The sequence below is a fragment of the Hoplias malabaricus genome, chromosome 2 (assembly GCF_029633855.1).
Source record: "Hoplias malabaricus isolate fHopMal1 chromosome 2, fHopMal1.hap1, whole genome shotgun sequence".
Classification (NCBI taxonomy): domain Eukaryota; kingdom Metazoa; phylum Chordata; class Actinopteri; order Characiformes; family Erythrinidae; genus Hoplias; species Hoplias malabaricus.
Window position 1 is genome coordinate 58,663,705 of NC_089801.1, and position 142,866 is coordinate 58,806,570.

Below are 142,866 nucleotides of genomic sequence, written 5' to 3' on the forward strand. Positions count from 1 at the left end.
CGGGGCCTCCTTCCAGTTGGACGTGCCTGGTATACCTCCAGTGGGAGGCGTCCAGGAGGCATCCTGATCAAATGCCCAAACCACCTCAACTGACTTCGCTCATTGCGAAGAAGCAGCGACTCTACTCCGAGCTCCTCCCTAGTCACTGAGCTCCTCACCCGATCACGGAGAGTACGCCCAGCGACCCGTCGGAGAAAGCTCATTTCGGCCGCTTGTATCCGCGATCTTGTTCTTTCGGTCATTACCCAGAGCTCATGACCATAGGTGAGAGTGGGAACATAGACTGACCGGTAAATTGAGAGCTTTGCTTTATGGCTCAGCTCTCTCTTCACCACAACGGTGCGGTACAGTGACCGCATTACTGCAGACGCTGCACCTATCCTACGGTCAATCTCACGATCCCTCTTCCCATCACTCGTGAACAAGAACCCGAGATACTTGAACTCCTTCACTTGGGGCAGGTTCTCACCCCTTACCTGAAGGGAGCATGCCATCTGTTTCCGGGAGATAACCATGGCCTCAGACTTGGAGGTGCTGATCCGCATACCGACCGCTTCACACTCGGCTGCAAACTGCTCAAGTGAACGCTGGAGGCCTCCGTGCGAAGAAGCCAGAAGAACAACATCGTCCGCAAAATGCAGAGATGCCACCTCCCGAGATCCTCGACGGAAGCCCTCCTGCCCCAGGCTACGCCGCGCCACCCTGTCCATGAATATCAGGAACAGGAGTGGAGATAAGGCACAGCCCTGACGGAGTCCAATGCCCACACTGAACAAGCCTGACTTACTACCAAGGATGCGAACACAACTCAAACTCTGAGAGTACAAGGACCGTACGGCTCGCCGGAGCGACCCTGGCACCCCATACTCCTGGAGCACCTCCCACAGAATCTCTCGGGGAACACGGTCATATGCCTTCTCCAAATCCACAAAGCATGTGTAGAGTGGAGTAGCAAATTCCCACGCCCCCTCAATCATCTGTGCAAAAGTAAAGAGTTGGTCCATAGTTCCACGGCCAGGACGAAATCCGCATTGTTCCTCCAATATCCTAGGTTCGACTATCGGACGGATTCTCCTTTCCAGCACCTTGGCATAGACTTTCCCCGGGAGGCTGAGAAGTGTAATGCCACGATAATTGGCACACTTTCTCCGGTCCCCTTTTTTGAAAATAGGAACCACCACCCCGGTTTGCCAATCCAAAGGCACTGTTCCCGAGGTCCATGCGATATTGTATAGGCGTGTCATCCAAGACAGCCCCACAGTATCGAGTGCCTTCAGTAACTCTGGGCGAATCTCATCCACTCCTGGAGCTTTGCCACTGCGAAGCTTTTTCACCACCTCAGTGACTTCAGCCAAGGAAATGGAATCTGACCCCCCAGACACTTCTGGCCCTACCTCCTGTACAGGAGGCATGTCTTTCGGGTTAAGGAGTTCCTCAAAATGCTCCTTCCAACGCCCAACAATACGCTCAGTCGAGTTCAGAGTTTCACCATCCTTGCTGAGCACAGCTTGGACAGTGTCCCCCCTCCCCCTCCTGAGCTGTCGGAGTGTTTTCCAGAACCTCTTTGAGGCCGCCCGGAAGTCATTCTCCATGGCCTCTCCAAACTCCTCCCATGCTCTGGATTTTGCTTCAGCAACTGCCACAGCTGCAGCCTTTTTCGCCTGCCGGTACCCATCCGCAGAATCGGAAGTTCCCCGAGCTAGCCAATCTCGAAAAGCCTCCTTCTTCCGCTTGACAGCTTCCCTCACCCCTGGTGTCCACCAACGGGTTCTTGGGTTGCCGCCATAACAAGCACCGACAAGCTTTTGACCACAGCTACATGCAGCCGCTTCCACGATGGAGGTCCGGAACAGTGTCCATTCAGACTCCATTCCCCCTACCTCCTCCGGAACATGTGAGAAGTTCTCTCGGAGGTGAGAGTTGAAATCCATCCGGACAGAGTCATCTGCCAGCTTTTCCCAGCACACCCTCACAATACGTTTGGGTTTACCAGGTCTGTCCGGCAGCTTTCCCCGCCATCGGATCCAACTCACCACCAGATGGTGATCGGTTGACAGCTCAGCCCCTCTCTTTACCCGAGTGTCCAAAACATACGGCCTCAGGTCAGAAGACACAACCACAAAGTCGATCATTGACCTTTGGCCCAGAGTGCTCTGGTACCAAGTACACTTATGAGCAATCTTATGTTCGAACATGGTGTTCGTTATGGACAAACCATGGCTAGCACAGAAGTCCAACAACATCACACCACTCGGGTTTAGATCAGGCAGTCCGTTCCTCCCAATCACTCCTCTCCAGGTTTCCCAGTCATTGCCAACGTGAGCATTGAAGTCCCCCAGCAAAACAACAGAGTCAGTGCATGGAATCCCCTCTAGAACTCCAGTCACTGCCTCCAAGAAGGCCGAATACTCTGAGCTGCTGTTCGGTGCATACGCACACACAACAGTCAAAGTTTTCCTCTCTGCAAGCCGGAGCCGCATTGAGGTGACCCTCTCGTTTACTGGGACAAACTCCAGCTGTACAGGCGCCAGCCGGGGACTTGTGAGTATCCCCACACCCGCCCGTCGCCTCTCACCCTGTGCAACTCCTGAGTAAGAGAGAGACCAACCCCTATCGAGGAGTTTGGTTCCAGAGCCTACACTGTGTGTAGAGGTGAGCCCAACTATATCTAGCTGGTATCTCTCAACCTCACGCACCAGCTCTGGCTCTTTCCCCCCCAGTGAGGTTATGTTCCACGTACCAAGAACCAGTTTCCGCTGACAAGTTCCACGACGCCAGGGGCCCCCTTGCCCCCGCTCTGTGCCCGATGGGCATTGCACCGCACCCCTACTCTGGATCTTGCGGGTGGTGAGCCTACATGATCCTCCCACGTTGCCATTTCGGGCTGAGCCCGGCCGGGTTACGTGGGCTGCCCAGCCACCAGGCGCTCGCCGTCGGACACTACCCCCAGGCCTGGCTCCAGGGGTAGGTCCCGGTAACCCTTTCCCGGGCAGGGTACACTGAATTTTAATGTGTGTACTCATAGGAATGCTTTTGGATCATGTTTGTCTGGATCTTCACTCCAGACCTGTTCGCCATGGGAGACCCTACTGGGAGCTAACAGCTCCCGACGACATAGCCCTGGAGGTCATGAGACCACACAAGCCCTTCCGCCACGACAAGGCCCTGATCCAGGAAGAGGTATCCCTTCTGATAACACTCCAAATTTTTTTCCACTCCCTTTGTCTACAGGCTCCTCTCCCATCATCATTATCATCAGTGCGAGTGTGTGTGTGACTCTGCTGCTGATTGGAGGACTGATCTACAAACTCAGACACAGTAAGTGAGAAAATCACTGAAGTCAGAACAGTTACCAAATTTTTATTGTACACCGTCAGATATCTAGACCTGTAGATTTGATCAGTGCATAAAGAGGCAGTTTGGGTTATTGTTTGTGTGTGCTAGTAAAGCATTACATTCCATATCAGCCTAAGAGGAAAGTCATTACTTAGCCCTAACCCTTTGTTTTGCTTTGGAGTGGTGTGTCTCAATTCCTGTTGGGAAAGAGGGGTAGGGCCAAAACAGAGCTTTTTCAGGGTCACAGTTTAAAGGAAGGGCTTGTAAAGCAAATATCCCACATATGTCAGTATTTACTCCTTTAAAAGCTATAATGATTAGTGTATTGTATTAATTTGCATTTTCAAAGCATTATGTCGTTTTACTTCAGAACAACACTAATCACAACACACACTAACACACCACCACCATGTCAGTGTCACTTCAGCACTGAGAATGATCCCCCACCACATCACACCTGCTCTGTAGGTGTCCTAAGCACTGAAGGATATGGGAAAGTGGGCTAACAAAGTATGCAGAGCAACAGGTGGACTCCAGTCTGGAACTGTAAAACTACAAAATCCAATTTCATGTTACTGAGGTCTCTGCCGATGAAACTATAGAGCTGTCTTTCTATTTTAATCCAGGGTTTGGCTATGACTAAAAAAACAGCAACATCTCACATTATTATACATAGCACAATCGGTTTACCACACGTTTGAAAACATACTAAACTATATATAAAACACACACACACACACGCAACAATACCAGTGGGAGGCAATACAAAAGGCTTTATTTTCACATTGAACTAAACAGTTCTGGATGCTAGTGTCCTCTCTTTTATGCCAGTGAGAGCTGAGCATTTATGGCTCAGTGGCTCCCAGGATGAACTGGTGGTAGAGTCAACAACTCGGCATCCATCTACCCAACCATAATTGTTTAAAAAAATAAAGTGTAATTAAAATACTCTCCATCAGACCAGCTAATGTCAGAAGAGTAGTTTGGAAGGGCATCTTGTGGAATATAACTATTGAATGAACACTGTCTTCTGTTCTGTAGGGTCAATTGTCAGAAACACCCAGACAGCAACAAACAACACAGTAAGTAAAACCATTAATAAAAAACTGGTTACAACTTGGAGAAATCTGATCCAGTTTAAGAAATTCAGAAGTTCAGTGAAAAAAGGTTATAAAAATTAATGTCAGTTTGAGTGTGTTCACTTTCTGTGATTTCAGGCCAATCACGATTATGAAAATGATCCACCTATAAATAGCATCAACCTTAGAACATACTACAACCTGGACCCAAAAACTAGCCAATCAGATTTAGTCTACCAGATTCTTGACCCCAGCACCAACCAATTAGATTCAGTGTACCAGAGTCTTGACCCCAGTACCAACCAAGCAGATTCACTCTACCACAGTCTTTACCCCAGCATCAACCAATCAGACTCAGCTTACCAGAATCTTGACCCCAGCAGCAACCATTCAGATTCAGCCTACATGTGTCTTGACCCCAGCACCACCCAATCAGATTCAGCCTACCAGAGCACCAGCCCCAGCAGCAACCAATCAGATTCAGCCTACCAGAGCATTGACCCCAGCACCAGCCAATCAGATTCAGTCTACCAGAATCTTGACCCCAGCACCAACCAGTCAGATTCAGCCTACCACAGTCTTGACCTCAGCACCAACCAATAAGATTCAGGCTACAAGAGTCTTGACCCCAGCACCAACCAATTAGATTCAGTCTACCAGAGTCTAACACCAACACCAACCAGTTTTTATGGTTTAGATCCATCCATCCATCCATTCGTTATCCACTGCTTATCTGGATCCGGGTCGCGAGGGAAGCAGTTGGAGCAAAGAAACCCAGACCTCCCTCTCCCCAGCCACCGCCTCCAGCTCCTCCGGGGGTATACCGAGGCGTTCCCAGGCCAGTCGAGACATGTAGTCTCTTTCCATGTTCCAAAAGCCAGTTTCAGTAACCGAGGATTAGAACGCCAGGGCCCACGACCCCGGCTGTCACATGATCCACAATGCACCAGACTCGGATTACTACCTCTCCCACAGGTGGTGGGCCCATGGGAGAGTGGACCCATGTAACTCCTTCGGGCTAAGCCCAGCCGGACCCCATGGGTGAAAGTCCGGCCACCAGGCATTCGCCAAGGAGCCCCTCCCCCAGGCCTGGCTCCAGGGTGAGGCCCTGGTAACCCTACTCCGGGCAAGGGAGGCTGTGTCCATGTTCTTAACTTCATCCTTGTCTTTATGGATCACTCTTTGTCTGGCCCATCACATAGATCCTGAATTCCAAAAATCACTGGAGCAATAAACTGCGGTTATATATTGCTTTGGCCAAGAACAAAAATGATATTTCTTCAACACTTTTCAAAGTGCAGCTGAGGATGTCAGAAGAAACCTGTGAAACTCAACTGAGGTTTCATAAGCATTACTTATTTGTTGAATAGAGTTCATATATTGAGTAATTAGAACATTTATATTATTGTTTTAATAAAAACAGTTCTTTCTAATTACAATTAACCTTGTCTGTGCTTTACTGTATGAGCTACAGTCTGATTTGTGTAACACTGAGTTGTGTTTCTTGTCAGTTACTGTATAACTGTTATTTGTATATATTTTATCCAATTATTACTTGGCTGATCATGAGTTGTTCAAATGGATTTTAATGTGTTCAGTTCAATAAAGCAACTAAACTTCACATTTATATGTGCATGAAATTTATTTTTCAATAAACTATACAAGACACACCAGGATAGCTACATTCTGAAAATACAATTGCACTGATTTCATCTAGTTAAAAAGCTCATGACTCATAGAGTTGTGGAATAAAACCTGTTTTTGAGATGGTAAGTCCATGTTTTGATGACCATGTACTTGATGGTAACAGCTCGAAAAGGTGGTGACCAGGGTGGGATGTGTCCTTAGCGATGTTATGGGCTCTTTGGAGGCAACAGGAACTGTGTAGGTTCTCCAGGGTAGGAAGCGAACCCGCTGTGATTTTCTCTGCAGACTTGACAATCCCCTCTAGCTCTTTTTTGTGTGCTACAATGCAGCTAGAGAACCACACAACAAAGGATCCTCTTTATGGTGGAATGGTAGAATAACCTACAGTTATTTTTCCTGAGGGTCCTTGGAAAGTAGAATCTCTACTGTCCCTGTTTTAGTTCTGTCGTGGTCAAAACAGGGGCTAAACCATGGCATGTAAACCTTGCAGAGTGCTGATTGTCGAGAGAGTCGTCACTCTACGCCACACAATGCAGACGTCCAGCACCAACTCTCCATCTGCAAAATCTCCAGCTGCAGCAGAGATCACATTTGTTTTTATCCGACTAATGACGGCAGCTCATAATGTGGTCTTTTGAAGAAGTTCAAACATTCCTTGGATTGCTAGTCGATAAAAGAGTCCTGTGGGGACTGTACTCTGCAACTCTGCTGTGATAACTGAAGCACAGAGCCATGTTCAGTCCAAAAATACAATCTGCTGCCCATCAGGAAGATGTTCTCATCTACATTTTTACAATCTATGTGATCTCTGCTGTAGCAGTGCATAGTCAAGCGCAAAACAGAGAAACAAAGCAAACAGATCCAAAGGGCAAATCTTCAAACAGGCAAGAGTAAAAAGATCAAGCATAACCAGACTACAAACAACACAAACGCTTTTATGCACCAACAGGGCAATACTTAGCAACAAACCTAAAACTGACTTTTTATTTTCTCTCTAATGAGCAGGAAGGATAAGCGGGTATGTTTCATATTCAGGGGATTTGTGGTCTCTGATTGGTGGAAGTGGTTACATTGCTGAGGATTCTGGGAACTGTAGTTCTTGAGTAAACAGACTGGTTCTCCTCAACAGGAGGCATAATTTCTCACTCATATTTATCATCATGGAGACTAGTGTAAAGAGACAAATCCAAACTTAGCTGTTGGATTTGTCCAAAAAAAAAAAAAAAAAAACGCATGCATACTGGAACCACTGCAGTTTTTGTACAGTGACATGTAAAGGGCCATCCACATGGGCATCACCCACTTGAAGCCACATTGGTCAAAATTATATTTTATTCTTTTTGTTATAGTTTTTATGCCATAAACAAACAAATGTCAAAAGAAGTGGAAAAAATGAAAAATTATGGGAGTGAGAGAGAGCAAGAAATAGAGAGGACACAGGATGAAGGTGCATTCAAAAGGAAAACCACATACAGAAATAAAGCATGACACAATGTGTATGACCAATGACCTTTTGTCCACTTGTCTGAGGTAGACAAAAGTATTTACAGACACTAAGAAATCATGCTATTTAAAAAATATTCCACATCTAAAAGTTAGTAGACACTTCTTAATGAGTTAATTCTGCTACTGTAAGGTTGACCTACTTAAAAGATAAACTTATGAAACAGCTTAGAGAGAGAAAGCTTTTATGAGCTTCTGCTTTCTGAGGGAATGAGACTCTTATTAACCTGCATACCATTGGCAACAAAGGCATTTATCCTGTCCTTCCAATAAATAAAACAGAGAGGGAAAGAGAGAGAGAGAGAGAGTATTTTAAGAAATGGGAGGTGTTATTAGGTCTCATACGTCTCATACATTTCCAGAGAAAGAAAATGAGGATAGAGGGGATAGTGATTTCAGGATTCTTTATAGAACCATTGTCAAACATGTGCTATATAGAACCACATACATTTTCCATGGACCTGAGGAACCCTTTATAATGCATGGATCCCTTTAATCGTTTATTCATTCACTTTCTGTAAGTGCTTATCCTGTTCAGGGTCACTATGGGTCACACAACTGAAATTAGCCTGAGATATGTATTGGTTTATAGAGGACTGAATAAATTTGTGTTGTTTTAAACAACAGACTGGAGCTTTTCACTGAGGCTGAGATTCAAATCACGATGAAGATCCTAGTCATTTCCTCCCTGTTCCTGATCTCAGGTCAGAAAAATTTACTTCATAATTGAATGCAGCAACAATGCAGAAATTGGAGGTTATTAGCTAAAATGTGTCCACAGGTGTATTTACAAAAGCTGAGCTCTAACAGTTAAAATATCACCAGTTGTTAAATTGTTGTTGTTTGTGTTATTTTTGTATGTAATTACAAATATATGTTGTATATGTATAACCCTACACCGGCTACCCATAAAAATTTGCATTGACTATAAAATACTCCTCTTGGCTTAAAAACCTCTAAAAGGTTTAGGTCCTCAGTATCTCACTGAACTCCACATACCCTATCACCCATCATGTACACTTAGTTCACAGGATGCTGGTCTACTCTTTAGGAAATTATCCTAATGCGTATCTGGTCTACGCATTAGGAAAAACACTGCAGGAGGAAGAGCATTTTCTCACAAAGCTCTGGAATAGTCTCTGGTTAGTGTTCAGAGCTCATACGCACTCTCAACTTTTAAATCTTGATGGAAAGCCTAACTTTTTTTAGGTTTTGGATAATCTTCCACTTTCAGGTTACACTTCTTTACTATGAACCTATGAACCCCTTTATTTGCCCTTTTTTGTCTACTTTTCTTTCTCCTGTCTCCTGCTGCTCTCCCTGATGTTGTCCTGATCCAGCTCTGCCCCTATACATCCTGTACATGATCTTGGCCTTGTCTTACCTTTACCATGCATGGATGCTGTCTTAGTCCAAATGGACTCTGCACCCGCTTTTGTCTTCACTACTGATTGTTTTTGTTTACCTTCATATTACTTATAATCAGTTTACATTTTCTGCTTTGTGTTTTGTTGAGCTCTGTGGTGCTGACCAGAGGAGAATGGGTTCACTGTCACACCTGGCTTGCTCAGAGGATGTCTTGTAAAGCTGCTTTGTGATGACTTCTGTTGTGAAATGTGCAATATAAATAAAATTTAGTTTGATTATATATGTAACTACACATATATTGGAGATGTTTAATACAAATAAAAACACATAATTTGTTTCGTGGATTTGTAGGAGGCATGCAGTTTTGTTCCCTGAGATATTGTATGGAATGTGCTCTGGAAAAATGGTGTGCCATGGCTGTTAGGTCGAGCCATTCTTCGCACTCCCTGTGGGAGCTGTGTTTTTATTCTCAGCAGTAAGTCAGGCTTATATGGTGTAGGCTGTAGACCCCGACAGGATTGTGTCTCGTATCCACTGTTGATGATACTGATAGGGTGGCAAGGCATTAATTATGTATAATAATTATATATTAATATGAATAATGAACCATAAAGCAAAACTCTAAATTTAACAACAGATCTGTTAAGAATGACCATTGGATGCCACTCCTGAGGTAGGGTGTACTGGGAGGAGGCCCTGGGATAAATCCAGGGCTCAAGGAGGGCTTAAATATCCCATATCTGGGAGGCCATCGCAAAGGAAACCTACAGGAGAGTTGTCTAGTGAGTGATTTGATTTGATTGGCAGGACCAGTGGGATGCTACAATGTAACTGGTCTCTCTGGAGGAAGCATTACACTGACCTGCAAAAACTCTGCAGTAAGACCCAAGTTCTTTTGCAAAGTGAAACCAAGTTCTGTCTCAATTCTCAGCCAAAAAGTTGGGTTCAGAAATAAAGGATTTTTATGTTCAATGAGTCCTGTGAGGAAATTAATATTCTCTACATGTAGCTGAGCTTTCAGGAATCTGGATCATATCAGTGTGGAGTAGATGGAGTGTGGAGGAAATATTTCAATCTGACTGTGGTCTCAGGTAATACAATTAATACCTTCTGTAACTGCTTCATCCTGAACAGAATTTGGGTGGGTTGGTAGCCGCTGGAGTCATAATTCCAGGGCAGGAATAAACCCTGGACAGGGTGCAGGTCAATCCCATTTTTATCATCCAACTGATCAACCTCCTTGTTTCTACACATATTGTCCATTCTCTCCAGTCCACTGACCACACAGGAGCACTTTGTACTCTAACTATTTCAACCCAGACTAACACACCACCACCATGTCAGTGTCACTGCAGCATTGAGAATTGTCCTCCACCAAAATGATACCTGCTCTGTGGGGGTGCTCTACTCTGACCATTGAAGTAGAGTGTTAAATGGGTGACCACAGCCCTAGAAAACACACAGAAACAGTATTGTCCTGTTTTTATTTCCCCATTTCAAAACAAAAACTTACACAGTCCCTTCTGGTTCTTTGATATTTTACCCAGTAAATCATCAAGGACAATAGAAGGATGGTGCAGTGGGCGTATGTCCAAAAAGCCTTAGACCACCTTAACAAATTTATTGTGCTCACTTAGTGACACATTAGCAAACTTATAACACCTATCTAGAACAGCTAGGCAACTAACAAATATACTTACCAACTGCCCCAGAACCACCTGAAATACAATAACCATTAAGGGAAACCTTAGCAACAGCATAGCACCCAAATAACCACACCATAGCAACCACTTTGAACACCATAGCAACAACCTGAAGTGACCTGAAGTATCCACTTAGCAAAAACAGTATCATCTTAAACATATATGATTTTGGGGAAGCGCAGTTCTGAGCTCCAAGATTTTTAACTTGAATGGTGTGTTTGAGGGGAAAAAATAACAGTTGATTGCACGTGTCTGAAGTGTAAATTATCTGCAAGTATCAATTCACTGTTTAAATTCCCACAGAAACTCGTTTGTAACTCAAGCTGTTTAGTTTTTTTTAGCACTGTCAGTAGTGTAGTTAGTCATCTCCCAAGTTTGGAGACATTTCCACATTAAGCAATTCAAAACAGCAAAAATAAGTAATTACCCACAAATGGAGCAGGAATAGAGCAACATCCTCATTTCAGTTAATGCTTTTCTACGTTTGGAGTTAGAGTGGTTTTCAGTGCAAACTGAATGGTTTTTTGCTCGTATCCAAAGATGTATGAAAAAAAGGAGAAGATGCTCTTTAAGCTGGCTGTTCCAAATTATACTGAACTGATCTCATCAATCCCATCAAATAATTATTCACTCTTCAGGACCGAAACAAGTCCTTCCAAAAAAGCAGATATTTTTTGGGTGATGGATCATTCTCAGTGCTGCTATGACACTGACGTGGTAGTGGTGTGTTAGTGTGTGTTGTTTTTCCAGTCCTCTTACCACCATTACTGTGCCCCTATGCACAAATTGAGGGTCGTTAGGAGTTGGAGGAGTTTCTAGTGTCCTGTACAGATCCCTGACCTTAGCTCCACTGAAGAGATTTGAACATGGTTTTTTAATGAGATTTCCCTCCAGACTAAAGATGTGTTGTGGCCAAGTGTGCACATACTTTTGGCTGTAAAGCTGATATTATGTAAACAACAAACAGAAAGAAAAAAAATAGAACAATTATGAGAGATATGGCTAAAAAGATCATTTGAATATTAATTAAGCAATTACAAGCAGTGAATTAATGAAATAATGTTTAATTAATTAAGATTTTCTGTATTTTCAAGAATAAGTTTCAACAACACTGGACGCTAAAGAATGCTTAATTGTCACAACAGAGGAGCCAAAAAGCACAATGACCAAAGAGAAATTGGGTAAGACATGATAGATAATATCCATTTTTGTTGACCTGTTAACATAGATACTGTTTATGCTTTATCATATGTGTGCCATATTTTGATTATGTATTTGTACATGGTGGGTTGTAGTACTGTAGTAAATATTATGTAAGTATGTAAAAGCTTCGGACAGTAGAGCAGGTGAATTGTGTACTCTGAAGTGATGTAAGGCCATCTAAAACATCATATTTCATTTTCTTATGTCAATTTTGGGACCCCTGCCAAATGGTTAGTAATCCTCTTCTATCCACTATAGCACCTACTTGATATTTGCTTATCTTGATGTTTATATCATGATTTTTATGGTTTTCGATGATATCCTGCTTATTGACACTAAAATAAAAAACAGGACTTCCATCAGTCTTCCTCTATGAAATCTAGCTTGAGCTCTTTGAAATCTTGTTTTGCAGGGTGTGTCTCTACCAGCATCCAGACAAGAATTAATGACCCAGTGAGTCAACAGATATTTTATTTCCAGACCTTAAAGCAATTGATTTACAGTGATGTGTGATAATTAATAAGGTGTCCTCAGGTTCAGAAGTGTTTGAATATTTCCTTCTCAGCTCAAAGTCAAACCACATCCATAAAAATCAGCTCACTACATAAAAGAACATGGCACTTTACAATTGTATATACTCAGGAAAGATTATCTGGCTGAATGCAATCAAATTCTCACAGCACTGTCCCAGTACTTAGTTTACAGCTTTCCTGGGAGTACGGAGGCTATAACAAAGGCAAATTAAACTACTAGTGATAGCCTTTGTTTCAATAGAACATCAATGTAAATGTTACATAGTGAATGTGTAGTAATTGTCTGATGTTTAGTGTAGCTTGCTGTGTACTGTACGTCTCTCTGTGATGTGGTGACCACTAATAATAGCTTTCAATATCGGTGTGTTTTCAGGCTGATAATGAATATGAAACCAGTTCACCTCAATACCACATCAGGGATCCAGTCTATCACAACCTAAACCCCAGTATCAACCAATCAGATTCAGTGTAGCAGAGTCTAAACCCCAACCAATCAGATTGTGTATAAGAGTTTAAACCAAAATCCAACCAATCAGATACATTCTACCAGGTCATAAAGCTCAATGCCAACCAGTCAGAATCAGTCTACCACAGACTAAACCCAACGTCAACTAATCAGATCCAGTGTACCAGAGTCTAAATCACAACCAATCTGATTTAGTGTATGAGAGTCTAAACCCACCACCAACCAATCAGATTCAGTCTTACAGAGACTAAACCTAAAACCAACCAATAAGATTCTGTCTACCAGAACTTTCACTCCAGCACCAACTCTATAGACACCATACAAGACACACCTCTGCCTGAGACCTACTTCAGAGGGAACTTGATGAGGGACCACTTTGTTTACCACCTGTTCTGCCACCAGGAAATGTGTCAGTGTCTGAAGCCACAGGAACAGGAAGTCCAAGGTGGTGGAGGAGATGGAACAGATGTTGGGTTGTGAAACAGGATCCTATCACACACCAAAACAATAGAGAGGCCTGAGGACCTGTGAATAGATTTCAGATGTTGACTGAAAGTTTTATTAATGACATTGCTTTAAATTAGTATTTTGTTTCTAGGTGGAATAGTTTGTATTTGAATATTTACATCAGTCTGTACATGATCCTACTGTGTGCTCTGTATTACCATATGATTTATGGTTTTCCACATTTTTCTGAAGTGCCCTGCTTCTGTAGATGAGAATAATTATTGCTATCACTACTCAAATCATTTGCCTTTTCACGTTCACCCCCCATCTCCCCCAGCCTGCAATAGGTCTGCACCCACATTGTGTGAATCAGTGTGCTAAATCAGTACATTTCAGTGAGATCAGTGTGAACAGGATAGTAGGGTGGTCTTACAGTGCGGTGGTCTGATGAAAATATCTTTTTTTTTTTTGTTTTTAAGGTGTGTTTATTTTTACCTGTTAATTGTGTATATATTTTATAAGATGTGTCAATGGGATTTAATAAAAATTTGGTTGTAATTTTCAATAAAGAATACAAACTATTTACAGTATTTTACTACTACACCACTGGGAGGTGCAATTTAATTAGAAATCTAAAATGAATGTGTACATAATAATAACAAGAAAAAAAAAAAATTAATACAAAAGTAGGCTAACCTCTTCATACATATACATTTCACACATCTCCAGCTTTTTAGCTATATTAAATGTTTTATTTATTGATATTTTAGCCCTAACACTTTCTTCTAAATAGTCTTAAGCAAGCCACCCCTAGATAAATTTGTGAAGCTGGTCCTATCTTTGGATATGCTAAACCCATGTGAGCTCAATCTGTGCAGATTAGCCCTGAGGAGTCTGGGAAAAGTAGTTCTGAGAACTGGTAGTGCCTGCTCTCATATTGCACTGCATAGGCCCCCTGCTGGTGAATCCTGGTCCCTAAACCTAATCTTAACCCTAATCTTAAACTCCCACTTGCTGGTATCTGGGCTGCAGAGATATATACTTAGTAGACTTTCTGGTTGGTGGAAGAGGGGGTTGTTTCACACATTTGCTGATTAATGACGTATGTAAGATTCTGATACTGGAAACTGCTGAGATATCAATAAATATATGCCAGGCAGTGGCGGATGCTGATCTTTCAAGGAGGGGAAGCTCAATTTCGGCCTACATCATATAATGTGTCGGTTTATTTATACGTAAATTCTACCCTCTGTTCCTTTTCAAGAAAATGATCTGTGACCCTGTCGTACCAACAAGGCGTCTTTTCCAGGGACTTGACTAGTGTCCTCTCAATGGCCAGCAGAGCTAGGCTGCTTAAACGGCCTTGGCCCATGTGAAGTGTGTCCGCCTGTGAGTGCTTTGTGACGGTGGAGGGGCTCAGCAGCACCCGCTGGACAGAAACTGCGATAGAAGTCAGAAAGAGTGATAGAAGTCAGTCTCCAAACACAAGCAGCTACAAAAAACCCACCAGAAATAGAAGCTCGATTTGTCACTAGTTTTTAACAAAGAAAATGCCGCTGTGAGGATTAAGAAAGTCTGGTTCAACTCAGAACAGAATGAACGGATCGTTACACCAAAGGGTCGCTGATTCGCTCATTTCGCTGTCAATCAACAAGAGATTCAGCCTCAGACAGATCATCCAATCATCATGCAGAAGCTGAGCGTCCGGGCCAGCCGAGGCCAGCCCACTGCCCCATAGACCCCCAGAGACGCTGAGCGTCCGATGGGCGGGACAAAGCCCAGCATTTATCCAATCACTCGTCTCGTTTCCCTGCACTTCGCTGCTTCTCCATTGAACTCTGTGGACACTGCGTCCTCACTGTTTAAATCACTGCGAACCTGCGGGAAAGCCACGTCTTTACCAGTCATAAGAAGCTGATTCTGAACAAAAGTTGAGCGCGTTGTAGTGCATATTTATTCAGTAACATGTACACACAACAGTATATATTTGATCACTTATTTTTTGACATTTTAGGGGAAGCTGAGCTTCCCTTGCAATCGCCTCTGATGCCAGGCATATGATTACGCCCACCCTCAACAACCACAGTCAGAGGAAGTGACTACACATTGGCCCAGAGAGAGAGAGAGAGAGAGAGAGAGAAAGAGAGAGAGAGAGAAAACTAAAACTCAACACAAGAGTTGTGTTGCAACAAGGTCCAGGGTTACAAGAGGCTCCAGAAAGCCCTACGTCTGTGACGTCCTCTGCTCGCACCGTCCCAACTCATCTCCAGGGAAAGTAAGGTCACTTGATCATTTCATAACTCAGATGTTGGTGCTGAGTGTGTTCCTAGGGTGACCACCTCCAGACAGTATTAGTGGTATTAGTGGTATATATTAGTGGTATATGCAGACCCCAAGACATTACTTCAGAAAATTAGAGAAAACAGAGAGCTTTTATTTCGACGCACCCTCATTTCGGGGACTCTAACCAGGACACCGAGCCAGATTCTTCAACTGACGTCACAACGCTCTGAGAGCACCTGAAGCGGCCTGCCCCATAAGTGATGACTCCTGAGTGAACCCAGCCTCAGCAGCTCCCATGGGGAGAACCGGAAGTGCTAGTCTTGGACTCTGCTGTCACCGCAACGGAACCACTGTACACATCGGTTGGTCGACCTGCTGATGTCTAATTAAGTCTCTTGATAAATGTACATATTAATTAACTTCATTTAGCAACACATATTAGTCACAAGTCATATAGCCTACCCAATTATTAAGTCATAAGATGGGCTTCACCTTTGTTGATCCCACTGTTAAAATTTGATAATTATGCTATGTATCAAATAATTATTATTCCTTTTTAATGAAGTATTCTTTGATTTGAAATAATACTGTGTATAGAGTTTATTCAAAAAGTCTGAAAATCCTGAAACTCACTCCCTAGCGTGAACATTATCCCATCCATCCATCCATTATCTGTAACCGCTTATCCAATTTAGGGTCGCGGGGGGTCCAGAGCCTACCTGGAATCATCAGGCGCAAGGCGGGAATACACCCTGGAGGGGACGCCAGTCCTTCACAGGGCAACACAGACACACACACATTCACACCTACGGACACTTTCGAGTCGCCAATCCACCTGCAACGTGTGTTTTTGGACTGTGAGAGGAAACCGGAGCACCCGGAGGAAACCCACGTGGACACGGGGAGAACACACCAACTCCTCACAGACAGTCACCCGGAGCGGGAATCGAACCCACAACCTCCAGGCCCCTGGAGCTGTGTGACTGCGACACCATTAAGCAGAAATAATTCAAATACTGTTACCACGCTACAAAGGCGAACATCAAAAGCATGCACAAAAGCATGGGAAAGAGATGTGTACCTGCAAAACACATTGTTCAGTCTGAAATGTGAGTGAGTGGGTGAGTGAGTGTGTGAGTTTGGTGGGTGAGTGGGTGGTGTGGGGATGTTTTCTGTCTGATGGATGAATATAGTCTGGATCCCAATACTATTGGAACACAATATTTCTGAGTTTCAAATCAGTCAGATTTGACCAGAACACTACAGGAGGGTTAAAGAGGTGTTGGAGACCCCGATAGTTAGCAGGGGAATTAAAGCCTGTCCCTCTCCCTCGCAGTGCAGTGTCTCTCACGGCACACTCTCCCACTCATGACAGTGTTCAGGCACTGGCATGAAAGATTAAGACACTATCTGACCCAAAAGGTTATAGGTGCGCATATCAACAGCTTGATTGACATAGGACTCAGCCTGTCGACTAAGGCTTTTATTGCTCTCCTCTGAACTGTTGGGTAAAAGGATAAAATTGCTGTACGACATAAAGCAGGACATGTGGTCATCCTATGTGTGTATGTGATAAAGTACAGCTCCCTTTTAGAAGTTAGGGTAATTATCACAGAGTAATTCCCTCATGTTATTTATTTCCCTCCTCCCTCATGCATCAATGTAATCCATTTCATTTTATGAATGTACAATCAATATTCAATTTCTGATACTGCATTTATTAAACCAGTTTTGTTGATGAAACAATCCTTGGTTATTTACTTGTGTGCACTTTTATTGTACAGAATTCTTACTTTCTGGTTCAGTTTTAGGGCCAAGAACCCTCTAGCAGATCAATAAGCATAATAATTTATTATTAGCTAATCCTGCTATATTATATGTAATGTCGCTGAACATCATGGCCTCCTTGCCTAAGCTGAAATTGGATAGGTAAAAATGCTACATTCTAATTAAATTTGCATTCCCACCTCCATCTTTGTGTTTGCCATGAGTTCCCAACATGGGAGAATTAACCTCCTCTACAGTGCAGCAGCTGTGTGGTGTCAAGGCCGTACTGATTTAGAGTCTGGGAAAATAGTCATGGTGGCCTGAATGAAGGAAACTGCTAATAGTCAGGCCTAAAAAGAGGGGGCTCTTCCTCTCTATTGGACTTCTGGGAGTCTGAGTTGAACTGCCCCCAATGGAGTTCCCTGGTGTTGGCCTGAGAAAGAAGTAACCCCTGATGTATTTTGGAGGGCCGATGGGATTTCAGGCAGAATTATTCAAACAGAATTATTGTACTATTACTGTCTTACACAGACTTCACAGATTATGTGACTGCTGTGTTTAGTGTAATGATCACTCAGCAGGATTGGCTGTGTCAGCACAGGTCAGTTCTTCAATGTCAGAATTGAGAACAGAACTTTTCAGGTGTTCAATGATAGTTCAAACTTCCGTCCAAGCTTGGATTGGGTTTGCATTAATTATAAAGTAACTAGATCTGAAAGAGATAGTGTGTGTGTGTGTGTGTGTGTGTGTGAGAGAGAGAGAGAGAGAGAGAGAGAGAGAGAGAGAGAGAGTGTGCGTGTGTGTGTGTGTGTGTGTGTGCGCATGTGTGTGTGTTTGTGGTTATGTACTGGTGTAAACATAAAGGTAATCACCTGTAATCACTGTCAGGTTCACACCATGACTCCATCTTCCAGATTATCCACACTGATACATTCCAGTATCTTCTGATCTCAGTTGGTTTATCAGCACTGTCAACAGCCAGGAGTTATCAGAAACAGAAATCCAGTATTTTCAGTATCGTGAAGAAGATGCTGAAAAAGACTTGTACACCGACACCATTCTTTTGTTGCAAATATTCAGGTTTATTACAATGAAAAAACAGCATCTTAACAAGCACCAATGGACAGCTTGTTGAAAAGTTGGCCAATGTCTTCTGACTTCAGTCCAAAGCTCCTCCGTTTATATAGGTTGGTTGTTTTTGTGAAACTAAGGTAAATATATTTACTAAGGTAAGCATTTTATTTACTTAATCTTATCTGTCTTGGACTGAGAGACCTATCTCTAGTGAGTCCTGGACCTTTAGACTAGGGACCCCTGATCTAATTATAACAATCCATTAAAGAAATCATGTGGTATTTTAGACACATTTTCACATGTGGCAAATCTCTATGTACAATAATTTATACTTAATAACTTATACATGAGTGGACATTAAATTATATTATTTGTAAAATATACATCTCTCTCTCTCTCTCTCTCTCTCCCTCCTCTGCTCCAACCTCACTGAATCCATCAGTTAATCCCTTATCCCTGAGCTTGATCATGTTTGATACAAAAACATGTCCTAATATGTTTACTCAACAAATTGTGAGATGTTTTATAATATTCATGTTTTATTATAATGTTTAAAGTCTGTGATGTGTATCACATATCAACTCTCCCTGCTGTTACGAGGAAGTTCTAGGATTTTGTGAGATTTTTAATCAATTCACACCCCTAATATTAATGTCCTTCTGTGGATCCCCACAGAGCAGATATGATTGGGGTAGTGGATCGTTCTCAGAAATTCTGCGATGAGAAAGATGGTAAAATTAAATTGTTCAGTCTTAAAAAGATGGAACGTTTTAATTAATCTGTAAATTACAATACATTTTGATGAATTCATTTCAATTTTAATCAGTCCACAGCCCTGGTATAAGCTAATTTACTGTGTTTGACAGGTCCATGTTGTTCGGGTCCAGAGAGAGTGACTGGTTTTCTGAGAGACACTGTCACTATCAGCTGTTCATATCCAGAGGAGTTTACTACAACATGTAAAACTTTCTACAAACAGACCAGCGGCGATTACTCTAGGACTGCAAGAGAAGCTCAGCTTCCCCTAAAATGTCAAAAAAAAAAAAAGATCAAATATATACTGTTGTGTGTACATGTCACTGAATAAATATGCACTACAATGCGCTCAACTTTTGTTCAGAATCAGCTTCTTATCACTGGTAAAGACGCGGCTTTCCTCTCAATCATTCCCCCAGCTTCAGTGCTTTAAACAGTGAGGACGCTGAGTGTCCACAGAGTTCAATAGCGAAGCAGCGAAGTGCAGCGAAACGAGACGAGTGATTGGATAAATACTGGGCTTTGTCCCGCCCATCGGACGCTCAGCGTCTCTGGGGGTCTATGGGGCAGTGGGCTGGCCTCGGCTGGCCCGGACGCTCAGCTTCTGCATGATGATTGGATGATCTGTCTGAGGCTGAATCCCTTTTTGATTGACAGCGAAATGAGCGAATCAGCGATCCTTTGGTGTAGAGATCCGTGGGAGCATTACATTTTCATTCTGTTCTGAGTTGAACCAGACTTTCTTAAACCTCTTAGCGGCATTTTCTTTGTTAAAAACGACTAGCGACAAATCGAGCTTCTATTTCTGGTGGGTTTTTTGTAGCTGCTTGTGTTTGGAGACTGACTTCTATCACTCTTTCTGACTTCTATCGCAGTTTCTGTCCAGCGGGTGCTGCTGAGCCCCTCCACCGTCACAAAGCACTCACAGGCGGACACACTTCACATGGGCCAAGGCCGTTTAAGCAGCCTAGCTCTGCTGGCCATTGAGAGGACACTAGTCAAGTCCCGGGAAAAGACGCCTTGTTGGTACGACAGGGTCACAGATCATTTTCTTAAAAGGAACAGAGGGTAGAATTTACGTATAAATAAACCGACACATTTTATGATGTAGGCCGAAATTGAGCTTCCCCTCCTTGAAAGACCAGCATCCGCCACTGATTTATATATATATATATATATATATATATATATATATATGAAAAGGACAGTGGAGTGCACTGTAAATGTAATTGTTTATGCTTTATGTGCTTTATGTGTTGTCAGTTCTTGTCATTATATCTGTATATGTTTTACCAATTTATAACTTGGCTGATCATGAGTTGGTCTAATGGATTTTAATATGTTCAGTTCAATAAAGCAAATAAACTTCACATTTATATGTGCATGAAATTTACTTTACAATAAAGTATACAAGACACACCAGGATAGATACATTCTCAAAATAAAATTGCACCAATTTCATCTTTAAAAGCATTTATTACTCATACAGCTGTGGGATAAAAGCTGTTTTTGAGATGGTTAGTCCATATTTTGATGGCTCTGTACTTGTACGTGTGCTTGATGGTAACAGTTAGAAAAGGCGGTGACCAGGGTGGGATGTGTCGTTAGTGATGTTATGGACTACATGAACTGTGTAGGTTCTCCAGGGCAGGAAGAGAGCACTCTGTGGTTTTCTCTGCAGACAATCCCCTGTAGCTCTTTTTTGTGTGCTACACTGCAGCTAGAGAACCACACAAAAAAGTGTAGGTGAGGATCATCTTTATGGTGAAATGGTAGAATAACCAGCAGTTATTTTTCATGAGGGCCCCCAGAAAGTAGAATCTTTACTGTGCCTTTTCAGTTCTGTGGTGTTCACACCACAAGTTAGGTCAAAACAGGGACTAACCCATGGCATGCAAACCTTGCAGAGCACTGATTGTCCAGAGAGAGTCATTACTCTACTCCATGGAATGCAGTCGTCCAGCACCAAATCTTCATCTGTAAAATCTCCAGCAGCAGCAGAGGTCACATTTGTTTTTTTGTCTTTTGAAGAGGTTCAAATGCTCCTTGGATCGGCCGATGAAAGAATCCAGCAAGAGCTGGATGCCATGTTCAGTCCAAAAAATAACAATCTGCTGCCCATCAGGAATAAGTTCTCATCCACATTTTTAGAAAGGTCAGAGCATCACTAATTGCAACATGCTTCCAGGCTACTATATTTCACCCACTGTCATAAAATAAATCTAACTAAAGGGCAATCCATGTGATCTCTGCTGTAACAGTCCATAGTCAAGCCAAAAACAGAGAAACAAAACAAACAGATCCAAAGGGCATATCTGCGTAGAGAAAAAAGATAAACAGGCAACAGTAAAAAGATCAAGCATAACCAGACTACAAACAAGCCAAGCTCATTTTATGCAAAAACAGGGCAATACTTAGTAACAATCCTAAAACTGACTTTTTATATTGTCTCTAATGAGCAGGAAGGATAAACAGGTATGTTTCATATTCAGGGGATTTGGACCAGTGAAGAGGTTTCTGATTGGTGGGAGTGGTCATGGGACATCCCTGAGGATTCTGGAAATTGTAGTTCACGAGTAAACAGACTGATTCCTCTCAGCAGGAGGCATAACAACTGCTCACTCAAATGTATCACCATAAAGTGCATGGAGATAATTGTAAAGAGGCAAATCAAAACCTAGCTGCCCCACCCCAAACAGACACACACACACACACACACAACCCTCGAACCACTGCAGTTTTTGTACAATGACATATAGTGGGCCATCCACATGGGCATCACCCACTTGAACCCACATTGATCAAAATTATATTCTATTCTATTTGTTATAGTTTTATTCCCTAAATAAACAAAGATCAGAACAAGTGGAAAAAATAAAAAATTATGGGAGTGAGAGAGAGCAAGAGAGAGAGAGAGAGAGAGAGAGAGAGAGAGAGAGAGAGAGAGAGAGTACAGGATGAAGGTGTGTTCAACAGGAAAACCACACAGAGTATGATGCAATGAGTAACTAACAACTTAGCAAACATCAAAAATAACATAGGAACCATCTAGAACACCTTAGAAATTACAAATATACTTTAGCAACTGCCCCGGAACCACCTGAAATACAATAACCACTAAGGAAACTTTTAGCTTAGCACCCAAATAACCACACCATAGCAACCCATTTGAACACCATAGCAACCACCTGAAGTAAAAAAGTATCCACTTAGCAAAAACAGTATCATCTTAAATCTATGATTATGGGGAAACGCAGTTCTGAGCTCCAAGTTTTTAAGTTGAATGATGTGTTTGAGGGGAAAAAACAACAGTTGATTGTAGATGTCTGAAGTGTAACTTATCAGCAAGTATCAATTCACTGTTTGAATTCCCACAGAAACTCATTTGTAACTTGAGCTTTTTTGTTTTGTAGCACTGTCAGTGATGCAATTAGTCATCTCCCAAGTTTGGAGACATTTACACCTTAAGTGATTCGAAACAGCAAAAATTACCCACAAATGGAGCAGGAATGGAGCAATATCCTTTTCTAGTTGTTGAAATGATTGCGGATGAACTAACTGACTCTGTACTGATGACAGATCCATGTTGTATGGGACCAAAGAAAATCATGGCATATCTGGGACAGAGTGTCTCCATCATTTTCTCGTATCTAAAGATGTATGAAAAAAAGGAGAAGATGCCCATTAAGCAGGATGTTCCCAGTTATACTGAACTGATCAGTACCCCATGGTCTTGGAGTGAAAGATTGTCCATATCTGAAGATGGGAGTGTAAAGTTTTCATTGTCTTTAAAGTTGTCACTGATGTGAGAAAAAAAAGATGCAGGACTGTATTCCTGTGCCATGGAGAAAACCAGGGAGTTAATTTCATATGTCTCCCTTTTCACTGAGATTCATCTCCAAGTCACGGGTGAGTTACATTTTTTTTCCCCTATCAGTTAATGAGACTATCAAACAATGAGACAGTAAACCAGTTATTTCTTTTAACTGTAACAAGTCTTCAATTGTTTGAGTTCCTTGTTTGACATAAGAAATATTTCCGTGTGTTCAATATAATTGTAAATATCTGTGACCAGAAACTTTAATGGTGCTATGCTTCTCACATCAAGTGAAGAGACTTCAGCATTGCCCCTTGTCTGAGTCTCTCCATTCAGTTTAAGTGGTCCTTAAACTGCAAACTCTGTGGAAAAATTGTGTGGAATTATACAACAGTTAGTTCCGGTTATGCACTCTTGTTGAGAAGTGTTCAAAAGCATTCTTTATTTAGTGATAAGAGCACCTTTATTTTCACATCCATTATATTATTTCACTGTTGCCAACAACTCTCTTTATGCTGCAGCTCACATTATCACATTTTTCACCACAAAATAAACTTCAATTAATTTTTCACACCAATGAACTCTCTTCAGTTCGAGAATAATATTACAGATAAAAATCATGTACCAATAATACTCATTCACTATGGAGCCCCTAAGGTGACACTGTGTATTTTCTTAATTATTTGTGGCCATGAAATAATATACTGAGGCCACAAAATAGTATTTTGAGGCCACAAAACTAATAATTAGACACAAATTCAACAGGGAAACATGAACATTATAGCTCACTAAACATGATTTTCAACATAAAACACTGAACGCAGAAACCGGTATGTAATGGCAGACCCCTACGAAAGACGTAGAGAGACAAGCAGTCAGATTCAGAGTCAAAATCACAAAACTAGCTAATCAGATTCAGTATCTCAGAGCCTAAGCTCAACTCCATCCAATCAGATTCAGTCTTACAGAGTCTAAACCTAAAACCAACCAATAAGATTCTGTCTACCAGAAATTTCACGCCAACACCAACTCTATAGACAGATGTTGGGTTGTGAAGCAGGAGCCTATCATGCACCGTCTAATCCCACACCAAAGCAATAGAAAGGGCTTTTCGGGTCTGCCAAAAAATATGTGTAAATGGGATTTAATTAAATTTTAGTTGTAATTTTCAATAAAGAATATAAATGTTTTAAAGTCATTTACTACTGCACCACTGGGAGGTGCAATTTAATTAGAAATCTACCACAAATGTTTACAGTTGTTAGAAAATGTATAATAATAACAACACAAAAAAGCCCCACAAATAATTAACACAAAAAAAGATGTTAACCTCTTCACACATACAAATCCAACATATCTTCATCTTTTTAGCTCTATTAAATCTGATTTATTTATTTATTTTGACATTTTAGCCCTAATACTTTCTTCTAAGCTTTCTCCTATCTCTGAATACTGAACCCATGTGAGCTCAGTCTGTGCTGATTATCCCTGAGGAGTCTGGGAAATGTAGTTCTGAGAACTGGTGGCGCCTGCTCTCATATTGCACCATGTAGGCACCTGGCTGGTGAACCCTCTTGCTGGTGTATTCCAGAAAAAACAGGCTGGAAGCACCTACAAGTGGGAGGTACAGTCTAATCCTAAACCTATTCCTAACCCTAACCTCCCACTTGCTGGTCTCCAGGCTGCAGAGATATATACTTGGTAGACTTTGTGGGTGGTGGTGGAGGAGGAAGTGGTTTTTTTTTCCCACATTTGCAGACTGATGACGTATGTAAGAGTCTGATACTGGAAACTGCTGAGATATCAATAAATATGTATGTATCAGCCACATGACTTTGTCCACCCTCGAATGTCACAGTCAGAGGAAGTGATTGCACATTGGCCCAGAGAGAGAGAGAGAGAGAGAACTAAAACTCAACAAGTGTTGTGCTGCAACAAGGTCCATGGCTACAAGAAGCTCTAGAAAGCCCTACGTCTGTGACGTCCTCTGCTCTTAACTCATCTCTATGGAAAGTAAGGTCACTAAGTCATTTCATAACTCAGAGGCTGGTATTGAGTGTGTTCCTAGGGTCACCACCTCCAGACAGACAAAATGAGGAACAAGTAGCACATTTAAGTGGGACAATGGGACACACACACACACACACACACACACACACAATAACATTAAGCTTAAAATATATTCTCAATCTAATTTACCAAGAAACATTTATTTTTCCCTTTCAACCCCACCATCCAAAGGCTTAAGACACTACCTCACCCAAAAGGTTAAGACTCTACCTCACCCAAAAGATTAAGACTCTACCTCACCCAAAAGATAACCCAAATTTAAGGCATAGGCCTACACTATATGAACAAGTATGTTATGCTGTGTTATAAATGATTGTCACTTCTGCTGCAGACATTTTATCAAGCTGGGGATCATTTGGATTAATGAAGAATGATTGGCACGTTTCTTATTGTTGTGCTCTTTTCCTGTGAGACTCATAAGCACCATGTCGCTTCACATCTTATTCTCCACCATTGTCACACTTCCTGCTGTTTCTGTGTTTTCTGGCTTCCCTTGTCTACCATGTGTTTTTTAACTCCTGGCCCTCTTTTGTTTTGATTCTTATTGAGGAGGCGTTCGTGCTCGTGTCAACAGCTTGATTGACATAGGACTCAGCTTGCTGACTAATGCTTTTATTGCTCTCCTCTGAACTATTGGATAAAAGGATACAATTGCTGTACAACATTAAGTAGGACATGTGGTCATTCTATGTGTTTCTGGGATAAACTGCAGCTCCCTTTTAGAAGTTAGGGTAATTATCATGAAGAAATTCCCTCATGTTATTTATTTCCCTCTTCCCTCGTGCATCAATGTAGTCCATTTCATTGTATGAATGTATAATCAATATTCAATTTCTGATACTGCATTTAATAAACCAGTTTTGTTGATGAAACAATCCTTGGTTGATTTGTAGGTGCACTTTATGGTATGGTATCCTTTATTGTATGGAACACTACATTATAATTAAACTTTCTGTTCACACCTCAGCATGTGCCTCCACCTTTGTGTTTGCCATGAGTTCCCAACATGGGAGAATTAACCTCCTCTACAGTAAAGCAGCTGTTTGGTGTCAAGGCCGTACTGAGTTAGAGTCTGGGAAAATAGTCAGATCAGTGGTGGCCTGGGTGAAGGAAGCTGCTAATAGTCAGGCCTACAAAGAGGGGGCTCTTCCTCTCTATTGGATGTTTGGGAGTCTGATTTGAACTGCCCCAGAAGGAGTTCCATGGTGTTTGCCTGAGATAGAAGTAACCCCTGATGTATTTTGGAGGGCCAATGAGGTTCCAGGCTGGCCATTGTGCCTCATCCATTACCCCGTAGAAGTGTGCAGAATGAGGTGCAAGTGGTTGTCTGCTGTCTTAGGTCTGTTCTCTGAACAAAACCGAATTATAGAACTATCGCTGTCTTCCACAGACTTCACAGACTATGTGACTGCTGTGTTAAATGTAATGATCACTCAGCAGGATTGGCTGTGTCAGCTCAGGTCAGTCATTCAGTGTCAGAATTGAGAACAGATCTTTTCAAATGTTCAATGATAGTTCAAACTTCCATCGAAGGTTAGGTTGGGTTTGTATTATTTATAAAGTAACAAGAAGATCTAAAAGAGATGAAGAGCAGCAGTGCCAGCAGCTTCTGTAGTGGAAAGTCCACACCATGACTTTGAGGGTTCATTCTTAAAAAAAGGTCCTACAAATGTTTCAGCAATGCCATACAAGGACCACTGATGGTTCCATAAAGAACCAATTTTGTCATCTGATACTGGAACTGCTGAGATATTAATAAACATGCATTTGTTGCATGAATTTGTCCTCCCTCAGCAACCACGGCCTGATGATGTGATTACACATTGACTCTGAGAGAGAGAGAGAGAGAGAGAGAGAGAGAGAGAGAGAGAGAGAGAGAGATTATATATTAATTCACATTTCAAGAGAAAGATGAACTGATGACAGAAGGCAGTGACAGTCTGAGAAAAGAGTATGATAACATATGAGACAAGAGCAGTCAAAAAATGGAGTGGTGGACAGATAATGGACTGAAGTTCATCTGAAAATCTGTGACATTGAAGAACCTCTTTATCGTCACCTTTTGCCAGATCTCAGGTCAGTTTCTTACTTCAGAATTAAGTGCTGAGTATTTTAAGCTTGAGCTGAATTCAGGGTCCACGAGACACCACAGAGACGTTGAGGAGACCTTCTTCTTGTTTATTGTTTCCTGTGAGGATCAGTGAAGCTGGAGTTTCCTGATTTCGAGCACAGAGCCCTGAACTCTGAACATCACTGAGTCTGAGACTCTCCTCATCTTCACCCTCTACCTGATCTCAGGTCAGTTATACACAACCACAGAGACACAACATTAATGTTTCACTCACAGATCAAACTCTGCAATGCTTTAAATCTGAGGGAATTTGGAGCAATTACCATTAACCCATTAAATCTCTGGCCATGAGGAGAACCATTGGCTCAGGAGTTGTTGAATGCTTTTGTTTCAGATTCTAAATATCTGCATGAACATGAATCAGAACACAGCTCATACAAATCATATGTAAATGAAGGTGAACCGGTGAGTGCTTTGTGTAAATCAGGGGGAGGAGCCGGATGATGTGAAGAGATGAGTGAAGTGTTGACTCTGATTGACAGGTGCAGTGGACTGTGCTGATGTGATTGGATTCACAGGAGGAAGTGTTAAAATCACTTGTAAACACAAAGACTATTTATGGGGACCAAAGGTTTTTTGCAAAATGAAAACACAATCTGAGTGTGATTCCACAATATCAACTAATTCAGACAAACACAACTCATGGGTTCAGAACGGCAGGATTTCTGTTTCTGATAACTCCCGGCTGTTGACAGTGCTGATAAACCAACTGAGATCAGAAGATACTGGAATGTATCAGTGTGGAGAATCTGGAAGATGGAGTCATGGTGTGAACCTGACAGTGATTACAGGTGATTACCTTTATGTTTACACCAGTACATAACCACAAACACACACACATGCGCACACACACACACACATACACACACTCTCTCTCTCTCTCTCTCTCTCTCTCTCTCTCTCTCTCTTCTGTGCTCCAACCTCACTGAATCAATCTGTTTATCCCCTATCCCTTATCACAGAGCAGATATGATTGGGGTGGTGGATTGTTCTCAGAAATTCTGTGATGAGAATGATGGTAAAATTAAATTGTTCAGTCTTAAAAAGATGGAAATTTTTAATTAATCGGTTAATTACAATTCATTTTGATGAATTTCAATTTTAATCAGTCCACAGCCCTGGTATAAGCTAATTTACTGTGTTTGACAGGTCCATGTTGTTCAGGTCCAGAGAGAGTGACTGGTTTTCTGAGAGACACTGTCACTATCAGCTGTTCATATCCAGAGGAGTTTACTACAACACGTAAAACTTTCTACAAACAGACCAGCGGCGATTACTCTAGGACTGCAAGAGAAGCTCAGCTTCCCCTAAAATGTCAAAAAAAAAAAAAAGATCAAATATATACTGTTGTGTGTACACGTCACTGAATAAATATGCACTACAATGCGCTCAACTTTTGTTCAGAATCAGCTTCTTATCACTGGTAAAAACGGGGCTTTCCTCTCAATCATTCCCCCAGCTTCAGTGCTTTAAACGGAGTTCAATAGCAAAGCAGCGAAGTGCAGCGAAACGAGATGAGTCATTGGATAAATGCTGGGCTTTGTCCCGCCCATCGGACGCTCAGCGTCTCTGAGGGTCTATGGGGCAGTGGGCTGGCCTCGGCTGGCCCGGACGCTCAGCTTCTGCATGATGATTGGATGATCTGTCTGAGGCTGAATCCCTTTTTGATTGAGAGAGAAATGAGCAAATCAGCGATCCTTTGGTGTAAAGATCCGTGGGAGCACAGGCGGACACACTTCACATGGGCCAAGGCCGTTTAAGCAGCCTAGCTCTGCTGGCCGTTGGGAGGACACTAGTCAAGTCCCGGGAAAAGACGCCTTGTTGGTACGACAGCGTCACAGATCATTTTCTTAAAAGGAACAGAGGGTAGAATTTACTTATAAATAAACCGACACATTTTATGATGTAGGCCGAAATTGAGCTTCCCCTCCTTGAAAGACCAGCATCCACCACTGAAACAGACCAATGGAAATATAGATTTAATCACAGATACCACAGAGTATCAGAGCGACAGATTCTCCATCTCTGACGACACAAGCACTAAAGTTGTCAGTGTGAGAATCAGTGATGTGAGAGAAGAAGATGAAGGAGTTTATTACTGTGGAGCTGTGGGAGGAGGAGGATCAGTCAGTTATGAATCCCTCTTCACAGAGATTCAGCTACAGGTCACTGGTGAGATACAATGTTCTGTAATGATTTTACACTGTGGTGTAAAGACATGACCAGGTCTTTGGGAACCTTATATTTATTTGTAGATTCACCTTATAAAGCAGAACTGACTATTATCTATGTCAGTTTCCATGAAAGGCACAGGTATGTTTGCATTCAGATCCTTGTTAACATTGACATACAGTGTAGTGTTACTAACACGTTATAATACATACAGTACATAAGTTTAAAAGTGGAGACGTGTGTTTTGTTTGTCTGTGTTTTGTATGAAAATAGACCTGAAAATATAGACCTAGAGAACTCTGACCTTCTTTTGTTTGGATTTTACCATTCACTGTTAACCGTAAGATGGTTTGTGTTTGTACTGTTTACATGTTTGTGTGTATTTGAACACCCCTGACTATATTCTTCATCATCGCCTTAAAGGGGAATCAACAGCAGGTGAATCAAGACCCCTTATGGACACAGGTGAGTCTGATGAGACGCTTCTACTGCTTGGTTTGACTCTGAATTTTTGGCTGTGAATGTCTCACTTGATCTTTGTAGTGTCTTGTTCACTGTCCAGTATTTGCCACAATTCCAGGACACTATCAGCAGTCAGAGCATAAGAACATGTCTGATTAGAACTGTTTAGGAAAATGTATTTAAATGTTTACTATAAAACTTGTTCAGCTGAAGGTATCTTAGGCAGCGCATGTCTATAGAAATACCCTCACAATACTTCACTGTTCATCTCTATTTTAGTATTATTCAACATTGTCATTTTTCCCAATATGAAGCTGTTTCAGCTCCGTCCACAAGAACAGACACTGGTTAAGAAGCTGTTGATTTCTTTGCTCTTATTGGCTGCTTTGGTCTGACAAGTCTTGGAAGGGAAACACTTAACTCTATGTCCTCTTTCCTAAGGTTACTTAACCACTGCATGTCATTATTCAGTTGTAATAGATTTTGATTCCGTCAGTTCCAGAAGCTGAATAGGGTAAATGGTAAATTAACCAGTGCATATTCATTTACTGTCTGTAACCACTTACTGTCGGTAACACACACTGGAGGGGGCACCAGTCCTTCACAGGGAGACACACACTTACACATTTACTCATACTTATGGACACTGAGTTGAGTCACACTTATGGAGTCTGAGTTGTCAATGCATCTAGCAATGTGTGCTTTTGGCCTGTGGGAGGAAACTGAAGAGGACTGCAGAAACTGCTCTATGTATTTAAAGGAAGAGGATATCCAGCATTTTCTCTTGTTGTAAACAGTTATGCACTAATTAAAACTTGTACCAGAGAGCAATTTCACTGTAGAGATATTTTACTACCAGGCTTGACCGCAAGCAACAATTTTAAGTATGAACACCAGAGAGCCATATATTTGAATTGATCTGTGTGCTTTCATTTTTATTATCTTGATAGGATATTGTTCATTATGAACAATTTATAGAATCTGTGGAGAATCTGACTGGATCAGTTACTCCATCACAGGGGCGATTCTAGGAACAGACCCTTAGGGGTGTTGAGCCTAGCAGCCCCACAGACTCCACATCAACACCCTCCACCCTGTGCCTACATTGGTCATTTCACTACAATATATAGACAGCTCTCTGTTTAGCCTGTTCATATGACATATTCTACAGCTAAAAAATTAGTTCAGCATTTAGGACTACTCAATGTTTTTTTGTTACACCTGGTCACCCACTGTGGGCAATGAATCCACATCATTTTCACCTTTCTCTCTCACCTGGACCTGGCTGTTTTTCTTGAAAAATATGGGCTAGGAGAGAGCGTGGATTATACACCATTTGGGTGAGGGGAGGGGGTGTGGGGATTGCTGTATTTTTCTGATTAAAATATTTTGTTTTTATCAAAGCTATGGATCTTTTTTTTTTCGCTTTTGAAAACATTTTTTTTAGCTTATGAGAGATAAACTTACATTAAAAAGACATTTTCCTCTTATTTTTAGGCATGCTTAGACTCTGACATTATGGGTGTTGAAGGGTCTAGAAATGCCCATGCTGCATTACCTTTATTTGATCATCTGAAATCATCACACTCCAGGGAGCAGTGCGGAGTGTGGCTGTGGTGTAGCTGCCAGTCTCAGGTCAGATTACTATGTAAGCTGTGAACATGATGATGATTTCAGTTGTATGTGGCAGTCATGGGTGAACAGGGAGAAATACAGAAGGCTCAGAACATAGTCCGGCAGGACTGTAGAAGGCTGGAGAACATATATTCTCAGGCACAGATGCTGATAGTGTAATATTTTCAGTGCACTAGGATTCTGCCAGCTGCATTCTGATTGGATTGCACTCGTGTATCATGGCTCTTATTGGTCCGAGATGAAACATAAAAACTGCTTCCTCCTAAACGTCATGTCAAAATAACTTATGCCTGTCAGTCAGATTCCTTTTCCTGCAGTAGTAGGCAGTTCTTGGCCAAGTTAACTGGCGAAAGTCATTAGAATCTGCTTAGAGAGATTGGGAATGCGAGACTAGGGAACAAATGACTGCCCAAGGAAGTCCAAGACCCATTTATACAGTGAAATACAATGTGTGTAACAATGAATCTGGATTGTATCCCTTCTGATATCACTCCAAATGTGTTCCTTTCATTCCCTTTGTCTACAGGCACCTCTACCATCATCATTATCATCAGTGTGAGTGTGTGTGTGATTTTGCTGCTGATTGGAGGACTGATCTACAAACTCAGACACAGTAAGTAAGAAAATGTGTATACACACGTTAACATTACTCATGCTCACCCATCACTGTGGTCAGAACTTTTACTAAATTTCGTTGTAACAGTCTCTGAATAAGACGCCCTGATAAATAAATACATTTCAGAGATGTGAACAGCACAGTGGAGTGCTCTGCTGTGAATGTCATTTTTTTTTTTTTTGCTTAAAGTTATGTTTCTTGTCAGTTATTATTTTTGTATATGTTTTACCATATTATTACATATGATTTTCAGTTGTTCTAATTAATTTTTATACTTTCAGTTTAAAAAAAAAAATACATTTCACGAATTTCAAGAATCTTTTTTCATTGTAGCATGTACAATGAAATCCCAGTGCAAATATAAAAGTGCAAAAGAGCAGTAAGTGTAAGGAATAATAAAAGTATAATAAGTAAACAATAATAATTTAAGGTAAAAATCTTTTTTTTTACAAAATTGAAGAACAAACAAAACACACCTGAGAAAGCTACATTCTGACAATAAATTTGCATCTAGTAAAAAAAAACATTGTGGGATGAAAGCTGTTTTTGAGGTTTTTTCCTGATTTGATGGCTCTGTACCGTCCGTCTGATGGGAACAGATTGAACAGGTCACGACCAGGGTGGATTGTGTCCTTAATGAATATATGGGCTCTTTGGAGCCAATGAGAACTGTGTAGGTCCTCCTTGACAATCCTTTGTAGCTCGTTTTATTGTGCCACAATGCAGCTAGAGGACCACACAAAAAAAGTGTAGGTGAGGACGCTATTTATGGTGGAAAAGTATTAACAAAGGGAAATCAATCTACTAGTGATAGCCTTTGTTTCAGTAGAATGTTAATGTAAATGTTAGATAGTAAATATGTAACAACTGGCTGATGTTAAGTGTAGACTACAGTGTACTGTACATCTCTCTGTGATGAGGTGACCACTAATAATAACTTTCCAGGCTGCTAATGATTATGAAACCAGTTCACCTCAAGACCACAGCATCAGGGATCCAGCCTATCACAACCTAAACACCAATATCAACCAATCAGATTCAGTGTACCAGAGTCTAAACCCTAACCAATCAGATTTAGTGTTTGAAAGCCTAGACCCAAAACCAACAATCAAATTCATCTCTAAGAGGAAAAATCACAAAATCAACTAATTAGATTCAGTCTCTCAGAGCCTAATATAATCTAATCTAATCTAAAGACCAACACCAATCAATCAGATTCAGATTAAAAGAGTTTAAACCCAAAACAAACCAATCAGATAGTCTACCAGTGCCTACAGCGCAACACCAACCAATCAGTCTACCGGTACTTTCACTACAACACTAACTCTTTGGACAACAGAGGTTCAGACCAGTCACATTTCTGCATGACCCCCTCTCTGTGGTGAGACAGTGGGCTGGTGACAAGGCTGGTACTTAGACACCGTGGAGTCTGGAGCAGCGAGTTGGACTGAGGCTATGCACAGAATATTCCTTACTTGCATCTGCTCTCCTGATTGCCTGGCTCCTCATTTCCTTATGAGAACTACGTTGTGAGGGATGTGCTGCTGAGTATGAGGGGTGTCAGAGACAAAAGCAGACAATGTGGCAGCAGTCGGATGCCTTTTGAACTTTATTATTGTTTAAGTCACTGATAGGGTCGAGAGACAGAAAAGTCTAGAGTTGGTGTGTTTTTTCACCACACCTCTGCATGAAACCCTCTCTGTGGTGAGACTGTGGATTGGTGACACTACTTAGACCCCAGGGAATCTGGAGCAGGCAGTTGGGCTGAGGCTATGAACAGAATATTCCTTACTTGCTTCTACTCTCCTGATCACCTGAATCCTAATTTCCTTATGTGAATTACACTGTGAGGGATGTGCTGCTGAGTATGAGGGACATCAAAGAGAAAGGGAGGCACACAGACAAAAGCAGACAATGTGGCAGCAGTTGGTTGCCTTTTGAACTTTATTATTGTTTAAGTCACTGATAGGTTAGAGAGACAGAAAAGTCTAGAGTTGGTGTGTTTTTTGTAGATTGTATGAGTTTGTTGAACTGGCTCCTGTCTGAATCCTGGGAAGGTAAACAGCTTGGTAGATTGACAACAAAACCTGAGGCCTGCTTCAGAGGGGATGTGACGAGGGACCACTTTGTTTACCACCTCTTCTGCCGCCAGGAAGTGTGTCAGTGTCTGCAGCCCCAGGTACAGGAAGTCCAAGGTGGTGCAGGAGATGGAACAGATTTTGGGTTGTGAAGCAGGATCCTATCACACACTGTCTAATACCACACCAAAGTAATAGTTGAGGCTTTTTGGGTCTGCCACTGCCTGAGGACCTGTGAATAGATTTCAGATGTTGACTGAAAGCTTTATTAATGACATTGCTTTAAATTATTATTTTGTTTTGAGGTGGAATAATTTGCATTTGAGCTTTTACATCAGTACATGATCCTATGGTGTGCTCTGTATTACCATATGAATCATGATTTTCCACATTTTTCTGAAGTGCCCTGCTTCTGTAGATAAGAATAATGTTTGCTATCACTACTCAAATTATTTGCCTTTTCTCCCCCACCCTGCAATAGCTCTGCACCCACACTGTGTGAACCAGTGTGCTAAATAAATACATTTCAGGGAGATCAGTGAACATGAGAGTGGGGTGGTTTAAATTGTGTTTATTTTCACTTGTTAATAATATATATATTTCATAAGATCTGTAAATGGCTCATGAGTTTTACTTACGTTTTAGGTGCAATTTTCAATAAATAAAATAAACTTAATTTAATCCGATGCACAAATAAATAATACTAAATATTTTCAGAAATGTATAGCCTCCTCATTGAATTAGGTTAACTCACTGTGGACTCTCTAACAATTATTATTACCCTGACACCAGACCTGTAGGAATTTAAACTCCATGTAGGCCCTCCTCTCTAGAGATCAGACCCACCACAACAGTGTCATCAGCAAATTTGACCGTGGTTTTAGAGCTGGAAATGGCCGCAGAGATGTAGGTGTACAGTGAATACAGCAGTGGGCTCAGGACACAGTGGCTCCAGTTCTGAAGATAAGACATGTTTGCCTAGCCGAGAACACTATTTATCATTGTTACTGTTTAAATGTCCTAAGACATTATAGACAAATCATTTATTAACTCACTATTTTAACTAAGAGTATACATTTTAAAAACATGCAAATAATACTAGTCAGTTAAAGTGTGAAGGGGTCTCAAGTGCAGAAAAGCTTTTTGGATATTGTGGTGTAACAAAGTAGTGAGGGGAAATGTGTTAAAAATAAATAAATATAATGAAATTTTCACTCTTGATGGGATTTGAATCAGGGAGATATCAGAGGTTGATAAATGTTATTTAGTACTGCACTACTGGAGGCACAAATTAGTAAGAAATCTACCATAAATGTGTATACTTGTTAAAAAAAAAGAAAAACAAAGTTGAACACCAAAGAGTGAAATGTCACATTAATGGAATATAATGAATGAATTAACAAACACAAATATTTTTTTTTATTTTTATATTTTATATATTGTTCAGATTTGTTTATTCAAGACCTAATTCTTTCTCCTAAATAGTTAAGAGTAACCTCTAATAACATATCAAACACCCCTATATAAAACAGGTGACGCTCGTTCACTCTTTGTTTAAGCTGAGCTCAGCAGGAGTGCTCAGTCGGTGCTGATTAGTGCTGAGGAGTCTGGGAAATATAGTTCTGAGAACTGGTGGCGCCTGGATTCATATTGCACCACGTAGGCCCCCTGCTGGTGGATCCTGCTCTTTTACAGGTCACAGACAAACCCCAACTTTTTCCAGAATAAAACAGGCTGAAGGCACAACCTAATCCTAAACCTATTCCTAATCCTAACCCTAAACCTATCCTTATCCCTAATCCTAACCTCCCACTTGCTGGTCTACATCTGCTTACCGCATATGTTCCTCCCACTTGCTGGTATCTGGGCTGCAGAGATATATACTTGCTAGTAGAATTTGTGGTTGGTGGTGGAAGTGGGGGGTTGTTTCACACCTTTGCTGATTTATGTAAGAGTATGTAAACTGCTGAGATATCAATAAATATGTATTAGCTGCATTATTTTATCCACCCTCAACAACCACAGCTTGAGGAAGTGATTATTCATTTGCCGAGAGAGAGAGAGAGAGAGAGAGAGAGAGAGAGAGAGAGAGAGAGAGAGTGATGGGAGGTGTTATGTTTGTATGTCTCATAAGTTTCATGAGAAAGAGGGACTGAAAAATACATAGATAATAGTAGAGAGTAACAGTCTGAAAAAAAGTGTATGACAACATATGAGACAAGAACAGAGGCAGAAAAAGAAGTGGTGGATAAATAACGAGCTGAAGTTCATCTGAATATAAGTGACACTGAAGAACCTATTTATTTTCACCTTCTTCCAAATCAGGTCGGTTTTTTTTACTTCAGAATTAACTGCTGTGTATTTAAACTTGAGCTTGATTTAGAGTTTAGCTTTAAGAGATGTGTGTGTGTGTGTGTGTGTGTGTGTGTGTGTGTGTGTGTGTGTGTGTGTGTGTGAGAGAGAGAGAGAGAATGAGAGAGAGAGACTTAAACTCAGTACAAGATCTGTACAGCGTGAGAGATTTCAGCTAAACTCTCTTTTGTGTTTCCACCTGATCTGTTCTCCAGGAGACACTACAGAGACGTTGAGGAGACCTCCTTCTTGTTTATTGTTTCCTGTGAGGATCAGTGAAGCTGGAGTTTCCTGATTTTGAGCACAGAGCCCTGAACTCCGAACATCACTGAGACTGAGGTTTAGGTCGGAATGAAGACTCTCCTCATCTTCACCCTGTACCTGATCTCAGGTCAGTTATACACAACCAGAGAGACACATCATTAATTTTTCACTCACAGCTCAAACTCTGCAGTGTAACATGTTAGTGTTAATACACATAATCTTGATATTTCCATGTTTTAAAAGTAAAAGATTAGAATGAATTACCCTTTAACACTATAAACCAGTTAAAGCTCTGGCCAGTAGAGGGAGTAGTGCACACACTGCTCAACTCCTAACTCCATTGGATGAACCTTTGGCTCAGGGGCTGTTTAATGTTTTTCTGTTATTGGCTTCATTACAAATTATAAGCATGATTAGGAGATGCTTCATGCAAATTATGTGTAAATGATGGTGAGCTGGTGAGTGCTTTGTGTAAATCAGGGAGAGGAGCTGAATGATGTGAAGAGATGAGTGAAGTGTTGACTCTGATTGACAGGTGCAGTGGACTGCTCTGATGTGATTGGATTCACAGGAGGAAGTGTTAAAATCACTTGTAAACACAAAGACTATTCATGGCGACCAAAGGTTTTTTGCAAAATGAAAACACAATCTGAGTGTGATTCCACAAAATCAGCTCATTCATACCAACAGAATGTATGGGTTCAGAACGAAAGGATTTCTCTTTATGATGACTCCCAGCAGTTATTTACAGCATTGATAAAACAACTGGGATCAGAAGATAGTGGAACATATCAGTGTGGAGAATCTGAAAGATGGAGTCATGATGTGAACCTGACAGTGATTACAGGTGATTACTTTTATGTTGATCAGTGTAAACTTCAAATTATTAAAAGATAGAAATCATATCATAATCCTAATTATTCATAATTCTAAACTGAGCAGTTCCTTAAAAAATTTGTGAAATATTATTTAAAAATTGTTTTGAAATATTACTGAGCCTAGGTACTGAGGAGCAGGCTTGGTGTGTTAGTGAGAGTCATGTGTGGAAAGTTGCTCAGAGTCAGGCCCAGAGTATTGAGGGGCAGATTATGAAGAGTACTGATGTGGAGGCCTTATGGGGTGCTGAGAAGCATTCTTACAAACAACATGTATCTAGTGACTGAACTCATTCTCACCTGGTGTTTATGTGTCTTGGGTGATCAGATCACAAATGACTGACAAAATGCACAGCCTTTACACTTAGCTTTGCATCTCCTGTGATCAGGTTTCTCATATCTGGAGGAGGGACACAGCACATATTGGAGTGGGCATTTCTGCAGGCAGAATAATACAGAATAAAATAAAATAACACAGCATATTTTTGTCATGTACAAATAATAAACACCCCACAGAATCCTTGAACAGTCTACTTTTCGAATATGTACAGTCCGATATATGTTGTTAGATTGTTGTGAGAGAAAGTAATTCTTCAGCTTTAAGGGTCAGAGCACAACTCGTGTTGGTCAACCAATTAGCACACACACACCCACACACTGTGTGGCAGTGACAAAGTGGATGTGGGTGGTGTTTACTGCTGTCAGAAATGCATCAAGGCACAATACAAGAATAATGTTGTCATATGTGTCTTTATCCACCTCTGAATGTGGTTTGAGTGATCAGATCACAGTGTGCCCTGGAGACGCATTGTACCCCAACTGCACCTTTGTGACTTTGTGCTGTTCACTTATGATCAGATCACCCAGGATGCTTGTTAATGCCAGGTATGAACAGGGCCTAAGATATTATTAACTTTTTTTACAAAGCATTCCAATCAAAGTGGGCGGCATGATTGTGCAGCAGGTAGTGTCTCTTTCACAGCTCCAGGGACCTGCAGGTTGTGGGTTAGAGTCCCGCTCCGGGTGACTGTCTGTGAGTAGTGTGGTGTATTCTCCTTGTGTCCACATGGGTTTTCTCCGGGTGCTCCGGTTTCCTCCCATGCTCCAAAAATATATGTTGGTAGGTAGATTGGTGACTCAAAAGTGGCTGTAGGTGTGAGTGAATGTGTGTGTCGCCCTGTGAGGGACTGGGGCTGCCTTGAACCAAGTAATACAACTTTACTAAACTCAATGCCTCATTGAAGAACATCCGTAAACACAACTGCTGAAACGCCTCTTGTGAAGACAATTATAAACTAATGCACTGTGTGTGTTTGACAGATCCGTGTTGTTTGGGTCCAGAGAGAGTGACTGGTTTTCTGAGAGACACTGTCACCATCAGCTGTTCATATCCAGATGAGTTTACTACAACACTTAAAATTTTCTACAGACAGACCAATGGAATTATAGATTTAATCACAGATACCACAGAGTCTCAGAGCGACAGATTCTCCATCTCTGACGACAAAAGCGCTAAAGTTGTCAGTGTGAGAATCAGTGATGTGAGAGAAGAAGATGGAGGAGTTTATTACTGTGGAGCTGTGGGTGGAGGAGAATCAGTCAGTTATGAATCCCTCTTCACAGAAATTCAGCTACAGGTCACTGGTGAGATACAGTGTTTTTACAGACTAAAACCAAATCTGCTGCAGTGTGGAGATATGTGACTAGACCACTCCCTGGGGAATCATGTAAAAGCAGCGATCAGCCTTAACATTATGACTATTTTCTTGTTTCTACAATCACTGTCCTTTTGTTCAGCTTCACTGTCCATAAGAGTACTTTGTAATTCTACAATTAAGTCTGTTGCTCTCCATTCCCTCCCTCGTTGGTCCACCTTGTAGATGTAAAGTCAGAGACAGTAGCTCATCTGTCGCTGCACAGTGTGTGTCGGTCGTCCTCTAGTCCTTCATCAGTGACACAGGACACTGTCGGCTGGGTGTTTTTGGTCGGTGGACTGTTCTCAGTGCAGCAGTTACATTGAGGGGTTTAAAATCTCTGTACGATCCACTCAGCACAACACACACTAACACACCACCACCACATCAGTGTCAGAACAACAGATGCACTACAGTGTGTAAGGTTAGAAATACAAAGTGGCCCTGTGTGGACAGTGGAACTGAATGAATGAAGAATGAGTGTAGAAACAAGAAAGTGGTCATTATATTACGACTGACATGTGTGTATGTATATATACCCATATATCAATATACATATATGCACGTGTCTTGCATCCTTACGAATGTTGACAGAGAAGTGTAAGCCATGTTTTAATACATACACTATTATAACATGATTTTTTTAAACTGGTTATATGTTTGTCTATATATGAATATATGATTAGTTTTGTCTTTTTAGTTTCTCCAGGTTCTTCTGTCACCATTGCTGTGTGTCTCTGTGTAGCTCTGCTACTGACTGGAGGATTAATGGTGATGTTTTACAGATGCAACAAGGCAAAAGGTTCTGGTAAACACACGCACTGAATTACGTCCATTTACATACTGTTAGAACAGGAGTTCCTTAAAATTCAGACTCAAGAAATATCTTTATGAACATGACATGAACAAGTTCATTTCTGAACATGCAGAGGGGCACTGTCCTGCTGGAACAGGAAAGGGCCTTCTCCAAACTTCAACACAAATTTGGAAGCAAATATTTATCTAAAATATATATTTATGTTTTAGCATTAATATTACACTCAGAACTAATGAGCAAGACCGTTATCCCTCCCCACCAAACTTCACTGGTGACATTTCTCTAGATAGTGTTCTCCTTAAGCTGGGGTTACACTGCAAGACTTTTAGCCTGACTTTAGCCCTAATTTCCAGTCGGGTAGAGTCTGCCCGACTGTTAACTGTAAGTTGGAGGTAAAGTCCACTCATGTGCAAGGGGGCAATCACCTGCAGATAGCATTTCAGTTTCAGCATATAAAATATTTGATTTTTTTTTACCCTGCTAACAGGCAGTGAAAACAGAGCACAACACAGTTAGCAACATCACAAGCCATTACAGCCTTTATTTAAACTTTATTCTAATTCTCTATTCCGCCTTAAAAGCAATAGCTTTTATACTGGGGTCTACTACTGCTGCACATCTGATATTTCTGAACCATTATTTTTGGAATGTAATTTCCAATATGTCCTCTTACATATACGAAGACTTACATGTTTATATCTGCATCTCCTAGGTAATGCAATATATTTCTGCTTAATTTTGAGCTGAAGATTTTGGTTGTGTAGTGTGTTATCACCAGTTGTTTAGTGTCACTGATATTTTTTCACTTTCCATAAAAATCAGAAAAACTGTTTTGTAGCATGTGATACCCAGTGTGTTTATAAGTTGCTCTGAGTTAAAAGGTGTGTACTGTATCCACAGTTTCAATGAACACAGATTTTATGCAAATTAAGTTAATTATTTGTACACTGTGTATGAGGTGCAATTTTGAAAACAAATTTAAGCTTTTTTTTAAATGAATTTAAGATAATTGATTCTCTATAAATTATTTATATTATCTGACATTAGAATGTGTTAATGATTTTCAAATTTATTTTAATCTAATTTCACATTACCTTTGTTTGGCTTAGCTTCCACTTTGGAATCAAATAGGACAGAGATGGGAAGCAGTTCAGAAGTGAGTACCTGTGTCACCTATTCACTTGCCAGAAACAAATCCTGATTAATTAAACCTCAGCTTGTTTACCCTTGCCAGTGAAAATGTAATATATTCTTCCATCACTCACAATTTAACAGGAACACTATGTTAATACTGATTACTAAGCATTAAGGATAACATTACTAATATTCAATGTGTTTTCAGATTTCAAGCCCTTGTGAATATGAAGGAATCATGGATGACATCAATCCCCTTTCAGATACTGAAGCTAATCATGTTTATTCTACTATAGCACTCTACTGTAACATTCCCTCTGACCCCCTGAATACTGTTTATACCTTGGCACAATTACCCACAATCCTGTCTGATTCTCTCAACACAGTTAATGCAATTGCCCAGTTAAACACAATATCATCTGATCACCCAAAAGGTGAATATGTCACTGATCAAATACCCACAATCCTCTGTGATCCTCCCAACACTGCTAATGCTACAGCACAGCCCACAATTCCCTCTGATTTTCCTGAAAATTCTGGTGAGGTGAAATGATAAAGTTTCATCTATAACTGCGTGGAATCTGCTCGACTCGACTCGGCACAGCTAGAATTGCTTTTAGCTGGTCACTTTTCCACTAGCACAGTTCCCAGTGAAATGGAGCTGGTGACATCACAAAACCCTCTCTAACTGGGACAGGCTTTGGAAACCACAACAACACCAGCGGTAAAAGTTAGGAGCTGCTTACTCATTGTGTATTAGTGTCATTTTTGTTTTTTGGACTGAACACGGCTCTGGCCTCAGTTCTCACAGATTAATTTTCCTTGTTGCATGTTCCCCTTTTGATGATTTTGGTGATTTTCATCAGCCACCGACTCAATGATTTGAACCTCTTCAGAACACCTTGGGGTCTCTGAGCTGGATAAAAACAAATGTGACTGCAGCTGTAATTTAAGAGATTCTATAAGCGGCAAGTTTGTTGGTGATTGATATCTTTCTAGCCAATTAGTACTCTGCAGGGTTTTCACATCACATTTAGTACCCACTCGGCTTGGTTGGAACTGCAACTGAGCAGGGACTATGTGCAGGACCAGATTTAGCTAGGGGAGAAGCAAAAGAGCTCGACTGAATCGAGTCGTGTAGATTCCATGCAGTGAAAAAGCGCCACATGTTTGTTCAATTTTGGGGATGAACGTTTCCTCTCCTGGCCAGACTGCCCATGTACACAAATTGAAGTTGGTAAAAACATGTTTTAAGAGATTTCCATTGTCCTGTACAGAGTTCATATTGCCCTTGGTTGAGTAATAAGGAGGCTGTTAGCATGGTGTCTGTTATAGCCTGCATCATCTGGGAAAAATTTCCAAGTCATTTCAGAGCATTTACATTGAGTCAAAAGAGCATTTGTGAGGCTTATTTTCAGTGTTCCAGTGTGTCCTGAAAGTGTTCAGTGGGTTGAGGACATGACCCGGTTCAGCACACAGGAAATTCCTCAAACCATGTCTTTACTAAGTTTACTTTGTACACAGGGGCACAGTCCTGGTGGAACAGGAAGTGGACTTACCCCAAACTGATGTTACAAAGGAACTTGTGGTTGTTTTTAATGTTTTTTCTATGACTTACCATTGCTGTTTACAACTGAGGGGCATAGTCTCTAAACATCCCCCAAGACCGTTCTACCTCATCCACGAAAACATCTCTTCTAGTCGGCAGGTTCTTTCTAATTCTTCTTTCCAAGATTTCTCCATCAGACTGCCAGTTGATAAAGTGTAATTCACCCGTCCAGACAGCATGTTTCCATGGCTCCAGACTCCAGTGGTGCCTTGATTACAATCCAGCCAACACTGTTTGCTTTGTCTGCTGCATATTTCCAAAGGCAGTTATGTTTTTGAACTCTGTAGTGAGTTAATGTTTAAGTGTCATGCTCTCCAGATATCTGTATACAAGCACTTATACTTGACTGGGGCAGGCCTAGTGGGACAGATACTGCTTTATAAAAGAGGCAGATATTTTGAGAGAACCTTGAAGTCCATTTCAGTGCTAGGGTGTATAGTCTTTGGTTTGTACTTGATTTCATACCTGCTAGCAACAGTTATGGCTGAAATAATTGAACTTGATTATCAGGGAGAATGTCCACAGGCTTTAGGCCTTATGGTATAAGTAAATATTACAGGCAAAACCAAGTATATTGTTTTGTAGTTGTTAACTTGGTTATCAGTGTTAGGGTATTAAAGTAAGTGCCAAAAAAAATTGATTAAATGTTACTTTATTTGCGATTACATGTTTAATGTCCAAACTAAAATGGTATATATATATATGTATAAAAGAAAACATTAAGTGTCAGTTGATTTACACTATGTTGCAGAGGTTTGTAGGAAAATGTATTAAAATTGCTGTGTTTGTTTTATATTTTCATTGTTGACATTCTGATGACACATCTTGTCCTGCCATAACCTGACTCTTCCCTGCCCATGCCCTACTGAGTTACATTTATTTGGTTCAATCCTTCTCTATCCTAAAAAATGCACATGGACAAAGCCTAAACAAGGCAATGCAGGAAAGGATCTTAAAACATCTTAAAAAATAACTTGTCCATATAATCAGCTCCCTCCACTGTACACAGGAGCACTTTGTAGTGTTAGATACAGACTATGGTCTATATCTGAGGCACGTGAGACCTGCAGTTATTTGGATGTTCTTGTGGGGTCTTTTACAACCTCCTGGATGAGGTGCCACTGTGCTCTTGGGGTAATTTTGGTCGGCATCTCCTGGGAAGGTTCAACACTGTTCCACATTTTCAACATTTGTGGATAATGGCTCTCACTGCAGTTTGCTGGAGTACCAAAACTTTAGAAACAGCTTTATAACCTTTTCCAGACTGATAGATCTCAAATATTTTCTTTCTCCTTTGTTCTGTAATTTCTTTGAATCTTGGCATGATGTCTAGTTTTTGAGGATCTTTTTTTTTTGTCTCCATGGCTTTGTCAGGCAGGTGCTATTTAAGTGATTTCTTGATTGAGAGCAGGTGTGGCAGTAATCAGGCCTGTGTGGGTAGAGAAATTGAACTCAGGTGATAAGCCACAGTTATGTTTTAACTGAGGGGGCAAACACTTTTTCCACATTTTGTGTTTATTTGTGTTGTCTTTGACTAATATTTAATTTTGTTTGATCTGAAATATTTAAGAGTGACAAACATGCAAAAAAACAAAAAACAAATGAAGGGGGCAAACACTTTTTCAGACCACTGTATGTATGTGTGTGTGTATATATAAATAATAGCTGTTGATATATAAAAAAGTTGTTAATATATAAAATATTTGTTGAGTAATGACTATTGTTAAAGTTGAAAATTGTGGATTTAAGGTTTAATTATAACTTTTTAGTATTTACCTTGTTTGATTTGCTTTAAAGAAGTACATTCAAAAACATTTTTGATGCTTTTTATTAATGCATTCTCACATTGTTATTACTTTATAGATCAAATAAGAAAATTGTTAACTTTGACAAGATAATAAATGTTAATTAAGGACCTGTAAAAACACAGAAAAATAATGTGTAGAAAAATATAGATTTGAGTCTGGAATTACTTTAGGGTTTATTTCGGTTGCCAGACTGATTTATTTTCCCACTGTGTCAAAAACCACTGGAGCAGGAGCCTTAACTTTCCAAATATCTGCAAAAAAACGTGTAATGTAAATGTGAATGTAATTTCCAGATGTGAATTTTTACATGAAATAAACCAATTACATAGAAAGTCTGTCATGTTGTTGTTAGTGCTTTTGAACAAAGGCCAGTGAAGAGGGGCCTTCAGAAAAGTAATTTCCTGGCCACAAAAATAAGACAGGACAGGAAGTATATATATATATATATATATATGTGTGTGTGTATTTGTGTGTAAGTGTGGTAAGTGGTTTCCTGCTAAGATCATTCAGTTCCAAGAACTCAGCTTATCAGTATCTATAGTCTGGACTGATGTGCGATACACACTCACAAACCTTATTCAGTAATTCACACATGCTCAACCACCTCCTAACTCACGCTGATTATTTACTACACCATAGACAAATACACATTATACCAATCACTCACTCACCTTCATTCAGTCTCACCCACACACATTGACCCCCTCATTCAGTCAGTCACACAAATTCATTCACATCCTCTCTCCCTCACTGTCACTTAAACACACACTTTCACTCATTCATACTCACACTCACAGTCATTCATTGTCTGTAACCCTTATCCAGTTCAGGGTAGCGGTGGGTCTGGAGCCTACCCGGGAATAACTGGGCACAAGGCAGGAATACACTCCTTCACAGGGCTCACACATACACACGCACCTACGGACAGTTTTGAGTCACCAGTCCACCTACCAACGTGTGTTTTTGGAGCGTGGGAGGAAATCGGAGCACCCGGAGGAAACCCACGCAGACACGGGGAGAACACACCACACTCCTCTCAGACAGTCACCTGGAGCGGGACTCGAACCCACAACCTCCAGGTCCCTGGAGCTGTGAGAGAGACACTACCTGCTGCACCACCATGCTGCCCGTTACAGACAGCGAATGAATAAATGAAACCATCCATCTTCCATTATCTGTAACTACTTATCCAATTCAGGGTCACGGTGGGTCCAGAGCCTACCTGGAATCATTGGGCGCAAGGCAGGAGTACACCCTGGAGGGGGCGCCAGTCCTTCACAAGGCAACACACACACTCACACATTCACTCACACACTCACACCTACGGACACTTTTGAGTTGCCAATCAACCTACCAACGTGTGTTTTTGGACTCTGGGAGGAAACCAGAGCACCCAGAGGAAACCCGGGGACACGGGGAGAACACACCAACTCCACACAGACAGTCACCTGGAGCAGGAATTGAACCAGGTCCCTGGAGTTCTGTGATTGTGACATTGCCTGCTGCGCCACCCTTGAATAAATGAAACAATTAAAAAATTTTCTTAAACTTAGAATCAGTTTAGTGGTGTTCCAGGAACATTGGTTTATCTATTTTTCTCACTCATTTTTAAAAATCAATCCAATAATCCAAAACACTATTACAACAAGCACTAACATAAAAATTTCCTTTTTTTCTGGATTTTCCAAAGGGTAATGGTGCTCCAAAGGCATGTTCAGGTCTGCAGGAGCAATGCGCAAAAGAGAACAGCGTTCCCCTGGGATTAGAAACGGGAACAGTGCCACCGCGTTGGGTACCCGAGTGTGAGCAATCAGGGAGTCATCGCTGGCATCTAAAAAGCTCAGCACCCGATTCCCCATCCACTGGTTACACTTCATATGCAAGAACCTCCATCCCAGCTGCACCCGCACCATCCTGAGCTTCTTCTTCACCCGGAAGAAATTTGATTTAGACCCCAGGACACTGTAGGATTCCCCTTTACGGCTCAGACCCCAAAAGCCTACCTCTGGGCACAGCGGCTGTGTGGAAGGGAGTATTCCTGCTGAGGGCTGGCACACACCGATGGTCCAGTGTTTGCTGTATCCCACCTCGATTTCCCAGCAGTGGGGGGCATCGATGAACCCCTCAGAACCCAGCGCTATCCCCTTCCCTCGATGGGTCAAAGGGATGGGGAGCTCATGGTTGGATTTTCCCACACACGCCAGGTCGTCTGTAATGGTGAAGTCCGCAGGAGCACTGTTTGGGTCCAGCACCACAGGATCTGGATTAAAAAAATAAAAAATGGACAAATGATGGTATAAGATTCTCCTTCATTTACCAGTAGATCACTAGAGTGTTTATAAAGACTGCTCCATTACCTTCCAAAGTCCTCCCACATGGCTTTAATCAACCGTTCTGTCTTTTCTGCCTGACCATGTGTAAAACATACATTTCTACGTCAGACAAGAGACTTCCCAAATTTGTGTCCAACCCCCACTGTGTCCGATCCCTCTGGTTCCAGGGACTAAGACCAGATTTGGCCAATGGAAAAACAAAAGAGCTGAGCCGAGTCATGTAGGTTCCATGAAAAGCACCTCTTGACCAATCTGGAACCCTGACTTATTAATGGATGTCTATTAAAAAGTAGTAACTGTGATGGACTTGTGTCGTATCCAGGGTGCATTCCTGCTTTGCACCTAGCTCTGTGTAGGCCCTGACCCACCCCAAGACAGAACAGTATGAAGTGGTTACAGAAGGCTAATGAATGAATCAACTGACTCCAGATCAGGTTTTTACAGTGTACTCACAGTAACGAAAGATGTTCGTCATCTTCAGCCACACTTGGTGCCCCAGGTTGCCCACGTGCTCAGGCATGTTGATGAGACTTTCCGGCCCAAACTCTGAATCCGGTTCTGTGTACTCCGCTCTGAAATGTACACATAGACACATTTACAAAAAAACTTATGACAAGGTGTCGACCATCTATAGATATTATCAATGTAAGGTATCAGATGATTAGAAATTTACCTCTGTAACACAAAGTCAAAATTCTGAAAGACAAGAAAAGTATTTATTTTACACCCCATGAATTACAATATCCAGTGTAAAGCTTTTCCAGAAGTGTAGATGCTGTTAGTGCAGCAAAAAGCAACACAATCTCTACCGACTCCCTTCACGGATACTGTTCTCGATGCAGGGGCAGGTTTCTAGAAGCATATCATGTCTCAGTACATATGTCATGATAAGCAAATGAACTGCACTCTACAGAGACTAAAACAGGGTCTAGTGAACATTACAGATATGTTTTATTGTTATTATTATCATGCTCATTGTTAGAAGTTTGAAGTTAAATATGGTTAAATGTCATGGTAAAATCAGATATAAGATCCTGGATCTTCAGATCCGTAAAGTTTTTCCAATCCCTAATAAATACAACAGTTTTCTACCTGCAGGAAAGTAGCGCCATCATTCTCCATCTCCCCTTCCACCTCTTTCACTCTCCCAGAGAGAATCCGTATCTCCTGCTCTATCCTTTCTTTCACTTTGCTTCTTTTCTGCTCCACCTCTTTCCTCAGCGCCGTGACCCTGGTTTGCTCTTCTTCATGAAGGAAATTATGGAATCTCTCGAACTCCTGCTTAATCAGCCTCTCTGCCTTTTCAGCCTGAGACTGAGATGAGAAAAGACAAGGGGATGAGGGCATTAATGAAGGTCCACACTGTTGCTTAAATGTTCACCCAGTTGCCTAAACAGTTTAGTAATTGTCCCCTGGACTCCCACTGGTCACACACAAAGCCTTTACCTCCTCTGAGAGGTAAATAAAACTACTGCTTTGTTTCAAAGCAGTAGGCTCCCACAGTAAAAACAAATTAACACTCTGAGGAGAACACTAACGGCCCCAATCTGTTATGAGAACCTGGGCCTTTCTACCCACCCAAAGAGGGCGAGGCCAGTTGTGAGCCCCTAATTCTGTTCAAATGAGCTTCCACAAACCCATGCATCTGAAACAAATGTGGATTTGTCTGACTTACCTCAATGTACTTGACGATCTGTGCGTCCCGAGACGTGCCACCCTTCAGAGCGTCTAAAGCTTTCTCCGCCGGACGGAGCACATCTTTAACTCTGTTCTGGAGAGACATGAAGACAAAGGGCTGCAGGGGATTAATACTCACATGACATTTCCTTGGCTTGTTTTCTATTCTACAGGGCGTCTCAAATGCCCTGTATTTAAGGAGACTGAATAGAACGAAAACAGCCATACAGAAAATAAACATGATCTAGAAGAGCAAAACACTGTTAGGCCATAGTTTTCACCCCCACAGCTTGTTTCTAAAACTGCATCACCATCTTTTATTTGGGCGTATCCTTACTTTTACTTTCTCTTTTTTTACTTCTCTCCTTACTCTCTCTCTATTTGAATATTATAATATAAAAAATCATTATACGGGGTTGCATTATATGTGATGTTGAATTTTTAAAGTTCGAAAATTTACCATTGAAAAGTTAAAGGGATTTAATGGGAATAAAATGGGAATGTTCTAAGCTAAAGATGAAAAACTTACATATAGTTTAAAAATAGTAAAAAATGTACTGAAGCATGGCAGCACGGTAGCGAAGCAGGTAGTGTCACAGTCACACATCTCAGGGACCTGGAGGTTTTGGGTTTGATTCCCGCTCCGGGTGACTGTGAGGAGTTGGTGTGTTCTCCCCGTGTCCGCGTGGGTTTCCTCCGGGTGCTCCAGTTTCCTCCCACAGTCCAAAAACACAGGTTGGTAGGTGGATTGGTGACTTAAAAGTGTCCGTGTGTGTGAGTGTGTGAGTGAATATGTGTGTTGCCCTGTGAAGGACTGGCGCCCCCTCCAGGGTGTAATTCCTTGCGTCCAATGATTCCAGGTAGGCTCTGGACCCAGCGTGACCCTGAACTGGATAAGCGGTTACAGATAATGGATGGATAATGAAGCATAATCCTAAAATAATTAGATATGATTCAAAACAGCTGAATAGCAAAGCTGCTCCTCAATCCATGGCACATTACACACTGAAGAGCTACTGAGACCAAAGCCCTGCACTGTTCTTTCCTCCATCACATATACAGCATATGTCCAGATGATTTCTAGAAACTTGACACTCATCTACTGAAAACACATGTTTGGACCAAAGCACTACCTAAAGTCAGATAAGTTTTGATTTTTTTTTATATTCTTAATGACAGTAATATCACTGAAACATTTAAGCAACGGTTAAATCAATGTGTAATCTCACAGTTGCTTGCTCTCTGCTAAATCATAAAGCTCAATGAGCAATTTCATTTAAGAGACTAGTTTACCAAGGCTAGCTAGCCTGCAAGAGGTTAGTGTACCAAGGCTAGCTACCTACATCTTTTTGCCTTGATGGGTTTCTGTAACCAATAATTAATACTTATTATTTAACATTTTTAAGACCAAGTCGCACATGTGTATCAGTAAATATGAAATCACAGAGAAATCTCTTCAGGAGTTGCAAACCTGTAGATTTTTCCTCCCCCACAAATACAACTTAACAGTTACACCAACACAAATTGTTCATTGCAGATTCACAAATCCATTTCTACACACACAAGTACAAAAATATCATACACTCACAGTTTTGCTGCTGTTTCAGCAGGAAATATGGTGCAAAACACATTCAAACATATAAAATATACACAAAGGTTGCACATTCGCAAACCAGTATGTGAATCTGTGCAACATAAGTTACACTTACACTTTATTTTTTTGTTTGTTTGTTTTTGTTTTTTTTAGGGGACATTTGTTTTGCACAAACACAAGCCATTGACTACACCTGCTTGAATTTGCAGCTACAATTCACAAATGCTGTCTTTTTTGCTCACCCATGAAAACGTCCACCAAATATATCAGTCAGTGCGGTGCAGAATCACTTTGTGCATCTGTAGAGCCAGGGGGTGGGTGCTTTTCAGAGATCAGCGAACTCTTCTGACCAATCAGTGGACTCGTTAGGCACGTGTGGAAGGCTATTGGCTGAGGTCTCCTGGTGCCTCCTACGAAAAGCCTTCTACAGAAAATGTAACGAGATGGCTATCTACAGGGAAGACTCTGTGATAGTAGTCCTGTAAAGTTTACCAAGAGGAAAGATTCAAGTGCAGATAAGAGTGCTTTGAACACGGTGGGAATCAAACCAGTGTCGTGTGGGTGCAAAGGCAGTGAGTGTACCAGTGTACTATGTAGGAGATAGTGGTGATTGTGACATCAGTAACACTACAGCTGCTTTAAAAACACAAGAATGGAAGAAGAGAGCCCAATAAATATGAAATATTTTTTTTTTAAATAACGAAGAAAGCAAGGCAGTGAGACCAAAGTCCCAACAGGAAAACTCTCTCCAGACTGCTGGAGAAACAAGAAAGAAAGAGGCCTGTGAGTTTATTCAACCCAAAGTGTAGCAAGTTCAAAAGGAACCTGAAAGACTCCTTTTTGAGAAAAAAACACCAAATTACCAGCATGGTCTGGTTTAGTACAAATTCAAGACACCACACTGAGAGAGCTGTTCTCACTTGGGCTGATTACTAGGTATCCTGGAGCGTGGTCTCCCTCTGGAGGTGGGATGACCACGGTGCAGGCAGTCCCTTACAGAAAACAAACATAGGATAAGTGTCTGTGTAGAAAATGGAACGGAAAACGGGACATTTATCAGAAAAATACAGGTGTTTAACTCACACTGCACAGATTCACATATTGGTTTGTGAATGTGCAACTTTTGTGCATATTTTATGTGTGTGTGAATGCGTTTTACACCATATTCACTGCTGCAACTGCAGCAAGATTTTGAGTGTATGATATTTTTGTACTTGTGGGTGTAGAACTGGATTTGTGCTCCTGCAATGAGGAATATGTGAAGGTGTAATTGTTAAGTTGTATTTGTGGGAGAGGAAACATCTACAGGTTTGTAACTGCTGACGAGATTTGTGACTTCATATTTACTGATACAAATGTGTGACAGTTTTAACTACACATTTCACTGTCACAAGTGCTCAGGGGTTTTGCACCAAATATACCTCCATAGTCTTCTTCTTTTTTATGATGCATGTTCACACACACACACACACACACACATGCACAGGGAAACTAGAAGAATAATGAGGTGCGGAATAAAGTAGAAGTCACTGTTTGTGTCTCTAATACACCAGAGAAATCGGACCTTGTACACACAACAACAGGGGCGCCTGGAACACACACAACAGACAAACTTAGAGCGAGGTAAATGACATGTCACTGTTAGTATGAACTCAGGGTGAGACTCAGCCACTGAGGACAGTTCTGGAGTTAATCCAGTAGAATTACACAATCGACTGAGTAGGAAAGCAGGACTTAGCACCAGCAGGCCACGGCTCACAAATAACAATAAAATGGACGCAACGTCTTCTATGATTTTGCCAAGAAAAGGAAGGTTAATACAGGTCAGTAATTGTTAAGAATATAGTGGGGGTGCAGATTGTGATTTTAGTGATGGTTGTACGACTGCTGTTTAAAGACTGAAATGTCTCTGGTATAACGACTCATTAACAATTTTACATCATCATTAGATTTTAGAGCATAGATTAGTCAGTAAAGAGTCAACTGTACACTTGGGATTGTTTCCCAAACAGGGATTAAGCCTAGTCCTGGACTACACAGCATTTAAAATTGTGATTTTCAATTGAAAGGAGGAAATCGCCATGGGCTAGGCTTAATCCCTGTCTGCGAAACCAGCCCTTCGAGTTTGGTAGTGGTGAAATCACATCTAACAGTGTTTGTATGTCAATCACCTGTTACTATGGGAGATTACCCTTAGGCCCTGCCAACCACACACACTTATTCAGCTGAAGCTGATTTTTTTTCCTTGTGAACATTTTCCTCCTCCACGTTCTTTTGATCTTTCACTGAAATCTCTCTTTACACACACACACACACACACCTTACGCTGCAGTACAGTGTTTTCCAGAGGCTGGACCTTGTGAGATCTGTGGCTGTGTTTCTTGCAATCTGAGCATAAAAGCTCTTCGTCTGTTTTACAGAAAAACTTCACTCTCTCTCCGTGTTGAGCACACACCACTCCTCCGTCGCTCCCCTTCTCCTTCTCCCTCAGGAAAGACTCGCAGGCGTTCCTCAGGCTCAGGTTGGACACTGGTCTCTGTTCAGAAACCTGGCGGCAGACTGCACAGGTTCTGGTTGATTTCCCGCTCCAGTGTCTGTCCAAGCAGCGGCGGCAGAAACTGTGTCCACAGGGAAGCAGCTGAGGATCCTGATAAACTTCACAACACACCGGACAGGAGAGGTCGTCCTCCAGAGAGGAGGAGGCCATGGAGAAGGCGAAGAGGCTGTGAAACAGGGACCGAGAGAAAGTGGAGGGTGAGCGTTTAACAGGAAAAGAAAGTGAAACTGACGCTCTGAATCCCTCAAGTCCCACCTTTTAATAAGGAAGGTGGAGAGGGGGGTGGGTCGATTCATGGTGCTGAGAGTCCATAGGCCAGATTTACAAAAACAAATTAAAGGAACAGTATGCAATGTTTTTACATTGAAATTACAGTGCTTAATAATTGTGATGTTTCACTGAGCTGTAACAGGGAGAACAGGGCCTCTGTTCAGAAACTGCACTATGTACTGGAGCTGTGTGACTGACACTACCTGCTGCACCACTGTGCGGCCTGTTATAGACAGTGAATGAATAAATGAATGACTGAATTTTCTTGAGCTTAGAATCAGTTCAGTATTTAAATTATGTCTGTGAAGCTGTGAAATTGAGAATAAAAATCTACATGAGAATTAATTCAAAAGCATCAGTTTCCCCTAAGTCTACATCTTTCTTCCACAACTGATTCAGATTCAGTGTTCATATACTAATGATAATATGGTCCTGATGTGCCAGAAGATTCTTATTCCTTTATTTGTGAAACCCATATGAAAGTGTTATTCACCCAATTTTCCCTCCAGATGTTTGAGTCTCCTCCTCATATATGTGACCAATATATTTCTGACTTTATCCTTGAAATATTCTGAAATTTTAGTCAAAATCATATTATTTTAAAATTTAAAAAATGTTTTTCAGTGCAGTGACCCTAAAGCACCCCTGCTGTGTAAACTTATCAAATCCCATGTCTCACAGGCATTATGCAACAGACTTGGTAATTATTAACATCTTTAATTTCTTTGTTTAAAAACCACATCCTGCACTCTGTCTCCTGAAAAGAACGATTATAAACTGAAGGTGGAAGAATAATAGAAAACAGTCTGAGACCATTTCTCCAGCTTTCAGGAGTTTAAAATAGTAGTAATGGAAAAAAGGCTGTGTTGGGTACGTATGTTGTTCATTCATGTTTGTTGGTTCATGGGCTTTTAGTGAGACCTGGTCTGTCTATGTGGGTAAATGTGGGCAGCGCAGTAACACTGTAAACACGGGGCCCATAACATTTCATACAGAGTCTTAACTGTTACTACATTTTTCATCTCTGAATAAACAAGTTAATGCTTCAAATAGGATTTAATACAGAAACTCTGACACATCCAGGCCACTAGGTGTCAGTGTTACAGCTGTGTCATAATTTGATGAAGAATAAAAAAAAACAGCCTGATGTGAATCTGACAAATGAAAACCTCAAAGGATTAAGAAGGGAGTTGAGTGACTTAAAAAAGTCAAATTTTTTTCCCACTAGAAAAAGGTTTATACTTTCACTCCTTTTGAGCAGAGACATTATGTTCAACCATCAAAGCATTAATGAACAAACCTTGTTGCATCATTTTTATTTATTGTCATTTTTTTAGAATCAGAGTTCAGTACAGAAATGAAAAAAATAAAATTGGTTTTGTGCCCACCATAATCACATAGTTAATTAGACATTTAAACACGTTAGACATTTAACTACATCAAAACCTACATTAATTACAAGTTTTCTGATGGAAGACTTATTTGTAATTACTTCACATGTAATTTAAATTGCACCTCTTGTGATTTAAAAATTGCCTTTTTCAAACTGTTGTTTCCATATTAAAAAAATATTAATTCAGCTCTGTTTAGATCTTCCTTCACCATATTTAAAAACATAAAACCTGATAATATCGAAATGGGAATATTATTCTGTTTGTTGAATTATGATCTGTCAAATGAAAAAGACGCTTTCACTGCAGAAAACAAATGCTTAAAGGTTAGGTTGAATAGATTTATAATAAACTTATTTCACAGACTAAGGACATCAGTTATACTAGCTAAATTTAAGAAACTTGGAATAAAGTTATTTTACAGCATATATTCATTTTACAGCTGGACTGGTTTAGGCACAGCAGGTATTTTCACTGATCAGTGCACACTGATAAGCCCTGAATCTGACTCAGGTCTCATAACTCACCTGCTTCAGATATCAGCGAGACATCAACACCTGAAAAATTGCTACCAAAAAACATACTAGATAAAATATGACATAGCCCACACCATGCAGACAACACATACATAAAGTCATCAGTATTTCTTGCACATCTATGTACCACTCAATACAGTTGAATTTCTGCTCCATGTTTAACATCACTTTATTGGGCAGGATGCGCAGAGGTGAGGACTGTTCCCCAGGGATCAGGAAAGGAAAAAGCTCCTCGTCACTGGGCAGCTCGATGGAGCAGGAGAGCTTGAATTTCTTATTGGTGTCATAAAAGCTCACTGTTCTGCGCAGGAAATGCCGACCCAGCTTCACTCGCACTGTTCTGGGCATTATATGACACCAGGGCCAGGAGCTTGTAGATCCCAGGACCTTGCACACATCCCCCTCACGGCAGAGACCCCAGAACCCATTTTCAGGGGTCAAGTTTCTCACTGCGTTCCTCGCGGCTGAGCGTGAACACACTCCGATGGTCCAGTGCCTGCTGTCTCCAACCTCAACATCCCAGCAGTGGAAGCCATACCTGTAGCCTTTAAATCCCAGGACTACCTGGCTCCTCTGATGTGGACCAGGACATGGGTGGATGTGTGTTGACTTTTCCACACAGGCCAGGTTGTCTGAGATGGAGAAGTCTGTGGGAGCACTGTTTGGGTCCAGGACCACAGGATCTGAAAACATAGGAACAGATTGGTCATTGCAGCTCTTTAGACTAAGGGTCAATTACTGAGGGTCTGTTTCTTAGGGTCCATTTCTGAGGGTGGGTTTCTGAGGGTCTGTCTCTGAGGGTCCACTTCTCTATGTAAGTTAAAGAAAGAAAGAGAACACTAAGAGGAACCAAGGATGAAAGAAAAAAAGAAAGAAAGAAAGAATGAACGAACACTGAGAGGAACCAAGGCTAAAGCTGAGTTGAGGAGGTCCAGTGTAAGGCAGATCAATACTGTTCTAGTTAAGGTAAATTAAAGTTTGTAAATGACACCAACAGGTAATTCCCACTCACAGAAGGAACACGTGCTTTTCATCTTCTCCCACACTTCATATCTCAGGTTCCCCAGATGTTTGGCCACATCAATCAGAGTTCCTGAATCCAGTTGTGGATCCGGTGCATTGTATTGAGCTCTGTAGACACAAGACCAGGAACCTCAGCAAACACTGCACCCTCTGATTTAACAATATGCGTGTGACACTTGATCATTAACATACCTCTGCAGCAACTGGGCATAGTTCTGTGAAATGAAAAATGTGAGATACTTATTGTGTTCCCAATTATTGTGTAAAGTATTTTTATATTAATAATAATAATAAACATTACACACAAGGAAAGGGACATATGTCAGAGGCTTATTACAGTCTTAATTATTTTATTTATTTATGATTTATGATGGAGTAGAGTGCAATCTAGTAATCAAATTATTCTCAGGTTGTATGTCCTATAGGTTACACATTCCTAATCTGCTTTATTAGAGTGTTTTATTAGAGTTATTAGAGACTTTTTACCCAATAAAATATTAATGTCAAATACATGTCAAATAACCATTTCTGACAGCGAACATCCATCCATCCATTATCTGTAACCGCTTATCCAATTTAGGGTCGCGAGGGGTCCAGAGCCTACCTGGAATCATCAGGCGCAAGGCGGGAATACACCCTGGAGGGGACGCCAGTCCTTCACAGGGCAACACAGACACACACACATTCACTCACACACTCACACCTACGGACACTTTTGAGTCGCCAATCCACCTGCAACGTGTGTTTTTGGACTGTGGGAGGAAACCGGAGCACCCGGAGGAAACCCACGCGGACGCGGGGAGAACACATCAACACCTCACAGACAGTCACCCGGAGCGGGAATCGAACCCACAACCTCCAGGTTCCTGGAGCTGTGTGACTGCGACACTACCTGCTGCGCCACCGTGCCGCCTTCATTTCTGACAGTGAACATAATAATAATAATAATAATAATAATAATAATAATAATAATAATAATAATAATAATAATAATAATAATAATACATAACATAATATAATGTTCAAAGATATGTATTCAGACTCGGTATGTATTCAGATTCAGATTCAGTTCTATTCAGTGGACAGGTGTTACTAAGGTGTTATTAACAGTAATAACCTGCATAAAAGTGATGTCGTCATTCTCAAGCTGATCTTCCACATATCTCACTTTGCCTAAGAGAGACTCTAGTTGATGTTTTACACTTTCTTCCACATATTCTGTCTTTCTCTCCTCTTCCTCCCTCAGTGCTGAGATCTTCTCCTCCTCCTCCTCTTTCAGGAACTGGTGGAGCTTCCCAAACTCTTTCTTGATCAGCCTCTCTGTCCTCTGGGCCTGGTAATGGGACAAGTAGGGGTCAAAACACATGCAGCCACATGCAAAGCAGGAAGATATTAATTCATTCATTGTCTGTAAACCTTATCCAGCTCAGGTGGGTCTGGAGCCTACTTGGGCGCAAATCACTGGCCGCAAATTGTGGGAACACATCAGTCTTCCAGGGGGCACCAGTCCTTCACAGGGACACACACACTTACACCTAGGGACATTTCTGAGTCACCAATCCACCTACCAACGTGTGTTTTTGCAGTGTGGGAGGAAACCGGAGCACCCGGAGGAAACCAACACAGACACGGGGAGAAGACACCAAACTCCTCACAGACAGTCACAGAATGTGAATCGTGGGCATGCGCCATGAATGGCACCAAAGTCCCTACATAGTGCACTTTAGAGATTATTAAACTAAAACTACTACACATCGACAGTTGGATAACTATAACCGCAGCTAGTAGAATTTTTCCAGCTGTTTTCACCCCTCATTGCTCACTAGCAGTTCAATACGCTGCCACAACATCACAGTCAAAATATTTCACACACAGAGAAGAGACATTTTCCAGATTCCTACATGGATATGTAATGTTTAATACATTTCTTGGTTGAACAAAGTCGTATACCTGAATTAATAGATTGTTTTTGGTGTGTCCCACAGTGCTGTAGCGCAGAGAATCCAGAGCATCCAGAGCAGGCCGTAGAGCCACTTTAACTTCTCTCTATAAGAGAGAAAAGATCTTATTTGTTGTATGTATGTGTGTGTGTGTGTGTTGTGCTGATAGGAGTGTACCAGTGTTCCAATATTGTTGCTGGTGATTTACTGTAAAACATTACTGACACATCATATACACCAGCTCAGTCCATGTCTCCATAGACACCCTTTCAACATAGGACTCACATGGTGTATTGGTCGGCCGATAATATCAGCCAATATTATTGACTTGTGTTATTATAAGTATCTGTAAAAAATGTGATGAAAAATCACAGACAACAGACAATTACCATCTTTACACTGATCATCTCACAGAACATATTTGTGCATAATAAATAAGGTTCACTGAAACTATTAGAGAATAATCTAAGGCAAAACCATTACAATTGTAAAAGTATACTGATTGATGTGATGGCCTAACAGAGTTGTCAGTTTCTTTCTGTCTCTCTCTCACCTTGCATTTCTCTACAACCTGAGCCAGAGGCTGGACCTTGTGTGACCTGTGGCTGTGTTTCCTGCACACAGTGCATAGAAGCTCTTTGTCTGTTTCACAGAAAAACTTCACTCTCTCTCCGTGTTGAGGACACACCACTCCTCCGTCGCTCCCCTTCTCCTTCTCCCTCAGGAAAGACTCGCAGGCGTTCCTCAGGCTCAGGTTGGACACTGGTCTCTGTTCAGAAACCTGGCGGCAGACTGCACAGGTTCTGGATGATTTCCCGCTCCCGTGTCTGTCCAAGCAGCGGCGGCAGAAACTGTGTCCACAGGGAAGCAGCTGAGGATCCTGATAAACTTCACAACACACCGGACAGGAGAGGTCGTCCTCCAGAGAGAAGGAGGCCATGGAGAAGGCGAAAAGGCTGTGAAACAGGGACCGAGAGAAAGTGGAGGGTGAGCGTTTAACAGGAAAAGAAAGTGAAACTGACGCTCTGAGGGCGGGTCAGTTCATTGTGCTGAGAGTCCATAGGCTAGATTCACAAAAACAAATTAAAGGAACAGTATGCAATATTTTTACATTGAAATTACAGTGCTTAATAATTGTGATGTTTCACTGAGGTGTAACAGGGAGAACAGAGCCTCTGTACAGAAACTGCACTATGTAACTTTTGCAGAAGCGTAGGAATAATCCAGGGTGTGTTCCTGCCTTCATTTGATTCTGGGTAGGTTCCAGACCAACTGCGACCCTGAACTGGATAAGCAGTTACAATTATTCATTCACTGGGAACAAGGTGGGAACACACCCTGGAGGGGGTGCAGGTCCTTCACATGGCAACACACACTCACACATTCATTCACACACTCCAAACTGCAGAAACACTGCGGCATCTGTGAAGCTGTGAAATTGAGAATAAAAATCTACATGAGAATTAATTCAAAAGCATCAGTTTCCCCTAAGTCTACATCTTTCTTCCACAACTGATTCAGATTCAGTGTTCATATACTAATGATAATATGGTCCTGATGTGCCAGAAGATTCTTATTCCTTTATTTGTGAAACCCATATGAAAGTGTTATTCACCCAATTTTCCCTCCAGATGTTTGAGTCTCCTCCTCATATATGTGACCAATATATTTCTGACTTTATCCTTGAAATATTCTGAAATTTTAGTCAAAATCATATTATTTTAAATTTAAAAAAATGTTTTTCAGTGCAGTGACCCTAAAGCACCCCTGCTGTGTAAACTTATCAAATCCCATGTCTCACAGGCATTATGCAACAGACTTGGTAATTATTAACATCTTTAATTTCTTTGTTTAAAAACCACATCCTGCACTCTGTCTCCTGAAAAGAACGATTATAAACTGAAGGTGGAAGAATAATAGAAAACAGTCTGAGACCATTTCTCCAGCTTTCAGGAGTTTAAAATAGTAGTAATGAACATAGGCTGTGTTGGGTACGTATGTTGTTCATTCATGTTTGTTGGTTCATGGGCTTTTAGTGAGACCTGGTCTGTCTATGTGGGTAAATGTGGGCAGCGCAGTAACACTGTAAACACGGGGCCCATAACATTTCATACAGAGTCTTAACTGTTACTACATTTTTCATCTCTGAATAAACAAGTTAATGCTTCAAATAGGGTTTAATACAGAAACTCTGACACATCCAGGCCACTAGGTGTCAGTGTTACAGCTGTGTCATAATTTGATGAAGAATAAAAAAAAACAGCCTGATGTGAATCTGACAAATGAAAACCTCAAAGGATTAAGAAGGGAGTTGAGTGACTTAAAAAAGTCAAATTTTTTTCCCACTAGAAAAAGGTTTATACTTTCACTCCTTTTGAGCAGAGACATTATGTTCAACCATCAAAGCATTAATGAACAAACCTTGTTGCATCATTTTTATTTATTGTCATTTTTTTAGAATCAGAGTTCAGTACAGAAATGAAAAAAATAAAATTGGTTTTGTGCCCACCATAATCACATAGTTAATTAGACATTTAAACACGTTAGACATTTAACTACATCAAAACCTACATTAATTACAAGTTTTCTGATGGAAGACTTATTTGTAATTACTTCACATGTAATTTAAATTGCACCTCTTGTGATTTAAAAATTGCCTTTTTCAAACTGTTGTTTCCATATTAAAAAAATATTAATTCAGCTCTGTTTAGATCTTCCTTCACCATATTTAAAAACATAAAACCTGATAATATCGAAATGGGAATATTATTCTGTTTGTTGAATTATGATCTGTCAAATGAAAAAGACGCTTTCACTGCAGAAAACAAATGCTTAAAGGTTAGGTTGAATAGATTTATAATAAACTTATTTCATAGACTAAGGACATCAGTTATACTAGCTAAATTTAAGAAACTTGGAATAAAGTTATTTTACAGCATATATTCATTTTACAGCTGGACTGGTTTAGGCACAGCAGGTATTTTCACTGATCAGCGCACACTGATAAGCCCTGAATCTGACTCAGGTCTCATAACTCACCTGCTTCAGATATCAGCGAGACATCAACACCTGAAAAATTGCTACCAAAAAACATACTAGATAAAATATGACATAGCCCACACCATGCAGACAACACATACATAAAGTCATCAGTATTTCTTGCACATCTATGTACCACTCAATACAGTTGAATTTCTGCTCCATGTTTAACATCACTTTATTGGGCAGGATGCGCAGAGGTGAGGACTGTTCCCCAGGGATCAGGAAAGGAAAAAGCTCCTCGTCACTGGGCAGCTCGATGGAGCAGGAGAGCTTGAATTTCTTATTGGTGTCATAAAAGCTCACTGTTCTGCGCAGGAAATGCCGACCCAGCTTCACTCGCACTGTTCTGGGCATTATATGACACCAGGGCCAGGAGCTTGTAGATCCCAGGACCTTGCACACATCCCCCTCACGGCAGAGACCCCAGAACCCATTTTCAGGGGTCAAGTTTCTCACTGCGTTCCTCGCGGCTGAGCGTGAACACACTCCGATGGTCCAGTGCCTGCTGTCTCCAACCTCAACATCCCAGCAGTGGAAGCCATACCTGTAGCCTTTAAATCCCAGGACTACCTGGCTCCTCTGATGTGGACCAGGACATGGGTGGATGTGTGTTGACTTTTCCACACAGGCCAGGTTGTCTGAGATGGAGAAGTCTGTGGGAGCACTGTTTGGGTCCAGGACCACAGGATCTGAAAACATAGGAACAGATTGGTCATTGCAGCTCTTTAGACTAAGGGTCAATTACTGAGGGTCTGTTTCTTAGGGTCCATTTCTGAGGGTGGGTTTCTGAGGGTCTGTCTCTGAGGGTCCACTTCTCTATGTAAGTTAAAGAAAGAAAGAGAACACTAAGAGGAACCAAGGATGAAAGAAAAAAAGAAAGAAAGAAAGAATGAACGAACACTGAGAGGAACCAAGGCTAAAGCTGAGTTGAGGAGGTCCAGTGTAAGGCAGATCAATACTGTTCTAGTTAAGGTAAATTAAAGTTTGTAAATGACACCAACAGGTAATTCCCACTCACAGAAGGAACACGTGCTTTTCATCTTCTCCCACACTTCATATCTCAGGTTCCCCAGATGTTTGGCCACATCAATCAGAGTTCCTGAATCCAGTTGTGGATCCGGTGCATTGTATTGAGCTCTGTAGACACAAGACCAGGAACCTCAGCAAACACTGCACCCTCTGATTTAACAATATGCGTGTGACACTTGATCATTAACATACCTCTGCAGCAACTGGGCATAGTTCTGTGAAATGAAAAATGTGAGATACTTATTGTGTTCCCAATTATTGTGTAAAGTATTTTTATATTAATAATAATAATAAACATTACACACAAGGAAAGGGACATATGTCAGAGGCTTATTACAGTCTTAATTATTTTATTTATTTATGATTTATGATGGAGTAGAGTGCAATCTAGTAATCAAATTATTCTCAGGTTGTATGTCCTATAGGTTACACATTCCTAATCTGCTTTATTAGAGTGTTTTATTAGAGTTATTAGAGACTTTTTACCCAATAAAATATTAATGTCAAATACATGTCAAATAACCATTTCTGACAGCGAACATCCATCCATCCATTATCTGTAACCGCTTATCCAATTTAGGGTCGCGAGGGGTCCAGAGCCTACCTGGAATCATCAGGCGCAAGGCGGGAATACACCCTGGAGGGGACGCCAGTCCTTCACAGGGCAACACAGACACACACACATTCACTCACACACTCACACCTACGGACACTTTTGAGTCGCCAATCCACCTGCAACGTGTGTTTTTGGACTGTGGGAGGAAACCGGAGCACCCGGAGGAAACCCACGCGGACGCGGGGAGAACACATCAACACCTCACAGACAGTCACCCGGAGCGGGAATCGAACCCACAACCTCCAGGTTCCTGGAGCTGTGTGACTGCGACACTACCTGCTGCGCCACCGTGCCGCCTTCATTTCTGACAGTGAACATAATAATAATAATAATAATAATAATAATAATAATAATAATAATAATAATAATAATAATAATAATAATACATAACATAATATAATGTTCAAAGATATGTATTCAGACTCGGTATGTATTCAGATTCAGATTCAGTTCTATTCAGTGGACAGGTGTTACTAAGGTGTTATTAACAGTAATAACCTGCATAAAAGTGATGTCGTCATTCTCAAGCTGATCTTCCACATATCTCACTTTGCCTAAGAGAGACTCTAGTTGATGTTTTACACTTTCTTCCACATATTCTGTCTTTCTCTCCTCTTCCTCCCTCAGTGCTGAGATCCTCTCCTCCTCCTCCTCTTTCAGGAACTGGTGGAGCTTCCCAAACTCTTTCTTGATCAGCCTCTCTGTCCTCTGGGCCTGGTAATGGGACAAGTAGGGGTCAAAACACATGCAGCCACATGCAAAGCAGGAAGATATTAATTCATTCATTGTCTGTAAACCTTATCCAGCTCAGGTGGGTCTGGAGCCTACTTGGGCGCAAATCACTGGCCGCAAATTGTGGGAACACATCAGTCTTCCAGGGGGCACCAGTCCTTCACAGGGACACACACACTTACACCTAGGGACATTTCTGAGTCACCAATCCACCTACCAACGTGTGTTTTTGCAGTGTGGGAGGAAACCGGAGCACCCGGAGGAAACCAACACAGACACGGGGAGAAGACACCAAACTCCTCACAGACAGTCACAGAATGTGAATCGTGGGCATGCGCCATGAATGGCACCAAAGTCCCTACATAGTGCACTTTAGAGATTATTAAACTAAAACTACTACACATCGACAGTTGGATAACTATAACCGCAGCTAGTAGAATTTTTCCAGCTGTTTTCACCCCTCATTGCTCACTAGCAGTTCAATACGCTGCCACAACATCACAGTCAAAATATTTCACACACAGAGAAGAGACATTTTCCAGATTCCTACATGGATATGTAATGTTTAATACATTTCTTGGTTGAACAAAGTCGTATACCTGAATTAATAGATTGTTTTTGGTGTGTCCCACAGTGCTGTAGCGCAGAGAATCCAGAGCATCCAGAGCAGGCCGTAGAGCCACTTTAACTTCTCTCTATAAGAGAGAAAAGATCTTATTTGTTGTATGTATGTGTGTGTGTGTGTGTTGTGCTGATAGGAGTGTACCAGTGTTCCAATATTGTTGCTGGTGATTTACTGTAAAACATTACTGACACATCATATACACCAGCTCAGTCCATGTCTCCATAGACACCCTTTCAACATAGGACTCACATGGTGTATTGGTCGGCCGATAATATCAGCCAATATTATTGACTTGTGTTATTATAAGTATCTGTAAAAAATGTGATGAAAAATCACAGACAACAGACAATTACCATCTTTACACTGATCATCTCACAGAACATATTTGTGCATAATAAATAAGGTTCACTGAAACTATTAGAGAATAATCTAAGGCAAAACCATTACAATTGTAAAAGTATACTGATTGATGTGATGGCCTAACAGAGTTGTCAGTTTCTTTCTGTCTCTCTCTCACCTTGCATTTCTCTACAACCTGAGCCAGAGGCTGGACCTTGTGTGACCTGTGGCTGTGTTTCCTGCACACAGTGCATAGAAGCTCTTTGTCTGTTTCACAGAAAAACTTCACTCTCTCTCCGTGTTGAGGACACACCACTCCTCCGTCGCTCCCCTTCTCCTTCTCCCTCAGGAAAGACTCGCAGGCGTTCCTCAGGCTCAGGTTGGACACTGGTCTCTGTTCAGAAACCTGGCGGCAGACTGCACAGGTTCTGGATGATTTCCCGCTCCCGTGTCTGTCCAAGCAGCGGCGGCAGAAACTGTGTCCACAGGGAAGCAGCTGAGGATCCTGATAAACTTCACAACACACCGGACAGGAGAGGTCGTCCTCCAGAGAGAAGGAGGCCATGGAGAAGGCGAAAAGGCTGTGAAACAGGGACCGAGAGAAAGTGGAGGGTGAGCGTTTAACAGGAAAAGAAAGTGAAACTGACGCTCTGAGGGCGGGTCAGTTCATTGTGCTGAGAGTCCATAGGCTAGATTCACAAAAACAAATTAAAGGAAAGTATGCAATATTTTTACATTGAAATTACAGTACTTAATAATTGTGATGTTTCACTGAGGTGTAACAGGGAGAACAGAGCCTCTGTACAGAAACTGCACTATGTAACTTTTGCAGAAGCGTAGGAATAATCCAGGGTGTGTTCCTGCCTTCATTTGATTCTGGGTAGGTTCCAGACCAACTGCGACCCTGAACTGGATAAGCAGTTACAATTATTCATTCACTGGGAACAAGGTGGGAACACACCCTGGAGGGGGTGCAGGTCCTTCACATGGCAACACACACTCACACATTCATTCACACACTCCAAACTGCAGAAACACTGCGGCATCTGTGAAGCTGTGAAATTGAGAATAAAAATCTACATGAGAATTAATTCAAAAGCATCAGTTTCCTCTAAGTCTACATCTTTCTTCCACAACTGATTCAGATTCAGTGTTCATATACTAATGATAATATGGTCCTGATGTGCCAGAAGATTCTTATTCCTTTATTTGTGAAACCCATATGAAAGTGTTATTCACCCAATTTTCCCTCCAAATGTTTGAGTCTCCTCCTCATATATGTGACCAATATATTTCTGACTTTATCCTTGAAATATTCTGAAATTTTAGTCAAAATCATATTATTTTAAATTTAAAAAAATGTTTTTCAGTGCAGTGACCCTAAAGCACCCCTGCTGTGTAAACTTATCAAATCCCATGTCTCACAGGCATTATGCAACAGACTTGGTAATTATTAACATCTTTAATTTCTTTGTTTAAAAACCACATCCTGCACTCTGTCTCCTGAAAAGAACGATTATAAACTGAAGGTGGAAGAATAATAGAAAACAGTCTGAGACCATTTCTCCAGCTTTCAGGAGTTTAAAATAGTAGTAATGAACATAGGCTGTGTTGGGTACGTATGTTGTTCATTCATGTTTGTTGGTTCATGGGCTTTTAGTGAGACCTGGTCTGTCTATGTTTGTAAATGTGGGCAGCGCAGTAACACTGTAAACACGGGGCCCATAACATTTCATACAGAGTCTTAACTGTTACTACATTTTTCATCTCTGAATAAACAAGTTAATACTTCAAATAGGGTTTAATACAGAAACTCTGACACATCCAGGTCACTAGGTGTCAGTGTTACAGCTGTGTCATAATTTGATGAAGAATAAAAAAAAAACAGCCTGATGTGAATGTGACAAATGAAAAACTCAAAGAATTTAGAAGGGAGTTGAGTGACTTAAAAAGTCAAATTTTTTTCCCACTAGAAAAAGGTTTATAATTTCACTCCTAATATTCAGCCTTTTGAGCAGAGACATTATGTTCAAACCATCAAAGAATTAATGAACAAACCTTGTTGCATCATATTTATTTATTGTCATTTTCTTTTAATCAGAGTTCAGTACAGAAATGAAAAAAATAAAATTGGTTTTGTGCCCACCATAATCACATAGTTAATTAGACATTTAAACACGTTAGACATTTAACTACATCAAAACCTACATTAATTACAAGTGTAATAAAAAATGTACACCAAATAAAGCAGCTTTTTATTTCATTGGAATATTTATAGAACATTTATGTTATTTCACCATCAGATCAAGTCTTAAAATGACAACTATACTGTACTGTGTTTTCTGATGGAAGACTTATTTGTAATTACTTCACATGTAATTTAAATTGCACCTCTTGTGATTTAAAAATTGCCTTTTTCAAACTGTTGTTTCCATATTAAAAAAATATTAATTCAGCTCTGTTTAGATCTTCCTTCACCATATTTAAAAACATAAAACCTGATAATATCGAAATGGGAATATTATTCTGTTTGTTGAATTATGATCTGTCAAATGAAAAAGACGCTTTCACTGCAGAAAACAAATGCTTAAAGGTTAGGTTGAATAGATTTATAATAAACTTATTTCACAGACTAAGGACATCAGTTATACTAGCTAAATTTAAGAAACTTGGAATAAAGTTATTTTACAGCATATATTCATTTTACAGCTGGACTGGTTTAGGCACAGCAGGGATTTTCACTGATCAGCGCACACTGATAAGCCCTGAATCTGACTCAGGTCTCATAACTCACCTGCTTCAGATATCAGCGAGACACCTGAAAATCCACTACCAAGAAATGTATTATGTAAAACATCACATAGACCACAACACACAGCCCACAGATATATAAACACATCCATTTATCATCCATATCTATGTACCTCTCAATGTGGTTGAATTTCTGCTCCATGTTTAACATCACTTTATTGGGCAGGATGCGCAGAGGCAAGGAGTGTTCCCCAGGGATCAGGAAAGGAAAAAGCTCCTCGTCACTGGGCAGCTCGATGGAGCAGGAGAACATGAAATTGTTATTGCTGTCATTAAAACTTTGTTGGTAGAAGCTCACTGTTCTGGAAAGGAGATGATGCCCCAGCTTCACTCGCACTGTTCTGGGCATTATATGACACCAGGGCCAGGAGCTTGTAGATCCCAGGACCTTGTACACATCCCCATCACGGCAGAGACCCCAGAACCCGTTTTCAGGGGTCAAGTTTCTCACTGCGTTCCTCGCGGCTGAACGAGAACACACTCCGATGGTCCAGTGCCTGCTGTCTCCAACCTCAACATCCCAGCAGTGGAAGTCATCCTTGTAGCTTTTAAATCCCAGGACTACCTGGCTCCTCTGATGTGGACCAGGACATGGGCGGATGTGTGTTGACTTTTCCACACAGGCCAAGTTGTCTGAGATGGAGAGGTCTGCAGGAGCACTGTTTGGGTCCAGGACCACAGGATCTGAAAACATAGGAACAGATTGGTCATTGCAGCTCTTTAGACTAAGGGTCAATTACTGAGGGTGGGTTTCTTAGGGTCCATTTCTGGGGGTCAGTTTCTGAGGGTCCACTTCTCTATGTAAGTTAAAGAAAGAAAGAAAACCCTAAGAGGAACCAAAGCTAAAAGAAAGAAAACACTGAGAGGAACCAAGGCTAAAGCTGAGTTGAGGAGGTCCAGTGTAAGGCAGATCAATACTGTTCTAGTTAAGATAAATTAAAGTTTGACACCAACAGGTAATTCCCACTCACAGAAGGAACACGTGCTTTTCATCTTCTCCCACACTTCATATCTCAGGTTCCCCAGATGTTTGGCCACATCAATCAGAGTTCTTGAGTCCAGCTGTGGATCCGGTGCATTGTACTGAGCTCTGTAGACACAAGACCAGGAACCTCAGCAAACACTGCACCCTCTGATTTAACAATATGCGTGTGACACTTGATCATTAACATACCTCTGCAGCAACTGGGCATAGTTCTGTGAAATGAAAAATGTGAGATTCTCATTTTGTTCCCTCAAGTATTTTTATAATAATAATAATAATAATAATAATAATAATAATAATAAACATTACATACAAGGAAAGGGACATATGTCAGAGGCTTATTACAGTCTTAATCATTTTATTTATTTATGATTTATGATGGAGTATAGTGCAATCTAGTAATCAAATTATTCTCAGGTTGTATGTCCTATAGGTTACACATTCCTAATCTGCTTTATTAGAGTGTTTTATTAGAGTTATTAGAGACTTTTTACCCAATAAAATATTAATGTCAAATACATGTCAAATAACCATTTCTGACAGTGAACATAATAATAATAATAATAATAATAATAATAATAATAATAATAATACATAACATAATATAATGTTCAAAGATATGTATTCAGACTCGGTATGTATTCAGATTCAGATTCAGTTCTATTCAGTGGACAGGTGTTACTAAGGTGTTATTAACAGTAATAACCTGCATAAAAGTGTGGCCGTCATTCTCAAGCTGATCTTCCACATATCTCACTTTGCCTAAGAGAGACTCTAGTTGATGTTTTACACTTTCTTCCACATATTCTGTCTTTCTCTCCTCTTCCTCCCTCAGTGCTGAAATCCTCTCCTCCTCCTCCTCTTTCAGGAACTGGTGGAGCTTCCCAAACTCTTTCTTGATCAGCCTCTCTGTCCTCTGGGCCTGGTAATGGGACAAGTCAAATTTCAGTCACTTTCATGTGCGTGTCAGACTTGTTTGTGAACTGTCAGATTGAATTTCCTGCATTTTTTGTTTTGCCTTTATACACGCGCCTAGAGGTTTTCACCTCGTAGATTACCAGCAACACTGTCAAACAACAGGGGAGGAGAGGCTCGAGCTGCATCCCAAATAGCTCTATACTCCTTACATAGTGCACTTCACAGGTTGTAAACTAAATCTACTACTACACCCAGAGAGGGCATTAGTTCAACAGCAAGATGTGAAGCTTACACCCGAATATAAACAGCTTAAGGTAAGATACAATGCTCTAAATGAGTGCAGAAACCATTATTTTATGACCTACATCGTGCAACTACATAGGGTGGAGAGGTACATTTGACATTCAGCTGATTTCTTGGTGCAGGATTAGAAAACATCTTGCTTTTTGTCTTCTGATCCTAATCATGTAAATGCTATTCACACACGAGGTAACAATGCACCTGTTTTGCAGATTTAATACAAAGATTTTTCTCACAAATATGACGTTTTTGTTGTTGTTCCATTTTGGTTGGGTTGGATCATGACAGTGCAGTTAGAATATTACCAGTTGTTTTTACTCCTCATGGATCCCCAACAGTTCAATAATCAGCCTCAATAACACAGTCACAATATTTCACACAGAGAAAAGACATTGCCCAGATTCCTACATGGACATGTCAGCTGAACAGAGTCAGATACCTGTATGTATCGTTTGTGTGTGGTGTGTCCCGCAGTGCCGTAGCGCAGAGAATCCAGAGCATCCAGAGCAGGGCGCAGAGCCGCTTTAACTTCTCTCTGTAGAAAGAAAACATTATATTTGTGTATGTGAGTGTTGTGCACATAGGTGCGTCTGTAGTGAAGACCTCCCGGCCCTTGCTCTAAAGACCCTTTCACCATAGGGCTCACCTGATGTATTTTTCTGCTGAAAATATCAGCCAATATTAGTAACTGTTATTATCCGTGTCCTGCTTCTCCTCCCATTGCAACCGGCCTCCCAAGCGAATCCCACCACTGCCTCTGTCTCCTTTCCTTACCTCCATTTCTGGCTAAATTGCTATGGAATCATCAGAGGAGAAACCCCACCTCTACCTTCACTGCCGGCATGTGGCCTCAAACCTCCTATTTCCTCCTCCTTCAGCTGAACAGCCACGGTGCTCCTGAACTACATTGTACCTTTTGCTCATTCATCTAATGAGAGGAAACTCTCATCTCTCACCTCCTCTGCTGGTGTATGGAGCCCCACAGTGATGCAATGATGTCACAGGTTCCTCTCTCCTGACTCACTGCCTCCTGATGGAGCTGTGGATTCCTTTTCTCTCTTACAAGTCTTTGCTTGCATTTGAAATTAACATTGGCTTGAAATCTGCAATATTCCTGCACATTACCAGGTCACTAGTTCACATACAGGGCTCACCAAGATGACTGCATTTTTGAAAATACTGGAACAGAAAGCAGGCAGCACCTTTAAGCATTCATTCTGACATGACTTTCACTGGGCACAAGGCAGGAACTCACCCTGGAGGGAGCACCTATACTTCACAGGGTCCTTTCAGTCATGCACAAGTTTATTAAAATCCAGGACACCAGTCAAACCCTCGACCAAAGTACCTCTGACCATTTGGTAACACTTAATGAATGGCTGTAATTTTTGGGCATTTGGCATCACACACACTCTCAAGCCACCCTGAAAATTTCAACCTTTATGGCATGGTCTGTACTAGCAAATCTAAGTTATGTAATAATAACATCATTTTGGGAGTAGGACCATGCCCAAACTCCACCCCTCTGCTCTATATATTCCCTACAAATAGCACAATCACAGTTAAAGGAACACTAGGAAATATGATTTTGGAGCTGTAGTTAAAATAAAAAACACAACTATTGTTACCTAGTGTTCCTTTAGCACAGAGACAACTACCAGCTACCAGCAACTACAATGATCATATCATTTTACATGTTTCTCTCTCTCACCTTGCGTCGCTGTACATCCTGATCCATCGGCTGAACACTGTGGGACCTGTGGCTGTGTTTCCTGCACTTTGGCTTTTTCGCTCCCTTGCTCCTTCTCCGTCAGATTACACACAGAGCAGGTTGTGATGTTGCTAATGACGCAATGTTCTTCCCAACTGTCCACAGTGAAGCAGCTATGGATCCTGAAAATCTTCACAAACTTTAGCAGGTTAAGAAGAAAAAGAACAAAAAGAATCCACTGCTACGTTATGGAAAACTGGAGCTCCTCCCTTTCATAAGGACATGAAAATTATTGGTGTGAAGTTCAGGCGTGATCTGATCACCCTCGGGCTGTAAAGACTGGTTTGTCTGGTTTATGGGTGAATTGACATCTAAGCTTTATATTAGTGTGTGTAGATGAGCTGATGGTAGATTATGACTGATTGTGTAAAGCTGCATTGCAACAACATCAGTTGTGAAAAGCACTATATAAATCATCATTTTGATCTGATGATTAAGATTTCATTCTCCACACATTTTCCATTCAATTACTGTTATGATTGCAATACTTCATGACATGTGAGCCTGTTTATGGCGCGTGTGTCCTTCCCCACAGAAGTGCTTAGGAGACACTATATTTAATAAGAAACTGTGAGGCAAATAAACATGAAAAGACCTGGCGTCACGTTTTTAACGGCGATTCCCAGTCAGAGCAGCAGGGGTCAGTCAGGACTCATGATAAAATGTCTCTGCACCATCAGTACACATCAAAAAAAGAATAATAAAAATAAATAAATAAAATAATAATAATAATAATAATAATAATTTTTAAAAAATTGTGATTACAATTAATAATAAACTCTATCATAATTCTGTAAAACACCAGTAATGAGGTTGGACAATAGTGTTCTTATATTAATGCTGAAATATATAATATTGTAATCTACTGTACACTCAGGGAAAACCCCATAATTAAATTTGTATTTTTATAAAATACAATTAAACATGTATTTTAAATGTAACAGTAAATGTTTTGTTTTCACTTTATTTCTCATATTTGTATACTATTATACGCATTTCCACACTATTAATATTTCAGCCTGTTTTTCAAATTACTTTAAAACAATATCGTTCTTTTAAAATATACAACAAAAAGCCACGTGTAGTTTTCTAAATAGTGTTGTTTCACCAAAGCTCTGACGCAACACATAATGACCACGCCCCTTGTTCCAATGTAGCCACGCTGCTGTTTGGCCACGCCCACTCGTTCTGGCACATTCTAACTAGACACAGCTGCATGTTCTTAAAGAGCCGGTGCCTTGACTCCACACGCGGTTAAAAACTCTTCGGCTGATGTCTTTCACAGCTGGAATCTGAGCTCGGATATTTCCGTTTTTGGCTTGTTTTATTCTCCTTTATCTTTGACTGTTACTTTGTAGGAGATCGGAAAAGTGGATTTGTCGCTGCAGTCTTTACATACTCCATAGACGACTCTGCAGAGAAAGTTGATCTTTAATGCCAGAAGGGATTATTATTATGATGATGGTGGGCTTCTGAGCTCTTTTTGAGCCCCTCTCCTCTCACTCCTCTCTCTCCCTCCGGTTCCTGCTGGTTGAGGTCCAATGCCGCGGCTCTCTACGCTGCTCGTGGCCGCCTCTTGGCTGCTCTTCGCCGGCTGGGTGTGTGGATATTTCACAGAGGAGCGCTGGAGCCCGGAGTCTCCGCTTCTCGCTCCGCGGGTCGTGGTGGCACTGATCTGCCGCAACTCGGAGCATTCTCTCCCGTATGTGCTCGGAGCCATCGACCGCTTCAACTTCCCCAAAAATCGCATGGCTCTGTGGTGAGTCTACGAAGCTTCAACCCATTTAATTTGGCCGTGTTTGAATTTGACCGCATTTAGGTGCAGTTTGAGCTGAATGGTCTCTGTTCGGCAGTGACCGACACTCATGTAACATTCAAATGCTGACGTTTCTTCCAGGAGTTTGGAGAAAATGCTCCCCTGCGGTTACACAGTGTCCATTCACTCCAGACCATGTTCATGTCTCGTTGGCTCGTTTCTATGGAGGTTTCTATGTTTTTTTCCTTCTCCATTCAGCTGGCTCTTCCCCACAGAACTTTGGAGAAAATGTAACTTCACCTGCTTTTAATTTACTCCAAATAATCACAATATGAGGCTCAAAAAATGGAAGCTTATGTTAATTTAGATTCTTTTATCACATTTTTAAAGCCTCTTCTCCACACTGTAGCCTTGATAGCAAGTGTATGATGTTGTTTATAAGCTAGAAGGCACAACCTGAGTGAACAAGAGCAGATTCGGACAGCCATGGTTACGTAGGTCACACACCTAAGGAACCAATCATGTTAGGTTGTGGGGCATGTTAGGCCTTTGGGGCTGCAGTAGAGGCAGGGACTAACTGCATAATATTAGATCTGTGAGTACTGAGTGAAGACAAAGCCACTTATGTCAGAAATATCTTCTGCTTCTATGTTTATAAACAGAGATGAGATTTTAGTGGTTTAATTGATGGCCACGTTGTTGTTGTTTTATTTTTTCTTCTACTGAAATAGGAGAATATAGCCCATACCTTTTTTATTTTACCCAGAGAAATGGTACATGCTCTTAAGTACAAGAAAATCTACTCTTTAGATGACTTCATCCTCTTAAGTAAATGAGAACACTTCTATACATTTCTTTTCTCCAAGTTTGAACACATGTAGTGATGGGGTCTCTAGTTATCTCTTGATTTTTAAGAGAAGGAAAAGATGCATTATCTTCTTTGGGAAACTGTCAGTCTGGATTTTTATTATTGGATGTACTTTGGTGAAGAACTGTCCTGTTTTCTGAGCTCCAGCCTCCTCAGATATTCAGCTGGGACCATCTTACTCCACCAAAACAGAGAGGCATAGTTTGGGTTTACACTGAGAATGGAAGTAAGTGGTCGGAGGACTGGGCACTAATGACTCCAGCAAGAAAACTGGAGAAAACATTAAATTATCTGGCATTGATTTGCTCCAGGAAAAAGTGAGACTATTTTTTTCACATTCTTGAGGAAAGGAATCAATCTTCTTCCAGTGAAATGTGAAGGGAGTAAGCTAAAATGGTAAGTTGGGTTGAGGTAAATTTGCTCCAGGAAAGAAGAAATGTTACATTGTCTAGACTTGTTGACGAAATGTTTCTTTAGAAAATGGGAGACTGTTCAGATAGATGGGGATTGATTTACTGCACCAAACCAAGACAGGTTTACACCTCTAAATGAGGCTGCCGTTTGCAGAGGAAGGAAGGAACACGTTGGTCTGACTGGAGAATATGTAAAATTCACTTGGCTTTGCTAGCATCTGAACTTTGGAGGTTCATGTGCTTCCAGTGAAAGAGGAACTAACCAAAGTTGATCCACTTCTTCATTTCTGCAAGTGCGATATGAGTGGTGCTATAGTCTAGATTGTTTCTGAAAGGGGAATGTGTTTTGAAGGAAAATAATTGTCAGTGTATTTTTAACAATAGTTTATGTATATGGAGTGCCTTTCAACCAACGCACTGTGAAACAAGATCACCCAGTTTTTGTTAAGCTACCAGAGTCTGAAATCCTGGGATGAAACAAGAAGTTCTGACTTCAAGTGACGAGACTTCAGAATGGCCCACCCTCTCATCTGAGTCTGTTCAACCACAGCACTTGACAGCAAAACGGACACAATGCGTGCGGAGAAAAAAAAGAGCACTGAATAAAACAGAGAAAACGAGAACGGAGAAGAAAAGAAGCGAAAAAGGCTAAAAACCAGAGCTTCCGCTCCTTGCTCCTCACTGCTGTGCACTCGGGGTCGGGGCGAACAGCGAGCGGCTCATTATCATTTAAAGGAACAGTAGAAGGGCTGTGTAGACCGGGTGAGAGCGCTGCTGTGGGGCTTTAGACTTGAATTTGACTAAAGCAGGTCACAGATGTTTAACACATTTATTTAACGTCTGTTTATTCTGAAGGGTGTCCAGCCATAGCCTTTTTAATCTGTCTTCATGTGTGTCACCATGACGATCCTGGATTTCTATCACATCTGGTAGGAAAAGAAAAACAGGCCTGGTATAAAATGGTTCAGAAGAATTATTAACAGAGTGATAAAATACTGTGGATTGGAGCGTGGGGTTTTGGGGATATTCCTCGTGCTCAGATCGCTCTGAGTCTGTGGGCATGACCTGAGCCATGGAGAGGAAGTGAGCGAGTTGCAACGTGTCCAGACTTTAATACAGTGAGCCCCTTCATCCCCCATCTTTCCCCCCGCCCCTAACAAGACTGCTCCCTTCAGGCCATCTCCCTCACTCTCACTCACTCATGAATGTGGATGGCTTTGGGGAGAAAGAACCTCCTGGTGAAGTTGGCTCTGAAGAAAACCGAACCTAAATGAGTCTCTCAAAGCAGGGGTTTCCATAGTGTTTCAGCAGATGACCCCAAATAGACACAATGGATGCTTGGACTTTTTTGAATCTCAGCTCTTCTTGACACTACATCTTGTTTCAGTTCCTCATTCATAAATTAGAAGCATGTTAATGTCAGCAGTTTGTGTGAGTTAAATAATTATATGTATAATCTTGCACTCTCCAGTCTGGCAGATTTGAATCTGAATTAATTCAAAATGTAAATGGTCAGCTTCCCACACAGTCATATCCACATTATTATTATTATTATTATTTTTTAAAGTGCCCTCAGTTGAGGTTGTTGTACAGAACCCATCTGGCAACACTAGACTGGTTTGTCAGCGTCCAACACTTTGCTCACTGAACTCTTTAAAATACAGGCACCAGGAAAGTGTTTAGAGACAGAAGTCTTAGGAGAATCACTTTTGAGTCCCTGTGAAACTTTAAACCTTCCAGTTCACTGGTCTCAACAGAGATTTTGAAGAACCATTCATTGAAAGATTTGATGATTTTTTTTTATTTTTTTATTTATCTTTTAAAGTGCACAGGAGCCAGAGGTTTTGAAGTTTTTATGTAAAGAGAGAGAGAGAGAGAGAGAGAGAGGAAGGGCGGGCCGTGGAAGCTTATTTGATCATTTTGAAATAATCCTATTCAAGAACCTCCTCTGGTTCTCTAACGTACCTTTTGTTGGTTGGTGTGTGGGGCAATAGAGGGGGAGGGGGAGGTGGGGGTCTTTTGAAATTCAAAGAGCATAGAGAGAGTTGGAATTTGAAGAAGGAGAAGGAGCGATGGCCTCTAGCTGAAGGGAATGAGAGTTGCTGGAGAAAGAAAAGAAAAGGCACTGAACAGTTTGCCCTGCGGCAAGAGAGTGGGCTTAGTGCAGTGAATGGCTGAGCGCACATTCTCTCTCTCTCACACACACACACACAGTAGTGAGGGGGTTATTTTTTGGTGCTTCTGTCAACAAAGCTTATTTAAATAGCCATGCTGTTAAATATCAAGACAAAAGTGACATGGGTGACATCAGTTATTATCAGTTATTCCTGCTTTAGAAACAAGATTCTGCAAAACTGTGAACATTTGTTTGTTTTTATTTGACCAGGGCAGCCTTTTTTAACCTTCTACTAATGCAAGTCATTACAATCAATCATTGGAGCTCTACACACTTGGAGGAGAATGCTAATAGCTCAGTCCCCTTATGCCAGCTAACAGACACATGGGTTATAGCATCGTGCTGGGTGATGAGGTAGTGAAGGCCTCGCCTCTGTTCCTTCAGAGTTTTCCCCGAAACAGACTTCTCCTGAAAGTTCCCATCGACCTAAGCACCCTGAGGGCACCTCCCCTTATCATATTTGGTTTCCTCTGCTAGCCTGATCTGAGGGGATTAGATCAGACAGATGGCATGCAGATCTGTGCAGCTTCACATATCTTCACACGGCTTTGAAATCAGAACGGATAGTGGGGTTTACTGAACACAGACTTGTGCATGGATTTATTTGGTTCAAGTCATGTTCAGGCCAAGGTCAGTGTGCAGGCCAAACCAATACACAGTGGGCATGAGCGATATGGCAAAAATGTGATATGATTATGCTTGAATACACCTTTTGATATATTTGTGTAGGAGTACCAGAATACAGAAGGAAAACCAGCAGCTTTTGAAACAGACGTGTACCAGAATACAAATTTTGTTGCATTAAAAGTTGTTACAGTTAAAAGCAAAGAACAGAACAAAAATGTCAATCCTTCCTAACCAAGTTATGAAAAAAAAGGTGTGTGTGTGTGTGGGGGGGGGCGGGGAGGGTGGAATTGTGCCTCTTGGCTCCAGAATCCATTTACTGTCAGACAGCTCGTATGCTAGCGCATTGTTCTTCTACCAGCGAATACCAGCTTGGACCCCGGGAATTGTCGCTTGCGGCTAGATTGTTGTATTTGGAGTGGTGTGAGAAAGTGAGAAGTGCCACTTGCGATTGGAAAAAAAAATTGCCCTGGAAGAGCTGATGAAGTGGTGCTCACTGATCAATTGCGAAACCTGTGACTTGAGGTGATACACATGATACAATATGAGAAGGGATATGCACTGCAAACATTTAACTTTTCTGGCAGAGAAAATAGCAATTTAATTACAATAAAATGTATCTGTAAGGGTAGTTGTGTGTGTGTGTTTTTTTTTTTTTTTTTTTTTTTTTTTTCTCTAGTTCTTGCAAATTTATTCTTGACAAGTGTCCAAAAGGAGTGAATACTAGTTTACCATATGGTACAACCCTCCAGTGAACACATAACAAAGCTTTAGTTCCACTTTGAATTCTTGTCAGGAGGTGCTAATGTAGCTAGCTGTGGCTAAGAGATAGCTATAGCAATTAACTGAAATTCTATGCAAGTCACGTTCATACAAAAAAGAAAAAAAAAAAACATTTAAGTTTACCATCTCCTCCCAGTCCCAAATCAGACTGGACTGGATTAAACCGGACTGATCCAGATTCAGCAGGAGCGACGCTTATTAAAGTTTGAATATTGTGGTGCTCCCAGGTTTAGAACTAAGCATTTAATGGACTTAAAATTAAATGTTCCCCTGTTATTATCAAAAATCAATGACATTTTGTAATCACAGTGATGATAGTAAAATGTCCTAGTACTTATCCATTACTGCCATTTCTTTGTTTTCTAAAGTACAAACACACATCTCATAGCCCGACCCAGTCAAACTGAGGTCAGATAAAATAGCTAGTTGAGAGAGCTGTTATGAATTCTATCGATTCTTACTTTAAACCAACCTCAGCAGAGCAGTTTTATTATTTTATTGTATTTTATTTAATTTTATTTCAGCTGAAGCTGCAATTTGGCCCAAAATTTTCCTATGTTTTCCCCCTTTACCTCAAATATAGCACATATTTGCATCTTATGATTTCACCTTTTTGCACTGGCACTATGAGGGGAATGTTATTAGAGGAAATACCTTCCTAGTTAGCATGGTGCTAATATGACAAGTGAACTTACTTCAGAGTTATGTAAATTTTAATATAATTGAGTATCCCATTTTTTCTAAGCAGTATTTAGGTTTATGGTAATTTTTGCAGGCGTGTCATAGTTGAAGTCATGTTTAAAATAACATATCAGATGCAGTGTTAGGATTCTTGCCCAATGATTTGTTGGTGTGGTGTTACTGCCAAGGCAAAGCACTGAACCCCACTTTGCCATGTGGCATGCAGTGGTATAATCCTCTACACTATGCTAAAGGCATAAAATTGACAAATGCCTGGTTTGAATTCAGAAGACTGTAAAATTATAAGCTGCATGTTCCTAAATACCGGTTTGTGCAGGATTCACATTTCTCCTTTCTTTAACATCTTTTAACTCTCTATTTCCTTACGGCTGGAAGCTGTGAATGTTTCTTGAAAGCTGACCCCTGTATCCTCTGTGTTTATAAACGCTGGTCAGGAGTGAGACTGAGGGCAGTGTTTGTCGCTGTGGATTTGAACCAGATGGTAATCCTGGGTCGGTCCAGAAATTCGGGGGTTAATTTCAGAGTGAAGCCATTAAAGGTGCTCTACATAACTTTTAAAAACAGCTCAGCTGAGTAGAACTGCTTTGACACCAAAGTGGTTTAAAAACTGGAGTGTGATTTTCACACGGATCTGATTCGTGCTACGCTCTTATGAAATGCATTCTCTCTTTCTCTCTCTTTCTCTTTCTCACCACCACAACCCCACACCCACACCCACATTGGGTTTTGTTTGGTCTACCAGAGCCTTGTCTACAATCTTACATCAGCTCAGTTTCTTTATGCTCCAAAGCTACTGATCAGACAATGTTTGTTTCCGAGTCAGGTTTTAGCCATAACTTGTGTCTTTATGGTCATTTTAATGTATATATCATGTATTGATCAGTTAGCATGCAAGCTAGCACTGTTAATTCTACACGCACAGTGAGCAGGATAAATATCTGACAGCTAGGTGCTAGGTTTTTATTATTTGTTTTGTCTAATGTCATTACATTTAAGGTTATTTCTCATTCAGACCTTAAGGTGTGTTCTAAAATCAGAGAACTCCACTTCCCCTTGATTCTCTGCTTAAATTTCAGGAGGAAATGCTTGAGAACATGTTCTCTTTCTGCTTTTGGCTGTTTGGCTAAATCTGTGGAACCTTAAACCAACTTCTGTTGTGTTTTGACTCTTTGGGCCACCGTAGTCCTACACGACTGTGAACTGCGAAGCAAGGAGAACGAGAATATGTCTTTGGTTTAAGGCTTTTAATTTGAACAAAAATTGCTGTGTGTGCTCCCACTACACTTAAATGACCAGAGTTGTGGTCTGAACTCTTCTCTATGGGCCAGAGCAGACCACTCTGGTCTCGGTGTGGTCCCTTTGGCTTGCTGTCATTTGTCTTTCACTGCTCACCAGAACCTCAAACAGCAGGCAGCTGTGGAGCTCTGATCTCATCGCCACGGTTCAGGACGACTCTGCTACACAATCACACAGGGTCCAAAATCAGCTGGGGCTGCTGCAGACAGCGCTCTGCATTATGGCTGTGTTCCAGTACCTGAGAGCTGACTACACAGGCAGACTTTCAGATGTCACAGGAGACGCAATAACTACTAAAGCATGTGGTATGTTTATATATGTTAATGTTTTTGATGGAAGCCATAAGAGCATTAGAAACGTAAAGTGCTGATGTTAGACGTCATCTATAGGCCAACAGCTCATCCCAAAGATGAAGTATGGCACTCCATACCCTTTACTGAGGCTTTTACCCCAGTCTTGCCCACACTTGTCACTGAGTATGGCGACCTGACCAAACCACTTCTTGAACATTAGGTGAATCTGCCTTTATTGTCATGGTACCTGAGCCTCTACATGAACCCATCTTTGACTATGGTTGCCTTAGCTGTGGACGTTGAAGGAGGAGACAGTGCTGTTCCTTGATTATTGTTATTTTTCTCCCACACCTACACTTCCTGCTGGTCGAGGGGATGGGATCAGCTTCCGTTTGGTCCCAACCATGCTTCTTTAACCTGTGGAGATGTGTGTTCACAGTCGAATGTCTGTGTCCGCTGTGGTGACCCTTAAAGTGCCAGGGGTCAGTTAAAATGAGGGGTGCCAACATATCTTTGGACAGAGTTCTCTCAGTAAGGTGTTTTTATAAAGGCTCCATTAGATTAATGTAGTCTTTATCCTCACACCTGTCTACAGCAGGTACTGGGACACACCCTGTGTGTATATTCTTTATTCTCACACATACACAATGTTTTACAGGAGGAAGCGTGTGATTGCTGTTATTCCTGGGATGACAACAAAGGCAGACACCCACGTCTGCGTGGTGTTAGAGCTCAGATAGACACCTACACTTACAGGCAACATCTGTTAACAGCTGCGTTCTGGACTCCCACAGCCAGTGATTTATTGTCCGCTCTTTAACGCGCTGTTCTTCTCTCACATTTGGGGTTCAGGCTTCCAGACGGTGTGAGCTGTGGCTGAGTTTAAGCTGAGGATTTGGACCTGCCCACATCTGCATCACAATTACCTTTAATTACCCAATTATCTCCTTCATTTGAGATCTCGGAGAAAATCAGCACTTTCTTATTGTCTGGGAGTTTATCTCTGACCACAGCAATTTGAGAGAGAATTTTTCTTTCTCTATATCTGCTTTCAGTTTCTGACTCACTTTTAGACACACTCTCTCTCTTTAATCTTTCTCAGCCTCTCTGTCTCAAACTCTCATTTTTTTGTTCTCGCTCCATTCTTTCATCTTTTACTGTTTGTCTGTCTTTTACCCTCTCTCTCCTTTTTTTCTGTCTCTGATATTTCTTAGCCTGCCTTTCTGGAGAAACAGACAGAGGGATGGAGAAACAGACAGATTAACAAAGACACAGACAGAACTGGAAGGATAGACTGACAGACTGATAACTGGAAGGAGAGACGGACAGACTGATAAACGGAAGGAGACACAGACAGAGGGGAAATGCTGGTGTGAGTCTATCCCAAGTGCAGATGATTCCCAGTGAAGGGAATTCAGGGTCAGTTTGATTAGTGGTCAGACTCCTCTCTCGTTCTCTTGACCCTCTCCACAGCTGCACTCATTTCCACTCACAGAGCGACACGACAGCCGCCGTCCGTCCATCCAGAGCTGTGGGTCACGGCAGACTGAGCTTTATTTACAGTTTAGATAGGACCCTCAGACAAATCCAGCAGTGTTTAACACTGCACTCAACCACATCTGTAACACGACTGCAGCTGTATAACATTCCAGATGTGAGCATCTGCCCAGTGCCTATAATAATAATAAAAAAATAATAATAATAGTAGGAGGAGAAGGAGGCACAGTCAAAATGTCTGCTTCCTTGGTTTAAAACAGACCTGTGGACAGTGGTGGTGAATGGAACCAGATATCCTCCTCTACACACTCCTGACAAAGTTATTACATGAGGAGATTACTGCACTTAAAATCCACTCATGGTGGAGGCATACATTCGGGGGGGTTATACGGCAAAATAGTCACCATAGGAAACACTGCTTGAGGTTTCCATCGTCCCTCTGAAAGCTCAGGAAACGTGTTGAGTCACTGGTGGGATATCTGCATGAGTCAGCCTTCTGAAAAACGTGTCTGTCTGTGTGTCTAAAAATCACCTTGGCTGTCAGTTTATCCTGGGTTTGGATATCAAGCAGCTCCAGGGCGTTCACCTGCAGAGAAGAACACCTGGAGAGACACACACAGAGTTATTCTGAGTGGACTGACTTCATTTCTTGTTTGAGTGCTATATGACTCTGTCTCTCTCTTTCCCTGCTGTTGTATTTTCTCTCTCCCCTACTCATTCTTTCTTTCTTTCCCATTCTTTCTCTCTCTAATTCTCCCTTCTCTCTTCACCTCCCCCTCTGTTCCTTTTTTTTACAAACACACACACACACACATAGCTAGAATGCCACAGCAGCTGCTGACATAATGGGAAATATTTGTGTGTGTGTGTGTCTCTCGTCTCCTGCTGAAATTCCTGCTGCTGTGTGTGAACATGAAGCAGAGACTGGAGTCGTATGGCAGCTGTAACTCACATGTTTCTGATTGCAGAGGGCGCTTCAATGAAGCCAAGTCTTTAGGAACGAGGCCTGGTTTCTCTGCCTCTTTCATTAGCTGCTCATTTTCTCCAGCTGCTCTGTGTTGGTCTCTGGATTTTTCCCAGAAGCCATAATGGCTCCTTTTATTTTGTTCAAATAAAAATGAGACTTGATGTTCTTGTGTGCACGCATCTTTCTTTTTGTGTTTCTTCATTTACTCTTAAGAATAAGCATAAAGGGTTGTTTTGGAGTGATGAGAAACAAGAACCTGCTTTGGTTTCCTAAATCAGGGACTGTGTAAAGTAGAGTGGCTGCTCAATGAAAACGGGTGTCTCCAAAACAGTACATTCATAGGAAAAAAACCTGCTTACATTTCAGTGGAAGCCAATATATTAAAAAAAATTGGTCCATTCACCATGAAATAATCACACTGTGTCAAGGGCGATGCAGTAAACAAAAAGTCCACAGAAGTTAATACATGTTCATTGTACAGAGATGATTTGCAGTCTCACCAGATCATCATCATGCCCCACTAAATCACACAGTATATTTGATTTTATTCTGATCAGGGCGCTGTAATGGACCCTTCTACAGATCATCCTTTGACTGATTTCTCCCTCGTCGTGTCTTTCCTTCAGGGTGGCCACCGACCACAATGTGGACAACACCACGGCGATGCTGAGAGAGTGGCTGATGCAAGTGCAGCATCTGTACCATTATGTGGAGTGGAGACCACAGGAGGAGCCCAGGTGAGCATTCGGAGGTCCAGATTCATCCGCTAGTCCATAAAACAACCAATCACATTTCAGGGGTTAAGTAACTTCAGTCACTGTGGTTTAGTTCTCACACACTCACTCATTCAGACACATTTCAATCATATTCAGTAGGTTGATGATTCTTCACAAGCATTTGGTCAGGTGCAACACCATTAAACTGGTTACGTAACTGCAGCACTGCTTCAGCGCCTGAGGGTCCTCAGTTCGGTTCCAGTCTCACTGGTCATTGTCTGTGATTAGTTTGGGATGGTTTTCTCAGACCAGAAAAGTTTGTTTCCAGCTGGAACTAAAGAATCTATACATTTGCGTGAACTATGGTGTTGTCTGTGGGCGAGTTGAGATAAACACCAAAAAGAGCTCAAACACAGGCTTGGAATACTCCATTTATGTGTGTTTAACACCACACGAGCTCAGCAGATGACTCTGAGCTCTATATCATTTCCACATGTGTATCATATCTCACTCTGATCTGACCGCACTGTTCCATGACTCTGTCCTTACTCTATCCTGCTGAATTCAGACAGCCAAGCTGGAACCCAACCCCCACAGCACCCTCCCAACTGATGACATATCCTTGATTCCCATCTAAACTGGTGGAAATGCTGGAGAGCACCAAGGTGATTTGGGTAGAAAGGGGCTGTGTGGTGACCCTGGTGAGGGTCAGCCGGACGTTATAGAAGAACCACAACAACAATTTAAGTTTCGGAGATAAAATCATAAACTAAAGTTGTGTAAATGTATTACTTTGTTTTTGCCTTACTCTCACCTGTCCTCTCTCTCTGTGTGTGTGTGTGTGTAGTGAGCATGAAGACGAATCAGGTCCGAAGCACTGGACGACTGAGCGTTATGAACACGTGATGAAGCTGCGTCAGGCTGCGCTGGACACTGCTCAGGAAATGTGGGCAGACTACATTCTGGTACTGCACTCCAAACCTTTATATCCTGGAATCACACAATAGTGTTATGGAGCCTTTTGAATTAAAACCATAGAAGCTCTACTGCCCCCTTTAGTTCCTGTAGTGAATTACAGCCTGTCAGGATGACTGAGAAACATATCAATATTACAGGGTGATTATTTACTTCCAGAAACACCCAATCAGTCTGGCCCTTTTCTAACAGTTAATGTTTGTTGACTCTGCTAACTCCTTTACTGTTTTGTGGTGTTGTGAGTGAATGGCTAGACCCCCTGGGGGCCACTAGCGGACCCCAGGAGTTTGAATAAATAAGAGCTTTCCACATGGGTGGGCTGTGTGTTTTTAGTCACAGATTCTATTCTTTTGCAAAACACAAGGAATTAAAATGAGGAATCAGCTTGGACCTGGACGTGCTCAATCTCAGCAGCCTGTGGTCAACCCTCCTCTCTGCTCCAGTCTTTATTTAATGAGTCAGGGTGGACGGAGGGCTGGTAGGAAGGAAGGAAAGCTATTTCTGATGCTGGCGGACTCACCTGCTCTCTGTTAAAGTCCTGCTTTCCCCGAAAACAAGGCCAAGTTCATAAACAAACAGAGGACAACAAGTTCCCAATGACATTGGAAAATCTGGCATTCAAATTTTAATCCATAAATACGTCCCTTTAAAAGATAACAGTATGTTCCACAGTGTAAGAAAAACATGCTCGATTTTCCTCATGTTTTTATACAAATAAAATAGAGTTAATATTATGCCAGCATTGGACTTTATCATACTATAGACTCATGTGAAGAGAACACAGACTTCTGCTCTGGGGGCTTTCTCTCCTCATTCAGGAGTCCAGCAGCAGCCCAATCTCCATGATGCTTCATATTTCACCTGATGAAAGGTTGGAAAATGATATTTTTGAGATTAATTCTGGATGTTTTTTGTTCTTTAATATTTATAGAGTCAGTAGAAAATTGTGTGATAACTCTCCCTTAGCTTGCTGGACAAAACTGGTCAAACTCTTTATTGCAATCTTCATTCTATATTTGTCTTTAAATTTATTCTCAAGTCTGCTTTAGTTCTTTCTGTAGTGCTTGTAATTGCAGTAGATTATAAAAGATGCTACATAAATTAAATAAACTTTGGCTTGTAATCAATCAGTTATAATAATACATAATTAAAATATGTTTTTTATATAAAGAGAATGTACTTTGACCTTAAATTGTGGGTATTTTGGTCTGTCTCCATTCAGAGAAGGAAGTAAGTGCCCAGAGGCCTTGCCAAGACGGCCATCGAGTGGACAGACTCGCCTGTAAAGACTTTACTTATAGGCTTTAATTGGCTGCTGGCTGGATTTGACCAGTAGCACCAAACATGTGCAGTAAATCTGTAGCGTGTAGGGCGTAAAGGAACCAAAACAGATGCCTTCATTACAAGGAAACACTGATCCGCAGACTGTCCAGAGCAGCGGATGAATGTCGTGTTGTCTATAGATAGTGGTCCAAGTTCGGACGCCAGAAATGAGCTTTATTTTGTTGCTCGTACTTGCTATTCCAGGCTGTACTTGTAGAAGCTGTAGTCTCTGATTAGCCTGGTCGTTTCTTCAGTGCCCAGTGCTCAGTTCTGACAGGGTTATAATCTCTGTTTCTATGGACCGTGTCTCATAATGGTCATTTTGACTGATCTGTGTGAGTCTGTTCTGCTTTTAAACCTTATCCAAACCACTACAGAGACCACTCTGAGTGTGGACTGTTGTCTTTAACACGTGTCTCTGTTGGGCTCTGGGCTTTTGGCTCCACTGACACCTGCAGGATACAGGCTGGTACTGCAGCACACAACAATCAAAGATGTTTCTAAAGCTCACGTTACTTCTTTCTATATTCTTTCTTACACTTTACTTCTTGTTTCTTTGTTCTTGTTCTATCATTCTCCTTCTCGTTTTTTTTTCTATCTGTCTGTCTCTCTGTCTGTAGTTGATGGACTGTGATAATGTACTGACCGATCCTGATGTGCTGTGGAAGTTGATGAAAGAGAATAAAACCATCGTGGCCCCAATGCTGGAGTCCAGGGCGGCGTACTCAAACTTCTGGTGTGGAATGACCTCTCAGGTACTTTGTGTGTGTGTGAGCTTGTGGTGTTCTGCTGATCTAATAAAATTAGCTGGTAGTGTTTTCACCCATATTCAAATTTTAATTAAGAAATGAAGTGTAGTCATTTGTACGTTTTGTGTAATGATCAGGTATTTGTGTGTGTGTGTGTGTGTGTGTGTGTGTAGGGTTATTATAAGCGTACTCCAGCGTACATGCCGATACGAAGGCAGGAGAGGAAAGGTTGTTTTGCCGTGCCCATGGTCCACTCAACATTCCTGGTGGACTTGAGGAAACAGGCGTCCACTCAGCTCGCCTTCTACCCCCCCCACCCGGACTACAGCTGGGCTTTTGATGACATCATCATTTTCGCATTCTCTGCCCGAATGGCCGGTGGGTAATATATTACATTTTCTGCCATTTGTCCACTACTTGGGAGGCTATTTACATATTTAGTCATGGTGCACAGGTGGACTTGTGAAGTAATGTGGTGTATTTCAGGTGCTTGCAAAGTGGGTTTCTTTCTTGTTGTTACACAAATGGTTTCAAGGTGTTTGCTGTGGTATCCCAGGTGATTGCTAGGGCAGATGCTGAGAAATATAAGTTGGATTCTTTGTTATTCTAAGTAGTTACAAGCATATCTCAGCGTATGGTAATGATATGTAAGTGATTTTAATGTGTTCCAGGTGGTTGCTGTGACATGTTCCATATTATTTCAAGTAGTTTCTAACGTTTCCCATGTAGTTGCTAGTAGTACTAGGAGCCTGCTATGGTCCTGAGTGGTTTCTAAAATGTTGACACGTGGTTACTATGGTCTCAGATGATGGTAGAATGTTGCCCAGTGTGATTGTTTAGGTGTTCATTGTGTTTTTGTATCATCATGACTTAAAAAGTATTGACAAATTTTTGCCCCCATTTGTGTAGGGTACGATTCAGTAAATAATTGGTTGCTACACAGAAACTGTAGACCAAGCAGTGCTTTACAATACATGGTTTGTTTGTATTAACCTGTGTGTTAACTGTTTTTTTTTTTTTTTTATTCTTTCTTTCTTGCTCTTTCTCTCTCCAGATGTTCAGATGTATGTGTGTAACAGAGAGACTTATGGGTACATCACTGTACCGCTGCGTTCCCATAATTCATTGCAAGATGAAACAGACAGTTTTCTCCACTTACTGCTGGAAATCATGGGTGAGTCCCCAGACAAAGGGTCTTCTTAAATGCGGATTAATCTGGATTGTGTTCCCGTTCACTGCAGTACCAGCCTCTTCTTTTCTGAAAAGTCACACACTTATGGTGTATAGGCGTGTTGTTGTTGTTGTTGTTTGGGACTGAACACAGCTCCGTCATCAGTTCAGACAGATCAGTAGAGTTTGTTCCTTCCTTGTTGCAGCGTCCAGCTCTCAGTGGATTCTTTCATTGGCCACAGATCCAAGGAGCGTTTGAAACTCTTCAAAAGACCACGGCGTAATTTTACGAGCTGCTGTCGTGAGTCGGATAAAAACAAATGTGATATCTGCTGCAGCTGGAGATTTTACAGATGGAGAGTTGGCTCTGGACGTCTGCATTGCATGGTGTAGAGTGACAACTCTCTCAGCGCTCTGCAAAGTTTACACGTGACGGTTCCAAGCGAGTTGAGTAGGGACTGAAAAAGAAATCGGTTCCAGGACAGGGACCAAATTTACCTGATGGAGAAGCTGAGTAGAGTCGCGTAGGGACCCTGCAATAGAAAAGCACGATTAGGCACTTGTGCAGCTACTCCAGAGCATCCTTTTCTTGTGTTGTGAGAAATATGCACTTTTTAGCAATTCTCTCTCTCTCTCTCTCAGTTCGTGGTCCTCCATTGGAGCCCTCAGAGCACCTTCCTGCCCCTTCTAAGCAACCAGATAAAATGGGATTTGATGAGGTGAGACTTCTGTAAAGTTTAATATTAAAGTATAATTCAGTTAACAACTAATAAAGGAAACTGACTGGCTAAAACGATATATCCTTCCTGTTTCTATAATTGCTGTCTATTTTTTCCACTGACAATACACAAGCAATTCTTGTTGTTTTTTTGAACCCTGTGTCCACTCACTGTCCACTCTGTGAGAAACTCCTCCCTTGTTGCTCATTGGAGCTGCATAACATTATCAAACAATTTACAATTCAAGTCCTGTCTCTAATTGTTAATGGCAAGATTTAAACATTCCACTGAATACCTGTGACCTTTTAGCCCTCAGACAGCACTGCAGTGATGAACATACTCGCACAGACACAGCTTTTTCAAAATTCCATATACTGCCACACCTTTTTATAGAAACTGATAACTTTAGATACCTGTTCTTTGTGTGTGTGTGTGTGTGTGTATGTATGTGTGTGTAGGTGTTTATGATTAACCTGCAGCGAAGGCCTGACCGTAGAAACAGGATGCTAAGGAGTCTGAGAGAGCAGGAGATTGCCTGCAAGATCATAAACGCGGTGGATGGAAAGTATGTCTCTGTCTGTTATTCTCACACACACACAGACACACACACTTCTCACTGGTGTGATATTGATACAGAGTGCATAAACCTCTGTGTAGAATATTTCACATCTCTATGACACCGGCACACACTCTGTGTCAGACTGAGATTTACCGACGTGTTCCACCTACAGACAAACTTTACTACAGAGTGTAGAACTACACTACAGAGACAAAAGTTCTATACACACTTCTGACCTTCCATCTGAAGTTAGGAGAATTAACAGGGAGTTCTGGACTTAAATCTTGATCATAAACATCCCTCATCTCACAGGAAATAGATGGAGCTCCACAGCCCATTGCTGGGGTGTTTATACCCCTCAGACCTAAACCCAAAAGTGGTCATTTCTCATTTATTTGAATGAAATAAACTAACGCTGTATGTTAATATTGGGAAATAAACAAATGCTAGTGTTCTTCAAAGCTTGTCCAACCTAGCAACAGTCGCTATGAGCAGACTCATTGTGGGCAGAACCTGTGTGGGTTAATGATGACGGTTGTTTCTCAGGGCGTTGAATGCGAGTGCTATCAGTGCTCTGGGGATCAAGATGATGCCGGGATACAGCGACCCTTACCACGGCCGGCCGCTCACCAAAGGAGAAGTGGGCTGCTTCCTGTCTCACTACAACATCTGGAATGAGGTGTGTGTGTGCGCGCCCCCCAACCAAGTATCTCCAATCACAGACCCTTTGTCTTTCCTATGAGACCACAAAGGCAGGGTGAAATACAAAAAGTGGACTCTTTATTTCTAGAGCCGAATGGTTCCCACATCTACGCTGTAATCTTCCACACGTTATGTTTCCATCCATTTGTAATCAGGAAGTGCCTGAGGAGATTGACGTGATGTAGATAGCATATTGTAATTAAGTGCAAGTGAAAGTAATTAAGGAACAAATCAACAATCAAGATAATATTAATCCCCACCCACCAGAACAGCTGTTCAGAGAGAGAGGGATTTGATTTTCAACAAAATCCTTTATTTAATCAGGAAACTGAAGTATCTTAAACACACTGCATTACATTTGAATTTCATACACAAAACATTTTCAAATCCACAGACTGAGAAGTGCCAGCTCTTCAGGTCTGTCCTCCACATTTTCCACTGGGAGTTATTCCAACGATGAAGTTCAATAACTGGTGCTGCACTTTGTCTGTTCCTTTGTAACAAATGCCAAAGATAAAGAAAAAAATGTGTGGAACAGGGGTTGGAGTTTGGCAGTTATTCTAACAGTGAACACAGTTGCACAGCCACACCCACACTGTGTTGGTCCTCCTGTTTACAGCTGCTTTATTTAAGATCTCTTCACCTAACACCTGTACACAACCCGCCCTGAAACTGTGTGGACATCCAGTTCCTGCAGTCGAGAGAGCGAGAGAGAGAGAGAGACTGTGTTAATCAAAACAGGCCCAAGAAACCAGACTGAGCATGATGTCATGTTTCCCTCACTTAGCTCCCAGAATTAAACCCCACCTCACTGAGCCTTTGAGCCTTAGACTTTGTGGAGTGAAGGGTGTGTTTTCTCCCAAATTATGAAAGTGAAGGTGCAGCTGCTCCTGTGTGTAGTGTTCTTCTACAAGGTGGTTGTTTTCAAATTAATTTATATCATAAAAATGTCCAACTTTAGTCCTGTTTTTGGCTTTTGGGGGAATTATGTTATCTCTCTCTCTCTCTCTCTCTTTATCTATCTATGTGTGTGTGTGTGTGTGTGTGTGTGTGTGCAGATTGTAGAGAGAGGTCTGAAGGTGTCTCTTGTGATCGAGGACGATCTTCGCTTTGAGATTTTCTTCAAGAGAAGACTCCAGAATCTGATGCAGGAACTAGAGACACAGCAGCTGGACTGGGATTTAATGTGTGTACACACACACACACACACACACACACACACACACACAGAGTTAGTGTAAATATAACACTGCAGCTATAAAGCTAGTTGACATCACACTAACATTTTAACACTCTTTCTTCACTGTCTGAGACAGAATTCCCCAATAATTCAGTTTTTCTCAGGAAATTTTCTCTTTCTTTGTCTCTGAGATTCTTTCTCTTTCTCTCTCTCTCTCTCTGTACTCAGCATGTTAGATAACTCCTCTGTTAGATTCCCTCTCCGGATTTCCTGAATTCACTGCGGTCTGTAATTTATGTTAATTAGGAGCAGAGTGTAGACCCGGAGTGAGGGAACATGAAGGTCATAAGGAACTGGTGGTGAACTGGTGTATGTTTCTCCTCCCACATGATTGCAGTTAAATCGGGAGAAAGAGGATGCAGGTGGACCACCCAGAAAAATCTGTCCCCAACATCCACAACCTGGTGGAAGCCGACTATTCTTATTGGACACTGGGATATTTGGTGTCGTTACAAGGTGCCAAGAAGCTGCTGAGGGCGGAGCCTCTGAAGAAGATGCTGCCAGTCGACGAGTTTCTGCCGGTGATGTACGACAAGCACCCGGTGTAAGAGTTTTAATCTCACCTTTATTTAATATCCCACAAAGTTAGCACAGCCGGACTCTCTCTGGGTGGGTGGCTTATTCCTTCCTGTCTCCCCCATTACTCATGGTAAGCAGGGCTGACAACTCTGGGCAGTTGGTGTTCTTCTCCAAGCATGTTGAACTCTCCAGTCGGGTGTTTGAAAAAGAAGTGAAAAAATTTGAAAAGAAGCAGTGGAGCGTCACACTCTTTGGAGGCAGCTGGGAGCAGTGTGTGTGTGATCGGGGGATTCCTGGATTATTAAATAAATAAAACTAGATGAAAATTAGGTAAAGAAATGTATATAAAAAGTGGTCAGTGTTGCTAACAAAACAATGTCTGTTGCTTCAGTGGCCACTAAACAACCAAATTCTAGCCACATTATTCAAAACACCTGTTTAACCACTAACCTCTGTCCATTTCTCCACCCCCCACCACCCCTTGCTCTCTGTGTTTCTATAGGAAAGACTACATGTCTCATTTTGACGTGAGGGATCTGCGGGCGTTTTCGGCTGAGCCGTTGCTGGTGTTCCCCACACATTACACCGGAGACCCCGGCTACATCAGCGACACAGAGACGTCCACAGTGTGGGACAATGAGACAATGATGACGGACTGGGACCGGGCGCGCTCCCGGAAAACCCAGGAACAAGAGGAACTCAGTTCAGAGGCTCAGAACTCCAACGTCCTGCAGTCAGCTCTGGATACGACGGCCAGGGACGAACTCTGAGACACATTAAAGAATCTTCTCTTAGCAGGGACATCATCTTAAATCTAGTCCATGTAACTCATATATTCTATTTTGAGAATATAGTAATAATATTATTGGATTATTCAGCCTTGTTCTAGAGGGTAGGTTGTGTTTTATGTGACTATATAATATGGAAGGTTAAATAGGTTTATAGTATTCGTAGAACAGTCTCAGAAGGAGAAATATTAGAGATGTGCACTAGATTTATGATGATTTCTCTTAATAAGAGATCATGTTTTGCAGTGAGGGCCTGAGAGGATAATTTATAAATGTCTGTTATTCAGTAACTACCGTTAACCTAATGTTTAAAAGAAGGAGGAACTAAAATATGGGCCTCTACTTTTAGCTACAGTTTGTCACTTTTCTAAATGTACTGTAGGTTCTCAGCATTTACTGAATAACCCACTTTTCAGTTTGAGACAGTAGCTCTAATGGAAAGACACATACACTCGTTCTAAAGTGTTTTTTGTTTGTTTGTCTTTTGAACATCATTTTGAAGCAAACTTAAATTCACTCATAAATCTCCCCTTTACCCAAATGTAGCTGATCAAATAATCAAAGTCTATCACATCACATTTTTCATAAACAAATAATTTTAACTGATATCAATGAGCTTATGTTGCATGTGCCTTTTGAGAATTTTTAGTGAAACTTGCAAACAGCCACATCGTATCTAGCAGAGCTGCTAATAGAGATTTGTTAGCATGCTAACAGCTCTGTTCACCACATAACTGCCTTTATGAACAGGTTTGGACTAAAAACAAAAAAAACCCTCAAATTTAAGCATTTTAGTTTAAACTAACTGGTGTCTGAGGGAACGAAAGCTGTTGCTTTCTAACCCAACATTAGCATACTAGTGCTGGTTATGATGTATATTAGCTACTAGCTTAATTAGCAGGCTAAAAACTACTGCATGTCAAAGTTTTAGTCACACCGCAATATATTAACTATGGTATTGCAGGCTTATTTAGCAGGCTACAAGTACCACAGTGGAGTATGCAATGAGGATTAAAAAAATGTAAAAGCTAATGGCATTGAAGGCTCTGTAGCTTCAGTTTTAAACTGAAGAAGCAAATTTTAGACTCCAAATATGTCTCAGCTCATCAGCTATGTATGAGGTAAAATGGGGCATTTTAACCCCTGAATTACTGGAAAGTTTAAAGCTACATTCTTTCCTGTCGAAACAAACAAGGCAAAATCCAGGCCAGTGTAGAACCAGATTATAATCCACTGTAAATAATAAACAAAAAAAGAAAAAAAAAATATTTAAATAAGGGGGTATGCTGGGGTTTTACTGCTGGAAGAGACCAATGTGAAAGAAAGAGGAAGAGGAGATTTTATAATGATATTTATATTGTATCAGTAATATTATTTTTGAGTTCAACATCTCTAAGGTCTACTACAGTAGAACAATTGTAAGTAATTAACAGCAGCATCTGTTATCGTCTAATTTATAAGATTTGGGGCTGAAAAATAAAAGTTTCAGAACTGGTTTTATAGGCATGACAATCTCCACAATTTTTACCTAGAACTTGTACACCAAAGACTGCAGCAGCAGGATTGTAATACGTCTAAAGATAATTTAGATATGAAATGAGGAAATCAAAGGAAGAATAAGAATATAACTCTTTTTTTATACTTGAAATGCCAGAATAAAAATTGTCCTCTGCATGGAAACAGATCAGAGACAGTTCTTCCGTCAGATGTTACTCTCAAACAGTTTCAGTGGTCTGAGGATTGACCTGAAATGTTCTACTGACATCTCAGGCATGGTTACTAACCATCAGATATTAATTATTAATTTCATGTTTTATCATTTGTTTTCTGTTCTTTTTATGTGAAATGATATTCATTTTGGGAGAAAGGAGAATTAATTCTCCATGTTATTTTCCAGAAGTTGCCAAATATATTGGGAAATGTTACAAAACAGAAATGAGCATGAACAGGTCCAACTTGATCTGGGTCATGGTCATTAGTGCCCATTTTTTACCTGAATATTGATTCTGTTCTCCAGGATTAACATAAGAATGAACCTAGTGCCGTTTCCAAGGGTGATTCAGTGGCAACTGAAGCTTAATCAAAGACTAAGTCTAACTCTAGGATTAAGCCTGGTCCTAGACTAAATATTCCTGCTCATTTGAGAATTGCCCTGTGGTCTAAGCCTAGTCTCAGATTTAAGATTTTTGTGTGTGGGGTTTTTTGGTGTTTTGTTTTTCCAAAGCAGGATTTCTGAGTTAACCAAATAATTTAAGCCCTAAGTGTAGATTGTGTTCCTATTGTACAGCCCTACTTCAGACTTTAGTTGTCTGTCTAAAGGACTCCCCACACTGATGCATGGGTCATGCATGAACTCAGAAATCCTGCCTTGGGATCCCAATGCCCAGGGACAGTGCCCCCCCCCCCCTTGATGTGTTGATGTGAGAAACATTGTTATCAGGAGATGATGTGTCTTCTGTTCTGAGTGTGTTCGTGGACACGGCTGTGCTCAGAGTGTGTGATATACACCGCTGCTCACAGGAAACTAATTTATTGCTCCTGCTCCTTTCGCTGAACCGGGTTCCTCTGTGTGTGTTAATGTGGGGAGTGCAGTAGTACAACAGTGTAGAGTGAATAGAGCCAGGAGCCCCTGCTGGACGGTGTGTGAACTACACAAGTCAAAGGCCACACAGAGAGGCCTGCCTTTTTTTTTCTTTCCTTCTTTCTGTATTCCTCATTTTCTCACTTTCTTTCTTTTGTATTCTGATCTTTAAAAAAAAATAGTGTAAACAGGGCTCTATTTTCCTTTCTATTGCTTTTTTTGTTGTTCCTTTTTAAATTTATATTTTATTTTGTTGTAATACTGTGATCCACAGAGACTCTTTTTGACTTTCTTAGTCTTTCTCTGTATCCTTTTTAATGGGGGTTCAGTGGGGTTTTTATGGTGGTACTTTATTGTTGTTCAGGAGTAGAAATATCTTGATGCTCCCACCCCTTATCGTCCTCTTATCCTCCCTTCGTTTTCAGCTAGCTCATCACCTATCGCTTTTCTTTTTCATATCAGTTGAATATTTCAGATGTGCCTTCATGTCAGACAGCAATATTCAATAAAGAGGAATAAAGAAAAAATGTTCCTTACAGAGTTTTCTTGTGATTTTTTTTTTAATAATTAAATTATATTCTACACCTTTGTGAGAGAGAAAAAAACAATGCTATTCTGCTCTCGTAAGTAGGCCTTACACTAGCTGTTGGAACATTGCTCTGAGGATTTGATGGCACTCACAACTGAGTGAGACCAGGTGCTGATACTGGGTGATTAATTCTGTGGTTAGTGGTATATTTCCTCACAGCAGGCTATTGGCATTGGGAAATGGGTGGCAGTTATAAAGTTAAAATTAACCAGGCTGCTGTCCTTTCCCTCCTCCCACTCCTCTCTCTCTCTCTCTCTCTCTCGGATTAAGGTGTATTTCTGGCTGTAGGAGATTACAGGATGTTTGACTCAATCCCTTAGCAAAGACACTCTTTCTCACTCTGGATCTGAAGCTGTTCACAACAAATAAACTAGAGTTTTATATACATTGTAATGCATACTAACTAAGGCATATTTATAGTCATCTAGCTGTCTGCTCCTAACAGAGGCTTCATGAGGTCCAAACACTTCTAATGTCTTCTTTAGATTTGCAAAGAAGTTAGTGCCATGTAATGTATTTGAAATTTAAACAAGTGTTTTAAACCAGCAAAGCACTAGTGTCCCTAACAACAAACCCTAGTGGGGTCCATATTAGAAGCCCAGCGAGGCAAAAACAAGTGCTCTTCAAGGGTTAAATGTTAGCCCATCTCTCTCTCTCTCTGTCTCAGCCAGTTTCCCTCAGTGACAGACTCTCCCCCAGCAGGAAATAGGATTAAGTGGACAGTTTAGCGCGGACAGAGAGCCTCATCCAACACTCAACACTCAACCGTGTCTGCTGCCCGGATTTACCTCTTAATCTCTGTCAACACCAGTGTCCAGAGCAAGAGAACGCCAGGTAAGAAAACTTCTACCAGACCCCTACTTCAGAATGTAGCCTTTTGCTCCTGGCCCCTGAACACCTACCTCCAGACCCCTGAGTGCAGAATGTAGCCCTTTACTCCTGACCCCTAATTGCAGACCCAAAGAAACCTGTCTCCAGACCCCTACTTTCAGACTCCAGATCCCCGTGGTTTTCAACGATATTCAGCAGAGATCTCCATTAGGACTCCAGCGTTAAGGTGAGAGTGAAGGGGCTGTGTATCGATGGAGGGGGGTACTTTCTGAATCAGATTAACATTAAAGCTCCTTCAACTGAGAGGTTGTCAGTTTACCCTGATGTGGTAGTTTACTGTAGTGTAGTAGATTAGATTGGTAGTTTTTCTATTATATTATTTTAGTAAACACAGACGTAGTATGCACAGAGATTTAGTAAACACAGACATAGTATACACAGAGATTTAGTAAACACGGATGTAGTATACACAGAGACTTAGTAAACATAGACATAGTACACACAGAGACTTAGTAAACACAGATATAGTATGCCCAGGGACTTAGTAAACACAGATGTAGTACACACAGAGACTTAGTAAACACAGATATAGTATGCCCAGAGACTTAGTACACACAGATGTAGTACACACAGAGACTTAGTAAACACAGATGTAGTACACACAGAGACTTAGTAAACACTGACGTAGTATACACTGAGACTTATTGAACATTTAATTATAAAGTATAGTATATTTTTGGTGCCTTTTCTGAAAGGTGCTGTATAGAACCATCTATAGCACATTCTCCATCATGATGCAGAGAACATTTTAATGATGCAAGAAATCTTCTCTGAATGTTCAGGGTTCTATATAGAACCAAGTCCTTTAATAAAGGACACTTGTAGAACCATCATATTAAGAGTGTAGTAAATAGCAGGCTGTCTGAGTCTGAGAGAGGACTCAGAAGCACAGTGAGTGTGGTCAGTGGTTTGTCTGATGGAGGAACTGAGACTAGCAGGATGTTCTCTGTGGTGTTTTGGGTTGAAGCTGCAGTCAGATTTAGTAAACACGGATGTAGTATACACAGAGACTTAGTAAACATAGACATAGTACACACAGAGATTTAGTAAACACAGAGACTTAGTAAACACAGACGTATTATGCACAGAGACTTAGTAAACACAGACGTAGTATACACAGACTTAGTAAACACAGATGTAGTATACACAGAGACTTAGTATACACAGAGATTTAGTAAACACAGACGTAGTATGCACAGAGACGTAGTAAACACAGACGTAGTATGCACAGAGACGTAGTAAACACAGACGTAGTATACACAGACTTAGTAAACACAGATGTAGTATACACAGAGATTTAGTAAACAAGAGTGTAGTATACACAGAGACTTAGTAAACATAGACGTAGTTTACACAGAGATTTAGTATACACAGAGACTTAGTAAACACAGACGTAGTATGCACAGAGACCTAGTAAACACAGACGTAGTATACACAGAGATTCAGTAAACACTGACGTAGTATACACAGATTTAGTAAACACAGATGTAGTATACACAGAGATTTAGTAAACAAGGATTTAGTATACACAGAGACTTAGTAAACACAGACGTAGTATGCACAGAGACTTAGTAAACACAGACGTAGTATACACAGAGATTCAGTAAACACTGACGTAGTATACACAGATTTAGTAAACACAGATGTAGTATACACAGAGACTTAGTAAACACAGATGTAGTATACACAGAGACTTAGTAAACACAGACGTAGTATGCACAGAGATTTAGTAAACACTGACGTAGTATACAGAGACTTAGTAAACACAGACGTAGTAAACACTGACGTAGTATACACAAAGATTTAGTAAACACAGACGTAGTATACACAGAGACTTAGTAAACAAAGACGTAGTATACACAGAGATTTAGTAAACTCTGACGTAGTATACACAGAGATTTAGTAAACACTGACGTAGTATACACAGAGATTTAGTAAACATAGACATAGTATACACAGAGATTTAGTAAACACTGATGCAGTATACACAGAGACTTAGTAAACACAGACGTAGTATACACAGAGATTTAGTAAACACTGACGTAGTAAACACAGACGTAGTAAACACAGAGACTTAGTAAACAAAGACGTAGTATACACAGAGATTTAGTAAACACAGACGTAGTATACACAGAGATTTAGTAAACACAGACGTAGTATACACAGACTTAGTAAACACAGACGTAGTATACACAGAGATTTAGTAAACACAGACGTAGTATACACAGAGACTTAGTAAACACAGACGTAGTATACACAGAGACTTAGTAAACACAGACGTAGTATACACAGAGACTTAGTAAACACAGACGTAGTATACACAGAGATTTAGTAAACACAGATGTAGTATACACAGACTTAGTAAATACAGACGTAGTATACACAGAGACGTAGTAAACACAGATATAGTACGCACAGAGACTTAGTAAACACAGATGTAGTACACACAGAGACTTAGTAAACACAGATATAGTATGCCCAGAGACTTAGTACACACAGATGTAGTACACACAGAGACTTAGTAAACACAGATGTAGTATACACTGAGACTTATTGAACATTTAATTATAAAGTATAGTATATTTTTGGTGCCTTTTCTGAAAGGTGCTGTATAGAACCATCTATAGCACATTCTCCATCATGATGCAGAGAACATTTTAATGATGCAAGAAAGCTTCTCTGAATGTTCAGGGTTCTATATAGAACCAAGTCCTTTAATAAAGGACACTTGTAGAACCATCATATTAAGAGTGTAGTAAATAGCAGGCTGTGTGCTGTCTGAGTCTGAGAGAGGACTCAGAAGCACAGTGAGTGTGTTTAGGGAGTAGACTGTGGTCAGTGGTTTGTCTGATGGAGGAACTGAGACTAGCAGGATGTTCTCTGTGGTGTTTTGGGTTGAAGCTGCAGTCAGATTAAACACAGCTCATGTTCTTGGGTTCTGAAATATCTGTGAAGTTATGCTAGAGTTCTTTTGAAATAAAGCAAATGAATGAGAAGTTTGTCCCACCAGCTTCTACACTTCTGAGAAATCTTTACACTAAATTAGATCCTGACACTGCTAGGATTTGATGACATTCAGCCAGTGAGGTCACTGAAGTGCTGATGTTGGAGGATTAGTTCTGGATCACAAACACCACTCCAATGTATCCCAAAGGTAATGAATGGAGCTCTGACACTCCAGAGAACACTGTTCCACAGTTCCCCCTCACACATTTTATCAGACATGATGGCTGTAGGCTCGTGTGCAGCTTCTCCATATCATCCCATTTCAAGATAAAATAACACTACATATATGCCCAGATGGCACCATGCTCAATGCTAAATATTGTCTAGAAAGGTATAAAGCCCACCAGCACTGGGCAGAGAAACAGCTGAACTATGCATCTCTGGAGTTCCTTTGGGACAGGTTAGAGAGGAATCTTCGAGATCATTCTTCATCTTAGGGAACATCCATTACACTAACACCCAGTGGCCTGGATGTGTCAGAAATCATGTACACATGTGGGAGACCCACACTATAGAGCATAAACCAAATCCATCAGGGACTACAAAGCCATGCGATTCTTCACCTGTGTTCATCAGCAGATCTCAGTGATGGTGGACCTGTTCTTGGGTAAAGTTCTGGTGAAGAACAATAAGGACCGTGATGAGCTGGACACAGAGCGGGAGATCATCCTGCGGCTCCAGAACCGGATCCTCATGCTGTTCTTCGGTTCGGGCGACTGTGAGAGGTGTCAGGACTTTGCCCCCACACTCAAGGCCTTCTTCAAGAAGCTGACAGACGAGTTCTACGTGGAGCGCTCAGCCCAGCTGGTGCTGCTGTACATCTCACTGGACACCTCCGAGGACCAGCAGGAGAAGTTCCTGAAGGAGCTGCCCAAGCGCTGCCTGTACCTGCCCTACGAGGACCCCTACAGGAAGTATGAGCACAATTTTAAAAATTGAAATAACATAATTATTTCTGTACTCCCTGTTCTTTCACTCACTCACTCTATACACTTTGTTAACCACCTTTTAAAGAAGGAAGTCATGTATTTGGGTGGTGAATCATGGTGGACACTGATATGGTGGTGAGTTGTTAATATATGCTCTGCTGGTACAAGTGGATCAGACACAGCACCTCTTGCGAGAGTTTCCGCTGTCTGTCCACTCCGTTAGACACATCCAACTCATTGGTCCACCTTGTAGCTGTAAAGTCAGAGACAGAAGCTCATCTGTTGTGTTAGCCATGCTCTAGTCCAGAAGTCTTCAAACTTTGGATCCAGGTTCCAGGCCAGGATTTTAAAACTGCTGGCTGGTATTACACTATAGCTGCAACTGCTAATGTACTCGACTGACCACTTATAGTGTAGTCTCGCACTGCCAGTCCAGCATCTAGGGAGAGTCTGGTGCCTTTTGCTACTTCATGTGGCTAAGAACTGCCTACTACTGCAGGAAAAAATATTTGACTGACATGCCAACAGACCAATCACAAGTCTGCTGTTTTGGCATGATGTGTAGAAAGAGGCAGTCTTTATGATTAACATCGGACCAATAAGAACCACGATACACGGGAAGTGTGTATACAGTGAGAGCCAATCAAAACACAAATGGCAGTCCCAATCAAGAACAACAACATGCCAATACACAATGGGTAAGCAAAACTTGCTGCTGATGCTGTGGTTTCCAAAGCCAGCTGTTTCCATGAGAGAATGGGTTTTGAGGTGACACTGGATACATTTTGGGGGTGGGGGGGCTGCTGTGTTAATGGAAAATCTATTATGTACAAGGTCCCAAAAAGCACGTAGAGCCGATCTGAGTCGAGTATGTACCACACAATGGAAAAGCACCAATTGTTTTATGGAGCAGTAAAACTGAACTTTATATAATTTGACACCTTCACTTCAAGATTGTTGTGTGTTAAACTTTGTAAACTTTGAGTCTTTGTGTGTGTGTGTGTGTGTGTGTCTCTCTCAGGGAGTTGGGGGTGATGTTCGATGTGGAAGATCTGCCCACCGTGGTGGTCCTGCGTCCAGACTGCTCTGTCCTCTCGCAGAACGCCGTGTCGGAGATCAATACACTCGGGCCCGATTGCTTCCGCAACTGGCAAGAAGGGGCGGAGCTTATCGACCGGAACTTCATGATGAATGAGGAGTACGACGAGAGCAAGATGCGCAGCCTGACCGACCCCATCCGCCGGCTCAAGTACAAAGTGGATGACAAGAAGCAAAAGAAGAAGAAGGACGATGATGAGGATGAGGAAGACAACGATGGAGGAGGGCCCTGGGGCTGAGACACAAAAATGGAAAAAACAAAAGAGAAACTCTAAAAACTTAAAGTTTGAAAAACTCCTACAGCTCAGCTGATGATTGGCTGCTTGTCTTGGATTAGAGCTTTTGATTGGTTGATTGGCTTTGTGCCAGATGCTTCAGTTTCATTTTAGCATTAGTGGTCAGATATTAAAGATTAATAATAACATAATGCTAATTTGAGGCTGTAGGGGAAACTAGCGCTGGGCTGCAGACTGCAGAATATGGTTGGACTTGTTTATTAAAAATGGTTGCTCTTGATTGTGTAGGCCAAGTGGACCAGATTGGACTGGTAAAAGACAGGGGTTGTATAGTGTAGTGGATAACACTGCTCCCCTTCACATGGTAGACCAAGGTTTGAGTCCCGTCTCAGGAAGGAACACCACATTAAACTGTGATCGGCCCTTGGGCAAGACTCCTAACACTGCATTAACCCTTTAACTCTGATTATTAGAATTATAAATCACTTTGGATATTAGCATCAGCCAAATGCTGTAAAGGTAATTTTCAGCTGCAGATGTTGTTGTTCTGTGCAGATGTTAACAGAAGGCCGTACAGATCCCTTAAATCTTCAGCCTACAGCAATGTAGCCAGCAATGCAGCCAAATACAAAGCCCTGGCACTGGATGTGATATTGTGTATATGTTTAATTTATTTTTAAAGGTATTCTTATTCACAATTTAACACTGTTTTATATTTATTAAATGTCCCCAAAATATCATTAGTAGATCACATTTTTATTGCTCAGATTCCACAACTGTGGTTATTTCCTGTTTATATATTTATTTCTGTGCTGTTATTTATATTTGATACATAATCTCATTGTTCCCATTAAACAATATTAAACTCTACCAAAATGTGAACTGCTCTCAGAATGAGCTCATAACATCTCCTGGATATCACGGTGCATCCAGCAATAAAGCTATAGCTTCCTGCATCTTTAACACAGTGACACAGAGTACCACACTGAAGGCTCTGGCTCTTTGAGAACAGACGCTGATATTGACTTCTTGAGCAGATGATTTTAAGGGCTTTAAGAGGTCATAGTGTAATCCTCACAATGTTTCGCCAGCAAGATGTTCGGTTCTATTGGTTACAGCATTAAATAAGTTACAGTATGAATGTACTGCAACTGATAAACAATTTCTTTACTGTCCAGTCCAATTAAACTTTAACAAAGGTTTTTTAGGTCACACCTTTTGCTTCTGGGCAGTCAGACCCAGGAGATCCATGTCCAGCCAGGCAATAAATAGCTCAGTGAGTCTCAGGTTTAGATCAGACTTAAGCCCACTCTGCTGGACAGAATGTGGATTAACATCAGAGGAGAAGATCTCTTTGGACAGGATCAAGAGTCGGTGTCAGGATTAAGACAGTGGTCAGTGGGAAAAAAAAGGGTTGCTCTGATCGGTATTTGTATTTAATGTGACTCCATTTTACGTTACCTGAGAGAATTTATTAAAACAATGGCCACAAGGGGGCGTCTTTGAGCTTTTAAAGACGACTTACTCAGAGATATGAGTGGGGGGAAAATAGATATGAATGAGACTTTTATGACAATTAAATGAGATTATGCCAATGCACCAATGCTGCTGTTAATTGATAACTGATATCTTTATTGAGTTTGTAGTGAGTGAGTCTCTCTGGTAAAGCCCTGACCCTTGGCTCCAGTGACCAGAGCACTTCTGCAAAGGAAGTGTGGTTAACTGTGAAAATGAAAGCATTACTAAAAGGACGTTTTCCTGAAAGACTTCAGCCTGCAACAAGACGCCTTGTTTTCAGGGTGAGTTTAAGTTATTCATTTCTGGTTTTGTGGCAAATAAAGGCCATTAATCCATTAAACTTTGAGAAATTATCATCTTTTGACATAAAAGCAGAGACAGTCTCATTTTCCTGATTTGTGAAATATTTAACAAATACGTTTGTTCTGACGGCCCTTTTTAACCTCCGTGAAGCTGGCCTCTCATGATCAGAAATTGAATAACAATGGTTCCTTTCGTTAGTGCTGCGTTTGTGCCGCAAAAATCATCGTTTGTGCTGGAACCGTTTTTGAAAAATTAGACATTATATCTTATTACTGTTACGTAAGGCAGCCCCTCATTAGTAGCCATCGCGCCAAAGTGGTCTCATTCGTTCGTGCCTCGTTTGTGCCGCTAAAATAAACGTTCGTTCAATTTTAATTCTTGAGTTATTCAGTCAAAGTTTCAACGAGTGAAAACGAGTAAATATAATATTTTAATTCTTAATACAATTAATAAAATATATTAGACACATCTTAAATGCTAATACATGGTTTTAAAATTTTAAATAAAAATGAATCAATGAAAGTGTCAGAAAAAAAAGTGTCAATGCAAGCATAAGATAAATGTATATGCATGTTTTTTATAAACTAAATAACTTGATACAAGTTGTTTTTAATTAATAAATGACAAAATTCATAATTAAACATAAAGAAAAACCTTTATATAATCAATATATAAAATGAGTCAATGTGTAAATAAGCAGTAATCAAGATTAAATATTATTCAATATGCAGAAAAACATCAGTAGCACTCTTTCTTGTTGTTCATCCATCAGTCCTTCACAGACTGATGCAGCAAGCTTTTACCACTTTTGACAGATCTATTTTATAAAATGGTTTTGTATTTTATAAAACTAAAGTGTAAATGCAAGAGTAAGATAAATGTTTGTATTGTTATTTGGTTGTTAATAACAAATACACAAGGATGATTAGTGACCAATATATTAATTATATATATATTAATACTATTACTATTAATATAATAGTGCAATATATTGGTTATATGTTTTTTTTTCTTAAAATTAAATAGGTTTACTTTTAAAATGTAAAAAATAGGCAAAAATAGACATATAAAACTAAAGTGTAAATGCAAGGGTACGTTGAATATTTGCATGTTTTTATGAAACTAAATATAATATATATGGTTTAAAAAATGTAAAATAAAAAAATAATTGAGTGTCTAAAATACACATTTTATAAAAAGTGTAAATGCAAACATAACATAAATGTTTATACATATTTTTATAAACTAAATATGTATGTTTAAAAATGTAAAATGCAAGATAAAACCAATAACTAAAACTAACCATGTTTTAAACCTAAGCATTAATGTAAGCGTAATATAAATGTATATGCATGATTTTATAAAACTAAATAACTTGATATAACTTGTTTTTAATTAACAGATGACAAAATTAATTAATACACATGAAGAAAAACATTTATGTAATTAATATATAAAATGAGCCAATGTGTAAATAATCAAGATTACACATTATTCAGCATACAGAAAAACATCAGTAGCACTCTTTCTTCTTTTTTTTCATCCGTCAGTCCTTCACAGACTGATGCTGCAAGCTTTTCACTCCTTTTTACAGATCTATCCATGTACTGTGACAAAACCTCAGAGGGATCTTTGTGTAGGTCCTCGGACAAAGGTTCACAATCATACCAATCTTCTTGCAGTAGATTATAAAAAATACACTTTTTAATTTGCTCATAACAAATACACCTGGATCGCTGGTAACCCCCAAACCTCTTAAACAAAGCCTCACCAATGATGGTCTCAGTGTTAACCAGAATGTTCATCATTTTTAAATTTTTTTTAACACGTCCAGAAAACACACGTGTGCTCCTGCTGTGGCAGGTGATCAGTTTCACACCCTGTGCACTCTTTCTTATTCCACAACCTTGTCATTAAAACAAGTGCCCGAGCCCAGATCTTTTAAGAAATATTTCTGTCATATACCCTTTTTAATCTCCATACAAGACTCTGAAACATTCTCATATTCCACACTCTGTTCCTACTTTTTACTTTGATCAACTGACTCCTCTTTCTCAGAACAGACTGTTGGTACATTCTCAGATTAATCCATAGAAAGGCTCCGCGACTCACAGTGCTCTTCTGGTATTTCTCCATAGTAAAATTCCCACCGGTTAATTCCATTTCATCTTTGGAAAATTAAATCCAAGCAAAGAGGTGTTCCATTGCTCCTTAAACGTGGGTGTCTGTCCTTCTCCTGTGTGCTACAAACCCTCAAAAGACAAGGTTAGTGGGTTTCCCTCCCCCCCTTCCACTCTGTCAGCAGAAACCACTACCATGCCTTAGCACCTGTTGTGATGTCACATACAGCCTCCCAAGTAAAGGACCCTAGTGCCAGGTCAGTGTTAGCAAATATCCATCCATGCCTTAAGCATGAGACCTAGGTGAGCCTGTGCGAGCTCACAGTTAACCAGAACATTCAAAAATTCATTTTCCAGAAAACGCAGTGCAATTCCTCCAACACAGGATTGCTCCTGCTGTAACAGGTGATCAGTTTCACACCTTGGACACTGTCTCTCATACCAGACCCTGGTCATTAAAACATGTTGTTTTAAAATCTCTATACTTGTTGCTGAAATATTTTGATGTTTCTTTTTAAATATCTATACATGATTTTGAAGCATTCTAATATTCGACAATCTGTTCCTACTTTTCATTTGACTCCTCTTCCTCAGAACGCATTGTTGTTACATTCTCAGAGGAATCCATCGAAATGTTCAAAGACTTACAGTGCTCTTTTTGTATTTCTCCATAGTAAAATTCCCAATTGTTAATTCCATTTCGTCTCTGGAAAATTATATCCAATGAAGAGGTTTTCCAGTTCTCTTTAAACGTGGGTGTCTGACCTTCTCTACACTATGAACCTGCAAAAAGCAGGGGTTTTTAAAGGCGGAGTTAGTGGGTTTTCCACCACCCCATTCACTCTGTCAGCAGAAATCCCACACGTGCTAAGACATGTGTGATGATGTCACATAAACTAACATGCCTCGGAGTCTCCTTGTATTTTGTCGAAATGAATTCACAGAACTCCTTAAGACTTTTAACTGTTTTTGCAGAACAACAAAACACTTGAGTTTCTGAAAAATAACGGGTTGTGCCGATCATAATTTACTAATGTGTTATCTGCGCCATGTAAATGTAGTTGACTGAAAGTCAGTTGTTTTTAGTGATGGATGCTATCTGTTTAAATATGGCTTTGCTAGATTCATCAGGGTTGTCGTAAACATCTAGCAATCCATACTTCACACACTCAGATGCATTAAAGTATGGGAACAGCTGTGTATGGCCAGAACTGGACACATCAGAACACACGGCAAAGTACTGTACTTTGCTAACTCCCCTTCCTAATCTCTCTTTACTAAATGGTGCCAAAACCTTTTCCGCTAATGCCTCACGTTTTGTTCTGCCACAGGACAACTTAGTTGCTATATTAGAATCACAGAATATTTTTGAACTGATCTTGTTCCCACAGTCAGTGGACAGCTAGCTGTGGCCATGTCACGCAATGAGTAAGTAGTATAAGTAGATGTTAATTCAGTGACAGCAATTTTGTCCCCCTCTGAGTCATTTTTGATCAAGAACAATGATATTTCTTTGGTTGTTTGTGTGATTTGCACATGATTCTGGCATTTTTTTTAGCTTTAGGATGGTCGTAGCAGTCGTAGCATGATCAACTGGGCACAGTGAACACACAGCAGAAAGTTGGTAACCTGGGGTTGTCTCTAGCCATGCAGTGTAATATTAATTTTTAATTCAAATACGTTGAATGTTTCATTTTCTATTTAACATGGTTATCTAACCCTGTATGCATCTCATCATTGTCCTCTGTTTCATCATCCAAATAAAATTATCTAGCCTAAAATCAGGATAGGTGGCAACACCAGTGACCACTGGGACAGATTCAGGCGGATCAGTGTCACAGCCCGACTCTGTTATTGTTCGTATTCACTAAGTCGTTTATAGTGAAAAAAATAAAGCTTTTATATAAGAAGCTAGATACTGGCCAAAGTCAAAGCCACATTAGAAGTTTTATTATAACATTAAAACCTGCAGGAGTGTGTCTTGAAGATAAAAATGTTTCTTTGGACCGTTCTCAAAGTATTTAAAATTTACCAACTCATGAGAAAATAACAAAAAGGTCCAAAATACACCCTCCCTCTTCGGGGAGGCGTGTCCGTTACGAGAGAGTCGCAGACACCAGTCGAGTGAAGTTCAAAGCAAATCAAAGTATTTATTTAACAATACTGGATCCAGGAGAACTTAACACATTGAGAACAGTGTGATACCCCACCCAAGTGAAGCTCTGACCTCACATGATCTGACTCCAACAGTTATACCCCAGATGACGTATAGCCTGGTGGTGAGGCGTTTCTGGCTGATTAGCGTATATTAATATGCATAATTTCACGTGTTAGTACTCAGCTCTTCACGTGCAATATTCAGGTGCCTGTTGTGACCCTGAAGACATTCATTATCTGGTCAGGCTGACAATGGGCCTCTCTTCCCAGCACTCTTTTCCCAAGAGACTAAAATTTAGGGAGTCAGAAATACACTTCAAGGCCACAAACAGAAGCTACAGATCAGCGCCTCCGTGACCAACACTATGATGTCAGTGTATTACAATCCTGGAGTGCACATCCGTTCAAGGTTAGACGTTAAGAATTAAAAATGTGTAAATATCAAGTTATCATGCCATATAGTGAAGTTAGCTTATAATATGTCTTTAGGGGTAATTATCATATGAGTTAGTAGTGCAGGATCAAGCAAAAATATTTAACTACATGTGTAAGTAATTCATAATGTAAATGCTGGTTAGTCATTCATATAAATGCATATAGGGTACAGGATTTCACACAATGAGTATGCTAATTTAACTAATCATCATTTAAGGATATTTGTCCACAAACACAAAGTAATAAAATTGTTTTCTACAACAGTCTCTAGACTATATTCCTTTAAACTGCCACGGGGCTATAGCCTAGTACAAATTTCACGGAATCAGAGTGTGATGAGGTCAGTGAATTGGACCCATCACCAAGACTGGAATATACATTAAGGAATGTATATTGGTATTATTACTTACCTTGTGTTTTAGTTCCTGTTCCTAGGGGAATGGCAGCAAATTTCCTGTCTCTCTTTGTGCTAGCCGAAGAGCCCACGATGAGTTATAGAGAGGGGGAGGGAAGAGCTGAACTTGGGAACCTGTGAAAGGGAAAAAAGCAAATAAGTAAAAATACTATGTACATAGATAAATACTTACCAGTGAAGCTGGAATAAGATGTGCTGGCGATATCAGTTATTGATTATATTGAAGGGAATAAATATCTTCCTGTGAGTAACTTTCTTACCCCTTTGCCAGAGTTGGGTTAGTCCAATTAAGAGAGGGGTGGGGCTAAGTTCCTAAAAGGAGGGGGATTTGGCTGCAGTAGCCAGGTGAAGGTAGAAGGAACTGCAGTACGGACAAACTATGTCTGTTTAGTTCTAGCTCGCTCTTTTTATTTAATTTTATTTTCATTTCTTTATGGGTACCTCTCTTATTGTGACGTCATCACGTGTGCTACGTTTGAATAAATTCTCACGGAAAGAGTTATTTTGAGTCTTCAGCCGTACCCTCCACACTTCAATTTTAACATCCATTTCACATAGAGGCTGATTAAAAAAGTGGAAACTGCTATCAGACCAAACCTGATGAGAGCTACCGAGAGATCTCATTCATTTGTGGAGGGATCTGAGCTCAGTTAAAGGAATGAACTGGAAATATTTACCACAGTGTAGTGATGATCTTCTGGAACACGAGGAACGCACTGTGGGTGTGAAACAATGATTAAACTCATGTATAAATTCTTCTCTCAACTTTCCATTTATTTTTCAGAGTGTAGACTCAAAAACAGTCTGTGTGCGTAATGACTGCTGTAATATAATGATATGAAGTTTATATGAGACTATAAAATTTGATACCCCACTGACTATAGGCCTCTGCTGGTCCACCATCGGTCCACTCAGATTAAATGATCTCCTCAAAATAATTTTAACTTCAGAGACTGTTATTCTGGGAAAAAAAAACTAATACAAATATTAATAACTGTGAGAGATACAATCATGAATAGGCATCATATAAAATAATGATGCTGAAAATGTTTAACATTGTGCTGGTTGAAAGTTACACTCATCTACTTTAAACAAATATGAATATAAACATCTGTAAATTGGACTGTGAATGGAAAAGTGACAGAACATGACGTGCTGTCTAAAGCTCGGTTTAATCACCGGTGGTCCTCCTAGAAAACGCTGTGCAAAACGCCAGTGGACCTCCAACTTTGCCCTCGGTGGACAGATAATGGGTTCACTGTCATTTTGCTACCAAGGAAAGGGTGGATGATGTGAGTGACTCTCTCAGCTAAAGCCCTGACTCGGGCCTCAGATGGGAATGTAAAGGGAGTGAGAAAGTGAAAGTAGAAATGTAAGGAAGTGGAGGAAGTTTTACAGAAAGATTTCAGCCTCCAACAAGACCCCTTTGTTTTCTTGGTGACATTAAATGAATTCTCTTTCAGCTGAATTCAGTGAAATAAGATCATGATTGTGTGCTTTCTAAGTGAAACTAAGGGTTTCCTGAGAGTTGTGGAGCAGTCAGAGGGAGATCATCGTGTTTCCTGCCCCGCTGTAAACAGGAATAGTTTGTGGGTTCGAGTCCCACTCTGGGTGACTGTCTGTGAGGAGCTTGGTGTGTTCTTCCCAGACCAGGATCATCAAATTATAGGCCCAAGGGCAGAAATGTGAAGTTGGGCCCAAGTAGCTTGATTTTTAGTGATGTGGGTGTTTTTGTGGAACATCTCATGTTAATTGTTACCGCAAGACTTTTTACTTTCTCTCACAAAACATTGGTTATTAAAGTGAAATTAAAACTGTTTCAGTGTATTGTATCTAGGAGGGACTTTGACTCCACTGGCTGCAGCACTAAATGATGGACAGCTAACTCTGGGTGCTGATTGGCTAATTAAGTGACGATCAATGAGGAGCATGTTGTCTCGTGCTGTGGAGCTGCATCATTTTAACATTTTCACCTCAGGGGCTAAAGTAAAAAGACCAGGGGCTATAGCCCCGTAGCCAAGGCCTAGGCATGCCCTGAACCTATTGTTACCGATCATTGCACTTTATTTACTGTCAGTTAACACATGTTTGATTGTCAATTGTCCATGTAACTTAAACGGCAAGTTTTCTTATTTTATTAAATTGCTGATGTGGGCCCCCAACTGGCTTGGGCCCTTGGGCACGTGCCCATAAAACTCATGGGATAATCTGGGCCTGGGTTTCCAAAACACACGTTGGTAGGTGGAATGTCGACTCAAATGTGTCCATAGGTGTGAGTGAATGTGTGAGTGTGTGTCACACTGTGAAGGACTGGTGCCCCCCTCCAGGGTGTGTTCCCACCTTACGCCCAATGATTCTGGGTAGGCTCTGGACCCACCGCGATACTGAACTGGATAATTGTTACAGACAATGGATGAATAAAATGTATGACAATTTATTGGAATAAAAACACAAAGATTAATTTTTCTGATTTGTGAAAGATTTCATAAAACACATTTTCTACATCAGATTTTAAAGATGTATTTAAAATACAGAGGGAGTGTTCAGTGTGATGCCCACTCTACCACTTAGGAATTTTCTTATTCTTCATATAATAGAACGACTAATATGACCAGTATGACTAAGCCTGTGGACCAGAAATACAAGTTATGACTGATTTGACCGAGCTGATCTTGCCAATATAAAACCTAAACCATCCTGTTCTGTCCTCCCACAGTGAGACAAAATGGCCACCGTCTCCTCTGTGCTGCTGTACCACCTGGACGAGCTGCTGGATGATGAGTTTAAACGGTTTAAATGGTATCTGACTGAGGGGAAACTGCAGGGAATTAACCCCATAGCTAAGAGTAAACTGGAAAATGTGAAGCAGATAAAAGTGGTCAGTCTGATGGAGGAGCAGTATGGCTCTTCAGATGCGGGGAAGATTGCTGTGAGGATCCTCCGAGAAATGCAACAGAATAATCTTGCCAAGAAGCTGGAGGAGAATCTCAGAGAAGGTAACTATAACTATGTGCGCAGTTGGTGGTGCTGGAGCCCTAAAATTGAATGAGTGTCTAGTTTACATTTAGTAACCATTATTTATTTCTCAGTGGGTACAAAATACTGAAAGATTTAACACAGAAAATGAAATAAGAAATTTAACACAAAAAAGCAACAACATTTATGTTAAATTAACCATTTAGCAACACTTAGCAACTAGCAGGAACACAATAGTAGGACATAGCAAAACCTTGGCAACCACTCCAAACACTATAGCATCCACCTAGCAACACCTTAGCACCAATGAATGACTTGGGTCACCATAGCAACCATCTAGAAACCACCAAAACTAGCAGAGCAACTGTTTAGTCATGCCCTAGCATCTGACAATGATATCACCAACAAAACCTATCTCAGGAAATTTGGGACACTTTTTTTTCACACATGTAACATACAGTGGGAGATCGTGTCAGATGTGTCACATTAATTGTCAGAAACATTACTGGCTCCATTCACTCAGGGGCTTTGCACTAGGGCAGTCTCAGGTTAAAGTCAGAGTAATATCCGGTCCAGTTGTTATGGTTAACTGTGCACGTGTGGAATGGGCTACTGCTTAATCGTTTGGGAACGGAGGATGCTCATTTAGGGTTAATAAAGGGTTAATTAAAGGCTCATTAAAGTTTTGCAAGTGGAATTATTGTCCATTCTCTCAGTACAATAATTGAGCTGCTCTAAAGTCTGTGGTGGCCTTTGCCTGATTTTCCCCTTCATGATATCCACGGGAGACAGATCAGGGCACATGGACACGTGGCATTGTCCTGCTGAAATAACCATGGACTTCCCAAAAATACATGGTTTTTAGCAGCATATGTCTCTCTAAAAACAGTGTGTGTACCTCCACCATGGCATGGTCTCTGATGCACCTCCAGTTTGGATGGTCCCTTTTGTCACTAGTTACTTTTTATGAGAACAAACTGAAACAAGGAGCCCTCTGACAACAGCAAAGGTTTCTACTGTCTTCTGGAAGCTCTCTGATGAGCGTGTGCCCAGACAACTCATTAGTAGTTCCACATATTGTTGTATGACATTCTCCTTGTGTAATTGATTTTCTGGTTGCATTTCTTGATGCTGTTTTGCACTGATTAAATATTATTTTTGACTTCTCTCAGATGATTTGGCCCAATGTGCTGACATAGAGTCCATTTTTCTGTAAAGTGTGAGCCTCTGTGGAAGCTTCTCTTGTACCCAAACCTCACCTGTACCCAGTTCAACTGCTTATTATGACCATTTTAAAGATTCAAATATATATTGAATATTATTTTTTAAATCTGAATTTCCACAAATATTCCTCAAAACACAAAACATTCCAAAAATGTTACTCTGACAGCAATTTAAATCAGTTTAAATTTAAATATGGATTTCAGTTTGTATTGCATTTTTAGAGGGTGTCCCATTTTTTCTGAATGTTAGGTTTGTAGAAACATCTTAGTAAACATCTAAGACAACATAGCGACAACTTAGCAAGCTGTAGCAAACATATAAACATAGCCATATCTAGGATCATTTAAATCCTTCTGCCTGTTCTTTAGAAAACACAATTCTGTAGTCTAAGAAGATACTTACATTTGCAGTATTTTGTTCTGATTGGGCCCAGTTTTTATGAGGGATGCTACTATCCACTAAACTCTTCCAACAATCTTTTCTATAAACCGTGCCACAGGGCATTGCATAGAGTCGTAAACATTATATACCCCGCTCTGACACTGCGTCTGATCTCTAATTCTTCTCTTTTTCAGCCCAAAATCAAAATCAGGCCTCACAGTCTCCAAGAAGCTCCTCATCTGACACATTAGATTTACGATGATAACAGCAGCAAAGTTAATGTTACTTCTGGTGCCACACTGACTGACCCAGTAAACTGAACCTTCAATTCACAGAGAAATTATACACAAATACAAACTCAAAATTAGTCCTGAGCCCAGACTAAAAATAACTTCCAATGACAGTCCAGTGGAGTCCAATGTTTTAAATTTGAACAACACAAACCCCAATGAAAGACTCTATACTCCTAGCTTTGTATCACTCTGTAAATCATGAAGTGTATCTCAGAGTCAGTCATTTTGTGAAACACTAGAAAGAATCATAAAGAAATAAAAGCAGCTTTATGCCAAAATGTTTGTGAATTGGAATTCTTTTTTTTTTTTTTTTTTTTTTGAGATGGTGAAAACCTTCATTGGTTAAAATTGAAACTAGGTCTTTATTATCCACAGTCAGCTTTATCTTCATGATGCAGCTGGTCAGGAGGCTCTTGATGAAACAGCTGTAAATATTGCTGTTGAGCTTTTTTGACCAGCTGCGTGGTGTTCAATGTCCATGTGAAGTCCTCAGTGATGCGGACGCCCAGGTATTTAAAGCTGTTCACCCTCTCTACTTCAAGCTCCCGAATGAACAGTGGCTGATGAGGTCTCTTCTTTTTCCTCATATCCACTATCAGCTCCTTCATCTTGTCTGTGTTGTGGATGAGGTTGTTGTCCTCAGACCATGACACCAGCCTGATCACCTCCCTCCTGTAGGCTACTTCATCTTCATCAGTGATGCATCCTATCAATGCATTGTCACCTGCGAACTTCAGGATGATGTTGTCCTTGTGATAGGTGACACAGCCATGGGTGGACAGGGTATAGTGGATAGGGCTGAAGAATCATCAGTCCCAGTGTAGGTGGTTCCAAAAGTCCAAAAGAGTGTGGGATGTAGGCCGAGTGTGGACAGTTTGTGGGTAGGTTTGTGGGGGATGACCGTGTTAAAGGACGGAAATACAGTCCACAAAGAGCATCCACATACAGGAGTCTTTGTTTTCCAGGTGAGAGAGAGAATACTGCAGGGGGTCCAGGGTATACTGGATATACTGCACTGGATGTGTGTTAGCACCACTCTCTCAAAACACTTCATAATGATCGGAGTGAGTGCCACAGGCCTGTAGTCATTCAGGCAGGTAGGAGGGCTTTCTTGGGGAGGAGGATAATGGTTGTGGTGTTGTAGAAGGTTGGAACGATGCTCTGGCTGAGGGATAGGTTGAAAATGGACGTGAGAACATCAGCCAACTCGTTGGCACATGCTCTGAGGGTCTGCCCCAGAATGTTGTAGAAAGTGTAGTTAACAGTCTGTAATTCTAGAGCTACAAAGTGCTCCTGTGTGGTCAGTGGAGCTGATAAAATAGACATTGGTCTAGAAACAAGGTTGTTTTAATGTTTCGGCTGATTGTTGTGTGCTCTACCTGCTCATCCAGCTCAGCCAGCAGTGATTCAGTACACCAGTGCGACTGAGAATATGAGGTAATTTTTACCTTATACACATTTGTTATGGTTCTGATATATTTTCAAGGTTCTTTAAAATGAAATTGTGCCAACAGTAGATCAACTGGATTTTGTATTCAGCAGTGTTCAGTGTTTTAGACATAATCTGTTTCCCACATATATATATATATATATATATATATATATATATATATATATATATAATTTTTTTTTTTTTCATTCATTAATTTTGTCTGTAACCCTTATCCAGTGCAGTGTGGCGGTGGGTCCGGAGTGGCAGGCAGTGGTTATGGAGTGTCCTGTTTCCACCTCAGGATCAAGGAGTCATGCAGAATATCTCAGCTGATAACAGCAGCAGTGTTAAAGCCCCTGTTATTAAGGATAACACCTTCAATGGCCCAGTGACGTTTAATTAGTAGAGAATTAAAACGTTTTCCTGGAATTAAAAATTAAAAAGGTGAACTAAACCTGTACTAAATATAACTTGTGAATATGCGCAGTCATTTTCACCAGAAAAAAAAACAGAAACAGAAGCAGATTTATCTGCAGAAAACAAAATGCATTGTATTTCACACAATTGAAAATCACAATAAAACTGTGCCAAGCTGCTTGTGAAGTGGGTTTCATTATTGATCTGGTGTGTATTTGCTTTATAAATGAATGAGTGAGTAATAGTTTCACTTCTAGAGCTTTTTTAAGCACTGTAGATTTTTTTCAATCGCCTTAAACACATCCAATGTTTTACATTTTAAAGATTCAAATATATCTTGAATATTCATTTTTTTTATCTAAATTTTCTTTATATGAAGGGAATTTTTAAATATGTGTGATTCTTTAATAAATGTGTGATCATTGAATCACTAGTATTTAGTATTAATCACTAACAATTAGTAGTAATTACTGATAATTAGTATTAGTCTTAGCTTTATATAAAGATGAGCTGAGTCATGAGATGTATGATGCATTATTCTGTCTTTCAGAGTGTTACACTGAGCTTTCAGTAGAGAAGGAATGTGACTGGAGTACAGGGGATTGCAGGTAGAAAGAGTTACACTCCTGCATGCAAGATAAAGGACATTTTAATTTTTCATGGGATGTAGCTGGTTCTTAGAATTCAGTTTCTCCATAAAACTGTTCTCTTCCCTCCTTACAAGTGGCCCAGTTAAAGAATAACCTCTTATATGCAAACAAAGTGCTTATGTGTGTGTGTATGTATAAGAAAGGAGGTTTTTCTGCCGCAGAGCAGAGTAGAGGGTCAGCACATGCTTTAAACTGCTCTCAAATAAAGGTTACCCAAAGGCCACTTTCAGTCTCATTACTTATTAGCTGATATCTTCCATGACAAACTTGGCATCACGAACAGGATGACTACACCCCTCGGATGCTGAAGGGACGGAACCACTGGGAGGAAGCTCTTCAGGACAAAACCTTGAATCAGGAGGAAACACAGTTTGATCTGGAAAGTACCGCTGAACAGTGGGCTCTTTCCCTGACATACTCGAGGACTTGAGTAGAATTTTTTTTCCCCTGTTTTAAAAGTATCTCGGCAGAACTATAGTGTGAGCTGTTAGGCATAACAGGAACTGTCGAGCGGGCAGTTTGGTATACAATGGTACATCTACATGGGGCAGACCACTCGTTAACAACGGTCTTCTAGAATTTTAAATGTGTGCTAGAATAATACAGAGGCCTCTGGGTTCTGGGAAGTTGTGGGAAAATTGTAAAAATGAAATGTTGGAGGCAGTGGAGATGTGTTAAATTAAAGCCCACTCCAAAGAAACAAAAACAGATGGAATAAGGGAGGTGGGGGGTGCGGAGGTTGCATTTTCATTTGAAGGTAAAACAGACATTCACATGACTCTGCCAAGGCTACTGAGTCTCCCACCATCTAAAATGCTGCCCTTTGTTACAGCCTTAAGTCACTAGTCATGCCTGAGGGCATGGCCTTAATCCAATATGTGGTTGTAGACAGGACATCAGCAATTGCAAAAATTCCCAAGCCACGAACCAAAAAACATCTGTTGTCTTTCCTAGGTACATGCTCCTACTGCAGATCATTCATTGGAAACCTCCCTGAGGGACATAATCACAACCAAACAAGGTTCCACTACATGTCTAGAGTGGACTCCAGAGGAGCCGTTTGTGCAGTTTAAACAGGCCCTACAACAGGTGCCCACACTAGAGGTTCCTAACCCTGAAAAGCCTTTCATCCAAACAGTAGAAAAAAAGGAGGTTGCATGACCTCTGTGTTATGTCAGAAGCATAGAGACAGGGGCATTTTTTTTCAGCAAAATTACACACAGTAGTACAAGGCCTAGGAGTTGGTGTGTTCTCCCCCTTGTCCGCGTGGGTTTCCTCCGGGTGCTCCGGTTTCCTCCCACAGTCCAAAAACACACGTTGCAGGTGGATTGGCGACTCAAAAGTGTCCGTAGGTGTGAGTGTGTGTGTGTCTGTGTTGCCCTGTGAAGGACTGGTGCCCCCTCCAGGGTGTGTTCCCGCCTTGCGCCCAATGATTCCAGGTAGGCTCTGGACCCACCGCGACCCTGAATTGGATAAGCGGTTACAGATAATGAATGAATGAATGAATGAATGAGTACGAGGCCTCCGTCTGTGCCTCAGAGCAGTGGCAGTGGCTGAAAAGGCTGTGGTAGCATCATGAGATGTAGTTGCGTATGCACCACTTTACCTAATGGTCCCACATGCCATACACAACATACTCCAGGACCAAAAAGTATCACATTTGTCGACCAAATGGTGGTTGAGATGTCACGCCACCCAACATCATGATTAAATGGTGCACCACACTAAACCCAGCCACTCTCCTTCCCATTGAGTTGCCACATGATTGCGTGGCAACAATCACTGAGGTCTGTTCACCAGGGCCTGACCTCACTGATGAACCCCTCCCCAACCCATGTGTTGTCTACTATGTGGATGGATCAGCATCAAAAGATGAAACAGGTATCAATAGGGCAGGATATGCAGTCGTGTCAGACCATGAAACAGGACAAAGTATGCCACTTCCAAGCTTCTACTCAGCGCAGGTTATGGAGCTCGAAGCCCTGACCAAAGCATGTGAATTGGCAGCAAATAAATCAGTAACAGTGTACACTGATTCAAGGTATTCTTGTGGTGTGGCCCCAGATTTTAGCTGCATTTGGAAACAAAAAAATTCCTGACAAGTGCAGGTAAATATATAAAACACCACCAACTGTTTGCCTCTTTGCTTGATGCAATGCTTTTACCAAAACCTTTAGCCATTTCTGAATTTGATGCAGACACCAGGAAACAGGATGTGGTTGTCACGCCTGTTTTCCCCGCCATGTGCTCTATCTGCATATGGCTCTGTCTGTTATTGTCCTTGTCTCCGCCTTTGTTCCGCCTCCTTGTCCTTAACTCTCGTCAGGTGTGTCTCGTTTGTATGTAGTATTTAAGTTTCCGTGTGTTACTCCCTGGTATTGGTCATTTGTTTTGCTTCCTAAGCCATGTTGTGTTGTTTTGCTATGTTCCAAGTCAGAGTTGTGTCGTTTTGTGTCTTTCTCTTTCTAAGTCATGTCGTGTTAATTCTTTCTCATGTCTAGTCATGTCGTGTTGTTTATTTCCTAATCCAAGTTAAGTCATTGTGTTTCCTAGTCCTGTTGTTTCGTTTCTTTCATGTAAGTCGTTATTTCGCTTCCTATGTTTCCTAGTCATGTTGCTTAGTCCGATTCGTTTGTCTCTCTCGTTTCATTTCCTTTATCCTGTCGTTTCCGTAGTTGCCTGTCTTTGATTTGTTATATTAAGATATATTTAATCATAAGGCAGTATTAAGGAATGTTCACTGTTTTTATGTTCAGCAGTATGCTCGGTGTCTGTGCTCCACAGAGAGGAATGTTTAGGATAAGCTGTCAGTGAGAGCGTGAAACCATGAATTTTATCCCTCCCTTAAGAACTTGCGATTGTAAATTATCCTCTATGTTTACCTCATTTGGAAAGGAGAGGACTATATAGATCGGGGTCCTAGTCAGGAGAGGAGAGAGAATTTAGACATGGGAGAGAGAATTTGAGTGCTGAATTGAACACTCCTCTCACGGGATCCTTAAGAACCCGTAATGTTTTGGTAAATAAATATGTATTTACACTTTTAACCGTGTCTGCGGAGATTATTTTCCATCACCTGTCTTCACAACAATATCTTTTGTTTTACCAGGAGACCAAGTCCTAGTAAAGGACCTACAGAGAAACAAGTGGAACTAACCCAGGTGGAAAGGACTTTTCCAGGTGCTCTTCCCCATCCAGTGGAAGGATTAGCAACATGGGTCCACCACACCCATTGCAAGAAGGCTCCATGAGAAGCCAGCGTGCCCATTGAGAACCTCACCACCTAGCAGGGAGTCCATAACGCCCTAGTAGTCGGGACTACAGGAAGAAGAGTGCCACTCTGAGAGCAGGTACGTCATGAAACAAAAGGGCTATGGCTCTCCTGTGTCTGGCAGTCTTGGGGTTCCTGATCGCACCAGGAGGGACATTCTATATCCCTGTGGGCTCCAGGTGCAGTCATTGGCTGGGCTCTCTTTGGCAGCATGGGAGCAGCAACAACCCTGCGAAAGATCAGTAGATTTGTGTATGAACTCCTGACAATAATGAACGCCACCACGGGGGCAACAACAGCACTTAGCATTGAGCAAAGGGCCTTACAGCCATACAACACAGAGTTTCAAGTTTTAGAATTGATAATCATGCAGCAAGGAGGAGTTTGCTGTGCTATGCTGAACACCTCGTGCTGTTTTTATGCATCACCCTCCATAATTATTGCCACCCCTGGTTAAGAAGTGTTCTTTGGCTTCTAATAAATTCTTTTATATATATATATATATATATATATAAGACAACAAAGCAAAAAAAAAAAAAAAACAGAAAAATTTAAGCTTTAATTCAAGTACCTTTATTTGGTGGGAAAAAAAAAATCACACAAATATATATTTTGAATGAAATCATGTGTGCCACAATTATTGGCGCCCCTGGTGTTAGTACTTTGTACAACCTCTTTTTGCCAACAAGACAGCACTTAAACTTCTCCTATAACTCTTCACAAGATGAGAGAATACAGAAAGAGGGATCTTCGACCATTCCTCTTTGCACAACCTCTCTAAATTGTCCTGGTTCTTCTCCTATGCACTCTCCTCTTCAGCTCACCACACAGGGTTGAGGTCTGGGGACTGAGATGGCCATGAGAGGAGCTTGTGCCTTGTGAACCATTTTTGAGTAGATTTGGCCACATATTTAGGGTCATTATCTTGCTGAAAGACCCAGTGACGACCCATCTTTCGGGCAGAGGCCACCAGATTCTGATTCAAAATGTCCTGATATTTCATTGATTTTCATGATCCCATGTATCCTTACAAGGTTCCCAGGTCCTTTGGAGGAGAAACAGGCCCACAGCATCACCGATCCTCCCCCATACTTAAAAGTGGGCATGGGTTTTTCTGTGTACTCATCCTTGGTGTTACGCCAGACCCACTTAGAGTGTTTGTTTCTCAGAAAGCCCTATCTTGGTCTCATCTGATCAAAGCACATGGTCCCAGTTAAAATCCCAGTACCGCTTTGCAAACTCCACCCATTTACGCTTATATTATAACTCAGCACCTGATGGTTGTTTGGGAGACCTCGTAACCCCATTTCAATTCTCTTAATGTGAGCTTTGGAGAACATTTTACTTCTCTTACCACCCTTCTCACTGTGTGTGGTGGCAAGATACATTTGCGTCCTCTTCCAGGCTTGTTTGTCACAGGTCCAGATGTTTAGAACCTTTTGATGATTGCTCTGACTGTAGATAAGGGCATCTGCAGGTGATATCTGCAATCTTATACTGTTGGAGCCTGTTAATTACCCTTTTAAATGGTGCCACATTTGTAAGGAACATGTGTTTGTGGGATGAGAAGTAGAGCTGAGTATGTGGGTTGTGCTCATGAAAATTTTGCAAATCCTCTCTTCCAAAGCCAAACAGCTTGTTCTGCCATTGACTCGTTTGGTGTGTGGTGACTGGATGACTGAAGTTTGAAGAAATAAGATATATTGGTAATTTAACAATTTATTCATTTAACAACAGGTGCCTTACACAGCCACAACAGCCTGGCACCTACTCCTCACACTGGTCACACACTGCTGTGGGATGGCATCCCATTCTTCAACCAGCATGTCGCAAGTCAGCCGACATGGTTGTGTTGGTCACTCTGGCAGGAACAGCACACCCAAGCTGATCCCACAAGTGTTCAATGGGGTTGAGGTCAGGACGCTGGCAGGCCATTCCCACATTCTGGAGGTAGTCTCTGATAAACCCCGCTCTGTGGGGCCGAGTATTGTCATCTTGGAGGATAGAGTTCAGTCCCAGACTGTGGACATATGGGATTGCCACTGATTGCAGTGATATTTCTCTGCATTGAGATTACCTGTCACGCCGACCTCTCAGGACTCCAGATCCCAGAATACACCAGACAGTCACATGACGCCACACTGTTCTCACTCTCCGGAATTCTAATCACGAACACCTGTTTCTCTCAGTATATAAGCTTCATTCACTCACCAGTCTATGCAGAGTATTGCGTGATCCATATCCGTATACAAAGCGTTCTCTACATACCTGACTGTCCTGAATTCCAGTTACCTACCTTATGCTCGTCTTTCGGTTTTCGTCCTTGTCTTGCCCCCTTGGATTTGTTTGCTCTCTGATTCGTGAACTCTGCCTGGCTTTTCGACTACTCTCTTGGATTATCTCTGAAGTACTGTTTGCTTCTGGTGTTTGACCCGTGCTTGGTTTTGTTAACCCCTTGTGGATTGTGATCAATGAACTCTTTATACTGTTAACCGCAAGTGTCTGCCTGCTGTCCAGTCGTGACATTACCTCCAATGATGGCAAGCCATGTTTTTCCACCATCACGCAGAATAAGCTGTTTGGCATTAGCAAAAATTTGGCAATTTTTAAAAATTGAAATTAAAAAAAGGGAAATTTAACAGGCTCCAACTGTAAGATTTAGTGCCAAGAAGCATTGTTACAACAAAGAAATAATCTACAAACCCAAATTTTCTTAGTTTTTGTGCTATGTTTACATAACTAACTATTTGGAATGTACACTTGTTATCATTTTTACCTGATTTATTTTTATATTTAAGGCCCTATTTTATCTTAAAATGTTGCCAGGCAGCCTGACTACTTGTTATAAAATGGCATAAATATAAGAAAATAATGATATTGGAAATAACCAGACATTGAAAACAGCAGGTAGTGTCGTAGTCACACAGCTCCAGGGGCCTGGAGGTTGTGGGTTCGATTCCCGCTCCAGGTGACTGACTGTGAGGAGTTGGTGTGTTCTCCCCGTGTCCGCGTGGGTTTCCTCCGGGTGCTCCGGTTTCCTCCCACAGTCCAAAAACACACGTTGGTAGGTGGATTGGTGACTCAAGTGTCCGTAGGTGTGAGTAAATGTGTGTGTCTGTGTTGCCCTGTGAAGGACTGCCGCCCCCTCCAGGGTGTATTCCCGCCTTGCGCCCAATGATTCCAGGTAGGCTCTGGACCCTGAACTGGATAAGCGGTTACAGATAATGAATGAATGAATTTGGGATATTATATTTGTACTACACCTTCTTTAATATCAATTGCAGATTAGTTAGGACACCCTATGCTCCAATAGCTGGTATTTCCAACTTTGGCCGACATAACCTCAATTTGATGTTTCCTGTAACTATCTTTCAGTCTCTGACATTGACTGGGAGAATGATTTTCCCATTCCTACATGCAGAATTCTCTCAGCTGTGTGATATTTGAGGGGTTTCTTGAATGCACAGACCACCCTACGGCATCTCAGTAGCATTAAGATCCGGGCTCTGATTAGGCCGTTCCAGAACTCCATGTCTTACTTTTGAGCCAAAAACATTTTTTTTATGGAAGGTATTGGGTCATGGTCCATGTCCACTCCAGCTTCAGTTTTTGGACACTTTCCTCAAGCACCCTATCCTCAAAAACATTACATTTTCTCACAAAAAATATACATTTTTCTTTATTACATTTTACAATGTTTGGGATTATTTTCCGGTGCAGCTTCGCGCCTCTTTCTCACACTAACAAGAAAATCTCTGAATATTCTGAAAGTATATTTAGCGAGTATAATATGTTAGGAACAGCTCTCTACTGTAAATGAAACCAAACAGAGCACATGGAGCAGGTGCTCACTGCTCAGGGGATCTGTAGTTAGTGTGAGAGAGGCACAGCAATTAGGAAACTGCACAGGAAAATAAGCCCAAACATCTTAAGACTTAGAAATGAACCTGTAAACATGAACACCATAGTAGACCCAACTGGACCAACTGGGTTCCACGGTTTCCGCCGCTGGTCACTGCGGCATGATCCAGTCAAATCACGGCTCAGTGGCTCGTGTGTGGAAACAAGATACTTCCTCATAATTTCAAGAAGCTTTTCTGATAATTACAACATACTGTTAAGCTCAAAGTATTAATGACTCTTTTTTTTTTTTTTTTTTTTTTTTTTTTGATTCTATAGAAGTTTTACAGAAAGATGTCAGTCTCCAAGATTATCTGTTTTCGGGGTGAGTATAAGAGTTAATTCTGATGTCACTTTCAGCTGAATTCAGTGAAATAAGATCATGTTGAGTGTTTTCTCAGTGAAATTCAGTTTCCTGAGCGCTGTGGTGCGGAAAGAAGATAAATGTGTTGTGTTCAAGTGGTTTATAAAGCAGTTTTAATGTTTCTGTTGTTTTTAAACCACTCTGGTCCAGCAGTCTTTGAAAGTTTATTTACACAAAACTCAAGTTGTGAAGACGCTGTTTGCAAGGGTGTAGAATTAGCATGGACAAAGGTGACGTGTCCCCACCAATATCCAGCTATTGTTGAATTGTCCCCACCAATAATTTGATCCCCTTCTAAAAAAAAAAAAGAAAAAGTCTCATTAACCTAGAGGTGCAGAAATGTTAAATCCCAGTCTTTACTCGAGTCCTACCTCCCTGTAACACATGGTCAGTGTGATTGGCTGTACCTTTCCCTGCTGTCATGTGAGTAGCACCAAAACTAGAAGGAAAACTTTCCAGTCGTAAGTGAGTATTATTGTGCAAGACTCAGGTGCATCGTGGGTGACACTTAGGGGTCAAAAGCAGGTGAGGATGGCAGCAAAAAAGAAAGTGGACATACAGAGCTATTTTTCTAAGAAATGTGTAAGCCACTTAAAGTCAAGTTCGACTGGAATGACTACAAGTCTGTAGACCAGAATGACAAGTTCTGAGTCAAATGAGCTCAAAGGCTCATAGTCAAAAGGCTAAACCGTCCCGCCCTGTCCTCTCACAGTGAACATCCTCTGAAAAATGGAAAAGAATAGCCTCACAGAGAAGCTGGAGGAGAAACTCAGAGAAAGTAACTCAGTGCTGCAGTTGGTGGTGAAGCCATAAAAGCAGTTTATAAAGCGGTTTTAACGTTTCTGTTGTAGTTTTTAAACCACTCTGGTCCAGCAGTCTTCGAAAGTTTATTTATTTACACAAAGCAAGTGGTGAAAACGCTGTTTGCAAGGGCGTAGAATTAGCATGGACGAAGGTGACGTGTCCCCACCAATATCCAGCGATTGTTGAATTATTCCCACCAATAATTTGATCCCCTTCAAAAAAAAGTCAGTCTCATAACCCTTTTTGCACCTCTAGGTTAAAATCCCGTTCTTTACTCGAGTCCTACCTCCCTATAACACATGACCAGTGTGATTGGCTGTGCCTTTCCCTGCTGTCATGTGAGTATTACTGTGCAAGGCTCAGGTGCATCGTGGGTGACACATGGGGGTCAAAAGCAGGTGAGGATGGCAGCAAAATAGAAAGTAGACATACGGAGCAATTTTTCTTAAAAAAACATGCAAGTCATTTAAAGTCAAGTTCGCTAATAAAATAATTCCATCATAACGTAGAGATTCATAGGTCCCCACCAATGTCAGGAGCAAATCTACGTCCTTGGCTGTTCGGTGTATTTGCATTTGTATAATTTTTAAAGTTCTGCTCATAGACTCAAGATCTTAGACTAGAATGATCAGTATGACTATAAGCCTGTAAACCAGAATGACAAGTTCTGACTGAGTCCTGAGCTCATTGTGCTGATACAAAGGCTAAACTGTCCCGTCCTCTCACAGTGAACATCCTCTGAAAAATGGAAATAACCTCGCAGAGAAGCTGGAGTAGAAACTCAGAGAAAGTAACTCTGTGCTACATTTGGGGGTGAAGCCCTAAAATTAACAGAATGTCCAGTTTACATTTAGCCACCATTATTTTTCTCAATGGGGACAGTTTTGCGACACTTAGCAAACACTGAACACCATGTCACCACACAAGATCCTAGCAGTCACCACAAATACTACAGTAAGCCACAGCTTAACCACAACCTCAAGAGAGTTTATCAGTAATGTAGGACACCATAGCAACCAACACATCGCAGAGCAACTGTTTAGCAAAGCCCTAGCAACAGCCTGGGATACCATAGTAACTGCCTTGTAATACTCTAGCAACCCTTAAAGATGCTACATCAACCAGCTAGCAACACCTGTGAGTTATTAAAGCCACACATCCCTAACGATATTTCTTCAGGAAATGCTCTTTGTAATATGTTGTAAAAATAGATGAGATAGAAAGTTTACTGAACCCAAGTTTCATACGTGCTGCTCCTGGAGGAGCAGCAGTGTTAAAGCCCCTGTTATCACCAATGCCACCATGTACTATGATATTTAATATATTGCAATGTGTGGTCCGTGTTATTGGTTTAATCTGCTTTTTACAATCTTAACTCTGACTGCCCTCTGTTTCTGTAGTCTTTGTTGTAGCAGTGAAGCAGACCGACCTCCAGATTCTAGGGTTTTCTTTAAACTTGAACAACCCAAACCACAGTGAAAGACTCCCGTGTGAATTCCAGCACTGTATCACTCTGTGAATCCTGAAGTGTATCTCAGTCAGTCGTTCTGTGAAAAGGTGCAGTTATTATCACCAGAAAGAACCGTACAGAATCAGAAGCAGCTTTATCTGCAGATATAATGTTTTATATTTGACACAATTGAAAATCACAATAAAACTTTGCCGAGCTGCTTGTGAAGTGAGATTTATTATTGATCTGGTGTGTATTTGTTTTATAAATGAATGAGTGAGGGATAGTTTCACTTCTAGAGCTTTTCTAAAGCACTTTAGATTTCAGCCTCCACCTGGAGGATCAGCTCCAGTCTCCTCACCACACACCAGCTGTTAGAGAGAGAGGAGACGAGAGAGGGACAGAGCAGCTTTAGTGGAGAAGGGGACAATCAGGAGGACTGGAGAGAGCCAACACGGGTAGATTCAGCCGGATCAGGGTCACTGCCTGACTCTGTTATTGTTCATATTCAGAAAGTCGTTTATAGTGAAAAATAAAGCTTTTATATAAGATAGTTGAAAGCCCCATTTGAAGTTTTACTTTCTCACTGAACATTATAGCCTGCAGGAGTGTGTCTCTAGACTATATTCTGTTAAACTGCAGTGGGGTTGTAGCCTCGTACACATGATCCATTGTGGTCAACCTGACATTGGACTGACATTAAGAGCATAGTCAGTGGAAAAAACAAAAATCATGAGAGTTTACATTAGACAGTCTAGGTCTTCCACAGCAGAATTAAAAGTATAGGAATAATATAAATAGATGTGTGAAGTGGCACTTGTTGAGGTCACATTTCTATTTACTTAGTTTTTGCACTTTTTGTTTGTGGCACTTATCTTTATCAATTATATCTTTCACTTCTATTATATTTGTATTTAAATGTGACTCCATTTTACGTTACCTGAGAGAATCTTTTAAAACAATGTCCACAAGGGGGCGTCTGAGCTTTTAAAGACGACTTACTCAGAGATATGAGTGGGGGAAATATAGATATGAATGAGACTTTCATGACAGTTGAATGAGATTATGCCAATGCACTAATGCTGCTGTTAATTGATAACTGATATCTTTAGTGAGTTTGTAGTGAGTGAGTCTCTCTGGTAAAGCCCTGACCCTTGGCTCCAGTGACCAGAGCACTTTTGCAAAGGAAGTGTGGTTAACTGTGAAAATGAAAGCATTACTTAAGAATATTAAGGAAGTGGAGGACGTTTTTTCCTGAAAGACTTCAGCCTGCAACAAGACGCTCTGTTTCTAGGGTGAGTTTAAGTTATTAATTTCTGGTTTTGTGGCAAAAAAAAGGCCATTACTCCATTTAACTTTGAGAAATGATCATCTTTTGACATAAAAGCAGAGACAGTCTCATTTTCCTGATTTGTGAAATATTTAACAAACGTTTTGTTCTGAAGGCCCTATTTAAATATTTGTGGCACTAAAAATATGATTATTTGGAGGGTTTGTCTGTGAATTGAGTTTAATAGAGTTGAAAATTCACTTGGTTGAGGGATTATCTGATTGTGTATTTGAATGATCTATATCCTTCTGTTCAGGTTTTTCATGTGTAATAATACAGTAATGATTTTGGGGCACATATAGAAGATTAATTCATATAACTGACCAAATATGTGCTGGAGCAGAGTGACTTCAAAACCACAACAGAAATAAGTTAAAACTACTGTAATAATGGTTTTAAAACGCCCATAAAACACTATGATCTCCCTCTGACTGTTCCTACTGCACTCAGAAAACTTACGGTGTGAAGTGTCTTGACCGTATCTCTGCATTAATACAGTGAATATATGTTCACTCTGGTCTAGAAAGGAGTATTTCTGGACCAGCTAACCCCTCAGACATACACCACTCTGTAGTTCTACAGTTAGACTTAAGTCAGCCCGTAGCTCTGCATACTTCTTTAGCAGGTGACACTGAAAAGTGTCTGAGTATGCAGAGCCACAGATGGACTACAGTCTGTAATTGTAGAGCTACAGAGTGCTCCTGTGTTTTCAGTGGAGCTGATAAAACAGACATTGGTCTAGAAACAAGGTTGTTTTAATGTTTTGGCTGATTGTTGTCTGCTGTTCTACCTACTCATCCAGCAGTGATACAGTACACCAGTGCGACTGAGAATGAGGTCATTTTTATCTTATACACATTTTTAATGGTTCTGTTAATTTTTTCAAGATTCTTGCTCAAAAATGAAATAGTTACAACAATGAATCAATTGGACTTTTTACTCAGCAGTGTTCAGTGTGTTAGACATAATCTGTTTCCCACACACACACACATATATATATATATATATATTCATATATATATATTCATTCATTGTCTGTAACTCTTATCCAGTTCAGTGTTGCAATGGTTATGGAGTGGAGGGCAGTGGTTATGGAGTTTGCTGTCTCCAGATCCATCTCAGGTTCAAGTCCAAGCTCAGGCTTCTGGAGTCATGCAGAACATCTCGGCTGATAACAGCAGCAACGTTAAAGCCCCTGTTATTACCGGTGCCACCATCAATGCCCCAGTGACCTTTAATTAGTAGAGAACTGAAACACAGAGCAGGCTTCCGGGAACTGCAGTTCCTTCTAAACCTGAACTAAAAATAACTTGTAAAAAGGTGTAGTCATTCTCACCAGAAAGAACCGGAAACAGAAGCAGCTTTATCTGCAGAAAACTAAAAAGTTTTATATTTGACACAGTTTACAATCACAATAAAACTGTGCCAAGCTGCTTGTCAAGTGAGTTTCATTATTGATCTGGTGTGTATTTGCTTTATAAATGAATGAGTGAGTGATAGTTTCACTTCTAGAGCTTTTCTAAAGCACTTGAGATTTCAGCCTCCACCTGGACGATCAGCTCCAGTCTCCTCACCACACACCAGCTGTTAGAGAGAGAGGAGACGAGAGAGGGACAGAGCTGCTTTAGTGGAGAGGAGGATGATCAGGAGGACGGAGAGAGTGACCATTAGACAACTATGTTTGACAAAAAACCTGGACACTGACATACTGACAGCCGATGGATCACTGAGCCTACAAGCAAAGACACATGTACATTGTAATGGGACAGCTACCTGGATACAGAGAGCTGTTGACTGATTGTGAAGAACCCAAAAGCAAATGGATTAACTTAGATACGTATTGGAGCTTGTGACTACCAGGGAACCAAAAAAGGAGGATAACACATGTAAAAGAAAAGGAGAGAAGAGACAATTTTTTTTTCTAAAAAAGTACAGGAGAAAGTAAATCAGCGAGACAAAAAGTCCCAACAGGAAAATGCTCTCCAAACTCCTGGAGGATCGAAAGAAAAGGGAGTAGAATTAACTCCAAGGGTTGAAAATACAAAAGAAGATCAAAAGGCTCCTTTTGGAGAAAATTACCAGCAAGGTCTGGCTTAAACAAACTGAAGACACAGACTGAAGGCTTAATAAAGGGTAAGCCCCAGCTGTTGTCAATTGGGCTGATTAACACGGTTCCTGACATGTGGTCGCCCCCTGTTGGTGGGAGGCCCACATTGCGGGCGGCCCCTTACATACATAAGGCCTATGTAACAGAATCAGAGAAGGTTTTGTGCTTTTGTGAAGTAGGCTTTTTCATAGCGCTGAATATGTTAAACATTTGCAGCATCGTTATGAGAATAAACAACTGCTTACCTGACATTTTCCGTGTCAGTAGCACCACACACAAATGACCAGACAATACTTGGGTAGTCGTCATATCCAAGGGATACAAAATAAGACTTTGAGACTAACACTCTAAAATCCTCTGGATTACTGGCAGTAAAAAGAGCCAGCGTGTGGGTACAAGTCTCCTTGTATTTTGTCGAAATGAAGAGTACTGCAATTTCTTCAACTCCCCTTACTAATCTCTCTTTACTAAATGGTGCCAACACCTTTTCCGCTAATGCCTCACGTTTTGTTCTGCCACAGGACAACTTAGTTTCTATATTAGAATCACAGTATATTTTTTAACTGACCTTGTTCCCACAGTCAGTGGACAGCTAGCTGTGGCCATGTCACACAACGTGATAAGTAGATGTTAATTCAGCGACAGCAATTTTGTCCCCCTCTGAGTCTTTTTTGATCAAGAAAGATGAAATTGCTCTGGTAGGTTGGGTGATTTGCACACGATTCTGGCATGGTTTTAGCATGGTTGTAGCAGTCATAGCATGATCAACTGGGCACAGTGAACACACAACAGAAAGTTTGTAACCTGCCCGACTCTGTTATTGTTCGTATTCACTAAGTCGTTTATAGTGAGAAAAAAAAACCATCCTGTTTTGTACATTCTCAGTGAGACAAAATGACCACCGTCTCCACAGTGGTGTTGGACCCCTCGAACCACTCGGAGGAGAGTGACTAAGGATTTAACAGCCCGACTCTGTTATTGTTTGTATTCAGAAAGTCATTTATAGTGAAAAATAAAGCTTTTATATAAGACGCTAGATACTGGCCAAAGTCAAAGCCACATCAGAAGTTTTATTTTCTCACTGAACATTAAAACCTGCAGGAGTGTGTCTCTAGACTATATTCTTTTAAACTGCCACGGGGCTATAGCTTCGTACAAATTTCACGGAATCAGAGACTGACTAAAAAAGTGGAAACTGGTATCAGACCAAACCTGACGAGAGCTATCGAGAGATCTCATTCATTTGTGGAGGGATCTGAGCTCAGTTAAAGGATTGAACTGGAAATATTTACCACAGTGTAGTGATGATCTTCTGGAACACGAGGAACACACTGTGGGTGTGAAACAATGATTAAACTCATCTCTCAACTTTCCATTTATTTTTCAGAGTGTAGACTCAAAAACAGTCTAATGTATAGATGTGTGTGATAAAATGATATGAAGTTTATATGAGACTATAAAAGTGCAATGATACTAATACTAATACCAGTCCCCTCACCACACACCAGCTGTTAGAGAGAGAGGTAACGAGAGAGGGACAGAGCTGCTTTATTAGAGATGGGGACGATCAGGACGACGGAGAAAGCCGACATGGGACAGATTCAGCCGGATCATGTGTGTAAAGACTGGTGTAATATATTGATATGAGGTTTTTATGAGACTACAAAAGTGCCATTATAATGCCCTTCACAGGCCATTAACTTTAGTTGTACCACAGTTAGTTCTGACCCTGCAATGTGATTGGCTGAGAGACCATAACGGCACTCTGACCGAATCTCTTAAGGTATCACTCCACAGAATACATGTAACCTAGCAACGACGCCAGCTCTCTGTCCACTTTGATACCCCACTGACTATAGGCCTCTGCTGGTCCACCATTGGTCCACTCAGATTACTGCCCTGTACAAGGTCTAACTTTAATCTCCTCAAAATGATTTTAACTTCACAGAGACTTTTATTCTGGGAAACAAACTAATACAAATATTACCAGAAACTGTGAGAGATACAATCATGAGTAGGCCTCATAAAATAATGATGCTGAAAATGTTTAACATTGTGCTGACTGAAAGTTATACTCATCTACTTTAAAGAAATGTTAAATATAAACATCTGTAAATTGGACTGTGAAAGAAAAAGTGACATGTCGTCTAAAGCTCGGTTTAATCACCGGTGGTCCTCCCAGAAAACGCTGTGCAAAACGCCAGTGGACCTCCAACTTTGCCCTCGGTGAACAGATCATGGCTCCACTGTCATTTTGCTACCAAGGAAAGGGTGGATGATGTGAGTGACTCTCTCAGGTAAAGCCCTGACTCGGGCCTCAGATGGGAATGTAAAGGGAGTGAGAAAGTAAAAGTAGAAATGTAAAGAAGTGGAGGAAGTTTTACAAAAAGATTTCAGCCTCCAACAAGACCCTTTTGTTTCCGTGGAGAGTTTAAATGAATTCTCTTTCAGCTGAATTCAGTGAAATAAGATCATGATTGTGTGGTAAACAGGAATAGACTTGCAGTTAGCACTTCAAGTATTCATCTTTGTCCATGCCGAAATCCACCAATATTACAGCGTTTATTACACTACAACTTATAACTTCACCAGGTGAGCGCTCAGATTCTCACCAGACTCACCATTCGTTTAACATTAATACAGGTTTAATTAATCATTTAACTAATTTATTAATCAGTTTGTCCCTCCTCCGTGGCCTGTACATCGCGAGCAACGAAAGTGAATCTGTTCAAACAATCGTGTATTAAACGTGATTATTTTCTGGTGATTTTCAATACAAATGCCACACAAAACTCAAAATTAAAATGTTGTTTAAATAGCTAGAGCTCGATTTGTGAACACTTTAAGTAGTACATCTACATTCAGGGCAAATATACTGCATTAATTCATATAACTTTAATAACTGACCAACACAAAAGCAGACTCAAACTAAATTTCCAGATATGTGACATATTCCACAAATATATTTTGTTCTGTCAGTGATTGATTGATCCGTTTTTGCCCTAAAATATGATCTGGAGGAACTGGTTCTGAAATGAAGGCAGCAGCAGGTAGTGTCTCTGTCACAGCTCCAGGGACCTGGAGGTTGAGTCCCGCTCTGGGTGACTGTCTGTGAGGAGCTTGGTGTGGTCTCCCCAGACCAGGATCATCAAATTATATGTCCATGGGCAGAGATGTGAAGTTGGCCCCAAGTAGCTTAATTTTTAGTGATGTGGGTGTTTTTGTGGAATAGCTCATGTAAATTGTTACCGGAAGACTTTCTACTTTCTCTCAAAGAACATTGGTTATTAAAGTGAAATTAAAACTGTTTCAGTGCATTTTATCTAGGAGGGACTTTGACTCCACTGGCTGCAGCACTAAATGATGGAGTCAACTCTGGCTGCTGATTGGCTAAATAGCACTCTTGTGCTGTAGAGTATTAGCCCCTCCCTCTGGCTGAGGGAGAGCAATTTTATTAATTTTAACATTTTCACTTCAGGAGCTAAAGTAAAAACACCTGGGGCACAAAAGCCAGGGCCTAGGCATGCCCCTGACCCTATTGTTACCAATCATTGCACTTTATTTACTGTCAGTTAACACACGCTTATTTGTCCTCTCACAGTGAGCATCCTCAGAAAAATGCAAAAGACAAATCTTGCAGAGAAGCTGGAGGAGAAACTCAGGAAAGGTAACTGTATGTGCTGTGGTTGGTGGTGAAGCCCTAAAATTGACCGAATGTCCACTTTACATTTAGCAACCATTATTTTTCTCAATGGATACAATTTACTGAAAGAGTGGCAAGCACAAACATCCAGTCCACAAAACGGAATGTTGAATGAAAAGTTTTGCAGCACTTAGTTTGACGTGGCCTACCTCCTACCCATTAAATAAAAAAAAAAACCCTTAACATTACCCTTACATGAGTATTAACTGAAAATAAATAAAACACAATCTGCCATTAGCAAACACCGAACACCATATCACCACACAAGAAGATCCTTGCAGTCACCACAAATACAGTAAGCCACACCTTAATAACCACCTCAGGAGAGTGTAGCATTAATGTGGGACACCATAGCAGCCAACAAATATAGCAGAGCAACTGTTCACCAAAGCCCTAGCAACTGCCTTGTAACACTCTAGCAACCCCTAAAGATGCTACATCAACCAGTTAGCAACCACCTAGCAACACCTGTGAGTTATTAAAGCCACACATCCGTAACGATATATATATATATATTCAGGAAATGCTCTTTGTAATTTGTAATATATTGTAAAAATAAATAAACAAATAAAAACCAAAATATAACATTTGCTGAACCCAGTTTTCATGTATGCTGCTACAGTTCACCAAAACAGTGCCACTGGGCCACAGTGATCTAAACAGTTTACACCCATCTCTCACACTGCCTCTGATGTCTAATTCTTCTCTTTTCTCAGCCCAAGGTCTGTCAGATGATGTTGACAGTACTGTCTCCACTCCAGCTCAGGCTCAAGATCAAGCTCAGGCTCCTGGAGTGATACAGAACATCTCGGCTAATAATAGCAGCAGTGTTAAAGCCCCTGTTATCGCCAATGCCACATTTAATAACGAAGTGACCTTTAATTTATAGAGAAATGAAACACCAAGAGCAGATTTTCTGGAATCAAAATTCATTCTAAGCTCAAACAAACTATAACTTTACTCAGTGATTCACCAACTTCTGTCCGGATTGGTTCAAAACCAGGTTTAATCTGGGTCTGAGAAACCATCCACCGCATTTATCAGGACCAGATTAATCTAAATATATTAATGTACTATGATATTTTATACATTGCAATGTGTGGTCCGTGTTATTGGTTTAATCTGCTTTCTACAATCTTACCTCTGACTGCCCTCTGTTTCTGTAGTCTTTGTTGTAGCAGTGAAGCAGACTGACCTCCAGATTCTAGGGTTTTCTTTAAACTTGAACAACCCAAACTACAGTGAAAGACTCCCGTGTGAATTCCAGCACTGTATCACTCTGTGAATCCTGAAGTGTATCTCAGTCAGTCGTTCTGTGAAAAGGTCAGTCATTATCACCAGAAAGAACCGTACAGAAACAGAAGCAGCTTTATCTGCAGAAAAAAAAAATGTTTTATATTTGACACAGTTGAAAATCACAATAAAACTTTGCCAAGCTGCTTGTGAAGTGGGATTTATTATTGATCTGGTGTGTATTTGCTTTATAAAAGAATGAATGAGTGATAGTTTCACTTCTAGAGCTTTTCTAAAGCACTTTAGATTTCAGCCTCCACCTGGACGATCAGCTCCAGTCTCCTCACCACACACCAGCTGTTAGAGAGAGAGGAGACGAGAGAGCGACAGAGCTGCTTTAGTGGAGATGGAGACAATCAGGAGGACTGGAGAGAGTCAACACAGGGCAGATTCAGCCGGATCAGGGTTACAGCCCGACTCTGTTATTGTTCATATTCAGAAAGTCGTTTATAATGAAAAATAAAGCTTTTATTTAAGAAGTTAGAAGTTAGATACTGGCCAAAGCCACATTTGAAGTTTTATTTTCTCAATGAACATTAAAACCTACAGGAGTGTGTCTCTGTAGACTATATTCTGTTAAACAGCTGTGGGGCTGTAGCCTTGTACATATGATCCATTGTGGTCGACCTGACATTCAGGGTTAACTCCAACTGAGGTTAAAGTTAACTGGCTAATGAGAAAACCCTGAGCTAAGAGTCTGTCCTATCCACCCAGAGGCTGGAGCCAACGCTTGGGTCGCTGCCCCACTCAGGAGCACAAGAGACAGCTCCAGCTCAGAATCTACAGTGGGTACGGAAAGTATTCTGACCCCTTTACATTTTTCACTCTGTTTCATTACAGCCATTTGCTAAAATAAAAAAAAAAGCTCATTTTATTTCTCATTAATGTACAGTCACCACCCCATCCTGACAGAAAAAAAAATTTTTTTTTTGCAAATTTATTAAAAAGAGAAAAACTGGAATTTCACATGATCACAAGTATTCAGACCCTTTGCTCAGTATTGAGTTGAAGCACCTTTATGAGCTACTATAGCCATAGGCCTTCTTAAGTCTTCTTGGGAATTACGCAACAAGTTTTTCACACCTGGATTTGGGGATCCTCTGCCATACTTTCTTGCGGATTTTTCTGTCTTGCAACCTGTTCTATCAGGTTGGAGGGTGAACATTGGTGGACAGCCATTTTCAGGTCTCGACAGAAATGCTCAATTGGGTTTAGGTTAGGGCTCTGGCTGGGCCAGTCAAGAATGGTCACAGAGTTGTTCTGAAGCCACTCCTTTGTTATTTTAGCTGTGTGCTTAGGGTGTGCTTAGCCCAGTCTGAGGTCCAGAGCACTTTGAAAGAGGTTTTCATCGAGGATATCTCTGTACTTGGCCGCATTCATCGTTCCTTCAATTGCAACTAGTCGTCCTGTCCCTGCAGCTGAAATACACCCCCATAGCATGATGCTGCAACCACCATGTTTCACTGTTGGGATTGTATTGGGGCTGATGAGCAGTGTCTGGTTTTCTCCACACATACCGCTTAGAATTAACACCAAAAAGTTCAATCTTTGTCTCATCAGACCAGAGAATCTTATTTCTCAGAGTCCTTTATGTGTTTTTTGGCAAACTCTATGCGATCTTTCATATGTTTTGCACTGAGAAGAGGCTTTTGTCGGGCTGCAGTGATAGTTGACTTTGTGGAATTTTCTCTCACTTTCTCTTTTGTAACTTTGGCCAGATCTGTGCCTTGCCACAATTCTGTCTCTGAGCTCCTTAAGCAGTTCCTTTGACCTCATGATCCTCATTTGCACTGTGAGCTGTGAGGTCTTATTTAGACAGGTGTGTGCTTTTCCTAATCAAGTACAATCAGTATAATTAAACACAGCTGGACTCCAATGAAGGAGTAGAACCATCTCAAGGAGGATCAGAAGAAATAGACAGCATGTGGGTTAAATATGAGTGTCAGAGCAAAGGGTCTGAATACTTATGATCATGTGAAATTTCAGTTTTTCTATTTTAATAAATTTCAGCATTTCTGTTTTTTCTGTCAGGATGGGGTGGTGAGTGTACATTAATAAGAAATAAAATGAACTTTTTTGATTTTAGCAAATGGCTGCATTTAAAGGGGTCTGAATACATTCCGTACCCACTGTAAAGCTATTTCACAAAATCAGAGACTGTATTTACACGGCTCTGTTTCATTAACACTTTTCATGATGTTTCATCATTTTACTTTTTACATTTTAAAATGATGGACATGGGTGGCACGGTGGCGCAGCAGGTAGTGTCGCAGTCACACGACTCCAGGGACCTGGATAAAAATGGGTTCGAGTCGTGTCCGCGTGGGTTTTCTCTGGGTGCTCTGGTTGCCTCCCTCGGCCCAAAACATATTGGTAGGTGGATTGGCAACTCAAAAAGTGTCTGTGTGTGTGTTGCTCTGTGAAGGACTAGCGCCCCCTCCAGGGTGTGTGCCTGCCTTGCGCCCAGTGATTCCGGGGAGGCTCCGAACCCACCATGATCCCGATAAGTGGTTTCAGACAATGAATGAATGAATGAAAACTGATTTCAGATCCAACTTGACAAGAGCTATTCAGAGATCTTATTTCTTTGTGGAGGGATCTGAGCTCAGTTACAAGAATCAAATGGAAATAATTTACCAAGTGATGCTCTTCTGCTTAAACTCATAAATTAATTAAGATATGGTTCAGATTTCATAGTGCAGCTTTAACCTGTGCCCCAAATGATTCTCTCTTCTCCTCTTCAAACAGTTTCCAAGGGGTCATAGTATGAAGCACACCTGCCTTAACTTTGATCTGAGCTGAGTTTAAGAGCAAAGATCTGGAGCTGAACTCTGGAGGAGAGGGCATGGGTGACACAGAGAAGTACCTGCAGTTCTTCTGGGATTAGTCCATCACTGTTGCTGCTGAGTTTATTTACAGACGTTTGAGTAAGGAATCCCCAGATGTGTTTTACGTTTAGATTCAAGCATATCAAGAAATGGCTGCATTTACACTGTATCGGGTCTGTCCAACATGGACCTGAGCTTCTATAACATCAACAGAAGAGCGTGGCTGATAGAATGGGACATTATCGAGCAGCTGCACATTAGCCTTAGCTCGCCACACACAGTGGCAAGGGTGGCCTACAGGGCATTCAGACTGAGGAGATCCATGACCAGCCAGGCAATAAATAGCTCAGTAAGTTTCAGGTTTAGATCAGACTTAAGCCCTCTCTGCTGGACAGAATGTGGATTAACATCAGAGGAGGAGATCTCTTTGGACAGGATCAAGGGTCAGTGTCAGGATTAAGACAATGGTCAGTGAAAACAAAAAACTAAAACAAGATTCAAATTATGAGAATTTACATTAGCCAGTCTAGATCTTCCACAGCAGAATTAAAGTATAGGAATAAAATCATATACTGGAATAAATAATAGAGAGGACCTGTGTGAATGGCACTTGTTAAGGTCACATTTGTATTTACTTAGTTTTTAAATAATATTTTTTGTCACTCTTATAAAAGAGAAAAAAATCTTAGTTATAATTTATTTACAAAATAGAGTCACAGGAGTGTGTGTGTATGTGTGTGTGTGTGTGTTTGTGAGTGAAACATTCCACAGATGTGAGTGTTATTTTGGAGGGTTATATATATGTTCCAGCACACTAATTATTAAACATGCTCTTCCTGAATATAATAAATGTGCCCTCAGATATTGGTGAGAGTCACTGAAGATCTCAAAGCAATTAAATATGAACATGAATTTACATAAACATAAATAATAAACATAAATTAGCCTTTTCCATGCAGGTTCTTGTGCACATTTTCATCATTTGCAAAAACTCAGAGAATGGAAAACACATAGCATCTTTCTACAGTGACGTAGCATGTAAAAATAAACACATAGAAATAATCCACTCTCCTGCAGTCAAGTTTGTGTTTAGCAGAGTTTAAATAGACAGAAAAAAAGATGGTCCCTGGAGCTGTGTGACAGTGACACTGTCGCACCACGGTGCCGCCCGTATATAAATATCTAATTAATTGATGACTGAGCTGGTCAATAAATATTAGGTATTTATAAAGCATATACTGTTTTGGCTTTAACATACACATTTAAAAAAAAAATACTAACCATATTCATGCAGATCAAGGGTGTAGAATTAGCATGGACGGAGGGGACTTGTCCCCACCAATATCCAGAGATTATTGAATTGTTTCCACCTATAATTTGATCCCCTCCAAAAAGTACCCGAGCAAATCTACGGCACTGGTGCAATAGGGTGACCAGACGTCCTCTCTTACCCGGACATGTCCTCTTTTTTAGACTTAAAAAAAATGTTCGGGAGGAATTTCACAAACGTCCGGGACATTTAATTGATCAGTCTGCACATCAGTAGTCCTACCCTCAAGTGGAGAAGCAATGCCGAAACGTAAGTTCTTGGATGAATTAAAAAAGAAATTCCCATGTTGTCCCATGTGTAGCAAATAAAGGTGTAAAGGACCTAAAAGCACACATAGGTCCAGCTAAGCATACAACGGCAGCCACCCACCCCAACCCCCCGAGGCGGGTCCTCTTTTTCACCATCTCAGATCTGGTCACTCTAAGTTACAGTAGGGGTGTGTGTGTGTGTGTGTGTGTGTGTGTGTGTGTGTGTGTGTGTGTGTGTGGCCTGAGTAATGTCATGATTCCCGGCCGGATCAACAGTCCCAGCAGCTTTGAGGCCTCGCGAGATAACGCCGTGGGTCATCATGACGTATAGCAGGCGCAGACACAAGTCGGAAGAAAAGTAACTAACCAGCACTGCACTGAACCAGACGGTGGTCTGCGCAGCGCCGGGTGTAGTCCCACTAGCCAATCAGCACAGAAGATTTTTCGCGCGCTTGTTTACTTGAGTGAGACGGCATGATGGCGGAACTAGGAAATTGTTCTGAGAAACGGGTGAGTTAAGTTCCCGTGTTAGAAACGGACGTGCCTAGACTGCGAGGAGACCCTGCCCCAAGAAGAGAAGTTGCTCTATTTCCGTAAGAACAAACCTAGCAAGAAGTCAGATCTAACTATGAGGAGCTTTGCTTTAATAGTACAATTCTACTAAAGCAGTATCAAACGTGTACATTTACTATGGAGATTACTTTAATATATTAGTGCTTAACTAATACACTCAAAATAGCAAGTTGTAATCCATAATGTCATGAAAAACACACAAGAACACAGGACATTTTGCCGCATTTAGGATTTGTGCTAAATACAACAGATATCCGTTACTGCTTTAACAGTTATTTAGCGATAGGACAATAGCGATAAAATACCCACGTTTAGAAAAAAAAACATATTGGTTTTATTTTGTGATTTAAAATATTTTTACTCAAAGTTCCCCTAAAAATTCCCTCAAATTTCTTTGTGGGAGAAAACCCCGGCTCTGAGCGAAGCTGGAAATCAGTGGCAGAAACAGTCCTCCATTTTAGTTTTTCACAATTTCACACATGAGCTGGTTAAACCACTATTAAAACTACTGAAAACCCAGAACATGAGTATCATCTATACCCACCTCCCGACTGACTGTGTACAAAGACTCTCGCTTTTGGTGTATTGTGTAAATGTCCTGTTTTGAAACCGCAACAACGATAGCGCTTTCTCCATTAGCTTCCTGTTAGAGGGAGAAGGGTCTCTCTGCCCGAGGCGCCTCCAAACCACAGCCAGCGCCGGTAGATTTACAGCTGAACTGACGCGAGGGTGACGCGCGTTTAAAGAGTTATATTTTATATTATCAGCGCACACGTTCAATTAACACGTGTGTTAAAGCATGCTAGCGGATATCCCACTAAAATAATATATTAATTTAGCAGTTAGACTATTGGACTTTGAGTAAAGTTTAACCATAACAAAGAACAGCCTGGAAACCCCCTCTCTGATATTGTCATTTTATGATTCATTTCGTTGGGAACTTAGCGAAAAAAAATATTCTAATGTGATGTTTGTCTGTGGAAGTATTTGCTTAGTGTAACTGGGTGAGGGATTGTAGAGTGGAGAAGACGAAATGATGATTTTTATTTATTTATTTGCAATAGAATCTATGCTGAAATGACGACGCTGAAATTGGCTACTCATTCTCCAGTTTCTTATTCGGATTTTCTGTTCCACTATAAATGGTGCAGTGTTTGCATTCTGTCGCCGCTAGGTGGCAAAATACGAACACAACTTCCATACCGTGGAAAAACTGCACGTTTAGCTTCTTTCCGCGGATATGATGTCTTTATTTTCAGAGTGCCTCAAAAATCTAAAAGACTCACTGAAGACACAATATAACAGACTATTGGTATCCTGAAGGTGAAGAAAATTTACTGTGGATTTTTTTTGTAATGGCCCTGTGAACATTGGACACGACAGAACCTGTAGAAAAATTAAGCATTAGGCTAAATTCATTGGACATTTTCTGTGTCTCAAATCTGAAAGGGTCATTTGAAGACAGTATAAGAGATTAATATCTTGAATATGAAGACATTTTACTGTGCATTTTTGTTTTTTAAATTGTCAGATTATCTGCCATTGATATTACAAAGGTGTAGTACAAGTATACAGTTTATTTCATAACGATGTGTTTGTTTAAACACTGAATGTCAGTGTGTATATTCACAATGACAGGTTATTTCTAAAATAATTATAAATATTAGTTAAATGTTAATTTCCCTGTTAAATGGTGCCACAGTTGTAAGGAGCATGCATGTGTGGGATGAGCAGTAGAGCTGAGTATGTGGGTTGTGCTCATGAAAAATTTGCCAGATCCTCTCTGCCAATGCCAAACAGCTTATTCTCCCATTGACCCGTTTGGTGTGTGGTGGACTGGATGATTGAAGTTTGAAGAAACGAGATATATTGGCAATTTAACAATTTATTCATTTAACAAACAGGGGCCTCAGTAGCGTTTGGAAGAGCCATAGACAGCCACAACAGCCTGGCACCTCCTCCTCATGCTGCTCGCCGGCCTGGTAACACACTGCTGTGGGATGGCATCTCATTCTTCAAACAGCATTTGTTGCAAGTCAGCCAACGTGGCTGTGTTGGTTACTCAGACACGAACAGCACGCCCAAGCTGATCCCACAAGTGTTCAGTGGGGTTGAGGTCAGGACGCTGGCAGGCCATTCCATCCAGGCAGTTTCACGCATCTTTCTCACGCTAATAATAATATCTCTGAATATTCAGCAAGTGTGATGTGTCAGGAACAGCTCCCTACTGTAAATGAAACCCACAGAGCGCATGGAGCAGGTGCTCACTGCTCAGGGGATCTGTAGTTATCAGTGTGAGAGAGGCACAGTGGCGAAACTGCACAGGAAAATAAGCCCAAACATCTTAAAACATAGAAATGAACATGTAAACATGGACACCAAGGTAGACACAACTGGACCAACAGAGTTCCACAGTTTTCCCCGCTGGTCACTGCGGCGTGGTCCAGTCAAATCACGGCTCAATGGCTCGTGTGTGGAAACAAGATACTTCCTCACAATTTTGAGATGCTTTTCTGATAATTACAACATACTGAAGAATTGTTTTTATCAAACAGCAGTACACCTCTGTAGATATTCACCTACAGTCTGTGAATTTATTTGTGAAATTCATGTTAAGCTCAAAATATTAATGATTATTTTTTTTTATCCTATAGAAGTTTTACAGAAAGACTTCAGTCTCCAAGATTCTCTGTTTTCGAGGTGAGTATAAATGAGTTAATTCTGATGTCACTTTCAGCTGAATTCAGTGAAATAAGATCATGTTGAGTGTTTTCTCAGTGAAATTCAGTTTCCTGAGCGCTGTGGTGCGGAAAGAGGGAGATAAATGTGTTATATGTGTTTAAGCGGTTTATAAAGCATTTTTAACATTTCTGTTGTAGTTTTTAAACCACTCTGGTCCAGCAGTCTTTGAAAGTTTATTTATTTACACAAAGATCAAGTTGTGAAGACGCTGTTTGCAAGGGCGTAGAATTAGCATGGACTGAGGTGACGTGTCCCCACCAATATCCAGCTATTGTTGAATTATTCCCACCAATAATTTGATCCCCTTCAAAAAAAAAAATGTCTCATTAACCTAGAGGCGCAGAAAGGGTTAAATCCCGTTCTTCACTCTAGTCCTACCTCCCTGTAACACATGGCCAGTGTGATTGGCTGTGCCTTTCCCTTCTGTCATGTGAGTAACGCCAAAACTAGAAGGAAAACTTTCCAGTCGTGAGTATTACTGTGCAAGACTCAGGTGCATCGTGGGTGACACATGGGGGTCAAAATCAGGTGAGGATGGCAGCAAAATAGAAAGTGGACATACAGAGCTATTTTTCTAAAAAAAACGTGCAAATCACTTAAAGTCAAGTTCGCTAATAAAATAAGTCCATCATAATAATGAGGAGATTCATAGGTCCCCGCCAATGTCAGGAGCAAATCTACGTCCTTGGCTGTTCTGTGTATTTGCATTTGTATAATTTTTAAAGTTCTGCTCATAGACTCAAGATCTTAGACTAGAATGATCAGTATGACTATAAGCCTGTAAACCAGAATTACAAGTTCTGACTGAGTCCTGAGCTCATTGTGCTGATACAAAGGCTACATCCTCTGAAAAATGGAAAAGAATAACCTCGCAGAGAAGCTGGAGGAGAAACTCAGAGAAAGTAACTCTGTGCTACATTTGGGGGTGAAGCCCTAAAATTAACAGAATGTCCAGTTTACATTTAGCCACCATTATTTTTCTCAATGGGGACAGTTTTGCAACACTTAGCAAACACTAAACACCATATCACCACACAACAAGATCCTAGCAGTCACCACAAATACTACAGTAAGCCACACCTTAACAACCACCTCAAGGGAGTTTATCAGTAATGTAGGACACTATATCAACCAACACACATAGCAGAGCAACTGTTTAGCAAAGCCCTAGCAACAGCCTAGGATATCATAGCAACTAAGCAATTTGTAATATGTTGTAAAAATAGATGAGATATCATTTACTGAACCC

General features: G+C 40.9%; 10 protein-coding genes and 1 long non-coding RNA gene across 15 annotated transcripts; 7 read left to right on the plus strand and 4 right to left on the minus strand.

The window, feature by feature from the left end:
* The first annotated feature begins 5,452 nt into the window (after positions 1–5,452).
* On the plus strand, positions 5,453–32,073 carry LOC136677323 (polymeric immunoglobulin receptor-like). Its single transcript, XM_066654843.1, has 6 exons — positions 5,453–5,515; positions 27,311–27,350; positions 27,666–27,722; positions 27,879–27,974; positions 29,122–29,355; positions 31,979–32,073. Exons 1-6 carry the CDS (start codon positions 5,453–5,455, stop codon positions 32,071–32,073), a joined length of 585 nt encoding a protein of 194 aa, XP_066510940.1.
* A 4,776-nt stretch (positions 32,074–36,849) lies between these two features.
* Positions 36,850–39,340, plus strand: LOC136677333 (polymeric immunoglobulin receptor-like). Its single transcript, XM_066654854.1, has 3 exons — positions 36,850–36,889; positions 37,298–37,609; positions 38,958–39,340. Exons 1-3 carry the CDS (start codon positions 36,850–36,852, stop codon positions 39,338–39,340), a joined length of 735 nt encoding a protein of 244 aa, XP_066510951.1.
* A 5,379-nt stretch (positions 39,341–44,719) lies between these two features.
* Positions 44,720–53,347, minus strand: LOC136686615 (E3 ubiquitin-protein ligase TRIM35-like). 2 transcript variants are annotated; one of them, XM_066660508.1, is made up of 6 exons: positions 52,759–53,347; positions 48,708–48,803; positions 48,125–48,346; positions 47,706–47,728; positions 47,486–47,604; positions 44,720–46,959 (listed from the first exon to the last, which is right to left on the minus strand). In XM_066660508.1, exons 1-6 carry the CDS (start codon positions 53,008–53,010, stop codon positions 46,298–46,300), a joined length of 1,374 nt encoding a protein of 457 aa, XP_066516605.1. In that variant the 5' UTR covers positions 53,011–53,347; the 3' UTR covers positions 44,720–46,297. The 2 variants fall into 2 exon arrangements, with proteins under 2 accessions (XP_066516605.1, XP_066516604.1); XM_066660507.1 differs by having other exon boundaries at positions 52,624–53,347.
* A 966-nt stretch (positions 53,348–54,313) lies between these two features.
* Positions 54,314–59,008, minus strand: LOC136686614 (E3 ubiquitin-protein ligase TRIM35-like). Its single transcript, XM_066660506.1, has 6 exons — positions 58,574–59,008; positions 58,031–58,126; positions 57,198–57,413; positions 56,273–56,295; positions 56,070–56,188; positions 54,314–55,740 (listed from the first exon to the last, which is right to left on the minus strand). Exons 1-6 carry the CDS (start codon positions 58,958–58,960, stop codon positions 55,061–55,063), a joined length of 1,521 nt encoding a protein of 506 aa, XP_066516603.1. The 5' UTR covers positions 58,961–59,008; the 3' UTR covers positions 54,314–55,060.
* A 1,387-nt stretch (positions 59,009–60,395) lies between these two features.
* Positions 60,396–65,016, minus strand: LOC136686613 (E3 ubiquitin-protein ligase TRIM35-like). Its single transcript, XM_066660505.1, has 6 exons — positions 64,582–65,016; positions 64,039–64,134; positions 63,206–63,421; positions 62,284–62,306; positions 62,081–62,199; positions 60,396–61,751 (listed from the first exon to the last, which is right to left on the minus strand). Exons 1-6 carry the CDS (start codon positions 64,966–64,968, stop codon positions 61,072–61,074), a joined length of 1,521 nt encoding a protein of 506 aa, XP_066516602.1. The 5' UTR covers positions 64,969–65,016; the 3' UTR covers positions 60,396–61,071.
* A 1,416-nt stretch (positions 65,017–66,432) lies between these two features.
* Positions 66,433–71,492, minus strand: LOC136686617 (E3 ubiquitin-protein ligase TRIM35-like). Its single transcript, XM_066660511.1, has 6 exons — positions 71,129–71,492; positions 69,857–69,952; positions 68,906–69,121; positions 68,389–68,411; positions 68,186–68,304; positions 66,433–67,898 (listed from the first exon to the last, which is right to left on the minus strand). The coding sequence occupies exons 1-6, from the start codon at positions 71,153–71,155 to the stop codon at positions 67,210–67,212; spliced, it is 1,170 nt and encodes a 389-aa protein (XP_066516608.1). The 5' UTR covers positions 71,156–71,492; the 3' UTR covers positions 66,433–67,209.
* Positions 71,493–72,436: 944 nt separating this feature from the next.
* Positions 72,437–81,719, plus strand: LOC136686622 (procollagen galactosyltransferase 1-like). The gene is made up of 2 exons (XM_066660523.1): positions 72,437–72,947; positions 81,314–81,719. Exons 1-2 carry the CDS (start codon positions 72,730–72,732, stop codon positions 81,390–81,392), a joined length of 297 nt encoding a protein of 98 aa, XP_066516620.1. The 5' UTR covers positions 72,437–72,729; the 3' UTR covers positions 81,393–81,719.
* A 1,976-nt stretch (positions 81,720–83,695) lies between these two features.
* On the plus strand, positions 83,696–95,095 carry LOC136686616 (procollagen galactosyltransferase 1-like). Its single transcript, XM_066660509.1, is given in 10 exon segments — positions 83,696–84,244; positions 86,198–86,332; positions 86,500–86,704; positions 87,381–87,500; positions 88,139–88,215; positions 88,674–88,780; positions 89,321–89,453; positions 90,535–90,662; positions 91,054–91,260; positions 91,738–95,095. Coding segments are annotated over 10 exon segments (1,440 nt in total). The 5' UTR covers positions 83,696–84,184; the 3' UTR covers positions 92,006–95,095.
* Positions 95,096–99,678: 4,583 nt separating this feature from the next.
* Positions 99,679–101,356, plus strand: nxnl1 (nucleoredoxin like 1). Its single transcript, XM_066660515.1, has 2 exons — positions 99,679–100,004; positions 101,041–101,356. Exons 1-2 carry the CDS (start codon positions 99,679–99,681, stop codon positions 101,354–101,356), a joined length of 642 nt encoding a protein of 213 aa, XP_066516612.1.
* Positions 101,357–102,682: 1,326 nt separating this feature from the next.
* On the plus strand, positions 102,683–115,110 carry LOC136686620 (caspase b-like). 4 transcript variants are annotated; one of them, XM_066660517.1, is made up of 6 exons: positions 102,683–102,747; positions 103,000–103,152; positions 105,313–105,439; positions 111,018–111,297; positions 114,567–114,612; positions 114,845–115,110. In XM_066660517.1, the coding sequence occupies exons 4-6, from the start codon at positions 111,027–111,029 to the stop codon at positions 115,008–115,010; spliced, it is 483 nt and encodes a 160-aa protein (XP_066516614.1). In that variant the 5' UTR covers positions 102,683–102,747; positions 103,000–103,152; positions 105,313–105,439; positions 111,018–111,026; the 3' UTR covers positions 115,011–115,110. The 4 variants fall into 4 exon arrangements, with proteins under 4 accessions (XP_066516614.1, XP_066516613.1, XP_066516615.1 ...); XM_066660516.1 differs by lacking the exon at positions 105,313–105,439; XM_066660518.1 differs by lacking the exons at positions 105,313–105,439; positions 114,567–114,612 and having other exon boundaries at positions 102,690–102,747.
* Positions 115,111–126,641: 11,531 nt separating this feature from the next.
* On the plus strand, positions 126,642–134,034 carry LOC136686626 (uncharacterized). The gene is made up of 3 exons (XR_010800340.1): positions 126,642–126,758; positions 132,502–132,567; positions 133,320–134,034. It is a non-coding gene; the product is annotated as an uncharacterized lncRNA (long non-coding RNA).
* The last annotated feature ends 8,832 nt before the right edge of the window (positions 134,035–142,866 follow it).

What these genes read in the sequence shown, in the direction of transcription:
- LOC136677323 (XM_066654843.1), top strand. Translation starts at nt 5,453, where the DNA reads ATGGGTGAAAGTCCGGCCACCAGGCATTCGCCAAGGAGCCCCTCCCCC. An exon ending in GAACCTGACAGTGATTACAG is followed by an intron (nt 27,975 to 29,121) that starts GTGATTACCTTT and finishes CCTCCTTGAAAG; the next exon opens with ACCAGCATCCACCACTGAAA. An exon ending in GATTCAGCTACAGGTCACTG is followed by an intron (nt 29,356 to 31,978) that starts GTGAGATACAAT and finishes CTTTGTCTACAG; the next exon opens with GCACCTCTACCATCATCATT.
- LOC136677333 (XM_066654854.1), top strand. Translation starts at nt 36,850, where the DNA reads ATGAAGACTCTCCTCATCTTCACCCTGTACCTGATCTCAG. An exon ending in CACCCTGTACCTGATCTCAG is followed by an intron (nt 36,890 to 37,297) that starts GTCAGTTATACA and finishes TCTGATTGACAG; the next exon opens with GTGCAGTGGACTGCTCTGAT. An exon ending in GAACCTGACAGTGATTACAG is followed by an intron (nt 37,610 to 38,957) that starts GTGATTACTTTT and finishes TGTGTTTGACAG; the next exon opens with ATCCGTGTTGTTTGGGTCCA.
- LOC136686615 (XM_066660507.1), bottom strand. Translation starts at nt 53,010, where the DNA reads ATGGCCTCCTCCTCTCTGGAGGACGACCTCTCCTGTCCGGTGTGTTGT. An exon ending in ATGGCGCTACTTTCCTGCAG is followed by an intron (nt 47,729 to 48,124) that starts GTAGAAAACTGT and finishes CTTGTCTTTCAG; the next exon opens with AATTTTGACTTTGTGTTACA. An exon ending in TTTGACTTTGTGTTACAGAG is followed by an intron (nt 47,605 to 47,705) that starts GTAAATTTCTAA and finishes TGTACATTTCAG; the next exon opens with AGCGGAGTACACAGAACCGG.
- LOC136686614 (XM_066660506.1), bottom strand. Translation starts at nt 58,960, where the DNA reads ATGGCCTCCTTCTCTCTGGAGGACGACCTCTCCTGTCCGGTGTGTTGT. An exon ending in AGGTTGTAGAGAAATGCAAG is followed by an intron (nt 58,127 to 58,573) that starts GTGAGAGAGAGA and finishes TCTCTCTTATAG; the next exon opens with AGAGAAGTTAAAGTGGCTCT. An exon ending in AAAACAATCTATTAATTCAG is followed by an intron (nt 57,414 to 58,030) that starts GTATACGACTTT and finishes TCCCATTACCAG; the next exon opens with GCCCAGAGGACAGAGAGGCT.
- LOC136686613 (XM_066660505.1), bottom strand. Translation starts at nt 64,968, where the DNA reads ATGGCCTCCTTCTCTCTGGAGGACGACCTCTCCTGTCCGGTGTGTTGT. An exon ending in AGGTTGTAGAGAAATGCAAG is followed by an intron (nt 64,135 to 64,581) that starts GTGAGAGAGAGA and finishes TCTCTCTTATAG; the next exon opens with AGAGAAGTTAAAGTGGCTCT. An exon ending in ACGACATCACTTTTATGCAG is followed by an intron (nt 62,307 to 63,205) that starts GTTATTACTGTT and finishes TTCATTTCACAG; the next exon opens with AACTATGCCCAGTTGCTGCA.
- LOC136686617 (XM_066660511.1), bottom strand. Translation starts at nt 71,155, where the DNA reads ATGGATCAGGATGTACAGCGACGCAAG. An exon ending in CACACAAACGATACATACAG is followed by an intron (nt 69,122 to 69,856) that starts GTATCTGACTCT and finishes TCCCATTACCAG; the next exon opens with GCCCAGAGGACAGAGAGGCT. An exon ending in GAAAAGCACGTGTTCCTTCT is followed by an intron (nt 67,899 to 68,185) that starts GTGAGTGGGAAT and finishes CTATGTTTTCAG; the next exon opens with ATCCTGTGGTCCTGGACCCA.
- LOC136686622 (XM_066660523.1), top strand. Translation starts at nt 72,730, where the DNA reads ATGCCGCGGCTCTCTACGCTGCTCGTGGCCGCCTCTTGGCTGCTCTTC. An exon ending in AAAAATCGCATGGCTCTGTG is followed by an intron (nt 72,948 to 81,313) that starts GTGAGTCTACGA and finishes GATATTTCTTAG; the next exon opens with CCTGCCTTTCTGGAGAAACA.
- nxnl1 (XM_066660515.1), top strand. Translation starts at nt 99,679, where the DNA reads ATGGTGGACCTGTTCTTGGGTAAAGTTCTGGTGAAGAACAATAAGGAC. An exon ending in TACGAGGACCCCTACAGGAA is followed by an intron (nt 100,005 to 101,040) that starts GTATGAGCACAA and finishes TGTCTCTCTCAG; the next exon opens with GGAGTTGGGGGTGATGTTCG.
- LOC136686620 (XM_066660517.1), top strand. Translation starts at nt 111,027, where the DNA reads ATGGCCACCGTCTCCTCTGTGCTGCTGTACCACCTGGACGAGCTGCTG. An exon ending in GGAGGAGAATCTCAGAGAAG is followed by an intron (nt 111,298 to 114,566) that starts GTAACTATAACT and finishes CTGCTCATCCAG; the next exon opens with CTCAGCCAGCAGTGATTCAG. An exon ending in AGTGCGACTGAGAATATGAG is followed by an intron (nt 114,613 to 114,844) that starts GTAATTTTTACC and finishes ACCCTTATCCAG; the next exon opens with TGCAGTGTGGCGGTGGGTCC.